The sequence below is a fragment of the Anastrepha obliqua genome, chromosome 1 (assembly GCF_027943255.1).
Source record: "Anastrepha obliqua isolate idAnaObli1 chromosome 1, idAnaObli1_1.0, whole genome shotgun sequence".
NCBI lineage: Eukaryota > Metazoa > Arthropoda > Insecta > Diptera > Tephritidae > Anastrepha > Anastrepha obliqua.
The window spans coordinates 148,329,505-148,473,683 of record NC_072892.1 but is presented as its reverse complement, the minus strand read 5'-3'; the positions used below and the strand labels follow the sequence as shown (position 1 = coordinate 148,473,683).

General features: G+C 37.7%; 9 protein-coding genes and 1 pseudogene across 9 annotated transcripts; 6 read left to right on the top strand and 4 right to left on the bottom strand.

Moving 5' to 3' along the window:
- Positions 1–35,053: 35,053 nt before the first annotated feature.
- On the top strand, positions 35,054–40,699 carry LOC129236451 (nucleosome assembly protein 1-like 1). Its single transcript, XM_054870844.1, has 6 exons — positions 35,054–35,270; positions 39,584–39,750; positions 39,816–39,939; positions 40,060–40,291; positions 40,361–40,440; positions 40,505–40,699. Exons 1-6 carry the CDS (start codon positions 35,190–35,192, stop codon positions 40,697–40,699), a joined length of 879 nt encoding a protein of 292 aa, XP_054726819.1. The 5' UTR covers positions 35,054–35,189.
- A 54-nt stretch (positions 40,700–40,753) lies between these two features.
- On the bottom strand, positions 40,754–43,427 carry LOC129236450 (uncharacterized). Its single transcript, XM_054870843.1, has 5 exons — positions 43,099–43,427; positions 42,768–43,038; positions 42,353–42,475; positions 42,107–42,268; positions 40,754–42,047 (listed from the first exon to the last, which is right to left on the bottom strand). Exons 1-5 carry the CDS (start codon positions 43,359–43,361, stop codon positions 41,064–41,066), a joined length of 1,803 nt encoding a protein of 600 aa, XP_054726818.1. The 5' UTR covers positions 43,362–43,427; the 3' UTR covers positions 40,754–41,063.
- A 5,156-nt stretch (positions 43,428–48,583) lies between these two features.
- On the top strand, positions 48,584–49,974 carry LOC129236449 (28S ribosomal protein S22, mitochondrial). The gene has a single exon (XM_054870842.1). The coding sequence runs from the start codon at positions 48,701–48,703 to the stop codon at positions 49,880–49,882; it is 1,182 nt and encodes a 393-aa protein (XP_054726817.1). The 5' UTR covers positions 48,584–48,700; the 3' UTR covers positions 49,883–49,974.
- Positions 49,975–54,250: 4,276 nt separating this feature from the next.
- LOC129236447 (uncharacterized) lies at positions 54,251–56,001 on the top strand. Its single transcript, XM_054870841.1, has 5 exons — positions 54,251–54,666; positions 54,794–55,001; positions 55,055–55,181; positions 55,248–55,606; positions 55,679–56,001. The coding sequence occupies exons 1-5, from the start codon at positions 54,330–54,332 to the stop codon at positions 55,893–55,895; spliced, it is 1,248 nt and encodes a 415-aa protein (XP_054726816.1). The 5' UTR covers positions 54,251–54,329; the 3' UTR covers positions 55,896–56,001.
- Positions 55,898–57,432, bottom strand: LOC129236446 (pre-mRNA-splicing factor RBM22). The gene has a single exon (XM_054870840.1). The coding sequence runs from the start codon at positions 57,312–57,314 to the stop codon at positions 56,052–56,054; it is 1,263 nt and encodes a 420-aa protein (XP_054726815.1). The 5' UTR covers positions 57,315–57,432; the 3' UTR covers positions 55,898–56,051.
- A 2,148-nt stretch (positions 57,433–59,580) lies between these two features.
- LOC129236445 (ATP-dependent RNA helicase abstrakt) lies at positions 59,581–61,811 on the top strand. Its single transcript, XM_054870839.1, has 3 exons — positions 59,581–60,480; positions 60,551–61,082; positions 61,154–61,811. The coding sequence occupies exons 1-3, from the start codon at positions 59,647–59,649 to the stop codon at positions 61,654–61,656; spliced, it is 1,869 nt and encodes a 622-aa protein (XP_054726814.1). The 5' UTR covers positions 59,581–59,646; the 3' UTR covers positions 61,657–61,811.
- Positions 61,812–62,635: 824 nt separating this feature from the next.
- On the top strand, positions 62,636–105,462 carry LOC129236444 (gelsolin-like). The gene is made up of 11 exons (XM_054870838.1): positions 62,636–62,762; positions 93,288–93,474; positions 93,682–93,850; positions 98,431–98,505; positions 101,001–101,193; positions 102,453–102,746; positions 102,816–103,867; positions 103,932–104,177; positions 104,248–104,358; positions 104,430–104,555; positions 105,287–105,462. The coding sequence occupies exons 2-11, from the start codon at positions 93,446–93,448 to the stop codon at positions 105,359–105,361; spliced, it is 2,370 nt and encodes a 789-aa protein (XP_054726813.1). The 5' UTR covers positions 62,636–62,762; positions 93,288–93,445; the 3' UTR covers positions 105,362–105,462.
- Positions 105,463–120,090: 14,628 nt separating this feature from the next.
- LOC129236443 (xanthine dehydrogenase) lies at positions 120,091–134,999 on the top strand. The gene is made up of 6 exons (XM_054870837.1): positions 120,091–120,425; positions 130,163–132,775; positions 132,853–133,121; positions 133,175–134,051; positions 134,507–134,674; positions 134,754–134,999. Exons 1-6 carry the CDS (start codon positions 120,348–120,350, stop codon positions 134,802–134,804), a joined length of 4,056 nt encoding a protein of 1,351 aa, XP_054726812.1. The 5' UTR covers positions 120,091–120,347; the 3' UTR covers positions 134,805–134,999.
- A 1,827-nt stretch (positions 135,000–136,826) lies between these two features.
- Positions 136,827–138,302, bottom strand: LOC129236442 (tigger transposable element-derived protein 6-like; annotated as a pseudogene).
- Positions 138,303–139,761: 1,459 nt separating this feature from the next.
- Positions 139,762–142,066, bottom strand: LOC129236441 (heat shock protein 68-like). Its single transcript, XM_054870836.1, has one exon. The coding sequence runs from the start codon at positions 141,897–141,899 to the stop codon at positions 139,977–139,979; it is 1,923 nt and encodes a 640-aa protein (XP_054726811.1). The 5' UTR covers positions 141,900–142,066; the 3' UTR covers positions 139,762–139,976.
- Positions 142,067–144,179: the final 2,113 nt, after the last annotated feature.

Below are 144,179 nucleotides of genomic sequence, written 5' to 3'. Positions count from 1 at the left end.
AATAGCAGGGATTCTGCCACACATATTTACGCATATCTATTCGCTATTTTGTTTTTCTTCACCTAAAACTATTATATTAAGATTCATAAGCAACTAAGCACGCGCGAATTCTTTCCTTCAATTTTTTTACTTCACGCGCTGATCCTGGGATTTTTCCACTACACATGTCCTGTTTTTATTGTGTCTTATTTTTGATACCGCGCCGTTAGCGTGCTCCTCTACTTTGTGGTGCTCTGCTGTACATATGCAGTATGTATGTGAGTATCTACTTGTGTGTACGAGGATGTGAAAGCAACAAATTAACGGCATTATCATCCGCGCATTTACGAAAACTTTGCCAACTTTCGCAATAAAAAACCGCCACTTCTTATGTCTTACTCACTCTTCGGCGCGGATTTTGAAAATCATTTCAATATTAAATCAACGCAAATTTACAATTATTGCCCACAATTTGTAAGATTTGTAGCAATTTGCCATTCGAGTCTACAATCAGTGTAAAGATAAAGAAGCGTTTGGAATTTGTTACGTGCACAAACACGCGCACAAACACGCGCACTCACAAGCCTGTGTGGCTTCACTTATTCCTTCATATAGCCGCAAATTCACGCACTATGGATCCAATACTTGCCAGAAATGTATGAAAAACTTTGCCGCTACTTTAGCATCGCTGCCATATGCCACGCGTATGGTTACTGTTGTTCTTTTTATTGTAATTAAAGGGTATATCAGGTTATTGCAATTATGCTTTGCATTGATTAAAAGTTCTTTGAAAATAAATTGATTTATTTGCTATGTGGCATCTGGCACCGTGTTTTTGGAACCACATACCGACTCATTTACTGTGAACGCCAAATTTTCCTCTTTTGCAATGCTCTCTCTTACAGTGGTTATATTTTCGATTAAATGGACAGCTCGAATATGCCTTAATGTTTTTATGTCTTATACCGAGTCTTCTTTTTCTTCTTGATTGGCGCGATAACCCCTTAAGTGATTTTCATCGAGTTTAATAAAGCCAGTCGTTTCTGTCTCGTCCTAACCGGCATTGGTTGAAAACACTGAGTGAAGCCAAGTCCTTCTCTCCTGATCTTTACAATGCAGAGGAGGCCTTCTTCTTCCTCTACCACCATCAGCTGGTATCGCATCGAATACTTTCAGAGCCGGAACGTTTGTATCGATCCAAAGAAGGCGCTGGATCTTTTTCGCTGCACTATGTCTATGCCGTCGTAAAGCTCATACACCTCCTTGTTCCATCGCCAAACATCTTCCATAGAATTTTGCTCTCAAACACTCCAAGCGTCGCTTCATCGGATGTTGTCATCGTCCACGCTTCTGCGCCATACATTACAACAGGCATGTTGAGAGCCTTGTAGAGTCTAAGTTTTGTTCGTCGAGAGCGGACTTTACTACTTAACTGCCTACTTAGTCCAAAGTAGCACTTGTTGGCAAGAGAGATTCTCTGTAGGATTTCAACGCTGACATTATCATTGGGGTCAATGCTGGTTCCTAGATAAACGAAGTCTCTTACAACTTCGAAATCATAACTGTCAGCCGTGAGGTGGGTGCCGATTCGCGAGAGCGCCGACTGTTGGTTCGATGTTCCTCGCTCATCACCATACCCATTCGCTTTGGTTCTTTATTCAGTTTGGTCAAGGCTTGTACCGCGTCAGATGACACAAATATTTCAATTCAGTTTTTTAATCCAAGCTCTGTTGCAAATATCTGCCATTTTGCAAATTTGCGAATTTTTGCAGATCGACCATTTTTGTTGTGGATTTTTAATATTTTTAAACGGTTTTCGAGCTCATTCGAATATATTTTAATACATTTTTTACGTAACATCAACCAAATGATACTCCTTCAAACCACGAAGCTAATAAATCAAAGCACTGCTAAAAACAAAGAAACTTAAAGGGCCCTGTATACCTATGTGCATACATACATATACTTGTACGCCTCGCCTTCATCTGCAGTTGAACACTAAATTTCGTTATCCCTATTCAAAATGCCGCTAATGAAGTAAGTAAAATCAGGTGTTAGTGTACTCATACATATATTTACGTATGTATGTGCCTGAGTCAATTGCTGAGCATCTAATTGTAGCTGTACGCGCTTTCCAAGTGCACACATAGACTCCTACACTCACTCACTCATATAAATAAATGAATGTACAAATTAGCAACAGACACTTAATGTTAATGCTGACGCTTGCATGTATGCAGTGTATAATTGTGTAAGCTACAAGTACGTACATATGTAGATATGAATGTATAGAAAAGTTTGGCCGTACAAAAATGTATGCGGAAAAACTTGACGTTGAAATTTCGCAGAAATGCTGAGTGGCGTCTATGTTCTCACGCTGCCATGCATGCGAGCACACGTGAATTTGGGTACTAATACAATATGTGTTTGTGTTTTAGAGCGACGTGCATTCGGTTTAATGAAAAATAAAATATGATGAAATATTTAATTCCGGGTAAGAATATTCCGTGTAAGAATATTCAAGTCAATAAAATATTATTAACAATTTTTTTCGCAAATTATTTATATTATAATAAATATCGGACAAGTAGGATGTTCGAGAACATTTCCGCTTTACATCGACGATCACATCAACATAAGGCCAATTCTTTTCGCCAAGCGTTAGCAAGTGGCGAATAGATGAATGCAACATATCTTCACAAACTCGCTAGCGGCAAATCTTGCTTTAATTTTTTTGTTGTTTTGACATGCAATTTTTTCGTCAAGTGAGCCGAGCTGAGAAATAGCGAGCAGAGAAGTGGCAAAAAGAAGAGTCCTTTAATTGAATAAGTCTCCGTTCGCATTGGCAAAAACCTTGACTAGCTTATTTTCGCAACCCAGTTTCTTCATGTCAGCTTTGTAACACCCAGACAATTTTGGCAATGCTTGAAAAAATGATAATCGCTTGGTGCCAAGGCTGGATGCGATAGAAAGTTCCAATGGATTCAATAAATGCGTTAAAAATGGATTCAATAGTGCAACAATGTTGGGAAACTGTTCGGTAATTATATTCTAAAGAAAACAGTCGTTCACGAGCGCCATTAAGGCTTCGGAAGAGATTATGAGTCTATAGGATAGGAAGAACGTAGCGGCAGGCCATTGGCATCGAAAACTGATGAAAACATCAATAAAGTGAATGAAAAGTTTTTGAAGAACATTGCTTATGGATTCGTTTAGGACATTGTAGTTAATGTTTTGGGTTAGCGCCGTTTGCAGCAAAGTTGGTCCCATAGGTAGTGAATTTCATGCAAATAAGGGGCCGCGTTTATATCGCCAAAGACTTGATTTCCAAGGCTGAAACCGACCTAGCGATCATCAAGCGCATCATTACTGGAAACGAGACGTGGGTTTTTGAGTACGACACGCAATCCAGACATTAGGTAAGTGACTGGGTCAAAAATAAAATCGATGCTCACGGTTTTTAGGGATAACAACGGTAATGTACACAACTTTTTGACAGGATGTCAGACAGTTTATGATATTGGGTGCGCAACTAAGTTCTCTTTTTTTTTTGATGAAAATACAACTTTATTCTAAAAAAAGAGGTTGTCTGTAAAGTCGGTTTACTGACGATAGTTTAACGTGACAACGTCATAAGAAAATATTGATGGAATGGTTGCAATTTTCAAAACAAAATTTTAATTTTATTTGTTTGATAGATATTTTGTATGGATATAGAGGAGGAGGTAAATGGAATTGCAATGGAATAGGTCAAGTTACATTTACACAAACGTGAAAAATGACGAAACATTTATCAAATTCATGAAAGATATCTAAAATTTCGATTGCGCATCAGACGTTAATAAGTCAACAACACTAAGAGGCACCATCATCGATTTGCCTTTTTCAAGACACTTTACACTCGAAACAGTCCCTTTCATTTCCTACTTTTTCTATCATCGTCCTATTCTCAACAGAGAAATGGTTCATTACCATGCACACAGGAAGAAGGCATATGCAATTACAAATATGTGAATTTATATACACATGCGCATATACATACATATATATGCTCACTCAAGTAGGACAGAGCCAGATGTCGAACGTTGCCGAACGCGGGGGCCGATTGTGCTCTTTGTCGTTCGTTCCGCGCTCTCGCTTGCAGTTCAAGCACATTAGCTTACATTTGCTTGCGTACAGAATAGATTCGTATATTTGATATGTCCATATGACTTGTATGCATCTTTACATATAGATTTGTTCTTTTTGAAAATTGCGCGAAATTGTATATGTATATGCATGTTTATATACATATATTAGTATACAACATATCTTATAAGGTATATGGTAAATATTACCATACATTTTTTCCTTCATATATAATAAAAAAATTAATAATAATAACATTAAAGCAACAGGTATTATTAACAAACTTGGTTTTATTTTAAATTCTTCAAGTAAATCAAATTAATAATAATCAATAAGAAGGCATATGCAAGTACAAATACGTGAAGTTATATATATACATATGCGCATATACATACATATATACGCTCACTTAAGTATATACGCTCACTTAAGAGAGAGCAAGATGTCGAACGTTGCCGTTCGTTTGCTTTGTTCGTTCCGCGCTTTCGCTTGCAGTTCATTCAAGGTAACGACAAATGAGCAAGGTAACTACAAATAAGCAAGGTAACGGCAAATGAGCAAGGTAACACTAATGAGCAAGGTAACTACAAATGAGCAAGGTAACGACAAATGAGCAAGGTAACACTAATGAGCAAGGTAACGACACATTTTTTCGTGCGTGCAGCCGGCTAAATCGAATTATAAGACGTTATCACGTCAAAAAATGATTACAAGTGAATCATTGAAACTTTTTCCCATGTTCCATCGATCGGAACAGGTTGAGCTGGATAATCGCACGGCGCAATATCTGGAGATCTGGAGAATATGGCGGGTGATGTAGGATTTCCCATTTCAGTGTTCCAAAAAGGCTATAACAGGTTTGACAACGTAAGGCAGAGCGTTGTCATGCTGTAGAATCACTTGTTCATGCCTCTCCGCGTATTACGGCCGCTTCTCGCACAGTGCTCGGCTCAATCGCATCAATTGAAGTCGATACCGATCCCCAGTGATGGTTTCGCTTGGTTTTAACAGTTCATAATAAATAACACCAACTTGGCCCCACCAAATACATAGTATAACTTTCGCAGCGTCAATATTCGGCCGAAGCGACGTCGTAGAAGCATGACTTTCCGGTCCATTTGAATCCATTTTTCATCACCCGTCACGATGCGATGAAAAAAACCCTTCCTTTTTTGCCGCTGGAGCAGTTGTTCGCAGGCAAAAAAAACGACGTCAACATCCCTTGGTTTTAACTGATAAGGAACCCAATTCCCCTGTTTCTGAATCATTCCCAAAGCTTGCAATCGCTTGGAAATAGATTGGCGGGGAACTCCTTATACTGAAGCAAGCTCTTCTTGCATTTGACACGGATCCTCATTGTGCAATACCTCCAAATCAGCGTCTTCGAAGATTCTTGGCCTTCCTTCACGCGAACGGTCGTCAACATTAAAATCACCGTCTTTGAAGCGACGGAACCAATCTTGACACGTTGTTTCACTTAAAGCAGCATCTCCATAAACTTTTTGCAGCTCTCGATGCGCTTCAGCCGCCGTTTTTTTTTAATGAAAGAGGAAAATCAACACTTCCCCTAAATGACGATGACAATTCACAAAACCAAAAGTATATGATACCAAAACAAAATCACTAATCTGTCAAAGCAGTTTGTTTACCATATGTCTAAGCTTGGTTTATGACGTTTAAGTTATGTAAGAATCGATTAGCATACACTGCTGGCAGACTCTATTGACAAACAAAGGGGACTTAGTTGCACACCAATATTATTTGAGCGTTATGAGACGTTAGCGTGGAGCAATTCGCCAAAAAAGAAAAAATTTATGGGAAAACAATTCGAGGATTTTGATAACGCACCGTCGCACAGTGCGATCATTATCCGTGAATGTTTGACCAAGAACGAAACGAATAACATCCAACAGCCATCGAATTCATCTAATATGGCTCCCTTCCACTTTTTCTGTTTGATCGAGTCACACCCTCGAGCTAGACTTGTTTACAGTAGCACAGAAAACAAACTATGTGACATATCACGCTGAAATTTGCCATGTAAGCTTATAACAGTCCTGCCAAAAAACAAAAAATTTATTTTTGCCATATGTCATCCGCGGACCGTTTTATTGATAACGTCTCGTTCATATTTGAGCAGAAGTATCACTTTTGAGGAATAAACTTGTGTTTTGACTTTTCGAAATATATTCCGGGAACTTTTTGTTCAAGGGGATATAACTCCATTCATGATTATACTATATTTTCTGAACAATGCAATAAAATTCAGAAATTTATTATTGTTATAGTTTCACTAATTTTAGTATCTCAAAATATTGATTAGACGAGGTGTGTTCAAAAAGTATCTCAAATTTTGAATTTTCACAGGAATTTCAATTTGTTTGTGGCGATATATTGGTACTCATGTCTCTCACTCATGTCGATGAATTCAGACATTTTGAATGTTCAGTTAATTGTTGACAGCTGCTTTGCTTGTTTCGGCTCGTCTTCAACTTTTACCTATTCATGAAAGAACCTGTATCAAATTTTGTGTGAAAAACGAAATTAAGTGCGCGGATGCATTCCGAATGTTGACTATGTCATACGTATAAGCTACTTTGGACCAAAGCAACGTTTATCGGTGGTACAAAATGTTCTCAGAAGGCCGAGAAGATGTGAACGACGAAAAGCGTCGCCGAAAGCCGGACGCCCGAGCACATCAACAGCAGACGAAAAAATTGATAAAGTGAAGAAAATGAATGGACGATTGGTCAACGTCGAATCACCATTAGAGAAGTTGCTGAGGAGCTATGATTTAAATGGTTTGAGCATGAGACCGGTCGCCGCAAAATTCGTACCAAAACTGCTCAATTTCGACCCAAAGCAGCATCGCATGAACATTGCTAATGAGATGTTGGTATCTGAACTCTGTCCGCGACGACCCAAATTTGCTCCAGAGGGTCATAACCGGTGACTAATCGTGGGTTTATGGTTATGACGTAGAAACCAAAGCTCAAGCTGGGAGCTGCCGCACGAACCAAGACCGATAAAAACAAGCGCCAAGTTCGGTCGAAAGTAAAAGTTTTGTTTACCGTTTACTTTGATTGCAGGGGCGTTGTGCATCATGAGTTCGTGACACAGGGTAAAACGGTCAATAAAGAATATTACCAGCAAGTTTTGCGCAATTTGCGTGAAGCAATCCGCCAGAAACGTCCGGATTTGTGGAAGAACAAAAATTGGCTCTGGCATCACGATAACGCCCTTGCTCACACATCGTTGCTAGTGCGCAATTTTTTGGCCAAAAACAACACACTAATGTTGCCACAGCCACCGTTTCCCCAGATCTGGCCCGCTGTGACTTTTTCTTGTTCCCGAAACTGAAGAGGCCCATGAAAGAACGACGCTACGCTACGATTGACGAGATAAAGACTGCATCGAAGAAGGAGCTGAACAAAATAAAAAAAATTAAATTTTTTGAAGCGCTTCGAAGATTGGAAAAAACGTTGGCACAAGTGCATAATATCTCATGGGTATTACTTCGACGCAGACAAAATAGATATTAATGAATAAATAAATAATTTTTGAAAAAAAAAAAAAATTCGCGATACTTTTTGAACACACCTCGTATGTACATTTTTTGCTTAAATTCATAATAAATACTATCCCTGAAAATTACAAAATCATGTCGAAAGAATAACTTTACAATAGCGAAACTTTTTTAATGAATGCTAAAAAAATGGAAAAATTACCGCAAAAAAATGATTATTAATTTCTGGTAAAAAAATTAAGGTATGGGAGAAATTGTTGGCATTATAAACAAGCAAGGCACTATGTTGCCTGACCATTGTAGCCACACAAGGCTTTATTGATAATAAAAAAAAGAGGTTGTCTGTAAAGTCGGTTTACTGACGATAGTTTAACGTGATAACGTCATAAGAAAATACTGATTGAATGGTTGCATTTTTCAAAAGAAAATTTTAATTTTATTTGTTTGATAGATATTTTGTATGGATATAGAGAATGAGGTAACATTAACATTAACATAACATAACATAACATAACATAACATAACATAACATAACACAACATAACATAACATAACATAACATAACATAACATAACATAACATAACATAACATAACATAACATAACATAACATAACATAACATAACATAACATAACATAACATAACATAACATAACATAACATAACATAACATAAGCCCAAGCGCCTCTAAGCGACTTATAAACCTTTTTAGATGCACTCACCGATGTTACATCGCAAACGGCTGAAGAATATACAGGTATGAATATCAAGTATGGTACGTATCAACTAAAATCAAAGTTTCACATTTATATATAAAATTATATCTACTATAAACGGATCACCCTTAAGATAGTGCATAGGATATTATCTTTGTGCAGTCAAGTAATTTGGAAAAAGTTCAAATAAAGTTCATGCAAGAAGTAATTTATGCAAAATGCATTCAAAACACGCCTCCATGGAACAACAATTCAAAATTTACTCACAAATTCACATGCATATATTGCCACCTTAACGTGAAACTAGTCGAGTAAACCAAAATAGCGGTAATAACACGGTTTATTGGATATCTTTATTTCCGCTTGAATGAAATCGTATGCGGAAACGGAAGTGGCATTAAGTTGTAATATTGTCTGTAACTAACAACGCACACGTCGCGCTCCCGCATTCATATGAGCACAATGATTTTAAAGCTTACACATGTAACATTCATTGTTTGGTTCAACACACACACACACATTCATAAAAGTTTAGAAGAAATCGCATTACGATGCGACATTTAAAACTACGTGGCAATGGGCGATGAACTGCTGGCAGTCAAGTTACTCTTTTACTCCACCTCATTCCCTAATTCAGTCATACGATACATACATACATTCATACATATATTTCACGAAGTCAAAAAATTAAATGGGGAAAGGGATTAGCTGCGCTGAAATTTCTAAAAATATGCATTTACTTACTTGCATTTGTATGTGCGGATATGTGCATGTGAATAAAAAAATCAGCATAAAAAAGGAAATAATTCGCAAAGTAGAAAGAGAGCATCACATTAGGTTCTTCATTGAACTGCTTCTAAAATTCGTTTTTCTGGATTTGATTTTTTCTGCAAGTAGATAATCTAGCAGTTTCATGGAATGCCAAGATATTTCTGCTATCGTCTACCAAGTCGTCATTCTTCAATTTTCTTGCACGGCATTTTTTATATGGAGAAAATGCGCAATACTGTCAAGGAAAAAACGTTATGAAAAATCAACGAGACTGGTATCGATTTCATTTTTGGCCCTCTCACTTTCCTGATGACTCGATTGCGTGTCGTACTCAAAAACCCATGTCTCGTTTCAAGTAATGATACGATTGCTGATCGTTATGTCGGATTCAACCTTGGAAATCATGTCTTTAGAGATATCAATATACATATATATATATACAGTTAATCGCGTTTTTTTCGCGCTGTCGAATATAACACAAAAAGTAATCAAGATATGAACTTAAAATTTAACAGGGATCTTCTTTAACATATTGGCCTTTGCATGTATCAAAAATTTTATATTAATTACCACTAAAAAACTAAAAATATTGTTTTGCTCTATTTGTTTACAAAAACCATAGTGTAACTTTTTTTCAACTTCAAATTTTCATTGTTTTTTTTTGTTAAAAATATGTAGGTGCAAAACGAAATAACTTAGTTTAATGAAAAAATGTTGTCTGGTTGATTTCAGTTAATTACAAGAGGCTGTACATTCCACGGCGCAAATTAAAGGAGCCACGTTTGAGCGTCTATAGCTCCGAATTTTGCAAAAAAGTTTTTGTATATTCATTTAACCCTGCAGTAGTCGCGCGGTCTACATATGTAATCCACCATTGTTAAATTTTAAATTTCTTGAAAATCGTGCATCGATTTCATCGGAGATTTTTTCTACTTGTAACTAACAAATAGAGAGTCACTCTCAGTGTTCCGCTGTTAATTGTCGCATGTGGTTGTGTCGCTAGAGGTTCGTGAAATTCATGGTCTACGTATGTATGCCGCGCGACCGATTACGTAAGTATTTTAAATTAGGTTTTATGCTAATAGCTAGTTATACTTTGTAAAGAAAAGTGGACTTTTGGCATACTTTTTCATTTTAAAATGTTGTGAAACTTTTCTGATAATATTTACATATGTATGCTACTCTGCTGAAATGACTTTGGACGAACAACTCTTGTCCTTCAGAGGGCGTTGTTCTTTTCGGCAGTATATTCCAAGTAAACCTGCTAAGTATAGACTGAAAGTTTTTGCACTTGTATATGTTCATTACTCGCTCGGCCAAACACCTAACAGAAGTGTACGCGCCAATTATTTATTTTTTTTATATGTTCATTACCCATACACCTATAACTTAGAAATTTACGCCGGCCAACAACCCGAAGGTCCATTTCGGTCAAGCAATGAGAGATTTGATATCGTGATGAGAATGGTGCAACCAATTTTGAATAGACAATATTACTATGGACAATTGGTTTTCCTCTCTGAAAATTGCAAAGCAATTATTTGATAATGGAATTACAATGGTTGCTACCGGTCGAAAAGATAAAAGAGAAGTTCCCCGGGAATTTAGAATAGCTAGCGGCAATGCAATATGCTCCTCAAAATTTGGATTCCACTCTCCATATACTTTGGTTTCTTATGTACCAAAAGCCAACAAAGTGGTAATAGCCATGTCTACAATGCACAACGATACAGCGATTCACCCGTATACTGACACCGGAGATCAACGAAAGCCGGAAATAATAACATACTATAATCGCACTAAAAATGGCGTTGATCTGGTTGACAAGATGTGTTCTCTTTATGACGTATCTAGGAATTCGAGAAGGTGGCCGCTGACTAAGTTCTATAATCTTGTAAACCTCACTACTCTCAACGCATGAATCTGTCAAAAGGCATGATTTTCTCATAGACTTAGCCTTGTCTTGGATGAAACCACTGGCTTACCAAAGATTAACACTTACCACGCTACCTAGAACAATGACATTTAAAATAAAGGACTTCCTGGATCGTCCACAAGTTGTAACTCATCAAGGTCCAACGCAAAATAACTACGTCGGTCGTTGCTACGATTGTGGAAGGACCCGCAATAAAAGCACCCGTAAAGTGTGTAACGTTTGCAATAAACGCATTTATCCTGATCATTCCAAGACTGTATGCTTGTCATGTTTCGAAAACAATTACAACATCTCAATTATCTTCTGGTTATTTTATATATATTTTATACTTTTGTGAAGTATCTTAATTTTTTGTTAAAAAATGAAGTTTTGGTTTTTATTTATTTTATGAAAGGAAAGAAAGTTTATTTATGTTATTTTTGATTAATCGTAATATATTAAACAATAACAAGAATATTTAAAACAAAAGCAATGGAAGAATTAAATATTTATCTTTTGTTTTTTTAATTTTAAAATGGATTACATATGTAGACCGCGCGACCAATTACGTCAGTTTCAGGGGCGCGACTACCTAAGCCTTTTAGTATTTTAAGATAATACATACCCTGAGTTTTTCGCAAAAAATTATTGGAAGACTCGTTGTCTGGAGGAACTTCCTCCCTTAAAATTGCAGTGTGACAGACGGTTGTTACGCCGATTAGTGAATAGCTGATTTGTTTATTGGATAGTTTTGTCAGGGAAAGGTGGAATGCAGGCAACAAATACAGGTATTAGCTGTCGTGATACTAAGAAATAATTTTTTATTTAAAAAAATCTTAAATTACAATAAAAGCAGAAATTGCTTTATATGCCTCTAAGGGTATGCTAGGAAGAAGATAGGGTCTTCAACCTAAATATTCATTATGGTTCTCATATAAGGCGGTTATACAACCAATTTTATTGTTGTTGTTGCAGCAGCATAAACATTCCCCATACATATATGAGGATTGCTGCTGAAGTGACAGTCCTTGGCCGGACATAAATCCGGGTCGTTCCGGTAACGTAGAACCGACTGTCGTGAGAACGACCAATTTTATCGTATGGATCGGTAGTGTGGTCGAAAGCTCTAGGGAGAGAATACAAAGATTAGCCTGTGCAATAACAGCGAGAGGAATGCGGATCATGTACTAGCGAGGCTCCAAGAAGCGAATTGCTGGAGGGAAAAACTTATGGCCATGCGAGTCTATTATTAAGATAAGCTCTGTGCGCCACGGAGAGGACTGATTATATCGTCCCGGCGGTGCACATAGGGATATTTAGTTAATCTAGCTGGCCAAAAACATTTGTTTGGGGTTTTGAGTTGCTAAGGATGGGAATAATACAAGCGTAATGTGAACGGTATAAATAATGTATTTTCTTTCAACTTCCATAAAAAAAAGGAAAAAAAAAACATGTTTACAGTTTTACTAATTATTCAATCAATCAATACATAAATTAATCTCATCGTGACTTTCGGATTGAAGTGTGTCTGCTGGGTTTGGTGATGCAGATACAAGCATATCCAATGTTTCAGGAAGAAAAGAAGACTTCTTATTTTTCTGTATTACCCTTGAGGCACTAAAATAGGGATCTGTGCTTAAAAGAAGCCTATTGAAAATGTCTCTGTTACAGGACTCTCTAGAAAATTTTCTTGAGTAATCCTGTCTGTATGACCTAAAATGCTTATTGCGCGCTTCTGCTGCTTCTTCAGATAGTTGCCCTATGGGTAACAATGCATTTTTTATTATGTCTGATCCGTGCACAAGTACTTTGTGAAGTGTGGGTGTCATTGGGTGCCACGGGTAAAGTTGCACGTATAAGCAAGCAGTTTCTTCTGCATATTTTTCATATTTTTCTAAATTTATATCGTATCCGCTCGAAATCGTTTCCAAAATCACTTTTAATCTATATATTAACTCGTAATCTATTCCTGTAATATCTGAGGATAGTTTTGGATCTTCAAAAAATCTCCTGCTGGTGTTGCCGTCATTTGTGTTTCCGAAGTTTGCTTTCGGCATGTCAACCAATAAGCCAGTTTCATTGCGAAACCTAGTCTGTATTTCGACTTTCTTATTCAACTCCATTTCTTTTTCTTCCGCTGATTTTCTCTGCCGGTACTTCTTCACGGGCAATTTATACAATAGATGTAGAATGCTTTCAAAAAATCGTATTCTCGCATGTAAAATGGAAAGACCGAATTCAGTAGCATCCTTTGAAATTCTCCTTTTGTCTTGTAAATTGTTGAATTCTTTGGAAACTTTCCCACAAATGTAGCAACGACTTGTGGATGTTGTGCCAGTAGCTGCGTTGCATACCTTTCCATCGACCATTGTCATTACAAATTGGGAATACACTAAAAACTTTTCTCCGTCAATATCCACCTCAGTCGCAACCAAATTACCAATGGAATTTTTAACATAATTGATCTCTTCGTTTGTAATATCAGTTGTCTCTTTTACGAAGCGAAATCTTATTGGACGACAAAATCGGGCAGATGAAGGTGTTGGATTTTCCCATAACACCTTTTATTTGTCCGTGCCGCAAATTAATCGCACAGGTACAAAGCAGCTTTGAAAAATATTTGCATCAGAGTCAATCTCATCGTCTAGTTTTTGTTTGTATTGGGCTTGTTGGGATCCGTCGCAGCCCCATTTACATAACAATTTCAAAGTGTTCCGCTCTTGTTTGTTTATTCTCAATAAGACTTCTTCTATGAATTCTGATAAACGCTTGACAGTAATATCAATTAATGGTTGCAGTTGGGTTTCCGCGCAGGTACTCGTTACCGTGGTCGTTTCTGGAGGAGGATAACATTTCTTTTTGGCTTCTTGAATTAAGCTATAACAGGGAAAAAACTTCTTGTTTGTCTTTCTTATGATTTCATATTGTCCTCGTGTTAAATCTGCATCTATAAACATTTTTAAAGCTTCCATAGGGGTTAGACGCGATGATACTCCACACTTAGAGGTATCGAAAGCTTTTTTGTACTTCGTTGCACGAGTCGGGGAGCTTGTTATATCTTGGAGTACGCGGGAAGCATCACGTTTTCCAGATTTTCTTAATTCAACTTGTGCTGCGTGAATTAAAACACCATCTTCTACAATGGAGCGAATATCTTCGGTTTTCCTCCTTTTGCTCCTTTCGCTAGATTCACCAAATGATTTGCGAGGGCGACCTTGACGATTTGTAGTTGTGACTGGAATTTCGAAAGTACCTTCCAGCCAAAGATGGTTGTTTTTTAAGAAAACCTCTTCTTTTTTGTGCGCTTTAATCCACCTTTGCTTCAGTTCTGATTTAAGATGCGCAAAATTGTGTTTCAGTTTATTTAACTGACTTTCAGAAAGGTCGTCTTGAGTGAAAAGGTGGTCTCTTAAAAAACCCAACTTTTCTTCAAAATTACGTAAATTTTCATTCTTCATCTTATCGAAGAGTGATTTACGAGTCACTATTCTCACTCCAGAGGTACCCGCTGAACCTAAAATAAATTTTAAACATAAATTAATATTTCAATAATTTTGACTTTACAAGATAAATGTTCTCGGCATTAGTGTATCCGCGCTATTCCGCGGCTAATTCAATTATCATTTGATACTTAAGAATGTATATTTTTAACATGAATGTCGAAAAAAGCCGGATCTACCCCGATACTTAAACAAATACATCTTTGAAGATAAAATTCTTTAAAAAAATCAACTAATTTTAGACATTATTTCTCGACAACTAAAAATATATTAAACAGAATCAAATTCTATTATTTAAATTACATTTGGATTGCTACATACCTGAAGTATTCGAATCCATTGCTTTTTTAACCAGGTTAACACAGGAAACTGCAGTTTAGCTCACAATGGTAACGTTTTCTAAAAATCGCCGATAACTGACACAAGCTGCCTGTTCGATGATCAAGTACCGACTAAGGTTGCCAGGTAACGCGTAACGGGATAGGGGTGGGGACGGCGGCCTATTGTTCGTTGGAATGTCCCCTGCCTCAGATAGTCGAATGTCGTATCATTTCTTTAAGTTTGTTATATTGACTTTTGGCCGCGTAGATAATGAAAATACTCCTATGTGCGGTGGTAACATTCAACAGGAATTTTGCCACTCTCTTTCCATCTCAGGAGGAATGGAGTAAGGGACTCTCACTAAACAACTTCGACACTACAGCCTATACAGATGGATCTAAATGGACTGTGGTGTTGGAGCAGTCTCATAGACTTAAAGTTGAGAGGTCTGTACGTCTTCCTAATGCCTGCAGTGTCTTCCAGGCGGACGTACTGGCAATTGGGCAATTTTTAAAGGCAATATAGCAATTCATTCGAATAGTCGAGCTGGATTCGGCTATAGCAACCTCTAAACTGGTGGACCAAAGTAGGAATAGCCTGACTACCTTGATTGAAAACCATAAAGTTACCTTTATTTTGGGTCACGGGACAGCGGAACATTGAAGGTAACGAAAAAGCAGATGAACGGGCAAGAGGGGGGTGAATTACAAACTTGTAGAATCGATATTCACACCACTAGGTGTAGTCAAGAACATAATTTTCTCAAAATACCTCCGAACCGTGGATTGTAGTGGAGAGACCGGACGGCATGCAAAATTAGCAGAACGGTATGGCCCACCTACAACCACAACCAAACGTCAATACTGGCAAATATGAAACGAAGGAATGCCTGCAGACTCACGGCGGTGATAGCTGGCTTCGGGTTTATCGGGAACAAGCTGCTAAGTGGGCATCTCTCACAACACACACTGTCGCAGTTGTAAAGAACCAGAGCGAAAGGAAAAGATTCTCCATTTCCTCTGTGAATGCCCTGCCTTATGGAACGAGAGAATGTCAACCCGGGCAAACCGCTATTCGAGAGTCTCGAATAACTGTCTGACTGAGATGTCAACAACCAAATCAGGTTCTTAAATAGTCACGCTGTAAATAACCATTAAAAAAGTTGTTAACGCGCATGTGGCAACAAAATGGTGCGGAAGCGCTAATTGCATTCTGGATGATTCACAACCTCAACCAACCAACAAATGTGTTGCCCAAAGTAACTTCTGCAATCTTACAGCTGGCCATCAAAAACCGAGTGTCAATCAAGTAACAGAATTGGAATATTGCGGTAATTATTGTGCAGCTTGAAAACCCTCGAACTTTATATATAAGATATGCGGGATAATTTTTCTGAGAACACTCACACATTGCTCATTTACGAGATAATCGGCCGTTTAGGAGGTAAAATGAAATTTTAATTTTTTCATTTCGAGTACTCGCCCTAAGGGAACATGCAACATTCGTACATAGAAGTTTAGTAAGCAACGTGGGTAATCGTTTACTCGCAAGGGAGTAATCCGAGAATACTCAAAAGGTGGTCTCAAGTTCTACTTGGTGCAAACATTTACCAAAACGGATGTACATACATATATACACACTATATCTGCATACATGCACGTGTACCTATATGTGTGTGCATGCGTAAACTTTGAAAACAAATGTTTTTACTTAGAGACATTTTGCTGGTCTGCAACGAAATGTGATTGCGAAATAAATTAAAAGGCGACGAGGAATGCTACCATTTTTTTCATATTGATTTCCCAAAGGTATTTAGCGACTGGCGCAAAAAATTAATAACAGCAAATGTGACTCGAGCGTTGAACACTCCGACGCATGTACTTATGTGTTTATATGTATTTACTATGAAATATATTTGCCGCTCGCCAACACACAGCCAACCGTACATACCGCTCAACGGTCCGGCGACTTTTACTTCCGCTTCGCTAAATTTGTTTACATTTGCGCATATTTTTTTTAATATACATGCATACATATATAAAGTATATATATATATGTACATAGGCTTGTACAAATAGTTGTACACATATAGGTACATAAAGGGTGCTTAGATTAGAAGTACTTTTTCGAATAGTGTTTTTTTGGACAGATCACGCGGGACCGCTGTCAAACTAAATGCATAATTTTTTCAGTATCAATTGACATTTCATTCCGGAAAGAATTACGCCTCAACAACGTTTATGGTGAACGAACGCTATCGTGCCATGATAAACGACCTCACATCATTTAGTTCCAACAAGACTGTCATACAGTCGCTACTTGCCGTGAAACAATGAACTTACTGCGTTGTCGTTTCGGTGAGCAATTTATCTGTCATCTCGGACCAGTGAATTGGCCATCAAGGTCGCGTGATATCACACCATTCGACTTTTATTTGTAAGGGTATGTACAGTCTGGCGGCCGCCGTAATCGGATGGATTGGTGCGTGACTCTCTTCTTAAAGATCTGTAGGAAATTGGACATATCCAAGCCTACGCAGACGATGTGTGCGTATTAATCTCAGGACGATCACTTGAAGTTATATGCAATAAAATGCAGGTAGCTCTAAATAAGGCTGAGTATTGGTGCGAATTGCATGGTCTTTCGGTGAATCCTACAAAAAGTACCTTAGTGCTTTTCACTAGGAAACGCAATTTGGAAGGCCTGTTACTACCGACATTGAAAGGGGTAATACTGCAACTGTCTTCTGAGGTTAAATATTTAGGAGTAGTCCTAGATAGTAAGCTTACCTGGAGGAAGCACGTCGAGCAGAAGGTCTCTCGAACACTAAAAGTCTTCTGGCAGTGTAAGGGAACCTTTGGCAAGACATGAGGTATAAGGCCGGCGATAGTACACTGGCTGTACATCCCCCTTATTAGACCCATTATTACATACGCCTCTGTAGTATGGTGGAAAGCCACAATGGTTAATTCCAGAGTAAAACCCCTAAACAGGCTACAGAGAAGTGTGCGCTTGAGTACGACATCTGGTGATGTCCTTAATGCCATCCTGAACTTGCAACCTCTAGATCTTTAAATTCGAAAGGAAGCAATGAAGGCGGCGTACAGGCTCAAGTTAAACGGAGTCTGGGGAAATGAAGCAAGCACTGACCACTGTAAGATATACCACCAGTTGTCGGGGCGGTGCACACTGTTCTCGATGCCGTTGGACACTCGGGTGCATGTCGTTGGCTGATCCCAGATAGAGATCAATGGTTAAGTCCAGAGAACCTATGTAATATATTAACAGGATATCAGCCCACTTTCTATACCGACGTATCCAAAACCACTGATGGAAGCGGATCTGGATGTTACTTAGACGAAGACACCAAGTACTCCTATGCCACAGGACAGATAACCACGGAATTCCTTACGGAAGTCTATGCCATCTTCAATGTGGCGTACTGGCTAATTAAGAAAAAGTGGCGCGGCAATAGTATTGGAATTTGTAGTAACAGTCAAGCTGCACTGAAAGCCCTTGCTAACCCACGCTGCTCTTCGAAGTTAGTCGGTGAATGTAAGACAAATCTGAACAGTGTTACAAAACACAACAAAGTTAATCTTATTTGGGTGCCTGGACATTGTGGTATTACAGGGAACGAGTTAGCTGATAAATTGGCAAATGAAGGCTCTGCAAGTATACCACTAGGCCCTGAACCCTTTCTAGGTGTCAATTCGCATCGATTCAACTATGGATTGACGACTTCATGAGGTCTACCCACAGAGGTCGTTGGTCTGAATTGAACTCGTGCAGAGTAGCTAAGTGATTTGTGAAAGAAACAGGAAAACAGCGACCTTTCTCCTAAAACTCAGCAGAGGTGTAATCACAGGACACAACGTCTGTGGTCAGCATACCATGGGGGTCGTATACAGCCAGATAGGCCTATCTCGTCTTGAGAATGACGACACTGCAGAGCATTTTCTCTGTATCTGTCCTGCATTTTCCAGACTCAGACTTAGGATATTGGGTTACAATATACTGAGTATGGATAAAGTTCATACTCTTAATCTTCCGGATCTCTTAAAATTCATCAATGAATCCAAGAGATTTGTGGAAGAGTGACCTCAACTAATTTATCCGTCTTACCATCCACTTTTTATCTTTCCTATCTCTATTCTTTCTACTGAAATCTATCCGGGTGTAGTACAATGGTCTACTGACTGAGTGCTTGGACTTGTCAAACCCCCCACAAATCTAATCTAATCTAATTTATCATTCGAAAAAACGCAGAACGTAGGTTCGAATCGCCGTGAAACACCAAAATGAAGAAAAAATGTTTGCTAATAGTGGTCGCCCTTTGGCTGGCAATGGCAAATCTCCGAGTGTATTTCGGCCTGAAAAAGCTCCTCATAAAAATTATCTGACGTTCGGAGTCGGCTTGAAACTGTAGGTCCCCCCCATTTGTGAAACACCATCAAGACGCACACCACAAATAGGAGGAGGAGCTCGGCCAAACACCCAAAAAGGGTGTAAGTGCCAATTATATATATATAAAGGAATATATATACAGTAGGGAGCAAAAGTGTTTCCATAGTTGACATTCTCAACTTTGTGGGCCAATAAAATGCAAACGGATGAAGCAAATCAAAAAAAACCTTTTGTTCTAATAATATGTCTTTAATTCTTAACAAATTGCCGTATATGATAAAAACAAAACAGAATCAGCAAAATTTTCGAACAAAAAAAACCAAATCAATGTGTACAATTTTGCACCTTTAGTGAACAAAATGAAATATGATTTGAAATTAATATTTTGTCCAAAGACCCTTATTAGCTATTACACCTTTTATTCGGTTTGGCATACTCTCGGCCAACTTCTCTATGGTTTCTTTTGGAATTCGGTTCCACTCCAGCTCTACACGCTTCCAAAGATCGTCTAGGTTGGATGGCGCTGATTGATATTGCCCGAGCCGTCGCTTCACGATTGACCACAGGTTCTCAATCGGATTGAGGTCGGGACTTTGAGCTGGCCACTCCATCAACTTAAAATTTTGGCTTTTTAACCATTCGCGGACAATTTTGGCAGTGTGCTTCTGGTCCCCATCATGTTGAAAAGTAATTTCCTCTTCGGGATATGCTACTTGTCCAGAAAATAGTTGGGTTTGCAAAATATTGAGGTAGTCTTCTTTTAACATTATACCATCAATTTTTTTGTAATGGTCCAATGTGCCACCAAGTAAAGCATCCCCAAACTTTGACATTGCCTCCTCCATGCTTGACGGTTTGTTTCACATGGTGTTTTTGAAGCTTGTCGCCGGGCCTATGCCAATAGTATTGCTTGCCATCCGACTGAAAACGGTTGAATTTAGATTCATCTGACCAGATAACACGTTTCCAGTCATCTAGAGTCCAGTTTCTGTGTTCCCGGGCAAATTTCAATCGAGCATTGACATTCTTCTCGGATAGAGCTGGTTTATTTTTTTCACACTTGCCACATATCCAATCTTAGCCAGTGCTCTTCTAGCTGTCCACCGACTCACGTCTTTTCCTATGTCCATAGATGCCTTCTTTGGTGTTAAGAACTTATCAGATCTCATTTTCGACATCATTAGTCTGGCGTCAGAGTCTTTTAAGAGGCGTTTACGGCCTTTAATAATGTTTTTTTGGGTGCAACATTTCGTCTTTTTTGGACCTTCGACACCGCTGAATGAGAAATCTTAAGCTGATCTGCAATAGCACGATTCGAACAGCCACTTTCAGTTAGGCTAAAAATACTATTTTCGACACCAGACGAAAGCTTCTTCATTTTTTCGCGGTACTTTATAGACTAATTGGTAAAATCAACAAATCTGCTTCGAATAATAAGAAACACGTGATTTTCTGGATCATATAAGTGAAGAATGAACTAACAAAACATATAACGGTAAAACTGCATGTCTTTCGCTAAAAAGAGAATTAAGAAATCAAACAAAAGTAAGAATAACGGAAAGTGCAAAATTGTACACATGGGAGTTGTTTTGTTTTTTTTTTTTTGTTTGAATATTTTACTGATTCTGTTTTGTTTTTATCATATACGGCAATTTGTTGAGGTTTAAAGACATATTATTAGAACAAAAAGTTTTTTTGATTTCTTCATTCGTTTGCATTTTATTGGCCCACAAAGTTGATAATGTTAACTATGGAAACACTTTTGCTCCCTACTGTATATACATATACCCTATGATCAGAAAGTACCGGGAATGTGTAAATAAAACAAAAGAGAGTTAAATTTCATTTAAATTTATTTTATCTGCTTCAAGATATGACCCGTCTAAAGCAACACACATGTGCCAACGCTTAACCCAGTCCTCCATGCACCTCTGGTAGGCCACCGAAGGGATAGCTTTCAGCTCCTTCGTCGCATTCTCTTTGATCTACTCTATCGACTGAAATCTCCTTCCACGAAACGGTAACTTCAACTTGGGAAACAAAAAGAAGTCGCACTGGGCCATATCAGGTGAATACTGTGCTTGCACGATGACATTTACTTGGTGTTTGGACAAATAATCTAGCACAATTTTGGATCGGTGCGATGGCCCGTTATCATCTTGTAAAGTCCAAGAATTGTTTGCCCACATTTCTGGCCGCTTGCGACGTACAGTATCTCTCAAATGCTTCAAAACAGATAAATAATATACTTTATTGACTGTCTGGCCCGATGGAAAGTACTCATGGTGCACTACGCCTTGGCAATTGAAGAAAATAATCAACATCAGCTTCCCGGTACTTTTTCATCATAGGGTATGTCAAGGCGAAAATCGAAGGTATTGGAAGCCACATTACTATAATTTTTCACGAGATACGATATAGCGACCGAAGTCCTCCAACAAGATGAATTGCATAAATGCCATGAATGGTTCTACACAAAAATAATAAAGACTGCCCAATCAATTTGAATTCTCATTGTTTTATTTCAATTTAAAATCCGATACCTCTAAATTGACAACCCTTTGCATACATATGTATTTCCACTCGTAGTTTCATTTCATTTCATAACTTTTCTTCATTGCTTTGGAGTTTGGTTTGTCTTTTCCACCAGCCCATTTTATATTTTCATTCTTACACTTACGCCAAGAGTATTTGATTTCGTTGAATGCGGCTCGTTGGACGCCTGGTGAGACTCTGTTCGGTTTTCGTAACTCATCGTTGACTTTTTCCATCACCGATGGATGGCATGCAATGCTATGTTGCTGAGTGCAGCCGACCGTATCCTCTGTGCTGGCACCGACCCAAGTGAGTGGACATCGCGTGAACGCTAACGGCTCTACAGGTCGATATGAGCAACGCAGAAAATGCCAAATGGCTAACTGGTACGGGTGGTATGTTGGGAGTCATACTATGCCATTACAGGCGTTTCATTTGTTCTGCTTCTACAGATTTGCAGTATCTGATGGGTAGTAAGCAGTGAATACTACAACGCGTCGAATATCTAGAATTAGTAAGCAATAAGCGTTTGTCAATTGCGCACAACACAACGCCCTCGTGCCATAATTGCCAATGCACCGCTTCATTGACACCGTCGACCAGGCTCAAGTTGTTACGTTCTGCTTGAAAGACTACATTCGGGAGTACCGAAATGTCCGCTGGGGATTAATTACACTTCAAGCTATAATTTGTTGTTTTTTTCTTGTTTTTTGCCAGAGCTACGCAACAAAGCACGTAGGCAACATAACCATTAATTCTAGTATTTTTGTGCTTCTTTTATTTCTTTTAAATCTACGCAATTTACTAATTGGTCAGAGTAGCTGCCGGATAACAAAAAGTTCAGATACTCAACTTTCCAAAAGCCACATACTGAACTTTTCCGAAGGCGAAACTGACGCACAGCGTAATTTCCTCTTCTTTTTGTAAGACTATATTCTGAAAAATAGAAATTTGGAAAATGCGTTTTCGCTGTAAAAAAAATAAAACTTGCTTGTACGTAGAGGGCCCTATGCTCCGGCTGGTAGCGACAATACACCACACGAAAGTATTATTAATTGGGTTGGGGAATAAGTTCATAGCGTTCTTATATTTTCTTTTATTTTACAACGATTTGTTTGCTGTTTGGCAAAGGCTAAGTATTCATTCGATAGAATTCTTTCTATTCTACAAAACGGATGGGTTGGTGCGTAACTACCAATCGGAAATACAGAGAACGTAGGTTCGAGTCTCCGTGAAACACCAAAATCAAGAAAAAGATTTTGCTAATAGCAGTCGCTCCATCGGCAGGCAATGGCAAATCTCCGAGTGTATTTCTGCCATGGAAAAGCTGCCCATTAAAAATATCTGCCGTTCGGAGTCGACTTGAAGCTGTGGGTCCCTCCATTTGTGAAACAACACCAAGACGCACGCCACAAATAGGAGGAGAAGCCAGCCCAAACTCCCAAAAAGGGTGTATGCGCCAATTATATATATATACAGGTGTATAAGCTTAAATCCGCTGTTTTTTAGTAAAAAAAAAACCATTTTTTTATAGAAAGCAAAAAAATAATTTATTCAAAGTATTTGCCCTCGCTAGCTATACATTTTTCCCATCTCTCGGGCAATTTGTGTATACCACGCCAAAAGAATTCTTCATCTTTCGAGGCGAACCACTCGTCAAGCCATTTCCGGACGTCTTCGTACGAATCGAAGTGCTGTTCGGCGAGCGCGTGACCCATCGATGAAAACAGATGATAGTCCGAAGGGGCCAGGTCTGGTGAATAAGCGGGATGAGGTAGCACCTCCCAATTGATTGTCTCCAAGTAGTTTTGGACCATTCTTGACGTGTGCGATGGGGCGTTGTCGTGGAGGAAAATCAGCTTCTCATGTCTTTGTTCATAACGAGCCCTTTTTTCATGCAAAGCACGGCGCAATTTGATGAGTTGTTGGTGGTAGCGATGAGAATTAACAGTTTCACCAGGTTTCAACAGCTCATAGTAAACGACACCCTGCTGATCCCACCAAACGCACAGCATCGTCTTGCGTCCAAAGCGATTAGGTCTTGATGAAGAAGTTGATGGTTGGCCGGGATCGACCCATGATTTTTTTCGTTTAGGATTCTCAAAGTATATCCACTTTTCATCGCTAGTCGCCACAAGATGCAGGAACGACTTTCTTTTATGCCTAGCCAGCAAGATTTCGCATGTGTTTTGGCGTCGCTCCATCTGTCTATCGTTCAATTCATGGGGTACCCATTTTCCGACTTTTTGGACCTTTCCCATGGCACGTAAACGCATGGAAATGGCTGGTTGAGTGACACCTAACTGCTCGGCAAGCATTTTTTGCGATTGGGTATCGTCCTCATCCAAAAGAGCCTGCAATTCATGGTCCTCAACTTTTCTGGGCCGATTTTCACGCTTCTTGTCAAAAGTCAAAATGGCCGTCTTTGAACCGACGAAACCAGTCTCTGCAAGTTGTTTCCGATAATGCACTGTCACCATAGGCCTACACAAGCATTCGATGCGATTCGGCAGCCGATTTCTTCAAATTAAAGCAAAAAAGTAGAGCTTCCTGCATATGCTCTTTTTTTGGCACAAAATTAAACATGATTACGCAAGGAAAAAAGTGTGTTGCTGTATGAAATCACTGATGATGTGCAGTGATTGATGTAAACAGGTGTCGAACCCATGCAAAAAAAAATATGGCATTTCTATTGTAACTTGATATGCTCACTAACGCCATCTACGAGCAATCAGCGGATTTAAGCTTATATATGTATATTAGTTTTGAGGCTTAGAAATGCAATACCTAGAAGACAAAAATCAACATTTTCGACACCCGCTCTTCTTTGCTTTTGATCGAGGTCTAAAAGCAGCGGAAACAGCTCGAGATATTTGCGACGTGCATGGAGAAGGTATCATAGCCGAGTCTAAAACACAGAAGGAGACTCACTTTTGAAGGAGAACGGTCGCCAAACCAGACCATTGGCGGAAAAATAACCTGCGATCATAAAACGATTCTCAATCAGCTTCATTCAATGGGATTAACCGAAAAAATTGGGTGCCTGGGTGCCTCACGAGCTCAAGGAATAAAATGCAAAGAAGGTCGCCTTCAAATTGCTTCTCAGCGTCTCGCCCGCCATCGAACAACACGCGGTCATAAACAGCACTTTTTGTACCGAATCGTCACAAGTGATGAGAAATGGTACCTATACATCAATATGAAGCAAAGAAAGGAGTGGGTGGCTCCAGGAGATACTCCAAAGCCGAGAGCCAAGCCGGATCTGCATCCAAGATATAAAGAAGATTATGATATGTGTTTGGTGGGGCTGGGAGGGCATGGTACACTAGGTAATACTCGAAAAGAATACCACGGTCAACAAGAAGCTCTGCATTACCCAGCTACAGCATGTGACTGAGGCTATTCGACTGAAAAGACCTGATCGGCATGGTCAAGACATACTCTGTCACGAGAACGCCAGACCGCACGTTGCACAAGTCATCAAAGCCGCACTTCAAGAGCTCGAATGGAAAGTAATTCTGCATCCGCCGTTTTCTCCGCATCTTGCACCGACCCATTACCATCATTTCCGCTTCCTGTCAAACCATATGAAGGGCCTTACCTTCGATAACGAAGAGGTCTTTAAAAACTGGCTCAGCAACTTCTTTGACATCAGACCAGACGATTTTTGGCGGAACGGCATCAACAAATTGGTCCGGAGGTGGGAAGAGGTTGCAAACAGCAACGGCGAATACATAATTGATTAACTCATTGTTATAATTATTGTTTTTTGTTTAAATAAAAGTCTTCGGAAAAACGCTTCGAACTTTTTCCCAAACCTAATATTTGGCGTTGAAATTAAAATTTTAAAAATCGAACCAAGAAGCACCGAAAGATTTGGTAGTTCCTTCAATAGTCAGGCTACAAATCCCATTGTATTTAAAGCTCTGGAAAGTGAAAGGGTAGATAGTCAAGAAGAAAAGGAGGGCGTTACTTTTCAATCTCTCTATCTCTGAAGTGCCAATCAAATGGCAAAGTACTGAAAATATCTGACCGTAGCATCCGCCGCATACTGAAAAATGATCCAAAAGGCGCTAGATCTCGCATCAAAACAGCAACAAGTCAGACTTGAGAGAGTGAATGATTGTGTTCCAAACATTGTATTTTCTGACGAGAAACTTTTTCAAATTGAGCAATTCGTAAACTTCCAAAACGATAGGGTTCATTTGACCGACCGTTCATACGAGAATTTGAGTCATCCCTTGGCCACCAGTAGGCAACACCCGCCACAGGTGATGGTTTGGGCTGTGGTAACCGCAGATGGGCGCTCTCCAATCGTTTTCATCGAGCCTGGCGTCAAGATAAATGCGAAATAGTATCGGTAAAATATTCTGGAGGTTGTTTTGAAGCCGTGGGCAGACAAACATTTCGGTGACAGACTATGGACGTTTCAACAGGCCTCGGCATCGTCTTACAAAGCTCAAAAGCTCTACAAAGAATGACTAAAAAACAACGTTCCGAACTTCATAACGTCCACGTAATGGCTCTTAAATTCACCAGACGGGAATCCGATGGATTATTCTCTTGGGGCCATTTTGGAGAGCAAGGTCCGAACTAAAAGATTCACCAGTCTCGAGGCGGTAAAAAATGCCATTGTCCTCGAGTGGGCCAAAATAACCTGCAAGTCACAGTCGGGCAGCTTGCGATTCGTTTCTGGACGATCTCAAGGTCATAGTCAAAACAAAAGGTGGTCATATCGAAGAAAAGTAATTTTTTTCTTAATTTTGTATTATTTTCATACATTTTTTACTTTGAATTGAATAAAAGTAATTTTCCAAACTAAATTTATGGCCTTTTTAATTGGTTACACTTCGAGTGCGGGGCCCTGTATGGCAATAAATTTTTTGTCATTCAATTCTAATATTCAAATTTTTATCGTAAATATCAAAAGAAATTTAAAGTATTTCACAGCTGCTTGCGATTACGGGGAAAATTCAATAGATACATACGGCTACGGTTATGGCGTTATGGTGTGCCACCTATAATCGTTTACAGTGATGGCCATATGTTTGATCAGAATAGCTGATTGCTCTGGTTACAGTTATGGCTAATGTAGTGGTGCCGCTTTCAACCTATTATAAGTCAGGCAAAGCAAAATCGGTTGAAATGTATGCCAATCACATTTAGGTGTTTAATACGAAAAATTTCACATTTTATGTGTACCTGTTGTAAATAGCGATGTAGACTTCTGAAATTGAGGTCAGTATATTCCTTCAACATATCTACATACAGACACTCGATGTTTACCGGTTATTGCTGAGAAAAAGGTTTTGACTTGTAGCGACTGAAGGTAGAAGTATAGGAATTAGAGGCGAGTCTTCTCAGGTAATCCGTTTGTTTTATTTTCAAGCATAACCAATGCGACGTTATTATTCTGAAAGAAACAGGGTATCTATCAAGATCACATCGTTGTTGTTACATTTGCGTGTAAAATTTGAATCCGGATCTCGATCATAGAGCGGAGTTTCTCGCTATCGACTCTCGAAATATACTATTAGCATAAGCAAATAGTAACGGAAATTATTTCTATAAAAATTCTTTTGAATAAAAACGAGTTTCAAAACAAACTTCTAAAAGAACTAATCTTTGGCGAATGGCAAGATTTAACGAACACTTCCTTTGTATATCCAACAGCATAAGTCATTTGTATGAGAGCCATATGTTTTTCTTTCCATTATTTGGTAGAGAGGTTGATGGAATATCACTTAAGCCTAACTATAGATAGAAATATTATCTCTACGTCACAACATGCCTACACGAAAGGAAAATCGGTAGAGACAGCTCTACATAATCTTATTTACACGGCAGATAATTCACTGCACAAACAGGAATTTACTTAAGGGGGGGGGGGTCACAAAATCGAAATTTTTTTTCTTCACTCATCTTATAGTAAATCATTTCAAGAATGTTGTGTCAAAATTTTAAGTGGATCGGAGCAGAACTCTCAAAGTTATAGCCTTTGTAGGCACTCTACCTCGAATGCGGAGCATCGATAATTTTTCAGAGTCATTTTTTCAAACGCGTTTTTCCCGAAACGACTTCTTAAAAGTCGGTGCCAATCACAACTCCGAAACTATTCAACCGATTCTTCTCAAATTTGGCACACGTTTTCTAAATCAAAAATACCTCCCCCCCCCCCACTGTTTTTTTTTTTAAGGTTGTTTTTCACTTACAAATATGGCGAAATTTTTCGCCAAAAATGCTCGTTTTACGTTTTTTTGCCACCAAAACTACAAAAATGAAAAAAAAAATTTAATTAATGGGAGGGGGAGCAGTACGTCATACTTTAACTGAAAAATTCGACTTTTTTAGTTTCAGATGATTCTACGACGAATGCCGATTGGCACCGCAGAGCACCTCTCGAAAAACATATCTCCAAAAAAACTCTGTCATGGGCTTATTTGTCAATATTTTATTATTAATATTTTTTAAAAACTTATTGAAAAGATGTACAATAACATGCAACTGATTTTATTAAAGTATCTTAAGCCATATTTCTGTAAAAAATTAAAAAAAAAGTGTTTTTTTTTTAGCGCTAAACCCTACCACCCCCTTAAGCCGCTTTCCTTGATATTGAAGGGGCCTTTAACAATTTCGAAGGGGGGGCAATTACTGCAGCACTCACGGATCTTGGGGCAGAACCGGGCTTGGTAGGCTTCATTGGCAAAATGCTAAAAAGCAGAATCATTGAAGCGAAACTAGGAGAATCGGTGCTCAGGAGATTGAGAAGTAGAGGTACACCGCAAGGCGGAGTCCTCTCACCGTTTTTATGGAGCGCAGTTGTAAATAATCTTCTGTTAATACTGGAATCGGTGGGCTGTAAGTTGATAGCTTATACCGATGATGTTGTTATCCCTGTCTCCGGTAAATTTGTATCTACATTAAGAGACCTATTACAAAATGTTCTAGATATACTTTCTAGGTGGGCAGAAAAGTGTTGTCTAGTAGTCAACCCAGACAAAACACAACTCATAATCCCTCAGCTAAGTCCAATTATGCTCAAGGGGGAAGCTCTTATGATTTCGGAAGAAACGAAGTACTTGGGACTAAACATAGATAGGAAACTGACTTGGAAGTCAAACGTCTTAGAAAGAGTTAGGAAAGCGAACCTAGCTTTTTATGCCTGTAAGAGAGCTTTAGGTAAGACCTGGGGAATTAGACCTAAGGTTGCTCATTGGCTTTACACGGCTGTCGTCAGACCCATTCTTCTATATGGATATGTTGTCTGGTGGTGTGCTTTGCGGAAAAAAGCCTATTCTAATCTATTGAATAAGGTGCAGAGATCAGCGGAATTAGCAATATGTGGCGTCATGAAAACCACGCAACCCATGGCTTTGGACATCATGCTACATCTGCCTCCCCTAGATCTCTTCTGCAAATACAGCGGCCTGCTCCGCTTTAAGGCTCAAAGTGAGCTCACAATGAAGGACTGTCACACATAGATATTCCACGATCTTAGACTCCTACACGGATATACCCAGTGACTGTGGTTATCACCCTCCCATTCTTTGCTTCGAAAGGAATTTCCTAATGAAAATCCCTCCTAGACTGGAATGTCTTGAAGAAGATCCAACACCCAAGACACCCGTTAAGATCTACACGGACGGATCTAAAATGGGCACCGGTGTAGGATCAGGGTTATTTTGGAAAGTGCTTTCTATTAGTGAATCCTTCAAACTACCGGATCACTGTAGTGTTTTTCAAGCAGAAATAAACGGTATTCATGAAGCCTTAAAATGGTTAAAGATAAACAGAATACCATCAACGGATATCTGCATTCTACCGGATAGCCAAGCTGCCCTACGAGCCCTGGATGCATTCCAAACAATATCAAGGAGTGTCTTGCGTTGTCGCCAATCTCTAAAAGAGATGGCCAAACAATATCGTATAATCTTATGCTGGGTTCCAGGCCACAGAGATATACCGGGGAACTGTAGGGCAGACCAACTTGCAAGAGAAAGTACCTGTATGCCAGATATAGGTTATTTTATGGAGATACCTCTCGCAACTTGTAAGCTTGTCATTAAGGACGCACTAATCAGTTCTACAAATCAAAGATGTATTAGCGTTAACACCTGTGAAATTGCTAGGCAAACATGGCCAAGACTAAATTTACGTCTGTCCAAGAGTATTATAAAACTGAGTAGACTTCTCATCAGGACCTTAGTAGGGGCCCTCACAGGGCATTGTCTCATAGGAAATCATGCAAAGAGATTAGGCGTTTACACGCATGATTTCTGTCGAAGCTGCAGAAATGCGGAGGAGTTGGAAACAATTCAACACCTTTTCAGCTCATGTCCGGCTCTAGCCAGAAGCAGGAACCGATATTTAAGATCCTACTTCTTAATGAATATGGCTAATCTATACACTTTAGGTATCAACAATATGGAGAGGGAAATGTAGCCCAGCCCCCGCGGCTCACAACGGACCCATTTCGTGGTCTAAGTGGCATCGTTGACTATATGTGCAATGCGGCTGCCAATTGCATTAATCCATTGTTTTTTTTTTTTTGTGAAGCCTAAATTTTTAAGAGATTCCGGTGTTTCTTTGCTATCGCTGCTTTGAATGTAAATATCTCATGGCGAAGCAAGTGACTTCCAAAGCAGAGTGAAACTACCGCCTTCAATAATAAAGATGGAAATGTACTGCATCATCAAGTGCTACGAAAAAATATAGCAAAACAACTTTGTGCGCTAGAGAGTTGGGTTAGTTTAGTTTGAAGCGGTTGTCTACTACTCAGGCTCATAGCCCACCATGATGCCGCGTAGGGAACTTATCCTTATATCTCCTAAAGGCAGTGGTTACTTTTCAAAAAATTTAGAAGATCCCTGATTCTCACAGTACTAAGATCTTCAAATTCATAAGAAAATTGTCTACCTAAAGTGGTATTATTATTATTATTAGAAGGCCATTACGCACTGCGACCTGAGCTGATCTATTGTGAAAGGCCTATTTTGTAACCCTAGAGTTTTAGGCTTTTTAGAAATTTTAGCACTATTGTGGGTTTGTTGTTCCAAAGATTGCATGGAGATACTACGATACCACCAAGGTGGTGAAGTCTTTGTCTGCCCAACGCAGGACATTCACAAAGCACATGTTCTGAGCTTTCTATGTCCATTTCGCAAAAGCGGCAGACATTGGTCTCGGATAGACCAATATTGTTTAGATGGTACCTCAGGCTGCAGTGACCTGTAAGGTATCCAGTTAAAAGACGCAGATCTACTCTGTTTAGTGAGAGAAGTTTGTCAGATATTCCTTTGTTGGGACTTAGGAATAGTTTGGCTTGACGCTGACCGGCACAGTTTAGCCAGTGTGCGGCAAGTTTTCTTTCCTCCCATTTCCTAAGGAATTCATTAATGTGGCCTTTTGTCAGTCCACAGAAAGGCTCAGGACCAGTAAGTTGCATATTTGCTCCTTGTTTTGCAAGGTCGTCAGCCATTTCATTTCCCTCATGTCCTTCATGTCCCGGAATCCAACATAGTGTTACTGTGTTGAGGTTTCCTAACGTGTTTAGGAGGTTTAGGCAATCGTTTACCAATTTAGAGGTGATGGTTGTTGATAGAAGGGCTTTAAAAGCCGCTTGGCTATCTGAAAGTATGTAGATGTGAGTACCTCTCATTTTCCTTCTAAGGCATTCTCTCACACATATTTCAATGGCATGTATTTCTGCCTGGAATATTGTTGGGTAGAGTCCCATCCGAAACGATTTTTTGAATTTGGGCCAATTGATTCCTGCCCCTGTTCTACCATTTTCCAATTTAGACCCATCAGTAAACCATAGCTGGGAGCCAGGTTTGAAGGTGATAGAGTTAGTTCTCCAGTCTGTTCGTTCATTGATTAGAACTTGGAAGTTCCTGAAGAGTATTGGTTTGGGTGATAGTATATCATCCCTATGAAGAATGGGACTATGTAGGAAGTCTTCTAAGATCTGTAAATGTCCTTTCATATCCCCACTTTTAAGTTCAGATATACCTTTTAGTCTTAAGGCACTCGAGCGAGCTTCCCTTTCAATTAGAATTGGAAGCGGTGGTATGTTCAGGAGCACACGCAATGCATCCGTGGGACACGTTTTCATAGCCCCTGTAATACCGACACATACCAGGCGATGCAGTTTGCTTAATTCGTTTGCCGCCTTTCTTTCCTTGACCTTGGGCCACCATGCTAAGGATGCAAAAGTGACTATGGGTTTTACAACTGTGGTGAATGTTCAGAAGGTCATTCTAGGGCTTAGTCCCCATGTCTTACCAAAAAGCCTTGTACAGGCAAAGAATGCCCTTGTGGCTTTTGAAGTAACTCTCACACCTAAAGTGGTAAATCTGCGTCTGAATAGAGCAGGACTATGGCACAGGATAAGCGAGATCGTCTAGAGAGCTTCTGCAGAAGTCAAGTGTCTGCATGCCCATCCTCTGTTCGTGTTTGCCTATTAAACAGTGCCCCGTTATAAATCAGTGTGCTTAGATTGTGTTTATTTTGATTTAGGAGCAATGCTGTGTATTTAGCACTGAGAGTCAGCGACAATTGTCGGGCGATTCTGCATATAATTTCATTACGACGTTTTCATTCGCTGCTCTTATAACTTCCTCAAAGATAAGTAGCTTATTGGCTGTATACTCAACTTGGTGCCAAGCCTCGCTAGTTCATCGGTCCTGCAGTTACCCTCAATGTCGCAATGGCCGGGAACCTATTACTTACTTACTTACTTTTGAGTGAAATTACTCAAACATCTCCTTAAGAGAGATGGCATTTCATGGCTACCTTGGAAGTTGTCGACTACTTTGTGAGGGATTTTATCGCCGCTTGGCTATCAGTGAAAATATAGATATCATCTCCAAGTATCGCATCACACTGTACGAGTATCACGGCTTTTATTTATGCCATCAGTTCAGCCTTGAATACACTGCAGTAGCCGGGAAACCGAAAACTAAAGTTGAATTCCAATTATTCGGAATATACATATATCTCTGCTGAACCTACCCTCGAGCTTTGAACCATCAGTGTTTACATGGATGGACTCGCCCCACTCTTCCATTATGGGTAAGAGATTCGTGAACGTTTTAATGGGGTTTGTAGGCGGAAATGCGTACTCCACCACTCTAGAATGCTCCGAAATGCCAGTTAGGAGTTTACCGTGGTCGTAGTCAACCTTATTGGGCACTGCGCGCGGTTTATCTTGCCTACAGATCTACCGAGAGGAGGTTTCATGTCGCATATAATGCTTTCGATGGTGTGGTTGACATTTCACCGGTTATGAGAACAATTGCGGATTTTTGAACCTTGTCAACAATTTTAATGTTCACACCCTTGTGAAGGGCATTCCACCGTATTATAATACCACAATGCAAATCCAATGTCTTATTCTGGGTTTCAACCCCCATTTTTTCGTAGAACGGTAAACCATTAAATTTTCAAAAATTTTAAATTAAATTTGAATTGAAAAGAAGTAGATTAGGTTATGTTAACCAGGCTGCATGTCTAAGACAAGACACTCGGTGGCCATAAGGCCAATTCTGGTAACTACATTTAAAATGCATTCCCAAACTAAGTTGCTTGAAGCACGAATAACTTTTTTAAGAATGTAACCAATCCCTCCAGTGTGACATTTCGCAAATTTTCCAGGTCTTCAAAGAAATAAACGCCAAGATATTTGGCACGGCTTATTTAAAGTGCAGGACATTCACAGAGGAGTTGTTGCACCGACTCAATTGCTTCTTCATCTCCACAGCTCCTGGGGTTGTGAGGTTCACCCATTCCACTGGTTAGGGTGGCAATAGTGCAGTGATCCATTATAACTCCTGTGAGGACGCTGGTGGTTTATCTGTTGAATACAAGCAGACATTTTGTCCTTTTAAGATTCAGTGTCGGCCAGAGCGGCTTGGAGACCGTTAATAGTCAGATACCTCCTTCTATCGGTTTCCGCAAGTACGCTCAAGTTAATCGCAGATTATAGTTCGCTTAGATGAATGCTTATGTCTTCTAGCACTTCACTTGTTGAAAGTCAAGCTCAAAGCCTCTTTTTGCTCACTCATCCGCTCTTTCATTTCCTTCCACTCCAGAGTGGACGGGAACCCAACAAAATGTGGTTTTCTATTGTTGAATAAGCCAGAGCGACCTCCTGCATTCTTTAACATATCGCACCTTAAATACAAAAGGGTCACAACTCAAAATGTACTTCTGCTCAAATATGAACGAGACGTTATCAATAAAACGGTCCGCGGATGACATATGGCAAAAATAAATTTTTTGTTTTTTGGTAGGACTGTTATAAGCTTACATGGCAAATTTCAGCGTGATATGTCACATAGTTTGTTTTCTGTGCTACTGTAAACAAGTCAAGCTCGAGTGTGGAAAATTTTGAGTTGTGACCCTTTTGTATTTAGGGTGCGATATATTAAATTGAGAGCCCCTGATCGCTGCTTGACTATCTACAAAAATGGTAAGGCTCGCTGGAGGTAAGTCTATCAGTTTAATCGTTTTTGCTGATTTGCCTACAGCATAGATTTCAGCTTGGAAGACGCTACACCAGTCTGGGTATCTAAAGGATAAGGACAATTGTTCCGAGGGCACTCCAGATCTAGCGCCATTGTCCATTTTTCAGCCGTCAATATATATATGGTAACCACTATCATCTGATATGACTCTGGTCTGCCTTTCGGGTATTCTAATTTTATACTCTCTTTTCAGACCTATCTTGGAAACCAGATAGTCTGTCGATGTGTCTTGCAAGTGTCCCATCGATAGTAGCACTGATGCATGGCCGTGCGTTTTTTTTTTTTAGCGTGTCTGCTACTTTAATCCTGGAAGCAGATTTGTCCGCTATCCCTTTAACATATATATCAATGGGTGGAATGTTTAGAATCACTTCCAACGCCGCCTGAAGCGTCGATCGGAGCGTACCTGTTTCTTCTACACAATCTAAGCGTTGGACTTTTATGAGATTCCTTAGCTAGAATTGTGTTTGCACCGCCGCCCACCACTGATGACCGAATTATACGCCTAATTCATTAGTTAGTGACGAACATTTTGTGTCAGAACATCGTGCCATCTCATGAAAAATAATGTTGCCAGAATTATTATAACTCATCAGCTCAGCTTGCATTCCAAACAACGTTACTTGGCACGGCTTTGTGAGCACGATTGTGACCTTCGAACCTGGAGAATCCCAGTACTGCTGCCGCCTGACAGCTTACTTGTTCTCATAAAGGCACAAGCGGACGACACCAATGGTTGAGAATACCTTTGTCATGCCGTTTAAAGTCAAAGTTTTCAAAAAAATTATTTTGGCTTTTTTCAAAAACATTTCAATAATTGCCAAAACTTCAGTTCGGAGAGCAACCATAATAATAACAAAGGAATATGGAGTCGATAAAGATGCGCAATGGGCCAAAGAATCCAATAGCAAAACAGAATTCAATTACAAGCGCCAAGAAATCGGTGGTGAGTAGCGGCCAGCAACTAATTATGTAAATACGTACGTATTAAACGCGCAGATCTGGAGAAATTTATCGGTCAAACAGTTAAGCACAAAGAATTCAAATAGTAAATATATCCTTCGTTAAGGGAATTGCCTCTTTAGACCATTTTCCATTTGTATTTTCGGTAGATAAAAAGAGACGTATATTAATTGAATTACTGATTGCTGTTATTCTTGTTGTAACATCATAAAACAGCAGATAAACCATTTTTGGGGATGTAACAGATGTGAAGGTTATTCGTTCCCACGACAGGTGGTTTTACGTTACCGGCACGACTGGGATTTATATCCAAGGACTGTCAATCCAGTAGCATTTATGGCGAATGTTTATGTTTTTATTGTTGTTGTAGCAGCTTACTAAACCCTGTCAGTGTGGTGTAGTCACCGGTCACCTTCGCCTAACTCAACTAACGGTAGACCCAGAAAACTTGCTATTTCGACAGGTTGGGTGCAGAGGGAGAGGGTGTTAGATCAGTACTTTTAATAGGAAATGTGAATAGGTTGCTAGTGTCGTGCGGTGTGTCTTCACATGCTGGACATATATTGCGTGTGTCGGCGTCGGTTCTGTATAAATACGAGTTTAATCTACTACAATATCCAGAATGTAATTGGGCCAAAGTTACGCGGGTCTCGCGAGGCAGCTGAAACTCTTCGGATGCAATAGGTATTGATTGAACTTCGATTACGGCATTCAGGGATCGTGAGCTTATGAAATGGTAAGGGTCTCGCGATGAATGTCGTTTAATATTTGTTTGTATATATAATCATATGGTCTTTTGAAAACTTTGGCTGGACGGACAGCAATCACCTCTTACCAGGTCCACTTAAGCCCACTCATCTAATAATTCCACACTTTGGTCACGCTCTGTCGAAGAATTTTGTATCCTATGCGTACCGTTAGATGCGTTTGACGACGACTGACAGCTTCTTCGCCCTAACCAGGAGTCAGGTAAGTAGGTAGATTTGGCAGCCGGTTTAAGGTAGGTCTGCATGGGTGAGGCCTTCGGTAATACCCTAGCAGGAACTCCTTGCCGACCAGTTTATTATACTCCTTCACAAGAGCAAATGGGCCTCGTCATGTGGATGGAGTATTGGGGACATCAGTAGACATGCTGCCGCAGTCTTTATGGCAGTGTTTTGGCAGGTCTGTAGCTTCGTTCACTGCGAATCACTGGTTCCAGACGACCAGTTAGGTGCAGCATAGTTTACAACCGGCCGGCCTATTGCCTTAAATGTCAATAGCAACATTTCCTTGTCTTTGCCTCAAGTGCTGCCGGCAAGCGATTTGAGGACCTTGTTGTGATTCTGGACTTTAGTGGCAATAGCGGTTGTATGCGCAGAGAAGGAGAGCAAACTGTCGAAGATAACTCCCAAGATTCTGGGGTTGTTAACAGTCGGAATTGATAGTTCAGCGACTTTACTTGAAGTTGCAGTTTAACCTCCTTTGTCCAGGTGGTGAAGAGGATCGCCGTGGACTTAATGGGGGTAAGTTATAGGTTCCTCGGAGTGAAGAAGCGAGAAAGGCTCCTCGCCTGCCTTGTACTCGTTTACCTCGTTTACCTTGGTGCACAGGCCATCAATGTCATTGCCCAACGTCATTATCATGCAGTCGTCGGCGTATGAGGCCAGGGAGACTCCCTCTGGTGGCTGGGGGGTTTCGAGATGTAAAAGTTAAAAAGCAAGGATGAAAGGACACCACCCTGCGAAACTCCTTGCTTTATTTTCCTCTGTTTTGAGAGTTGGTCTCGATTGCTTATCTATTTGTATACTGTGATTGACGTACGACGCCATTTGAAAAAATTATAAATCTTCCGATTTATTGGCCATCTTGTATATGCTTGTGCGGATTTTTTTTTCAAAGAAACATTAGTGCAAAGTTCTTGAAAAATTACTTTTATACCAAAGCGCAATAGAGCAGCTCATTTTTTTTTTTGTTTGTTTTTTTTGGCTGCGGGTTGATTTGAATGTTAAGTGAGAATGCAATTTTTTTCACATCACTAAATTTTCAGTTAAGGAATGGGGAACCCAGCCATAGGTAAATCAAACGCAGAAAGTGGCGATGGATAGCTCACGCATTGAGAAAACCACCAGGTAGCATCACGAAAATGGCACTGGACTTTAACCCGCAAGGGAGCCGAAGTCGCGGTAGACCAAAAAACACTTGGAGAAGGTCGATGTTGAGCGAACTAGCAGATGCCGACATCACATGAAACTGTGTAAAAACAACAGCATAGAACCGTGTACAATGGAAGAGCCTTGTCGAGGCCCTTTGGTGCCGAGAGGAGTGAACAAGGAAAAAAATGCTCAGTGATAATGGATTTTGCATTTGAACCAACACTGAATAGGCACCCACGACAGTCGGTTCTACGTTACCGGAACGACCCGGATTTATAACCGGCCAAAGACTGTCATTTCAGCAGCAGTCCCCATATCTTATATATAAAATAAAGTCAACTTTTTGTGCATGTTCGATAACCGGCCATGTCTTTGCACCGAATTAACCCAAACTTACACCATTGTTAAGTAGGTATTGAAGATGGTTTACATATAGTTTGGATGCCTATTGGTGGATAGGGCTCGAGATATAGGTCAAAACGTGGACCCGGGTAACCTTCGGATGTGTATGTACAATATGGGTATCAAATGGAAGCTGTTGATGAGTGCTTTAGTTCAGAGTATTTTTCATGCCGCTCCGTGACTAGGGTCTCGAGATATAGGTCAAAACGTGGACCCGGGTAACCTTCGGATGTGTATGTACAATATGGGTATCAAATGGAAGCTGTTGATGAGTGCTTTAGTTCAGAGTATTTTTCATGCCGCTCCGTGACTAGCGTCTCGAGATAGAGAGCAAAACGTGGAGCCTAGAATGTGTTTTTACAATATAAATATCAAATTGAAGCTGTTGGTGAATGCTTTAGTTCAGAGTATTTTTCATGCCGCTCCGTGTCTAGGGCCTCGAGATAGAGACCAACACGTGGACCCTAGAATGTGTTTGTACAATATGGATATCAATTGGAAGCTGTTGGTGAATGCTTTAGTACAGAGTATTTTTCATGCCGCTCCGTGTCTAGGGCCTCGAGATAGAGACCAACACGTGGACCCTAGAATGTGTTTGTACAATATGGATATCAATTGGAAGCTGTTGGTGAATTCTTTAGTACAGAGTATTTTTCATGCCGCTCCGTGACTAGGGTCTCGAGATATAGGTCAAAACGTGGACCCGGGTAACCTTCGGATGTGTATGTACAATATGGGTATCAAATTGAAGCTGTTGGTGAATGCTTTAGTACAGAGTATTTTTCATGCCGCTCCGTGACTAGGGTCTCGAGATATAGGTCAAAACGTGGACCCGGGTAACCTTCGGATGTGTATGTACAATATGGGTATCAAATTGAAGCTGTTGGTGAATGCTTTAGTTCAGAGTATTTTTCATGCCGCTCCGGGACTGAGGTCTCGAGATATAGGTCAAAACGTGGAACCAGGTAACCTTCGGATGTGTATGTACAATATGGGTATCAAATGGAAGCTGTTGGTGAATGCTTTAGTACAGAGTATTTTTCATGCCGCTCCGTGACTAGGGTCTCGAGATATAGGTCAAAACGTGGACCCGGGTAACCTTCGGATGTGTATGTACAATATGGGTATCAAATTGAAGCTGTTGGTGAATGCTTTAGTACAGAGTATTTTTCATGCCGCTCCGTGACTAGGGTCTCGAGATATAGGTCAAAACGTGGACCCGGGTAACCTTCGGATGTGTATGTACAATATGGGTATCAAATTGAAGCTGTTGGTGAATGCTTTAGTTCAGAGTATTTTTCATGCCGCTCCGTGACTAGGGTCTCGAGATAGAGACCAAAACGTGGTATTGAATAAAGAAATAAATAATATGAGAATAAAGAAATAAATAATATGAAAACCATATCTTTTCTGTTCTAAACCATATCTATTCTATTTTAGTGTGCCCAGCGAAGCGGGCCGGGTTTGCTAGTATATACCATAATATATATGTATGGGAAATGTTTATGCTGCTACAACAACAACAACAGTCACTGGTAGTGCAATTTAGTGTCAGTGCAAAAATGTCCAACCCTGATGTCAACCGATGTTTGTTTTTATTGTTGTTTCGTTTGTTTAGTTTTTGATTGAAATTTTGGCATTCAAACCACCAAATTGCAAAACTACTACTGCTTTCACCTTGTGTATATTCCCCTTCTTACTTCCCCTACATACTGATATCTCCTTCCGCTTTATTTGAACTAACTGTTTTCGCTATTAGGTTAAAAAATTAACCGAGGAGGAGAATAAGGCAATAAGTGAATTGAAAAAACTCTACTTGGAAACAATCAAGCTCGACGTGGAGTTGCAAAAAGAAATTTATAACATGGAAAAGTCATTTGAAGCCAAGCATACTGAAATTTTTGAAAAACGTTACAAGATACTCGAGTAAATTCCACTTGAAAAATGCACGAAACCAGAAATTCGAAAATCTCATTCCATATTTATTTCAGCGATTTTCGAAGAAAGACACATGGCGTATCGTCCAGTGAAAATAATATGTCAAATTTTTGGCTGCGGGTACTTAAGGCCTCATACACAGAGTTCATAAGCAAAAAAGATGAAGAAATACTAATGGTATGGCGAATATTTTCATAATCAATATTTCATTATTATTATTTTTTTTTTTTTTGCTTGTTGGTTTCTACTATCTTGTAATCTACATGAGCTTTGATTTTTCTCGTTCACAAATCGCAGTATCTCACCGACATACGCGCAAAACTATACAACGAGCCAATAGTAAAGTTTGTTATCGAATTTCATTTCGAACCGAATGCGTTTTTTTCTAACCGAATTCTGACTAAAACGTACTTTTTGAATTGTTTGCCCGACGTCGACGATCCGCTTTCATATGATGGTGCCGAAATTTACAAATGCGAGGGCTGTAAAATTGATTGGAAGCAAAGCAATAGCGAAAAGGATAAAAAGGGTATATGTACTTAGAACTACATAAAAGCCACAAATCGATTTTTAAACCATTGCCGATATTTATTTTCAGCTTATACCTCGTTTTTTGACTTCTTTAATCCGCCAACACTGCCAGATGATACTGAAGATCCAAATTATTGTGACATAAATGTAAGTTTTATTTTAATGTTTGTTGTTAGTGTATTTATTCATATCAACTTCGTCGCATCACCAGGCAATTTTACAAAATGATTTTGAACTCGGTTTCTACCTGAAGGAGCGCGTAATACCAAAGGCTGTGATGTTTTTCACCGGTGAGATAGCCGATTGTCAAAGTACCGACTCAGAGCCCGAGGACACAGATGATGAAAATAGCGATGATGATGACGAGGATGAAGATTCCTCCACCAATGAGTTGAACGATGTTTGAGATTATTTTCTATATTTATTCAAATATAATTTTAAACACTGTAAAAACTATCTCATTTTTTTTTTATACTTTATATATGTATGTGCATACATATGCATGTAAACTTGCAATTTGTCTGAATAAAATTGGTTAACAAAAATCGCATGAGCTTAGTAACCAAAATTACTTATTTGCGTCAATGGAGATCAGTTACACATACATAGATAATTAATACTACGTTGATTATATTGTGCAACGCATATTCGTGAGCTGTAGCAACTGTTTACGATCTATGCAAATGGTTTGATTTACAAGTAAAAATATCTACATAAGTAGGTTAGGTGGCAAAATAATACAGCACCAACTATAAAAACGTACTTAATTATTAGTCCGACGTCAAGTCTTGACCGGGACAATCAGCGTCCTCAACAAGGTGATCGGTTATGATTTGGCAATCCGGTTTCCTGGCCTTAAATCGTTGCACACCTTCACGTGTCACACTGGTGCCACTCAAGTCCAGATAGATCAGCTCAGGTGAACATTGAACAAGATGCTCCAGCGAAATATCGGTAACTTTTTTATAATTTCGGACACTAAGTCTTACAAAGCTATTCTCGGCCGGGCGATTGCCAATGCGTATCCAAATTATACCGTGTTCAACCGGATCTTGTGGCCTGCCAAAACAACAAATGGCACGATCCGAAATAGGGCATGGTCGAAAGCACGAGTGATGATTGAAATGTGGTACTGATCCTGCCAAGGAACTGGAACAATTCGATTCACTACCACGTCCCAAAGGATTTATTATGTTCCAGAATAGTGGGTGTTGCATCATTTGATCGAAATGATTATCTATAACTGGCGGCCGAACATGCCGTATATGTGGCCGACGGCTTAAAAACTCAAGCAAAATAACTTGGTCTGGTCTTGGTAAAAATCGGCTACGTGAAGGTAAATTACCACCAATCGAAGGTAGATTGCAAATTGGGAGTGGAGGTGATGCTGGCGGCGAGCACGCAGAGCACGAAGAAGAAGACGAGCCCGACGAAAGTTGTGGGCTCGAACAAGATGGCTGTTCATCATCTGTTGATTGTTGTGCTTCTTGTGTAGAAGTATTGGGTGAGTCTTCCTCACTATTAGAATTAAGAAAGGTATTTAATTCTGCCAGGGAGGATGACGCTTTCGACGTAGAGGGCTGACAATCATAGGCATCGGTGTCCTTACGCTCGGCATTGGTTTCTGAGTTTGGTTTTGTCTCGTTCCCACGCAAATTTAAGGGGCAGTCAAGAAGAAGCTCCTTCAAAGTTGGCACGACATTGAAACATTGCACATCAGAATCTGATACGGGTGTAAACCGCAAGTCCAAGTACTAGAAATGTATAAATAGATTTACAAAAGTTGTTACAAGTTTTAATATTTCTTTTATACTTCTAATTTTTTAAATCCAAAGCGCGCCGCCATACTGCCATACGGAATAAAGTCCCCCAAACGCGGAGAACCTTTTAAGCTAAGCCAACGAAGTGAAGGTATCTTTGATATCATCATTATATAATAAGGCTCAAACCAATTGCTAAACTCAATTCCAAGTTCCTTTATAATTTAAGTAATAAGTATATAATATAGACATTTGAAATAATAAGCAAATAATTAAAAGGAAATATGTAATTCAATTACCTCTAAATGTACTAAGTGTGTGTGTATTCCACAAAATATAGTCTGCTCTTGTGGTAGTTTACAGATATTGCATTCTGTTAGAACAAGCCGTTTTAAGGTTTGAGGAAAATGCACAATGCGTACCTGAAAAACAAATATTATTCGTAATGCAGCGTACACAAAACCAAATACAGAATTTGAATGAATGAAAGAAAGAAAAAAGGAGAACCGTAACATTTTTTTTTTATCTTTACTCGTTGTTGTTGTTGTTGTTATTGTTGTTGTTGTTAAATTTGTTGTTGTAACAGTAGTATAACTACAATTACTACAACAGTAGTACTACTGCTACAACAGCAGCAGCACCACCAACAACAACAACAACAACAACAATATTTAGTTGCCACAGTACCTTGTTAATCGGAATTTATGTACTTACATTTCCTAGATCTACAGTAACGCCACGTAGTTCTAAAATACTCAATTGTGTACACCGCAAGGCAAAGCTATCAGCCAAAGTTTTGTTAAACTTCTTTATTTCAGTACTTAAATATTCCCGCGGCGGACCACGCAACTTCAGGCAAGTTGTGCCTTTATGTGTGCGCTCCATAACATCTTCAAGTATGCCAAGCGGCAGTATCTGCTCACTGAGATCGATATGCTGCCAAAAACGGCGATCCATTAATAGTGAACAAAAACGACTGCAACAGCTGTGACAGCAAGAGAATGCGAAATAATAGTTGGCGATCTTCTTAAACGAAATAACTTACTTCATAAGGAGGAAATATGACCAAGAGTCGAGATTCTTGAAAATTTCATAAAGCAGTTCATCGGGAAACTCTGTGAGGGAGAATTTGTTGCTAGAGTCGATGCCTCGGATCTTCGTAGAAGGAATGTAGTCCGCCACAACTCCATTTTTCGGAGCGGGCACGCAGCTGGTATTCAGCTGTTCATCAAACTCAGAGTGGCGTCGCTTTCGTTGAGTTCTTGATTCGCTGGAATTAGCCATCGATTGAAGTGACTTTTCGTCCATATCTAAAACCTTTTTTCACACTTTTCATGTAGCACTCAAAAAAAAAATAAATAGTTCACCGCTTAAAAACACTTAGAGATGTGTTATTATGTATATGTCGATCAAATAATTTGTTAACTATCGATATAGCATTCGCTTATACACTAAATTATGACAGCAGTAAAAGGCTGTTTACACAATTCAACTTTCACAAGCGATTATTTCAATGAGAAATTGGTTGCTAGGTGCTTGAAAGTTAAAAAGGTGCTGTTTTTGTCTACACGATTGTTTAATTGAACAGACGTTTAGTATTTAGTAAATGAAAAGGAGTCAAAACGCGAAATGAAAATGTTTGGTGTAGTGCTCACAAAATTACAATACTTCTGAAATGGCCTTGAAGGCATGATGAAGCTTTATTCGGCATAGATAATAAGATGGGAAACTCTTTCATTTTGAGAGAGAGCGCGTACATGAGAACGTTTCAAAACTTGGCAGCATTCAAGATGGATTTATTAAGGTGACAGCATTCACCCAGCTGAATTTTTCGCCGTAGGTATGGCTTACGTCAAAATGATATGCTTTGTTTGTATGTATTGGTATGTTTACATTCGTATGTTTACATTTGATTACTGATTTTGACGTGATGCTTGGACCAAACGCAACAACAAATACATGTAGGGTTTTACTTATATGTGTTTGCTGTCACCTGTAATAAATTTGCCTTGGCAGCATTCACACATTATGGGATTTTGAACAGCTGATCGGCAAAATGGCGGGCTGCCAGCGAAAACGCGTCAAAAATAACTAACGAAAACAGTTCGTTTTTGCTTAATGGAGAAATTACGCGATGGAAATGTTAATAATTATTTAAAATGTTAATAATAATTTAATTGAAACATAATAATTTAATTTTAAGGGAGTTTGTACAATTTTCCAAAGCTTTTTATAGCCTTTTTGGCTTCTACTTTTAATCCGTCTTGTGTACATATCTGAATACATTTTACATACATATAATTTTATTGAAAATGTGTGTTGGTTTATGAATGTAAATATGTATATACATATGTAAGTATTTTATGGTTAAAAAGCGTAGGTAAGGGAATTGAATTTGAGTTTGATATATTTTGCAAACATACATAACTACTTTTAGGTCATAAAAACTTGAAGGTTGTCTGTTTCAGCTTTACACTTATATACATTTTCGAGTGCATTACTTTATTATTATTATATAGCATTTGTATATCAATTTAGAATAATTCCATTTAAATGTTTTTGATTTTTTAGCTTATTTATGTATTTTATGCTGATTGTGTTTATTTTTATCATATGTAGGTGTATACGGGTGATATAAGGCTACTGCGCAACCGCGCACTACATAGTAACCTCAATGGCGGTGTGGAAACTAAAAATTCCCAATTTTTGATTAAAAAATACCCATTCAAAGTTTCTTCCGGTGTGGCACTACTGACGAATGTTATAAAAAATGCACATTTTTCAGCGCTCTCTCGAGAAATTGAGTTTCCCATCTAGTCATCTATGTTTTTCGGTAGCCACTGGATAAAGAGGAACTGTTTCTCTTGAGAGAATTGTACAACAACTGACAGATCGGTTTTTCGCGGTGCTGCCAGATGCTTTAATAGATAGGAAAATATAAATTTTGCTGATTGAACCGCCACATTATTAACAATCGTAAGCAAAGTTACTCACTGCAATTTCACTTTGAAAGTGGGCATACATATATGTACATTGTCGTGAATGTAAACAAATCCAGAGGTTCACAAAAAAGAGTGATGGCTCAAAGTTGGCTGAAGCCCGTGTATATTAATCCGTTCAATCAAATTCGTGTAATCCAATGTAATCCAAATTGAAAGCAATTCCCTTCTATCGAGCAAAATTAAAAAGTTTATTTAAGTTTATTCGCTGCCTTTTTGCTCTAAAAATGTTAAATAGGCAAGTGGTATTAGATTAAACACTGCGTGTCGAGGAAGGTTTTTAACAATGTCCTGCAGGAGGGGGTGTAGTGATTTCCTACACGGATGACGGGCGAGTCCAAGCGATAGTGCCGAAAGTTATACCCTCATTTGAATAAGTGCTTTAGCGCGTGATGCAATGCTGAATGTAGGCAGGCATAACTGCGACTGCACGTATTACGAGTATAATCAAATTGATGTTTGGGCAACAAGTTGAACATAAACTACGGACACACCAGTATCCTTAGAAACTTCGAGATAATCCGCACAGCGACTGATTAAAACACACTCTTGTTGGGTCCGAAATATATTATATTCATATTCCCTCAAGGCAGGAGTGTGCGGAGTAGAGCGTTTGGATATAGGGCATAATAAATATGCTGATAGAAATAAATGGAGGAAATTTGTGTAGTCCTTTGCTCCCCGTGGGACAATAGGACTTTATTATATATGTATACAGTTGATTCTGTTTTTATGCGGTATATGCGTTCCGCAAGAAACAGCATAAAAAAAGCTACCAGTTCTATAGTAAAACTATAGATACGTTTCAAAAGTGCTAAGAACCGCATAAATCTGAAATAATGTAATAAAATCGCATAAACCAAAAATTGTATTTTTGAAAATTATATCTTTATTTAAGAAACGTCAGAAACTAGATATATTTTTACTTTGTCAGAAATAGAATCAGACAATACCCGCATGTTGCGCATTCGTTTAGGATTTGGCGTAAAATCACTTCCGTCACTTGAGGAAATGTACACGTCTGATCTGGATGGTGATGCAGGCGGTTCCATACTTGTAGGATTAGCATTTTTGATATAATCTGTGATGAGTTTTTGCTTAGCTGGTTAAGGGGGTAGTATGGTTAATTCGGTGTAAAACAAGCATATTTTTCGAAATTTTTTTTGTCGACACAGTTGATTTATTCAAAATTTTAAAATTACTTCATTATAAAGTCATATTTAAAGAATATTGTGTGAAATTTTCATTGATTTTTATGAAGAAATGAGTTGGTGGCAGCGAATCTTCGCGGACGTCTCATAAAAAAGTTTTATTGCGGTGTCCCTCAGAACTCATTACTGGATCAACTAAAATCAAAAAACCAAATTGATTTCATCAGCTAATAAAGTTTCGCAGGTAACAACGTCGAATTTTATTTTTTTTTTTAATTTTTAAAGCACTTTGAAGTCAAAACACCGATTTTTCATAAAAAAAAATTCGAAACTTTGTTGTTTTAAACTATGACAAAATTTAAAAAAAAAAAAAACTCGACGTCATTACCTCGTGAATAAAGTAAAGAAACAAAAAAACCAAATTTGAAAAGAATCGGTGCAGTAGATATGAATCTACAGTGGACACCGACCGTAAAAAAGGCAAGTGTGAGAAAAACGCGTTTAAAGATTTGTGAAGATTTTTACAGCGTGAAATCCTGTTGGAGAGGTAGATACTTAATCCTTTGTGTCTTTGTCAATTTTACTCTAATGCACTTCAAACTTTCACACAATAATCTTAAGATGTTATAGAATAATTTAAAAAAAAAAAAAAAAAAAAAAAAAATGAAAAAAAAAAAAATACCATACTACCCCCTTAAGCGAAAGCGCGGAACGAACGACAAAGCAAACAAAGCAAGCGAACGGCAACGTTCGACATCTTGCTCTCTCCTACTTAAGTGAGCGTATATATGTATGTATATGCGCATATGTACATATATAAATTCACTTATTTGTATTTGCATATGCCTTCTTATTGATTATTATTAATTTGATTTACTTGAAGAATTTAAAATAAAACCAAGTTTGTTAATAATACCTGTTGTTTTAATGTTATTATTATTTTTTGACGTGATAACGTGTTATAATTCTATGTAGCCAGCTGCACGCACCAAAAAATGCGTCGTTATCTTGCTCATGCGTCGTTACCTTGCTTGAACAGCATGTTATGTTATGTTATGTTATGGTATGTTATGTTATGTTATGTTATGTTATGTTATGTTATGTTATGTTATGTTATGTTATGTTATGTTATGTTATGTTATGTTATGTTATGTTATGTTATGTTATGTTATGTTATGTTATGTTATGTTATGTTATGTTATGTTATGTTATGTTATGTTATGTTATGTTAATGTTATGTTATGTTATGTTATGTTATGTTATGTTATGTTATGTTATGTTATGTTATGTTATGTTATGTTATGTTATGTTATCTCTATATCCATACAAAATATCTATCAAACAAACAAAATTAAAATTTTCTTTTGAAAAATGCAACCATTCAATTAGTATTTTCTTATGGCGTTATCACGTTAAACTATCGTCGGTAAACCGACTTTACAGACAACTTCTTTTTAATTTAAAAAAGGAACCGCACTATTTCAAAACCGCATAAAAACAGAATCTACTGTATATATGGTATCTATTGTATTGTTTTCCTCCAATAAAACGCCTCTGCGCAATTTCTCTGAGTTCTATCACTGGACTGTTAAATAAAAGTCACAAACCAATGGCAGCACAACTTGCTTTATTTAATTCAACACATAATAGATTGACTTTCAGTTTATAGTTCACACGCTTATCTTACGACTGAATACTCAATGCGTTTTCACCTTTGCTTATATGCATGTGATTAATAACTATAAAAAAAAAAAAAATAATTGGAGGGACCTACAGTTTCAAGCCGACTCCGAACGGCAGATATTTTTATGAGGAGCTTTTTCATGGCAGAAATACACTCGGAGGTTTGCCATTGCCTGTCGAGGGGCGACTGTCGAACCTATGACTTCTCAGTGAATTCCGAATGGTGATCACGCACCAACCCATTCGGCTACGGCGGCCGCCGATTAATAACTATAGCAACTCGTATCTTCTGGCGACTTCTGTCCCGCTTTCTTCTGTCTTGTCATTTGGTGTCAAGCCGAATTAATGTTTTTGTTGCCAGGGGCTTCTAGAGTTGTCATGTTTTTCTACAATATTTTAATGTTAACATGTTTTTTTTTGAAAGTTTGAAATACTACTAGTTATAAAAATGGTCAGTTTACGAGATATTGTATTTTATAAAATGCATAAAATTTACTTTTGATCTTCGATATTTCCTCCAATTTAATTTCCGCATTTAAATTGTAGCACCGGTATAAAACTTATATCGGAGCTCATTTTAGGGTTAAATAAAGCTATAGGTGTGTGGTCGTAGCTGGACGCATTGAATATGTGCACAGTATAAGTTCTTGATCGTATAACCTCCAGGTTATGTTATATTTAAATTTTAGTAATTTGGCATCCTTATGCAGTCAAATACCGTGTGTGTAACAGCTGTGCTGATATGGAGCCGTAAATCTGGTGGATTGGTTACGTTTTGATTAAAATTTGGGTTTCATTAAATTTCTGAAATAAAATGTCTACAATAATGTTCTTACGTCAATTATCGAATACCGGCAATCTGCGTCGAAGTTTTCGTTTATTTCAACGTGCAACCTCATCAACTAGCAGTACGGACACTTCGTCTACGACCCTTCTCTACGAACGTGATCCACAAGCACAATTTACTGACCATGAAACACAGAAGCTACTCCAATCGATGACACAACTTCAGCTGGATAAAATTTTCGAAAAGACTACGGTACCGGACAATTCCGTAGATTACAAACTTATGACTGTCGAAATGCTGGAAGAGGAGTTCCGTAAAACCATTGAACGGGCAAAAAAACGCTTAGAGATGCCGCCAGTAGTGCAAATAAAAAAAGATGAACGGCAAATAATATCAAATGATGTAGCCATAAGTGGTTTCTCAGATTCTAAATATGTTATAACAGATATAACTTATGGGTTACGTCAGTCAGAACGCAAGGTAGTCGTGCGGCAAACTGATGGAACCCTCGAGTACGCTCCTATGGAGATAACAAAGCGTATGCGCCAATTATACTTCCCACTTAATGGACGCAGTATACGGGTTCCTCGAATGTTTGAAGGTGAGCATTTACAACGTTGTTTGGAAGAACAAAAATATTTGTTTATATTGAACCGAATGGTGGTGCAATTCGAGCCCTATGAACCGGAATTCCATCACATTAGCAGTCTGGTTTATCAGCATATCAATGAAACCAAACAATTTGATGTGTTACGCTCTACGAGACATTTTGGACCAATGGCATTCTTTTATGCGTGGCATCGTTGTATTGATGACTTGCTTTACGATATGGTGAGAAGAGACTATCTCCAAAATGCGGCAGAGCTCATTTCACTTTTGTATAAATTACACGACATCAAATCCAACTATAAGGATCTTTTAAAACAATTAGACCAAATAAGACCTGGAGAAGACTTGGCTTTGAAGGAACTCCAAAATGAGTTGAAGCGTGCGTCTAAAAATGTTAAAGAGGATATCGAGTCGACTATCGGGAAAACACGAGCGGATTTCGAAGCAGATAGTTTATGCCTGCAGTTTATAGAAGATTATATCAGCAAGCACGCACTAAAGAAAGTTCAACTGGAGTTGGCAACACAAACGATAAAAGAAATAAATGCAGAAAAAAGGCAACTGTTTGAGGGCCTAAACAAAGCGCACGGCGTTTCTTAAGTGCTATATATTTACTTTTATGAAATTATTTAGTAAAATTCGGAGCTTAAAAATAAACCTGTTGTATTGTATTTAAGAAAATACTTTATATATGTCTGTGTTATAGTCTGTCTGCGAAACTTTGTATACATTTTCTTCGATGTCGGGCAAGATAAAGGTGGATTTAAACATCTCGTCAGACGAATTTGGCAACTAACCGATTGTATGAAATAACATCGGAGAGGTCTTTTAAGGGGGTCTTCTGGTCTCGAGGCCCTGAAATGAAGGGTTTTTTTGGGGATTGATTGTGACAAATCCTGTGAATATTTAAAAAAAAAATTTTTTTTTATTTTAAAGGTACATGTCTTGGCTTTTAAAAAATTAACACCCGCGACCTTGAAATGGCGCTGAAGACGTCCACCTCCAAACGAAACAGGTCTCCATTTTGGTCACGGTTTTTCCACCTGGGTAATCAGAAAGCAAAAATTAGATATGCGTTGTCTTCAGAGTTGCCCTGGTTAAGTTTTCCCGTGACAGATTTTTTTTTTTTTAATTTTTTTCAAAAGTTATGCAACAATTTGCAAAAAAAAATTTTTTTTGCTCATTTTTTGAACTTTAAAAGGTTATAAAAATGGAATGAAAAAAAATTTCAAAAATCGTACACGGGGAAACTTAGCGGTAAGTTTTCCGAACCTTTTAAGACCAAAACCATTGAAATCGGAGTATAACTACTATGAAAAGTGTGACCAAAATGCTTAAAAAACACGATTTTCGGGGAAACGCGTTTAAAGATAAAGTTTATGATAAAACGGCCGGAGGAGGGTACACTTCGGTGCCCAGAAAAATGTGAAAAAATGCGATTTTCAAAAAATCCTTTCTGTGGCGTATTCTCGCATACAACAAAATTATGCAAAAAAAAAAAATCGATTTTTTTTCGCTGGAGACCAGAAGACCCCCTTAAATGCACCTAACTTTTGCTTTAATGGTTGTTTTATGATATATCTTTTGTAAATTCTATCTTCATTAAATGGATTTGATTTATAGAGCAAATACAATGGCGAGAATTTGGGTGAGCAACTTTGTCGGGAGTCACCTCTTGTACGAAAACTCCTTATGAAATCGGACAAACATCGGTAGAAAACTAAAGCTATGGTTATATACTACCAATTTTGATTTTACCATTAGCTCACATGAGTAACGCAAACAATGTTGATATAGAGTTCGATTTCTATATTTCTTTTGAAGTTTAATATTAGATTTATGCAGTGATAAAATATTTGCATGCTCAAATTGTTAGCCACATATATCACAGGTGGTAGGGGCTTCCCAATGTATCGTCACATGAGAAAGTGCGTGCTGTGAATTGGCGTAGATTTCACCTCACACCAGGCATTTGTTTTTACAATTGCGATATGATGTAGTGATTTTATGCAAGAACTCTAAAAATGGTTAATACTCGTTGCCACTACATTCTTCTAATGGATTACAATCTGTTTGCACACCATCATAGTCTGTGCCAATTTCGAATTACATTGGATACCTACATATGGTTGATTAAACATCTTCGCTGTCTGCTCCCTATGATCCCTAAGAGGGTATAAGTTTGAATTGAAACAAGGCCAGCATCAGGTTGTATCATAATATCTACATCTTTCGTGTGCGTGTGTGTATAATTTCTTGTGATTACATGTTGTTTTCATAGCATAAACATTCCCCATAAATGTTTGGGAGATGCTACTTGAATGATAATCCTTGGCGAATATAAATCCGGATCCTTCCGGTAGTGTAGAACCGAACCAACCGACAAAAGGCGAATTGACTACTATAGGTGACGTCTTCTCAAAACAGTTACTTTATTTATTGCGATTTTATGAAAATTCAGTTAATGGCTTGGAAATATTGTGATTTGTGAGATTTATAATACGTTCACATATGCATCAATCACCTATAAATCCACCAAATTAATCTACCCGTTCACATATGGCAGATTACTTGCAAAATTGACAATCAGCTGGTAATACTGCTTTGAGAGGTTTTTCTTCATAGAAATTATTTTGGTGGAATATTACCGAGATTGCAAAAAAATATGGCAGCAATACGCAAGGGAAATTTTATATAACATTTTATAATAAGTAACTAGCAAACCCGGCCCCCTTCGCTGGGCACACTAAAATAGAATAGATGTGGTTTAGAACAGAAAATATATGGTTTTCATATTATTTATTTCTTTATTCTTTATTCAAGCGCTTTGGCATAAACAATTTTTTTTGTTTTTCTATTTGTTTTTGAGTAAATATAAAATATAAATTTAAAATCAGGAAAAAAGAAGATTGTTTTTAAATTTCAAATCAACGCATATGAATAAACAATCGTCTTTTTTCCTGGTCATCCATGAATTTTTCGTTTCGATTTATATGTTTTATTAAGCATTGGAGCTTTTTTAACCATTATCCATTTATATTTTTCAAAAAAAAAAAAAAACGAAAAAAATTGTTTTTTCCACGAACACATAATTTGATTCGGATTTCACATTAAATTCTCAAATTTCGTAAGAAATTATTCACTGTTCCAAAATCCACTCCAAAAAAATTCACAAACAATTTTTACATGTTGCACTTACGTTTTTTCCTTATGGGATCCAAATCAGAAAGAAATATTGACACATTGTAACTCACACTGTCCATTTGACAGTTCAGTTCCGCCCCAAGCGTTAAAAAAGTAAGCGACATTATGGCTGGCTCAAAAGAACGCTGTACCCGTTGCCACTGCTCCGAATTACAACCAAACTTTACGAAACCCATTTTCAATACTTACTTAACAATGTGCATAAGTTTGGTTTAATTCGGTGCAAAGACACGGCGGGTCCACGTTTTGGCATATATTTCGAGACCCTAGTCATCAATAGGTATGAAAATTACCCCGTATTAAAGCACTCATCAACAGCTTTCATTTGATACCCATATTGTACATACACAACCAAAGGTTACCCGGGTCCACGTTTGACCTATATCTCGAGACCCCAGTCACGTAGAGGCATGAAAAATACTCTGTACTAAGGCATTCACCAACAGCTTCAATTTGATATCCATATTGTACAAACACATTCTAGGGTCTACGTTTTGGTCTCTATCTCGAGACCCTAGTCACGGAGCGGATGGAAATACTCTGAACTAAAGCATTCACCAACAGCTTCCATTTGATACCCATATTGTACATACACATCCGAAGGTTACCCGGGTCCACGTTTTGACCTATATCTCGAGACCCTATCTACCAATAGGTATCCAAACTATACGGAAACCATCTTCAATACCTCCTTAACAATGTGTGTAAGTTTGGTTTAATTCGGTGCAGACACGGCCGGTTAGCGAACACACACAAAAAGTTGACTTTATTTTATATATAAGATTTTTTTCAGTTTGTGTCCGAAAAATCCAAATATCTTACGGAACCCTATTTTTTTCCAAAATAAAATGTAATCCATGTTACTCCTGGATAATGTAGTTTTCGAATGGTGAAAGAATTTTTAAAATCGGTCCAGTAGTTTTTGAGCCTATTCGTTACAAACAAACAAACAAACAAACAAACAAAGTTTTCCTCTTTATAATATTAGTATAGATAAGGGGACAAAACGTACGTTTTTTTCTCTAAAATGAATCCATAATTAATAATATTTAACAAACATTTTATTAGAATTATGTTTACATATCTGTCTTCCTTGCCGGCATCCATTTCATTTAATTTTTATTATGATTTTTCTTCTTACATTCGTAATAATAATTATCGATAACACAGGGTTGTGTGTCAAAAAGTATCATTATTATGTAGGAGATTTTTATAATCTCAGATATTGGGAGAGAAATTTTGTATGGGAAATCGCGCTTTTTAATTACGGATTTTGAGTTAAGCGCGAAAAAGTAGATCATCTATTTATATGTGAACGTATGATTAAACTAAACTAACTACTGAAAACAAAGTACCGCGTGTTAATTTGTAAAACCATAAATTAATATAATGCCTCCAAATGCAGTTTTTTGCGTTTTTATGTGCAAGACGTCATGGCAAGAGAGTATGTGTGTGTGAAATTTCTTGTATGATTGGTTGTTTCCATTGCTCCCTCCTACTCTTCCTCTTCACAAACAAATAATTCTCCTTCTTTTTGTTTGTTTTTTCATGGACTCTGACGACAAAGCGAATTCAGAAGGTGCAATTTTTACATATATGTAAATTATTTTCCTTTTGTTTTGTATTATTATAATGCATCGTGTCAACGGTAGTCAAAATCACGAAAAATAAAGTAGTGCTTTCCAGTAGACGCCACCTTCTGTTGTCTATTCGCCTTGGTAAATCCGCCTTGCCATGAATTCGCTTACATCTGCTCTCCATTCGACACATTTTCGTCATAGATAACTTTTTGTTTCTTCGTCGAATAATTTTTGTTTAGTGAAGATTTTATAAGTGATTTTTTATGGCTAGTACGTCGAAAAAAGTGAAAAATAATGAAGAATTCCCCACTGACTGGGACGTTGATTACTACCGTGCTGATCATGAAAGTGAAGAACATTGGCAAATGAGGCGACGCTTCATGGAGCTACATAAGGATAAATTTCCCGAGGACCGGCTTGTTTGCCTCGCTGCGGTATTTACGAATATGGAATTCATGGGTTGCAGGTATCCATCTGAAACTATGCGACTGGTTGCTGAATTGTCGAAAGAAGTTGTGAAAGATTACAGAAAAAGTCGGGAATCACGTCTTAAGCGTACATTTGTGGGGGCTTCAGAAGCGGCCGAGGCACGCGTCAAAGGTAGACGATAGCAAGAAGATGTAAAATAATCGATTTAGGTTTAAGAGTAGATGTGAGTACATTGCATATGGAGCATATTCCAATTAAATATTTTCCTTTTCATTTAATCGGCACGCAAAAATATCAGCTAGGAGTGGGCGCTCAGGGCAACAACAGCAAAATAACAGTTCAACTAATTATAATCATAACAGAACTAGTAACGATCTCTTTGGAGGCCTAACATTCGGCAAATTTGTTGTATTCCTAAATGGCGGACGCAATTGTTTACGCATGTCTGCGCAAAGGTGTAATATGGAATATGAAGAAAGGGAAAATAGCGGACCAAATGCGTCGAAGTATGTATAATTACACTAAACTAAGGCTAATACATTTAACTCTTTATTCATAGAGAAATTTCTGTATTCGTGAATGACACACTCGTAACCAAGGCTTGCGATGAAAATTTGAAAGCGACAAAGTTAAAGGCCTTCAGTAATGCTCTAGAAATTCTGCAGAAGAAATGTTATTCCATAAAGGTAAAAAATGCTGTATTATCACAAATTTACAATATATTGATTTCAAAACTCAACTACATTTATCAGCCAAATGCATTGCGCGATACCATTAAAATTAATAAAAGTAATAATCAAGTTGTTTGCGGAGTGGCTAAGCAGCAAGCTGATAATGCCGAAGATAAAAAGTTGGATGCTTCGAATAAAGGTTATAAAATGATGAAATTAATGGGATGGACAGGCGGTGGGCTAGGGTCAAAAACGCAAGGCCGAGAAGAGCCCGTAGGATACCTGCTAAAAAACAATCGCGCCGGTCTTGGAAATGAATCATGTAAATTGGATCGGAATTACTTTAGGCAGATATTGAAAAATTATGTAGAATCGGATGATATACGCGAGCTACAATTCGAACCAACATTCACTAAAGAGGAACGCGCAATGTTGCACGAGTAAGAAATTGCTCTAAATACGATTTTATATGAAATATAATTATGTATATATCTAAATACTTGTAATTTTAGGATCGCAGGAAAATTCAATTTAAAGTCAACGAGTCATGGAAAGGATGAAGAACGCCGTTTGGTTATATCAAAGAAGACAATTACTAACGATCAAATTCTCAATGAAATTTTATTAAAAAAAAATCCCAGCTATATTGACAAATATTTCGTGCAAGTTCCGGAGTCCAAAGCTCGTTTCTACCCTGAAAACGCTGAAAAACTGGAATTAGACATGTAATGTAAAATATTTGCAGACATTTATAGTATTTATTAAATATGTTGTCCTGAAAAAACACTGCTACAAATATTTGTATGTAAATGAAATAAAAATTTTATTCAAAGTACTTTTCTAAGCGAAGATGCATACATAAAAGATGTTTTAAAGTCTTTGCTGTCACTTTTTCACCGCACCCAATCGGCTTGGATCCTGACTAGGGTAGTGCACTTGGCCAGGCACCATTTGACCAGTTGGTGGTGGTGGAATACCTTCCAAAGCCGTGGCAGAGGTAGTTGGCATTGGAATATTTGAGTATGGTGCAGCATACGCCTGCGAGTACATTTGATACGACGACGCAGGTATTAGGCTGGGTGGTATTTGATGCAGTTTCATACCAGGAGGCAGCACGGTCACTTGCTCTTGTTGAAGATTGAAAAAGTCATTCGGATTAGCAACAGGCGTCGGCGGTACGGCGGGAACTTCGAAACGCCTATCTGTCTTTGCCAAGCCACTCTGTTTGGCTTGAGAATGTGCCCACTTGATTGTTGCTTTACGCCCGTGCAACACCAATTTATTAAAAGTACGTTCAGCTGCTAATTCTGAAGCTCCACGTTTAGTATACTGCACAAATGCACATTGCTGGCGTGGAACCAATGCAATGGACCTGATCTCGCCGTATTGATAAAAATGATCACGCAATTCTGGTTCTGTTATTTCTTCGGGCAAATTACCAACATATAGAGTTGTAATATTGCGATCTTCAGGTGGCTCCAGCGTCGGCAACGTAGCAGCTCGTTTCATAATTTTTTCAGCCACTGGGTCGTTTCGCCCATAGTAGCGATCTTTTATGTTCTGTTCACAAAGTGGGTCATCCGGTTCATTTGGCTTGTCGTGACGATATGGACATTCTTCGCCACGTTTGCACTCGCCCTTCACCCAGAATGAACAAATATGTGGACGATTACGTTTATAATATGGAGCAGTTCGTGCTAATTTTGCTAACATCTCGTTGGCGGCTAATGAACGTCCAACTGTACCTGCTGCCTCAGTACCATCACCATCTCTCAACTCGCGGTCAATGTTCTGGATATAGTACTCCTTGTTCACATCACTCTGAGGGATTGTATCGGCCACTTTGAGCGCAGCGTCGCGCACCTGTATTGGCAGACCGTATTCCAAGTCTAGTAGACATGTCTGACACACGTTTTTCAAACGAGCGCAGGTTTGACAAATTTCAGTTTTTTTAAAACGCATTCTCGCTCCAGGGCACCATCGGAATATGGTAAACGGGCGCGTACATATCTTACATTCTTTACCAAATCGTTCTTTAATCATTCGCACGTACGGATTATCTCCAAGACAAGTTTGGCACAAGATTGGAAACTCGGCATCTTCCCAATTTTGCCTATTATAAGTGTTTGTTGTCTTTGACATAGACATCGTAGATAGATATTTTTTGTTTTGTACAATCCACAAACAAGTAATGTGAAGCTACTCGAGCACTGAAAATTCTTCACCAAAAAAATTTTATCAACACGATGCAAAACGCAAATATTAAAATTTCTTAAATATGACAACAGAATTGTCAAATAATATTTAGAGGATGCCATACCAAAAAATATTTCTCATATTACGGCAAGACGAATTCAGTCCTGGAGGTGGCGTCTTCCCAAAATAGTACTTTATTTTTCGTGATTTTGACAAATCTATTGTCAAATCAAAATAAACAAAGAAGAGAATTTGTATGCTTGTAAAAATTAAGTGAACGGCTTGATAATATTATATTGTAGCTTGCTACATTTAAGCTAAATAAACTAATGAAAACGAAGTGCTGTGTGTTAAATTGTGAAAGCGCAAAGGAGTATAAAATTCAAAATGCAATTTTTCTGCAGACACCATCGTAGCAAGTAAGTGTGTTTATAATTACTTGTGTTCGGTGTCTCGATTGCTTTCGCCTACTCTTCCTTTCCACAAATAAGTAATTATCCTTCCTTTTTTTGTTTATTCATGGAGCCTGACAACATCGTGAATTCGCCAGGTGCAATCTTGTATTCTATCATTCTTGATATTATGGCAAGAATCATAAAATTCAAGAGTGAGCGTTATCTTGTACCGTGAAAAATAAAGTTGTAGTTTTCGAAGAATTATTTTCAATTATTTATCAAGTAAAATTATATATCAAAAAAGACCCAAGCTACCGAAAATGGGCGCGCCAAGGAAAACAATTTGGTGGAGATACTTTCAATTTTCCTTCAACTCTAATAGCCTTTTTCTGATTTATTTATTTTATTTTTTTGGTAAATGTTTGCTACTGGCGGTGGATTCCATTATAAAAATTGCTGAATTATTTGCCTTTCTACAATGTTAATAACTATTATATTATATTAATTATCTAAATTCAATGTGCGCTAACTATCATGCGCATTATGCAAATTCATCAGTCCAGACCCGCCGAGAGGGGGGCGATCGGGTACTTTTTCCCTCGGGCCCGGAGTCTTCAGAGGGGCCCGGACTCGAGGATAATTCCAAGAAATTTCCTGCTTGAAAAAATATAGTAAATAATACTTCTACCAGAGTTCCTCGACTTCGATGATATTATAAGAGCTTTTGCCTCAGCTAAACCAAGAAAAACAAAATTCTAAACATCGTGGCAGTCATTTTCAAATATTTGTAAGGCTCACAAAATGAATAAAAAATTGTAACTTTTTTCTGCTGCGTTTTTTTATTTCAGATCTGCTAAAGAGTTTTCTAAAATTCATTTTAATCAATATTTCATAATTAATTCTATCAAAAATTTTATCAATGAGTTTTTCAATGTTTAAATGTTATATCACTATAACATAATACACATTTTGATAAATAAAAAAAATCTGAAGGGGCCCGCATCTCAAGTTTCCTCAGGGCCCGAATATTCTCTCCACGGCCCTGCATCAGTCAAAACATTTTCGGCTGGTTCTCAAAAAATGTCTAAAGCTGGGCTCGACTGATTTCAAAACGGCCCTCTCCGTAACATGCTTGCACAAAAAGCGTTTGAAAATCATTAATAAAAATCTAATCAAAATGTTTTAGAAATTTTCACAAATTTAGGTATTTATCAGTAAAAAAACATTATAATAACTAAAAATGTGATTTATTGTAAATTTTTCAAGTTAAAGATATTAGTTTATAGTTTTTATAATATTTTTAATGTTACCATGAATGCTATACTCTAGCATAATGATTAATTTTAATTGTACCAAAATAATAACATTGCATATAAGAAAGCCATCGGTTTCTGTGCATTCGAGCATGCAGTATTAATACGAGTATTTGCAATGTGTATTGTTATTTTTATTTACATCAATTTGTTGGTATGCAGAAAGATTCAAATTTCATAGAACTCCATGGCGTTTGTATAATTCTATAAATCGCAATACTTTCCTGTTTTCATTAGTTTTATGCAACGTTTAATAACGGCTGAATCTTTGTAAGACGAAACAAGAATACTCAAGTCCACGAGTCGTGATCAGCTGTTTGTGACTGCGACAAGTTGAGATGCGACTTGATTTTCAATTTTTGAAAGTGTGAGTATATCGGCATTCAATGAAAACCTGAACGTGTAAGCACCAAGTAATTGATTGTACTAAATTGAGATGCCATATAACCTTTTTGTAAAAATAATTGTTTGGTAGCACTGTTTACATAAGTCAAAATGAAGATAGGAAAATTAGAAAGAAGAAATGTTTCAAAAACATCTGGACAGCGTAAACCAATTGTAAACAAATTTTTGGGAATGGCAGAAGCTACACAGGCTAAACGTTATCGCCGCGATGATAAAGGAAAATCGTCAGATGAAAATGAAGACGAGGATTATGTGCCGTATGTTCCCGTTAAAGAGCGCAAAAAACAGCAGCTAATGAAACTTGGCAGAATTGTGCAGCTTACCTCTGAAGCAGCGGCACAGCCAAAATCTTCAAGTGAAAATGAAGGTGACGAGGAGTCGCAAGGTGCCACTGAAGCGGAGCTTTGGGGACGTAAATACAACATCAGCTTGTTGGATCAACACACCGAATTGAAGAAAATAGCTGAAGCTAAAAAAATAAGTGCTGTTGAAAAGCAATTAAAGGAAGAAGAAAAGATACTGGAAAGTGTAACACAACAGAAAGCTTTAATGGGCGTAGCTGAATTGGCCAAAGGTATTCAATACGAGGAACCTATCAAAACAAGTTGGCGTCCACCACGCTACCTGGCAGCCATGCCAGAAGAACGGCGCAATGCAGTACGTAAACGTTTGCGCATTCTTGTAGAGGGTGAGAACATTGCGCCACCAATACATAGTTTTCGTGAAATGAAATTCCCTAAAGGCATATTAAACGGACTCGCTGCAAAGGGTATCAAAAAACCTACTCCAATTCAATTGCAAGGCATTCCAGCCGTACTTTCTGGGCGTGACTTAATTGGGATTGCTTTTACGGGCTCGGGAAAGACACTTGTTTTTGTGCTCCCCATCATAATGTTTGCTTTGGAACAAGAATATCGCCTCCCCTTCGAGCGTAATGAAGGCCCATATGGACTTATCATTTGTCCATCTCGTGAATTAGCGAAACAAACATACGATATTATAATGGTAAGTTAAATATCATACAAGCATGTGCTCACTGTCATTGATAATAAACTAACTAGGCGTCATTTTGCAGCATTATAGCCGACATTTACAGCAATGCGGTATGCCTGAAATACGTGCCTGTCTCGCAATCGGCGGTCTACCCGTTTCCAGCTCATTGGAGATTATACAACGAGGAGTGCACATTATGGTTGCAACACCTGGTCGTTTAATGGATATGTTGGAAAAGAAAATGGCCACTTTAGATATATGCCGTTACTTGTGTATGGACGAAGCAGATCGTATGATAGATATGGGTTTTGAAGAAGATGTGCGTACAATCTTTTCATTTTTCCGCGGCCAACGACAAACTTTACTCTTCTCAGCCACTATGCCGAAGAAAATACAGAACTTTGCGCGCTCAGCTCTAGTGAAACCCGTTACTATTAATGTAGGACGTGCAGGTGCGGCCTCAATGAATGTTACACAGGAGGTGGAGTACGTTAAACAAGAGGCTAAAGTTGTTCACCTATTGGATTGTTTGCAGAAAACTCCACCACCAGTGCTGATATTCGCTGAAAAGAAACAGGACGTCGACTGCATACACGAGTATTTATTGCTCAAAGGTAATATACCGAATTTATTACAACTTTTAAAATCTCATGAAAAATAACTAATGCATATCAAAATTTGTTAGGCGTTGAAGCTGTAGCAATTCACGGCGGTAAAGACCAAGAAGAACGTTCACGTGCCGTTGAAGCTTATCGTGATGGCAAGAAGGATGTGCTAGTAGCTACCGATGTCGCCTCAAAAGGCTTAGATTTTCCGAATGTACAGCACGTCATAAATTATGATATGCCCGATGATGTGGAAAACTATGTGCATCGTATTGGTCGTACGGGACGTTCGAACACCAAGGGCCTTGCCACCACATTTATCAATAAAACTGCCGAACAGTCAGTATTGTTGGATTTGAAGCATCTGCTAATTGAAGCTAAGCAAAAAGTGCCAGAGTTTCTCAACGAACTATGTCCAGAGCCAGAAAATTACTTGGACCTTGGTGATTCGCACGGTTGTAGCTATTGTGGAGGTTTAGGTCATCGTATCACTGAATGTCCCAAACTGGAAGCAGTACAAAGCAAACAAGCCTCAAATATTGGGCGTCGGGATTATTTATCAAATACAGCTGCTGATTATTAGACACGACTCAATATTTTAACGTTATGCAGTTGCGTAGGCTTACTTGTAGTTTATAAGCTTTTGACTCAGTAGACGGGTTTGAATTGCATTAAATTAAAAAATAAAAAATATTTTTAATATATGGTAAATAACATTAACAGCAAAACAGTGTGAAAAAGTGAAATGCCATCTATTCACAGAGTTCATTTGTCTGTCGGGTATTCCTATTTCCAGTGAAATTAATTGATAAGAAAAAACGAAAAAAACAATTCTCGGAAATCGTTTTTGTTTTTTGTAAACAAATTAATCTGCAGACTTGAATAAACTTTGGGCAATTGCGATACGATGAGATGGAACAAATATTTTGTTCTTGCGTGGAGCAAAATAGCCTCATTGAAGCCAAATAGTCTCAACAAGGTTCAAGATTTGAACGATACGGCGTTCTGTAATCTATAAAAAATGTCAAAATATTAAAAAAGGCGTTCCTGAACCATATGTTCAGACAGGGCGATCTTCCACTCAGCCGGCGATTGATATCCTTTTGTTATTCTTTTTTTCCTTACGATATCCTAGTGAGGTTTTCCTTTTTTTCCAACCAAATTGATTCGCTGCTTATTTATGTAAATTCTGGAAAAACAATTCACTATTTCCCAAGTCACTGATTCGCGCAAATAATAAATTAAGCCGCTGTTTGTGATAAGCGAAATCGCACAGGTTTAGGAAATACCAAATTGTTATCAGCAACATCTCTCGCACATGTACATACGCATGTATGTATTTTCTCCTATGCTCTAGAAATTCTCACCTTTACTCTCTATTTTCAAAAAGAGATCCCATATTTGCGTCACCAGCCAATTAGCGATCTACCGAAGTCAAGCTAATTTTTATACATACCAATGAATGAATCCGATCAGCGGCTGATGCGTTGAATGTTTGAGCGAGAGAACAGCTTTAAGCTAGACAAATTTAAAAATTGAATATATAGAGCTTCGGAGTTTATAAACAGTTCAGTCGCTCAAAATCTGTCTTAGCTAAAAGTAAATTGTCTTGAACATTCAAAGTGCCTCAGTAAGCTAGTTGTATAGCGAAAATCGCGAGTGTTTTGCTGGAATCATACGTGGGAAAAGGTATCTTTCATGTGCTGTGATTTGAATAAGTTTTAGCATATTTTTTGAAGATTATTTATATACGCTAATTATGACCGGAAGAAATTCGTTTTATTGTTGCACTGCTGATACGTACTTTTCTGCGTATGAATGTGTTTTATAAATATGCATACATATGTATGGGTATGTATGTATGTATGTATGTACTTATGTTATGAAGCTGTTTGCATTCATATCTATGTATGGTGTGATATGGATATGTACATATGTATGTAGTGATGTACTTGTGCGTAGTGTAGTTTAGTTAAAGTCGCCTTTGGAAAAACGCTGTTTTACGCACTTAAATATTTATGCAAATAATCTTTAGTGCAGTCCATCACCTGTTTGTTCAAAATACACTAATTTGACATGTATGTATATACATATGTATGCGTGTTTTTACTTGCATATGGATATTTGTGACGAAGTGCTGACCAGTGCAGGAATTCCTAAGTATTGTTCAAGTCCGATAATTATAAGTACTTGCAGGGTAGCAAGTCTCTCTCCATACTTAAGGATGTTCTTTTGAATTTAATTCAACAACAAATTTTAAGATTATATTTATATGCATAAGTATATACATACATATATACAACTACGGTGAAAATATGATAATAGCACCATAGGGAGCTGTAAAATTCAAACTTTAAAAAGTTTTAATTTTTTGAACATAAAATTATTTTAATTTTTTTTAATTAATTAAAAAAAAATTAACTTATAAATGTAAAACAAAAGTACTTTTAATCCATAATTATGCTATTTAACTAGTGTGTTAATACTTTGTTGAGTATACTTTATTGGCAATCGCGGCCGCACAGCGCCTTGGCAAAGAATCCACTAAATCCGGGCATCTTGTTTTTTTTTTCGGGACAACTAGCAAGTGCAGCACTCAGACATTAATTAAGTCCATTGTACTACACTTGGACTCCCTATTAATTTTCTTTAAATCTACCCGATCTCCGAAGAAATCTGAGTAGATCTTATGGTGCCAAGGAGCCAAGGTGGTCGCTGATTCGAGCGAAGGCAGGGCAGACGCACAGGAAGTGGTCCGCCGTCTCATCCTCCTCTTCACAAGCTGGGCAGAGTACACTGTCTAAGATGCTCACCTTTTCCATGTGCTTCGCCCACAGAAAGTGGCCCGTCACCAGTCCAACCAGCTGTATGCACTACCTTCTGCTTAGTGACAGGAGGGTTTGCGACAGTTGATCGGACATGACAGGTAACATCAGTTTCGTCCATCTGCAGCCTCTCTCAGCTTGCCAAGCTCGCTTGTGGGTTGTAGTAATCCATTTGCTAACCGTGGCTTTGATGGCTGCAGAAGGGAGTGGCAAAACGGGCTCTGGGCCAAAGAAGTTGGCCTCAGAGCTCATCTTAGCCAAGGAATCAGAGGTCTCGTTTCCTACGATACCCACGTGTCCCGGGACCCATGTTAGCATCAGGCTGTTATGTCTACCGACATAGGTCAGCCTAGATTTACAGGACTCGACTACCCCTGATTTGGTTGGAGGGCTGTCTAAGCCCATTAGCGCAGCTTGGCTGTCGCTGCAGACACATATAGATCTGCCTCTCCATCGGTGTTCCACAACAAAGTTCATCGCTTCTTGAACCGCATATACCTCCGCTAGAAACACAGATGCTTGCATTCCAAGAGCAAGACAAAACTGCACGTCCTGCTGGATTCCACGTAGACCCCAGAGCCGGAGCTATGCTCGGCCCTGGAGCCATCCGTGAAAATGGCATCTAGTAATCGGAATTCTCTCCCAACTTTCGTGTACATCGGGCAATATTCTACATTTGGTGGTCTCCTAACGTAACTACGAGAACTAGTCCCTCCATACAACACGATTTTGTTCTCATCTGTTCACAAAATGTTTCTCCACTTTTCCACTGGCCCATTGGAGTGTTGCTTAGCAAATTTCATGCGTTTAGCTGCGTGCTTAATAGTCAAAAGAGGGAATTTTCAACAGATACGGCAATATTTAGGTCCTTGTTAAGCTCCGTTGCTGGCTTGAATGGCTCGTTTTTGCTTTGTCTAACTAATCGCTTGACGAGGAATGGCGATATAATAGATTTTCGTCCACGAGACTCTACTTTTTGGAAAAAATGTTTGGCATTACTAATCAGCATGTTTGAGCAGCCCAGTAACCGACTTATTTCAGCGCAGGTTTTGCCCTCCTCAAGCATTTTTTTTAATAATTGTCCTTTTTTTCTTCACTACAGTGCTTTCCGCGGCCCATATTTGAAAAATTGATATTAATTAGATGTTTTATCTGTTTTGTCTTTTAAAAAATCACCTTTTCTAACAAAAACGTGTGTTTCCCAATGATCATTTTTGCGCAAATGCTTTTTTTCGACAAAAATATGTGCTTGGTGGTATTATTTTCACCGCGCTCTTTTGTATTCCCCTTTCAATTTTGCTGCTTTTAAGAAGAACCGTTATTATTTTAGTACTGTTTTTTGCTCTCCCAAATCAGAGAGACTGTCAGTAAGCCAAGAGAAAAGTAACTGCAAACCAAATTCCTTTTAGTCAAGTTTTACTGTGAAATAAAGGGAGCTGCTTGTTTTGGTGCTATTATTTTCACCGACACTGTATATATGTACTATATATGTATTTTCTTCTTATTTTATTTTTTTAGAATATTGGAGAATTTATATAAGTATGTCAGACTTATGACTTTTATGGCTTATATTGCGTTAAGGCGAACTTTAATTTCCCAAATTAGTACAAATTTTGAAAGAAAGAAGTTAATCATGTCATGAGGAACAATCCCAAGGTTCCCATGTCAGTTGGTTCTGCACTATCGGAACGATACGGAATTATATACGGCCAAGGGCTGTCACTCCAGCAGTTCTTTCAATCTAGAATAAGGTTAAAGGGGAGATAAGAGGGATTGTTTTTAAATTTTTTTTATTAACTCAGTGAGTGTTCGTTTATTCAGTCAAATTCCGTATAGTAATTCAACACTTTAATTTTTCCTAAATTCTCATTGCAAATATTGCAAGTTGAGTGAATGACAGTAAATCTTAGAAGGTGGTGCTTTCCATTTCAATTCAACCGGGCTATTCGGGTCATGTTCTTCGATTTCGATGTAACTTAAATATGTTGCTCTCTGGTCAAAATAATGAGATACGTATTTTTTTGTTCGCCCGAAAAAAATTTTTTTCAAGAGTTATCGGCAATTTTGTTTTTCGGCTCAAACTCGATTTTTTTTAATTATATAAGAAAACATTTTTTTAAATGCCCATAACTTAGTCGAAAATGAACCGATTTTAATAATTTTGGGCTCAAAATGATCGTAATTACTTACACGAGCGACTTCATATAGAAACAATTGCAAAAACGTAGTTGAAAATTTTTTATTTTGAGCCGGAAAACAAAATTGCCGATAAAGCTTGAAAAAAAATTTTTTCTGGCGAACAAAAAAATACGTGTCTCATTATTTTGACCAGAGAGCAACATATTTAAGTTACATCGAAATCGAAGAACATGACCCGAATAGCCCGGTTGAATTGAAATGGAAAGCATCAGGTGTCTTGAGAAAGTAGATTTGCGGTGCGCATCATAAGCCGCAACAGAAACTTATGAAATAAAAAAATTAAAATGCATTTGGTAAAGGAGATGTTTCTCGATTTACCCCAAGAATAATTTTTTTGTTTCGTTTTTTTTTTTTAATTTCTTGTAACTCTTAGAGCCAATAAATCGGCTAATTTGTTGCTGGAAGATTTATATTTACTTGAAAGAAAAACAAACAAAAACTCACAGGGATATCCGGCGAATTATGTAAAGAATACAATACTTCTTCAAAAATTTCAAAACGATTGGTCTAGTGATCGGCATTCTTTTAAGTCGGAAGAGTCAAAAATTCAAATTTACAAAATTTTACAGTTTTTAAAGAGCCGCAACAAATTCAGTGAGAGCGATCGCCTTGCATGATTTTAGAAAATTTGTATAAATTTGGCTCTAAACTTGTTGTTTTAAGTTTCCAACACGTCGTCTAAAGTTTCATTCGTTAGTTGGCTTCTTGAAATTGAAACTGGTCGAGCCAAGGAGCACCAGGAGATTTGGTGGCTCCTAAAAAACTCAGGCTAAAAAGTCCATTGTATATAGAGCTCTGGAAAGAGGGTAGATAGTCAAGGAGGGAAGGAGAAAAGTATCAGAGAGTGATATAGGAAAGAATAGAGACAGAGATAGAGACAGAGATAGAGATAGTTAGTCCTTTGAGAATTTTCCAGATTCTTTGGCAAATCTGTAAATATCCTCCAGTTTTAGAGAACGAATATTACTTATTCTTACGACATCAGAACCCAAAATTCGTAGCCTTGTTGCACTGGCAAAGGCATGACACTCACAGAGAAAGTGATCAGTGCTATCCGCCTCTTCCAAGCAAGACAGGCTCACTGGGTCCTCAATGATTCCAATGGTGGTCATATGCTGACCCCATGAGTTGTGTCCGGTAATAATACCGACCATCAACCGAACGTCTTTCCTTCCAAGGTTTTAGTAGAAAGTTTAACAGTTTTCTGTTCGGTCTTGTCACAAAACTCTTTGCAGTTCTGCAGCGTTCTAGAGCGCACCATCGCTCCTTATGTAAATTGCCTACATAATCGCTGATCCAATTCATGATTTCTGCGGAACTAATTATGATTATTTGCTCGGGCCCTTGTGGGGGAACCGCTGATCTACGGTTGGTCAATTCATCGGCAATTTCGTTTCCTTGAACACCGGAGTGTCCCGGAACCCATATAAGTACAAGCCTGTTCTGTCTTGCGACAGATTTAAGCTTCTTCTTGCATTCTTAAACAATCTTTGAGGTTTGCTTCGCGTTCTCCAGGGCCTTTAGTGCAGCCTGACTGTCACTGAAGACTCCAATCTATTTCCCGCTCCATCTCCTCTCGATTATCCATTCGGCTACTTTCAGGATGGCAAAAATTTCGGTTTGGAAAACAGTTGGCTTCTTACTGTACTTTTAATTATATTAATGCAAAAGAACGCTTGCTCGCATGAATATGTCGATCCGAAGATAGTCAGCACTCCAAATGCCTACTTCTTCACCCCACTGTAGCAATCTGACAGACTAATCCATGCGTCGAATATAATAATGGATGAACTCGCGGCGTTTGGTTTAAAGCTGTCCACTTTTGTTGCGTTACGTACATACATTTCTGGACCTCCCACTCTTCCAACTTGGTTGCCTGCTACTACATATGAACGCTAGCGCGGTTTTGTTGGTTCTAAATTGCTCAATTCTGTCAGCAAATTCATCTTTAATTTTATTTTATAACTGTGCTGAAGTAATTCGTGTCAACAGTTGCATTGGTTTTATCGAGATATTGCTTTGGAATGTGAAAATGAGGTAATTTACAGCTCTGAATATATTCTACAAAAAGAATTTATTTTTCTTCAAAACAAACCAATTCTTCTACCAAGCATAGGTACCCAGTCTTGCAGTTTGAGATTCAGCTAATTTTTGCCACCTTCACCGTTCTCTCATTCAGGGTGATTAATAATTTTTTTTTTTTTCATTTAGGGATGTATTTATTTCATTCAATACTTTACCTTTCGAATGCCATCACATTTATTGCGAAGAAGGACGTCGGAATACTGAGTCTCCATTTCGTTTAAGAATTCTTTACATTTGGCGAGTACAAAGCGATAGATCGGTGCATAATCCTCGTTAACCGACGCAGAACGATTAAACATTTTTCGATAAAATAAATAATATTTGCCGCTTTAAAGAGTCGCAGGTTGCCGACCCCTGGTCTCTAGTAGATTTTGGCGTGCTTCAAAGCTTCAGAACAAAGTTAATGGGCTGCATTCGTCCAGCAGTGCTAAAAATGCGCTAAAAGAATACATTGTTTATTAGTACTTAAACTTTATAAAAAAGTGTATTTTAATTTTTCTTTGCAAAAATTAGTATATAAAAAATCACGTGACTCAAAGTGCAATGGAAAAAGTTGCTCCACGGTCTGCATCATTTCTCCTTAAAATGTTGATGGATCTGTAAAAAGTAAAAAAATTCTTGTAAAATAAAGTTTTAGTTATAGTCTGTCGAGCCGGTTTTTGAATTTTGAAAAAGTTTGCAATTTACGGCATCTTAAAAAAAAGTATGCATTTTACGCACACTTTAATTTTGTTTATAAATTTATTTAATAAAATATCTAAAATCCGGCTCGACAGACTATAGAGAAAACACTTTCGAATACAGTGAAACCTCGATATAACGAAAAACTCAACAAAACGAATTTTTCTTTAAGTCCCTTGAAAAAATCTCGCTTTTACGAAGTTTTTTATACAAAAATGCTCTACCTATAGTTATAACGAAGAATTTCTGAGTCTGAAAGCCTCTATATAGCGAAGCAATTACCTCTATACAACGAAAAAAAAGGCAAAATCAAATTTGTGGCAAGCTGTTAAAGTTCCGTTATCCCAAACCTCAGCATAACAAAGTGAAAACAAAGCAAAATAAGCCAAAGTCCCGTAATTATGTTACGTGTACACAAAAATGTGTGAAATTGTAGTCACTCGTGCCTTGACTTTTGTCAAAATGAGTTCATTAAAACGTAATTCAATTTCTATTCGCGTGAAAAAAATTAATAATTGATGCCGTTGATCAAGCTGATAAACTGAAACAAGAAATTGCTAAACAATTTAATATTCCGCCGAGTACTCTTTCAACAATTTAAAAAAATAGGGCGATTATTTGCAACACCAAGGCATTAAAGATGAAAAGAATGCGGGCTGCTGAATATGGAGACATTGAGCACTGTTTGTTTAAATGGTTTTCACAATGTCGGACTCAAAACATTCCTTTCGGAGGTTCGTTAATTAAAGCCAAAGCTGAAGGATTCACTGTACGTATGGGGCATAGGGAATTTAAGGCTACCAGCGGATGGCTTGAAAATCTTAAAAAGCGCTATGATATCGGATTTCGAAAAGTGAGTGGGGTAAGTGCCAGAGTAAGTAACCAAGTTTGTTCTGACTGGAAAACGTTTATACCATGTCTGTTGGCAGAATATCAGCCCACAATATTTTTAATGCAGACGAAACTGAGCTATTTTTTGAATGCGCACCAGATCGAACAATGGCACTTAAATCTGAGAAATACCACGGTGGAAAACATAGCAAGGAAAGACTCAATTTTATTTACGATAGATAGTTAAAAGCTTACCAGTGGACTACTTTGCGAACAAAAAAGCTTGGATGACTACTTAGTGGAGTGTCTGGAGCGTTAAAAACGTTAAAACCTAGGATGTCTTAGGGACTAGATGAAATTAAATTATCTTTGCGAAAATGTGTTGTGAATAACATAAATAATAATCTCTACCTATTTAAAAGTTGTGCATTTGATTTTTAAATAGCAAAAATTTATGATTGCAATAACTTATGTGCTATAATGCAAATAACGTTGTAGAATTTATTGTTTTTGTAACAGAAGTGGAAGCAAATGAAAAAATAAATAGATTATGGATAATTAAATGTTAAAAAAAAAATATTATGTAAACTATTCGTTTATTTAAATAATTAGCATACAAAAAAAAACAAAAAAATTGTTTTCTGTTATAGCATAAAAGTAAAATCGAATTAATTATTAAAAACAAAAAAATTATGACTATTTAAAAGAAAAAAATGAATTAACAAAAAAATTTGTCTATTGAAAAATTTACATTTTTTCAAATATCATCTTCAATTTCACTGATGTTAATCATAGGCGCTACATTTAGACAGCTGTCGTCGTTGCACTGTAGGCATGCTACACTGCAGTATAATCCACTTTTTCGGCATCCGCATCCAGCTCCACATCCTTTTTTGCAATTGCAAAATAACATTTTTAATAAATTTTCCGGAGCAGGTAATTGATTCGTAAATATTGGATGATAAGTATTATTGGAATAGTTCCATCCCCAATTTTCGATGATTAAATCATTCCCTAACCACATCTGGATTTGTAGGTAAACCCGTTTAAAGTGTTCAAATGCTGCATCAGATGTGGGAGGTAACGAAGATAAAAGAACACTTGTGTCTTTGCCAGTTGCTTTGATGAAGGAATTGAACCTGAATGTATTCAAATCTGTCATTTTTGCCGAAGCACCATAAAGTCCCAAAATACATGTAATACCAGCTTGAAATATATTATTTGCATCTTCATGTACATTTTTAAATACTGCTGCTGAATCATGTAGATCATTCCGCTTCTCACAATTTTTGATAAACTTAATTTTTCCTTTATTGTAAAACGCAGAAGTATCACAGCCCGTGAAAGCATGTAAAAATAGAACATGTTCTTTACATGCTGGTAGAGATTTTTCTAAACTTTTCGATGAAAATATTTGTTGGTTAACTTTGCCTCGGGATGGTTTTAAAAAATATATTTCACGATCAGTAGGCGTCAATGCCGTTAACACAACCAAGACGTCAATGTCTTCAGAAATTACAACAATATTTTGAGATTCTAAACTAATTGCTGTATCAACAATTAATTTATCTGCATCGCTTTCCGCTTGGCATGTAAAAATATTGTTATCAGCTAATTTTATTCTTAACACTTCGATTAGGCGAGATTTATTTTTTTTATTCGTTAGAAATTTATCTTGAGCGATTTTTAACGGCATATTTTCATCAAATTCAATATCTGTACTTATATTTTTTAGTGCGCGACGATTCCTTTCAGCAGATTTAATACCGTCCTTCTTATATCCATCAAATACCACGTATGCGTTATTATAATTATTCCTCAAATATCTTACGTAATGTTCGCATATCATTTTGAATGTTTCATTTAATTGCCATTTGCAACGATATAACAACATGCCTCCATCAATAACATAATGAACGTTTTCTAAGCTTTTCAAATTAATCTGAATTTCTGGGAATAATTCGTAGAAAGTTGATTTTTTTGTCTTTCGCATTTGGCCATCTTCAAACAGAGCAAGTGGATATGGTGCCAGTTCATAATTCATATAAGTTTTTAGTTCATCATCTGTTTTTTTCAACACACAAATACGTTGAAACAGCAACAATGGATCAACGGGAATAACATTGTTATGAATTTTTATTTTATTATTTTTAGCCAATAGAGAATTTATTTTATCTTTCCTTAAAAACTTCAATTCGCGTACATTTTTCCCTTCGATTTTCTTCATAACTTTTAAACCTTCTTCAAAAGCATTGTAACAATTTATACTTTTATCACCGGTAATTCCAGTGGCAATTGACATAATTGCATCTGTATCAGGAAAAGGACTGTGTTCTTTGAAAAAGTCTACCAATCTTTTTACATCGATACCATCCCTTTCTATTCTAGCATCTGTAGAATCACTGTGTTGATGACTTTTATTGAAAGATATGTCACACAAATTTTCTATGCTTTGAATAATATCTTTACTATCAATAACTCCTCTGATCCATTTATAAACTACACTTTCAGTGGCACCTCGTTTAAAAGGACCCCCTTCGACGCTCATTCCTTTCATTAAAGTCTGCTCAATAGTCTGATCACTTGCAATACCAGAAAAAAAATATCTGATCGCCTAGATGTGAAATATCCTGTTGTATATTTTTCGAACTCTGCTGGATCCATTATATACTGTAATTCCTTCATATCTTGCAGATAAATTTGTGCAGCCTTCGCATAGGGAAAATGTCCTGATGCGTGGAATAGTGGAATCATCAGCTCAATACTATGTAGATGTAAATTCCAATCCCCCATACGGTCGGCAGCAATGAAGTCTTTCAATATTGTTACCATTCGAAAATACGTAATCCATAGTTTTGATGTTCTATTTTTATTTTTATTTTCAAGCTCAACTAACTTATCTTCAAAAATTCTACTCAGCATTTGAAATCCTTGGTTTTCTGTAATTTCATTGTAATTGAACATTTCAAAAAACATCGATATTTGTTCGTCATTCAATACATTTAAAAAATCCGCATTATTCTCCTTAAGATCTTCAAAAATTAATTGTGCTAAAGCTTGCTGCAATAAGGTATGAGCACGTACTGCTCTAGCATAGGCACGTCCTGACGTTATGTGATCAATCGTATTTTCTGGATAAATGGTAGAAAGAACTTCTTTTATCCCACTTCCAGCCATAATATAACCAATAATATATAACGTTGGGAAGATGTTTGTCTTTATCTATTTAAGTAAAATTTAACGTAGAACTAAAAACAAAATTTTTCCAACTCAATATTATGCTCCAATATATTAATTTTTCATATTTTTTTGTTTAAACAATGAAAAAATTAATTGCACAATATAATATTGGCAGAAGTTACCATTTAGAGCATACAAAAGAAAATCCTGTTGGTTACATGGCAATTCATTCAGTCCCTACGAGATCCGAGGTCAAAACCCCTGGGCACTCCACTAACTGAAATATGGTTGGTTTACTTAGAAAAATTTGACAACGAAATGACTACGGCTAATCGCAAAGTATTATTGCTCGTTGATAAGTGCATGGCGCACAAAAACCCTACATCACTGAAATCTATTAAATTACAATTTCTGCCGCCAAACGCAACATCGAAACTACAACGTCTTGATCTGGGAATAATTAAAAATTTCAAGCAATTCTATCGCAAAGAGGTCATTAAAATTTTAATCAATGGGGCGGGGGAAGAGGGGCGCAAGAGTAATATCAACGTTCTACAAGGCATTAGAATGGCCCATAAAGCATGGGAAAACGTAAAACAACCAACGATTGTCAACTGTTTTGCAACATGTAGCTTTGTCGACAGTCCAAATATTTCGACCACAAATAATTGTGTTCAAGACAGCGAAGAATGGCTTGTCGTTAAAAAGCATTTCAATTTGAATGAACGATTTGATGATTTTGTTACTTTCGATGATAACGTCAATACTACGGGTCTTACCATATTACCTACTGATGATGACAATGTTGATAGTGTCTTGAACAGAAATACAGTCGACATTGTTGAGGAAAATGAAGAGGTCGAGAACGTTATCACTGCCAAAGAAGCTAAACAAATGGTTGAAGAGGTCCAAACTTTTCTTGAGGCACAGGAAGCTATATCAAAAAGTGCATTCGATAGCATAGCATCTGTTGAGCGAAGTATTGATGGCTGCATTCGAAACTTGCGCAAACAGACAAAAATAACCAATTATTTTAATACAATAAAATCTAATTGAAAAAATTTATAACTTTTTTTTTTATATCCACCACACTTCAGTGCAGTTTTATCATTATTTTGATGTAAACAGGTAAAAACAGTATTTATAACGAATTTGCTTTCAGATTTCTTTCAATTTCGTTTTACCAAGGTTTTACCAATAAGTACCTATAGCGAATAAATAGATATAACGAAAAATTTTCCGGTTCCCTTCAGATTCGTTATATCGAGGTTTCACTGTATTAAAAAAAAATAGCATCAAAAAATATTAAAAACTGTATGAGTTATCATGCAGACCGTGCCGGAAAAAGTAGTTTCGAGAAAAACACGAGTTTAAAGTTTGCGGTACAGGAGCGCGCGGACAGCTCTCTACTTCGTTAATGGGCTGTAGAAGCTATAATATTGGGAATTTTCGCATGAAAATTTCACAGTATATTTCTAAAATACTCTACTTTCGAAGTATCGAAATTTCGATTTTTTGAAAATTCTGGACCCCTTAAAGTCGAGCAGGTATAGAAACCTTGCCTGGTGCAATGGACGCTCAAATAATATCGTAAATTTTGCTCCAACTGACTTGACGCAATATTCTCGAGGAATTATGCGTTAATTAAAAAAAAAAGTAATAATAAGAAAATATTTAAATACCTTATCCCCCCTTTAACTCAGTAAGTTGTAATATTTTTTAGTATATGTGGTTACTGTTGTTGTAGCAGTTCAGTGTAGTATAATTTATCAGTTAGCTTGTCTATTTGTTCATAAAATCACGAACTCCTTAGTTCTGCTTGTTGCAAATAAAAAGTTTTTAGAATTAACAAATATTTACATATTCATAAAAGCAAATCATAATTTCCGGCACAATATTAATTGGAAATCTCGACTGATTCGTATTGTATTACTCATTTCTATTTATTTATTTATTTATTTACTGTTTTATTCATTCACTTATTCATGTAGTTAAACGTAAGACTATAGGCTTTTAGAAGAATTTCAACTCATAAATTTTGTTCGAACTTTTAAAGTGAATTGGTTTCTTTTCTACTTTTGTATAGAATAAAAGTAGCAAGATAAAGCGCAAACAAAATGTATAACAATTGACAACATGTGAAATTCAAAAAGATGCGAAAATGCAAAAAGATAATAAAACAAACAAAAAAAAAACCAAAACAGAGTAAATTCACTATTTTTGCAGACGCATGCGTGTGTAAGTATGTGTGTACAAATGTTTTTACCAAAAAAAAAAACGTAAAATGTTATGCCTTTCTTTTTCGAAGCGGTGAAAGTATTTGCATATTAACACATTTGTATGCATGTATGTGTGTATGTATGTATGAATTGTACTTTAGTCAGCCACTTAGGCATTCGAAATATCATACTTTGTGATCAAATTGCGCTTTGCTACTCGGAAAAGCCTTTGCTGCTCTTTAAAGTCTTGCTTACAGCTAATCGCATGACGTGCGTCTTATACGAAGTTTATTCATAAATAATTAAAAAAAAGCTCTTTGAATTATTTTTAGAATATTTCTTCCACAGATGTGAACTATTTTTATAATTGTGTAAGTGCATTAGTACACTAAGGCATTATAAAAAGGGTCTTTCAAAAGTGACGCCTAGATGTCTGTAGCGAATAATTTCTAAACGGTACCTTTTTATGTCATCTTTGACACTCATCAAGTAGGCAGATGTACAATTTTACAATATTAGGTCAGTCCATAAGTTCGTGCGTATTTTACCCATAATTTCACTTTTGTACGATTTTTGCATACAAAAAATTATTCGCGGAATATAACGGAACTATTTATATTTTCTTTGATATATTGTGCATTCAACATCGATCGCGTATAAGAGGCATATTTTGTATTTTTTTTATAAAAGTGGTAAAAATGCAACAACTGCTGCTGCAGAAATAAACAGAGGGATACCGTGAGTGTAAGGACTGGGCAAAAGTGGTTTTCAAAATTCCGAATTGGTAACTGCGACGTGGAGATGCTCGGGACGCTGGTCGTCTTTAACTCCGACGCCTTTCTCGAACTCGTGGAAGCTGAGCCAAATTTGACAGTGGATATGATAGCTCAGAGGTTAAATTTATCGCATGGAACAGTCCACAGGCACCTGTCTGTCAGTTGGGAAAGGTTTCAAAGCTGGGCAAATGGGTTCCGCATAGACTTTCCGTCGCCAACCTTCAGCAGAGAGTGAATGTGTGTTCTCAGCTGCTGCAACGGCTTGAAAATGAAAGTTTTTTCAACCGTAAATGCCGATGGTTAGATAAAGATGAAACACCAGAACCGACCCCTAGAGAAGATTCCTTCACCCCAAGAAGATTCTCCTGTCTATGTGATATGGCCGGTGTTGTTTATTATGAACTTCTGGAACCAAGCCAGACGATAACTGCTGATTATTGTTCACATCAGCTATGAGACACTTAACAAAAATCGATCGTCTTTAGTGAATAGACGCAAAATTTTGTTTCACCACGACAACGCAAGACCTCATACCGCAAGGCAAACATTAGAAAAGCTGAACGAGCTCGGATGGGAGCTAATGCCGCATCCACCATACACTCCGGATATTATACCTTGTGATTATCACCTTTTCCGTGGACTTCAATCCCATGTGAGAAACAAGAACTACTCCTCAAAAGAAGCTATAAAAAGGGATATCGAAGCGAATTTTGGCTCCAAATACAAACAATTTTTTGAGCAGGGAATTAAAAATTTCCCCTAAACGTTGGGAAGGCATTGTAAATAATGAATGAAAATATATTATTGATTAATAAATACTTTAAACATATTTTTTATTAATTTTAAAACCAACTTTAAAAACGCACGAACTTATGGACTGACTTGATAGAACAACGTGTTAAAATTATTCAAACTTATTATAAAAATGGTGCTATTCGTGTCCTGGTACATGTGCCACAATCTTTCGTCAACAAATGCCTACGCATCATGTGCAGAATATTCTGGCCAAAGACCATCAGTAACGACGCACTGTGGAGATTAACGAATGAGAAACTCATCCTTAGGCAAATCAAACGCAGAAAGTGGCGATGGATAGGTCACACATTGAGAAAACCACCAGACAGCATTACGAGAATGACACTGGACTTTAACCCGCTAGGGAGCAGGGGTCGCAGTTGACCAAAAACACTTGGAGAAGGTCGATGTTGCGCGAACTAGCAGATGCCGATATCATATGGGAAGGTGCAAAAACAACAGCACAGAACCGTATACGATGGAAGAGGCTCTATGCTCCCGAAAGAAGTGAACAAGAAAAAAAAGATTATGAAAATGGTATTATTACTATGCGACAACATATCGCAAAATTCGTGATTTTCTTGATGGAAGTAATCGTTCGAATGAGTCGACAGTTCGAGGGCTGGTGAAAAAACTTGAAAGAACTGGTTCTGTTGACGATAAAAAAGGACTGGCAGACCAAAAACTGGACGTTCTGTTGAGAATATTGCTGTTGTAGCGCAACTTTCGACGTCGTTATCCGATTCTCGACGTTCTCAACAAGTAGGCATTCAGGAATCGACTGTAGACGTGCTCATGGTGGACATTTAAATTATCACATTTTTAACATATAATTATTAAGAGCCGTTGGTTAGTTAAAGTGGTGATTCTTCCAGAATCCAACTAGCGCTTCCGCACCATTTTGTTGCCACATCCTCGTTACCTGCTTGTTTAACGGTTATTTACAGCATGACTATATCCAGTCTGTGCAGTTTAAGAGCCTTATTAGGTTGTTGACGTCTAAGCCAGACATTTGTTTGAGACTCTCGTACAGCGGTTGGCCCAGGATTAACATTCTGTCCTTCCATAGGGTAGGGCATTCACAGAGGAAATGGAAGATTGTTTCCTTTTCCTCCGGTTGTTTACAACTGGGACAGTATGTATTGTGAGGGATACCCATTTTGGCTGCTTGTTCTCCGATAGACCAAAAGCCAGTTATGACTGCCGTTAGTCTCCAGGCCTCCCACCGTTTCATGTTTACCAATGTCGAGGATTGCTTGATGTTGTAGGTGGACAATAAGGTTCTGCTAGTTTTGCATTTCGTCTGGTCTCTCCATCTACAATCCGCCATTCGTAGGTATTTTAGGGAAATTGTATTCTTAGCTGCATCTAATGATGTGAAAACCGATTCTGCAAGAGCGTTATTCATGACAGATCCCCCTCCTGCCAGTTTATCTGCTTTTTCGTTGCCTTCAATGTCCCGGGACCCAGATTAAGGTAACTTTATGGTTTTCACTCAAGGTGGTGAGGCTATTCCTACTTTGTTCTACAACTTTAGAGGTTGTTGTAGCCGAATCCAGTGCCTGGATTGCAGCTTGGCTATCCGAAAGAATAGCGATATTGCCCTTAAAAGAGAAATCTGCGATTAGTAGCCTACAGGCTTCCCCAATTGCCAGTACTTCCGCCCAGAAGACACTGCTGGTATTAGGGAGACGCACAGATTTCTCAATTTTACTGCCATCTGTATAGACTGTAGTGTCGAAGTTGTTTAGAGAGAATCCCTTATTCCATTCTTTCTTAGATGGAAAGAGAGTGGCAAAATTCCTATTAAATGTTACCGTCGGGACGATGTAGTCAGTCCTCACCCAGGTTGTCGCAATAATAGACTGGCATGATCATAAGTTTTTTTTCTTTCCAGCGACCCGCTTCAATTAACCTAAATGCCCTCATGGTTGCCGTCTTCTTAATATGTAGGTCTATTGGAATAACGTGTGTTAAGAGCCGTACTTTGAATAAAAATAGTGAAACCTCAAAGAATCTAAATTTTTACATGTTTTATTTTAAAACAATATCTAGGCGCGCCTTTTGAAATACCCTTTACATTACTTTATGCACTCAATGGTTCTTTGTAATAGCACAACGAAATCGAGATGTATAATATTATATGAACATATTTATACCAAAATTTTCTGTAATACGATATCTTGTATGAAAAGTGAGATATCTTAACGGCACTTAGTGCACATTCTACTCTAAGGACCAAAGTAGGCCGGCATGGAAAATACTCGAATTCGATGTGGGGATATGTCAATAATTGATAAGGACAACTTGTTAAAATTTAGTTCAGAAATGAATTAAAAAATAACAATAAGATTAAAAAATCCAAATGGGCATAACACCGCCACTCTTATGGATGCAAATGAGTGCATCTCTAGCGCTATTTAAATAATTTTGTAATATACATACCATACATTGCTAAACACTTGACGAAAAGTAGAGGCTTATAGTTTGTACATTTTTTGGGGAATGCTGCTAAATTGGTAGGATTTATACGCTGACAAAATCGTGTTCGTACCGCTTACGTAGGGCTGCCTTTTTTGAGCTCTAAATCGGTGGCGGACATCAAAGTTATACGAAATTTTTTTACTTATAATCGCATGTAATGGCTCATATCCGAGAACATTCCCGTCTAGAATAAGCTCAACATAAAAACCACATGCTGTGGCATAAAACTGTAGGATCTCCAACTATAGAATCTCTACCAAACATTACGCGACATGCAACGAATTTGAGTGGAAGTTTGTATTGTACCACACCTGCCAAGCTGAGGTTTACATTTTCAATTAGGAATGCCTTGGCACTGAATTTTTATCGATAGTGCCAGTGCCATCTCTAAATATTGCCGCCAAAAAAACCCAATTTTTATCATGGAAGCCTTGACAAAAAATAAAGCAAATATTTATTTATTTATTAGAATTAGTATATAATATTATAAATACGGCAAGCCAAACTTGAATCCTATAGAAATTTCTGCAGTAACGTCGAAGAAATGAGGGAAACAGCGAGACTTTGTAAGGTCCTTCATTTAGACCGCTCAGTAAGGCTGGATTCCATTCGAATGGTTTATACACCATTTCCAAATCGGAAACGTTTAATGCTCTACTCGAAACCCATTTTCCGGGTAATAGAATTCTCTCTGAAGTTGAGAGTGGCATGAACAATAACGGTAGCAACGGTGGGACCTCTAGGTACAGCTGGTATATTGCTAGTCGGATAGTGACAAGGGAATCGATAAGGTTTTCCTTATCTTCCTTTGAGAACTTTAAGTCCCCTGGACCTGACGGAATATATCCAGCAATGCTTAAAAAGGAGGAGATAGGCTGATTGAGGCCCTGAAAAGGAGCTTCACAGCCTGTCTTGCATTTGGTTATATACCATCCCAATGGCGACGCGTAAGAGTAGTATTTATTCCGAAACCAGGAAAAGATGACTATTCCCTAGCAAAAAGTTTTAGACCAATCAGTTTGACATCGTTGATGTTGAAAAGTCTGGAACGAGTGGTGGAGAAACATATTCGAGTGGGGGTATTGCCGAGAAGTCCACTTAGTAGAAATCAACACGCTTACCAGAGTGGAAAATCATGTGAATCAGCCTTACACGATCTTGTTAGCAAGATTGAAGCTGGGCTGGAAGCTGACGAATACACAATGGGCGTGTTCGTGGACATTGAGGGGGCTTTTGATAATGCCACTTTCGGCTCGGTATGTTCTTCTGCCGAATGACACGGAGTTAATCAAGCCATTATAAAATGGACATACTCCATGCTCTCTGAGAGGCTGTTAACCGCTGGTGGGAGCGATGACGAGCAAATCACAGTCAGGGCCAAGCAAGGATGTCCCCAAGGGGGTGTTCTTTCACCGTTGCTGTGGTGCTTCGTCGTAGACTCTCTATTAGTGGAGATGCAGGAACTCGGTTTTCACGTCCAAGCGTATGCGGACGACGTCTGTGCGCTAACATCAGATAAATCCTTAAGGAGGCTTTGCACGAAAGTGCAGAGGATTCTTGACAAAATCGATGACTGGTGCATGAGACAAGGTCTTTCCGTTAACCCGAACAAAACAACCATAGTCTTGTTTACGAGAAAACGGAAATTGGATGGACTCAGTCTTCCAACACTGAAAGGTGTGACACTTGGTCTTTCCAACGAAGTTAAATATCTAGGAGTAATCTTGGATAAGAAGTTGACCTGGGAGACACACGTTTCACTGAAGGTGAATCGTGCATTGAAGATTTTTCAGCAATGCCGTAGAGCCTTTGGCAAAACTTGGGGTCTGAAACCTGCTGTGGTCCTATGGATATACACGGCACTTATCAGACCAATCATCACTTACGCTTCTGTGGTCTGGTGGCGACGGAGCATGGTTAAATACCCAACCCGAGAACTATACAGGCTACAAAGAAGTGCATGCTTATGCATCACGGGTGCAATGAGTACAACCTCTGGTGATGCCCTGAATGCTATGCTTGATTTGCTCCTCCTGGATCTTAACATACAACAGGAAGCAATAAAAGCAATGTGTAGACTCCATAAATATGGTTTATGGCACGAAGATGGAACTTCGGGACACAGAGAAATCTTTAAGTTGCTGTCGGAGCAGTATCCACTGTTTTTGGCACCTAAAGATGACCTGATACCCACCGTTTCATTTGGAAGGAAATTTGATGTCAGATGATCACGCAATGGAGCAATCCAGAATGCATGCGGGGAGGTTTGACGGATATTTTCTTTACCGATGGGTCCAAGACTGAAATAGGGTCTGGAGCCGGATGGTACTTAAACGATAGTAATAAGTATCACTATGCTATAGGGGGAATGCCAACTGTTTTCCAAACAGAAGTTGTTGCCATCCTAAAAGTAGCCGAATGGATAATCGAGAGGAGATGGAGCGGGAAACAGATTGGAGTCTTCAGTGGCAGTCAGGCTGCATTGAAGGCCCTGGAGAACGCGAAGCAAACCTCAAAGATTGTTCAAGAATGTAAGAAGAAGCTTAATTCTGTCGCAAGACAAAACAGGCTTGTACTTATATGGGTTCCGGGACACTCCGGTGTTCAAGGAAACGAAATTGCCGACGAATTGGCCAACCGTGAATCAGCGGTGCCCCCACAGGGGCCAGAGCCAATAATCGGAATCAGTCCCGCAGGAATCAAGAATTGGATCAGAGATTATGTAGGTAATCTACATAAAGAGTGATGGTCCGGTCTGTGACAAGTCCGAACAGAAAACTGTCAAACTTTCTTCTAAAACTTAGAAGGAAAGACATTCGGTTGATGGTCGGCATCATTACAGGACACAACCCATGGGGTCAGCATATGACCACCATTGGAATCATCGAGGACCCGGTATGCCTGTCATGCTTGGAGGAGGCGGATAGCACTGAGCACTTTCTCTCTGAGTGTTCTGCCTTTGCTAGAGCACGACTACGAGTATTGGGTTCCAATGTCATGAGAATGAGTAATATTCGTTCTCTAAAACTGGAGGATATTTACAGATTTGTCAAAGAATCTGGAAAATTCTCACAGGACTAACTATCTCTATCTCTGTCTCTATTCTTCTCTATCTCTTTCTCTGATACTTTTTTCCCTCCCTTCTTGACTATCTACCCGCTTTCCAGAGCTTTAAATACAATGGGCTCTTTAGCCTGAGTGGTTTAGGAGCCACCAAATCTCCTGGTGCTCCTTGGCTCGACCTTTTCAAATTCAATTCGTTTCAATATAATATTAAAACTAAACGATAACGAGTACCAGGTGCCAGGGCCTACAACTCGATAGTTTGGTAAGAGTCTGTATTATTATTAGCAAGTCATATTAAACCCTAGTAGGTAGGTAGGTATAGTGGTTGTCGGTTGACACACCTAGGCCTGCAGTAGACTCCTTGTGATACCACCAGGGCTGTCCCCTCTCCTCACTCTACATTGTCCGCATTGAACCAACCTGTGGCTTTAATATATCTAACAAGACTTGTTATTTTTATATTGGCTACTTCAAATTATTCAGGAACCTTCTTCTATCCAGAGCCATGCACCCGCATACAAAGTGTTCTACAGTCTCTTCCTTTTCAATGTCGTTACAGCTTCTGCAATAGTCGTTATAGTCGTTATAGGGTGCTTCCAGTCTACTAGCATGCTTCCCAATCAGACAATGCCCTGCTAGGACCCCGGGAAGATTTCTCATATTTTTCCTGTTTAGTTTCAACAGTCGGTTTGTGCGGCCCGTGTTCCATTCCGGCTACGTCCTTCTACTAGTTGCACAGGTCAGGGACTGAGACCGCAGCCTGTTGGCAGCACTGATAGTGTGTTTATCTATAAGCATCTTACAAGTTGCTAAAGGTAAAGGTATGATCGCTTTGTCTGGTTGGATCGGCAATGTGGTACCCAATCTCGCTAGTACATCTGCTTTGCAGTTGCCTTCTATGTCTCTATGACCCGGCACCCAGAGCAGGTTTATTACAAAGTACTGTGATAGTTCTGTCAAAACGCCGATACATTCTTTTACTGTCGTCGAGGTAATATTGGGCGATTTTAAAGCTTTCATTACCGATTGGCTATCTGAATATATATTTATATCTCTTGTGGTGAGCACACTTTTATTTAGGGCTAGCAGGCCTTCCCTGATAGCCAGAATTTCAGCATGAAATGTACTGAAGTGATCCTGTAACCGGAATGAGATGTTGGCATTCATTCCCTCAGGATGAAGGCCTCCGCCTACTTGATCATTTAGCTTGAAACCATCAGTATAGATGCTGATTCCCCAATCTTCTCTCGTTGGGATAAACCATGGTAGTTAAGTTACAATCTTAAATAAATATATTTAAAGCAGTTAATATATATTGGTGACAGCAGCAGTAGCTAGTAGGTCAGAAGGTTTGTTGGATCGGGATACTTTCTAAGGTGCGACAATCGTTTAAAAGATGGCCAGCTGAGGGGTTATTACCGCAAAACGGGCATTGTTGGTGGGTACCTCCTGTAAGGAGGTATTGATGTGTGAGTTTGGTATGCCCTATAATGTGAGGGCCATACTGGCTTGTTAAGTATCGAGGTGTATTGCTTGGACGGAGTGCTGGTTTGCGCACGCCGTTGAATCTAGTATATAGGTGTAAATAATTTTCTGCATAAACTGGAAACAATGGGCTTGTTAATGGCATAAGTCGAGCTGTTTCTTCGGCTCTCTCGTTGCCTCGGTTGCCTTTTAAGGCAAATATAATAAATAAAGATCGACTGTTTGATTGGCTACTTTGTGTTGGACTTAAGGGTTATGGACTTAGACAGAATTTTATACTGCTACAATATACAGTGTCACCAACTTCACACTGTTTGTATTTCTAAAACAGCTCACGACATCAACGTCAAAATTGTTCTGGTGACAGTTAAATATATCTATACTAATATTATAAAGAGGAAAACTTTGTTTGTTTGTTTGTTTGGTTGTAATGAATAGGCTCAAAAACTACTGGACCGATTTTAAAAATTCTTTCACCATTCGAAAGCTACATCATTCGCGAGTAACATGGATTATATTTTATTTTGGAAATAGGGCTCGAGATATAGGTCAAAACGTGGACCCGGGTAACCTTCGGATTTGTATGTACAATATGGGTATCAAATGAAAGCTGTTGGTGAATTCTTTAGTCCAGAGTATTTTTCATGCCGCTCCGTGACTAGGGTCTCGAGATAGAGACCAAAACGTGGACCCTAGAATGTGTTTGTACAATATGGATATCAAATTGAAGCTGTTGGTGAATGCTTTAGTACGGAATATTTTTCATGCCGCTCCGTGACTGGGGTCTCGAGATATAGGTCAAAACGTGGACCCGGGTAACCTTTGGTTCTGTATGTACAATATGGGTATCAAATGGAAGCTGTTGATAAGTGCTTTAATACGGGGTAATTTTCATACCTATTGATGACTAGGGTCTCGAAATATATGCCAAAACGTGGACCCGCCGTGTCTTTGAACCGAATTAAACCAAACTTACGCACATTGTTAAGTAAGTATTGAAAATGGGTTTCGTAAAGTTTGGTTGTAATTCGGAGCACTGGCAACGGGTACAGCGTTCTTTTGAACCAGCCATAATGTCGCTTACTTTTTTAACGCTTGGGGCGGAACTGAACTGTCAAATTGACATTGTAAATGTGTCAATATTTCTTTCTGATTTGGATGCCATAAGGAAAAAATGTAAGTGCAACATGTAAAAATTGTTTGTGAATTTTTTTGGAGTGAATTTTGGAACAGTGAATAATTTCTTACGAAATTTGAGAATTTAATGTGAAATCCGAATGAAATTATGTGTTCGTGGAAAAAAAATTTTTTTCGTTTTTTTTTTTTTGAAAAATATAAATGGATAATGGTTAAAAAAGCTCCAATGCTTAATAAAACATATAAATTGAAACGAAAAATTCATGGATGATCAGGAAAAAAGACGATTGTTTATTCATATGCGTTGATTTGAAATTTAAAAACAATCTTCTTTTTTCCTGATTTTCAATTTATATTTTATATTTACTCAAAAACAAATAGAAAAACAAAAAATATTGTTTATGCCAAAGCGCTTGAATAAAGAATAAAGAAATAAATAATATGAAATTCATATATTTTCTGTTCTAAACCATATCTATTCCATTTTAGTGTGCCCAGCGAAGGGGGCCGGGTTTGCTAGTTGTTTATAAGCCATCAAAAGCATTTGCGTCTCAGTTTTGTTGAATTTTTTTTTTTCTGTGATGGAATTCGAACGTAATAGTGTGATTGCATTATATTTGGCTGGAATATCATAACCAGCCTTGTTCGTGATCTCAGTCACCTCAAAGTGAATAAAATGTTTGCTTATCGCACTATAAAACGGTACAATGATACTGGTAGTATTGCAAAACGCTATGGAAGTGGACCAAAAAAAGCCGCAACAACACCAGAAATGGTTCCAAAAGTGAAGGCTCGACTTGAACGAAACCCACGTCGAAGTGGAATAAAAATGGCCAAGGAACTGAAAATATCGCAAGACAGCATTCAATGCATATTGAAAAATGAGCTCAAGATCAAAGCTTACAAGTTCCCAAAAGCACACGATATTTCACCCCAGCAAAAAAAAGTTCGGTGCGAAAGAGCAAAAGAGTTGTTGCGCTTGCACGAAAATGGGGAATTTCCTAACATTGTGTTTTCTGATGAAAAAAAATGTCCCAATTGAGCAGTTCATAAACACTTGAAACGATCGTGTTTACTTGACCGAACGCTCATACGAGAATTTGAGCCTACGTATGGCCACTCGAAGCAATTTCCCATCGCATGTAATGGTTTGGGCCGCAGTGACCGCTGATGGACGCTCTCCAATCGTTTTTATCGAGCCTGGTGTCAAAGTGAATGCGACTTATTATCGGGAAAATCTTTTAGAAGCTACTTTAGAGCTGTGGATACGCAAACATTTCGGTCGTAGACCATGGACGTTCCAACAGGACTCGGCACCGTCTAAATCAAGCCACACAATGGCTTTCGAATTCGCCAGACGCAAATCCGATGGGCTATTCCATCTGCTCCATTTTGGAGAGCAAGGTGAGGACTAAAAAATATGCCAGTATGGATGCGCTGAAAGAAGCGATTATACGAGGAAGGGCCAACATACCTCCAGAAAACATTCGTGCAGCATGCAAACTCATTTTTTGACCGTTTGAAGGCTATAATCAAGGCAAAAGGTGGTCATATCGAACTAAAGTGAATATATGTTAAAATTGTAATCATTTTTGAACAATTTTGTCTTTGAAATCAATAAAAACTAATTTCACACAAAAAAGTTATGGTGTTTTGAATAGGTAACTCTCATATCGTTCACCCTGTATACTACTCGATGTGATATGATACATAGTTGGCTTTAGCTTAGGCGTATAAAACTATTGGCTTTGGAAAATACTTTTCACATTCGCAAAAAAATATGATTTTACATAAGTTATTTATTTCTTAATGATTAACAATATTTTAATATATTAGATTGAAAATATTCTTCTTCTTAGATTAAAAACATTTGATTTCAATATTTTCGCACAGCGATGCCCATCTTATAACTTCTGTAAAGTAAAGGGTGTTTTTTTTAGAGGTTAGGTTTTCAAGATGAAATAAAACGTATATAATTTAATGTTATGGCCAAGAATTTAGCTTTATTATAAAGATAAGGGTTTGCCATTGTGTTTTAAAAATGATTTCGGGCAAGTGGCCGCCGCGGCTGGCTCGAATAAATTCCAGCCGAGAGGCCCAATTTTCGACCACTTTTTGCAGCAATTGGGGCCGTATGTCAGCAATAACGCGCCGAATATTCTCTTCCAAGACGTCAATCGTCTCGGGCTTATCTGCGTAGACAAGCGACTTCACAGAGCCCCACAAGAAATAGTCCAGCGGTGTTATATCGCACAATCTTGGAGGCCACGCCACAGGTCCACGGCGCGAGATAATGCGCTCACCAAAAGTTTCCTTCAATAAATCGATTGTTGCGTTGGCTGTATGGCATGTAGCGCCGTCTTGTTGGAACCAAAGGTCGTCCACATCAACATCGTCCAATTCAGGCGCTCTCCATTGACTGTAACATTATGGCCGGCTTCATTTTTAAAGAAATATGGACCAATGATTCCCTCTGCCCATAGAGCACACCAAACAGTGACTTTTTGAGGATGTAACTGCGTCTCAGCAATGGCTTGTGGATTATGTTCACTCCAAATGCGACAATTTTGCTTATTGACACACCCATTCAACCAAAAGTGAGCTTCATCGCTGAACAAAATTTTCTTGTGATGCGTCGCGCGAACCGAACCATTATTTTCGTAATAAATTTGCACGATTTGCAAACGTTGTTCAGGTATAAGTCTATTCATTATGAAATGGCAAACCAAACTGAGCATAAATCAAGTGACAGCTGTCAAAAAGACCATCTACGAAAAAAGTAGTGCCAACTTGAAAACCTAACCTCTAAAAAAACACCCGTTATTATATTTTTCATATTTATTAGGTAAATTGAAACAAAACAAATTCTTTCAACTCAAGCTTATAAGGCTTAATATTTACCGTTCGCTGAGTAAAAAAAAGCTTTTGACTTATCGTCTACTAACCACAGAATAATCTATGGGTCGTGATCTTAAGATTTTTTTCCCCCATTTATATGCATGCCTTGTTGCAGATATTGTAAATATTAGACGTATTATTCGTTCAGGTTTAAAATAAAGTTAAGGACGCATTTACATGTTTATTGACGTACTCATATACATACTTATGTGCTTGTGTATGCTGGCATATTATATAAAATTACTCACCAATTTACTTGCTTACATACATACATACGTACATTCAATGACATTTGCCTACAGTGGTGGTCATAACTTTGAGTTCTTAATGATTTTTTGTTTGTAATACTAGTTGTCCAATATTTTCTCGGTAGACGGCTGTAATGATCGATATGTTGTAAAGTATCTATTAAACAGTTTAAAGTCTATGCTCGTGGACAAGACTTTTTCACACTAAAAAACTCGTTTGCTGTGTTTTGTTTGCCCCATTGAGTTGTAAGGTACAGGGTCCTAACAATGGAAGTCAACAAAGAGAAAATTCGGTATATTTTACAGTTTTTTTTTTTTTGATAAAGGAGAAAATGCAAGTCAGGTCGCTGAAGTTGTGAATGGGGGTTATGGTGCCGGTACTGTAACAGCCAATTACATGCAATTTTGGTTTCGTCGATTCTGTTCACGTATTTTTGATGTGAATGAAAATGTCGATAATGTCGATAAAATCACAGAAATAATCGAAGTCGACCGGTTAGTAGGCGTAGCATCGCCCAGGAGCTAAAGTTCAATCCATTAAACCATTTGCGCAAAAATTCTACGAAAAAATAATGCATTTCTTTTTCGCCAAACTAATATTTCAATGTTTTTTCTAGTTCCAACATTTTTGTTTTTCATTTTTAATTTTTTTTTTTGTTTTTGTTTTAATTGTTCATTTTTAACCAGAACCATATAAATAAAGCTACCAGAGAAATTAAACAAGTTTTCATCTAAATTTTCAACGCTTTAATTAGAATTTCTAGAAAATCTTTGGGTATTCATTTCAATGGTTCATAAAATTTTAATAAAACGATCGGAAGTTTTTAATAGTTGTTTTTTATTTTTTTGTGTTTCTGATTGATGACTTTTTGCACTTTATTTCACATAAAAATAAATTTATTTCGCAAGACACTTTGCAAAAAAATAAAAAAAATTATAAATTGTAAATAAATTGTAACATTTTTAATAAATTATACGAAAAAAGCGCAAAAGCCATCAGCAAAACTCAAAAAAAAAAAAAAAAAATATTAAAAACCAACGCGATTTTCAGTAGTTTAAAACTTGCACCTGTTTTACTAAAAATCTATGCATGTAACATGACACTCAAGAATTTTCTGAAAATTCAAATTAAAGAGTTCAAAACTTAGATAGAAACTGTTGGATTTTTCTAAATTTTTTATAAAGTTTGAAAATTTGATTTGTATGGTTTTGTTAAAGAATGAGCAATATTTAGAGAACAAATAAGAAGAAGCTTGAAAAACTTCATATGTATTGTGATCGCCACTGTACGAGGTGTGTTCAAAAAGTATAGCGAATTTTGAATTTTCGCAAGTTACGATATTCGAATTTCGATTTTTTGTGGCGATATATTGGTACTCAGGTACTCATGGCAAGTGTCTCGGCTCGTCTTCGATTTTTACCTATTGAAAAAGATGGTTCGAAGAACCTGTATCAAATTTTGTGTGAAAAACGAAATTAAGTGCGCGAATGCATTCCGATTGTTGACTGTGTCATACGGAGAAGCTACTTTGGACCAAAGCAACGTTTATCGGTGGTACAAAATGTTCTCAGAAGGCCGAGAAGATGTGAATGACGAAAAGCGTGCCGGACGCCCGAGCACTTCAACAACAGACGGAAAAATTGATGAAGTGAAGAAAATGTTATTGGCCAATCGTCGAATCACCGTTAGAGAAGCTGCTGAGAACCTAGATATATCAATTGGCTCGTGCCATTCGATTTTTTTCAATGATTTGGGTATGGACGGGTCGACGCAAAATTCGTACCAAAACTGCTCAATTTCGACCAAAAGCAGCATCGCATGAACATTGCTAATGAGATGTTGGACTATGTCCGCGACGACCCAAATTTGCTCTAGAGGGCGACGAATCGTAGGTTTATGGTTATGACCTGGAAACCAAAACTCAATCATCTCAATGGAAGCTGCCGCACGAACCAAGACCGAAAAAAGCGCGCCAAGTTCGGTCGAATGTAAAAGTTTTGCTTATCGTTTTTGTTCGATTGCAGGGGCGTTGTGCATAATGAGTTCTTGCCACAGAGTAAAACGGTCAATAAGGAATATTACCTGCAAGTTATGCGCAATTTGCGTGAAGCAATCCGCCAGAAACGCACGGATTTGTGGAAGAACAAAAATTGGCTCTGGCATCACGATAACGCCCCTGCTCATACATCGTTGCTAGTGCGCAACTTTTTGGACAAAAACAACACACTAATGTTGCCACAGCCACCGTATTCCCCAGATCTGGCCCGCTGTGACTTTTTCTTGTTCCCGAAACTGAAGAGGCCCATGAAAGGACGACGCTACGCTACGATTGACGAGATAAAGGCGGCATCGAAGGAGGACTTGAACAAGCAAAAAAAAAAATGATTTTTTGAAGTGATTCGAAGATTTGAAAAAACGTTGGCACAAGTGCATAATATCTCATGGGTATTACTTTGAAGGGGACAAAATAGATATTAATGAATAAATAAATAATTTTTGAAGAAACACAAAATTCGCGATACTTTTTGAACACACCTCGTATATAGAAACTGCTGCGTATTTTTTATCACCCGGCAAAAGTTGTGAAATAACAGTATATAAAATATATGTAAGAGGTAGTAGCTGGTATAGTCTATTATGATCACATGCGCGTACATTGGAGGACAGTGTCAGTGCCAAGTTCGTAGTAAGCATTTGCGGTTTGCGTTGACAAACGTTTAATTATGAGTTTTCTTGGTAATGTGCATGACTCTTTGCCGACAAGTATTCAACTTATATGTATGTACACGTATAAAAAACGAGCACATACTTAAAGTCAATTTGTATTGTTTATGTTTAACGCCTTACACCGCTCCATTCTTTGACAAGCTCATTTCTTTCAAATGATTGTTCAATTACTTTAAAATGATTGACGAGTTTGCTTCGTGCGTTCTATTCCATTGTTTTAATTATTGTTTTCTGTTGGGTTTCAAATGACAAATGTGAGATAAAGAAAGATTTTTTTCAATATTGGCATGCCAAATGGTACATTCACTAAATACTTTTCTATATTATATTTATACTTTATATTTATATAGAAAATTAGAAAGCTAAAAATTAGAGTATTTGTTGCGCTGTGCGCATATTTTTATATTTTATATTTTGTTTTTGCTTAGTACAAATTCTGAAAGTACTATGCCTATATTAAATGCAACCTCCCAATTGTAGTACACGAGGAAAATGTAGCTGCTGTTTAAAAAGCAGCCGGAATTTGTTAATAAAACGAGAATCGTTCAATTATTTATTGATAATTTTATGTAACCAATATTCTGGTACTTTCGGAACCAATAACACAGCGCTACGGATATAGGAAATGCTATACAGCGAAGGGAAAATTTAGTAAAATTCGATCAAAACATGTTTTTATTTTCTGGTAGGGTTCTGGACTGCACTTTAATATTTTCTTCGCCATTTTTTTTTGCACTTTCACATCATAATTTTTTTTAATAAAAATGAAGGAACGTATTTTGCGATAAAAACTAAAATTTTGTTAAATAAGTCATTTGCTTTATAAAGAAAAGTATTTTGTTTATCTCATAAAACATTTAAGATACAATTTTTTTCTCATGATATTGCAATTTTTCTATTAAAATTAATGAAACTATTTTTATAAGATAAGTTTTAGAATGGATAAAAATCAAAAATATTGGATTTTTTAGTAAAAATAAATTTTTGAAGTGAAACTTCTTAGGCGTCGATGGACGAGCGAGAATGGAGTATAAAATTTCAAGGCCATGCAACGTTTTGGGCATTTTCGTTCCGCGAGAGAGAAAAAAGATGCAACGTAGAGGAAAAGAGAGAGAGAGCTATACCTTATATATATCTTAGATACACTTTAGGCTATTTTTCCTGAGTTTTACCTTGTGGTTGCTAATTTCTAGTGAGAAATAACTCTGCCTACTTTTTGGCGCTTGTTTGTTGGTGCAAACTGCTAGGAAATATATTTTTGGTGCCTACTTTTTAACATAATATTTCGTTGGTGTCTACTTTTTGGGGCGTTTTTTGGTCCTAATTTTTTTGGCGTTTTTTTTGGTGCATACTTTTTGGTGCTTTTTAACATAATATTGCGTTGGTGTCTACTTTTTGGGGTGTTTTTTGGTCCTAATTTTTTTGGCGTTTTTTTTGGTGCATACTTTTTGGTGCTTATTTCCGTTTATTGGCTAGTGCTTGTGTGTACTATAAAGTGCTATCCATTCCGGCGTCGGATTATTGGTATTGCCTTGCGGTAATTTTTGCCGTTGCTGCGGTCCTGGAATCGCTGCGTTTGTGCAGGTGATAAACGCTCGTGCGCTAGTGCGCGTTGTTGCCGCGGGTTGTGTCCGGCGTTTACCTACACCGGTCGAAGCTTCTCCGTTTTTTGTAAATTTTGTCTATTTGTATTCTCTGCAAATGTTGTGAATTTATTTAGATATATATTCTTTCTCTCTCTCTCTCTCTCTCTCGTTCTCTCTCGGGTCTCTCCCTCTTTTTTTTTCGTCTGTTACTTTTACAGTGGGAAAGTAATTAGTTAATCGTTAAGTACAGGCTCACACTAAACTCAGTGTACCCTTCGCTTACTTGGGTTTCTGGCATTGCTGAGCCCCCGTAAGCTGCCCGTAACATTTTTAATTCCTTTGTACATGATTTTCGTTAGAAAAACAAATTGGGATATACCTACTCTTTGGTGAAATAAATTCGTTAAAGTAAAATTCGCTGAATACACCAAGCAATGACTGGTTTAGGAAGATAGTGAGAATACCCACCTGACTGTTTGCCTTTCAAAGTGATATTCAAACAATGGAGTGATATTTAAATGAGAAACGCCGGCTACTTTTTTTACAGAATGTAATCTAACGGCGTCAATTAATCGACGTAATTAATTTGAAGGATTTGTAAACATCGCTGACCTGTGTAATGACCCACGATTATTTGTTGCAAACTTCTGTGTAAACAAATTCTAAAAAACAGTCTAATCGGAAAATAAAAATGGCCGATATGATAGTTTATAAATAAGACATACATACATATTCGTACACACAAAGTTAAACAACTATATTAATATTTCATTGACTAAGTATAAAATGTCCTCCAATTTGTCGTTTTAAAACCCAATCCACGATTGAAAATAATAATTTTTCATAAATGGTATAAAACGCAGTGTCTTCAATTGCACGTTCCTACTTCTTTTTACGTCAAAAGATACAACAGCTTAGCTTAGATACAACTGCATAATAATGTTATGTATGTTTGTATGTATTTTAATTATTAACTTATGTTTCTTTTTAGCTAAAACAAAAACAACTCATTGAGCATCGCGTGATTGCGGAGTGGAGCGTGCCAAATAGAGAGCATTTATCCTAAAGTAAAGCAACAAACTCAATTTCAAAGAATACAAAATAGGTTTTCGAGCTCAGCGTTAACAGTTGCTGAGACTACGGCTGAAAATGACGACGAAGATGGCAGTAATCTTCAGGTAATCCAATTGAATAGTTCACTTTTTCGAATTTGCAACACAACTAAATTATCAGAGATACTAAGAGTGAATTTCACTTGCATTTCGATTTAATTGACAGTGTAATACTTTTATTAAATGCAATAACTGTTATGTGTGCTGCAATATATTTGTTGTATTTTTAGCTAAAATTTTCCAATTTGTGATACATATTAAATATTTTTCTAGCCTTTTGGCTGTACTTGTGCTGCTACCGGGCCGTCCAGCTTTTCGTGTGCAGTCGACCCAAATACAACCCCAACCCCAAAGTGGCGGCAAATCAACACCGAATCGCGTCATGCATCGTGCATTTGCAAATGCAGGTCGGACGCCGGGTTTGGAAATTTGGAGGGTTGAGGTAAGCTATGGATAAATTGTTTAAGAGTTTTTAGCCTGACTATATGGGCTTTATGTTTATATTACATATACATATACACATACATATATATTATATATATATTATACATATATCCATGCCTATGCTCATAACCCGAAATTCGCGCGTTTTCTTTATTGCTACTTTGGATGTCTTGCGTGTTTAGCAGATTGTAAGAAAATTTAAAAAGTGATTTGTTTATGCAAATCACCAACGCACGCAACACGCTCTTGTATCATCGGCAATGTCTGGTGATTTTTGCTGATAAGCCAATTGCAATTTACAAGATGAATAAAAATGCAACAACATTTTTTCAAAGAAAGCACTGACAGAATAAGTTCATGGCCGGAAAGCGACTTTTACCGTAAAAGACTGCAACAGTTTCGGTTGAATAACCAAAAACAGTTATTCGCTAATATCATCGGTAATGCCGATATACAAATAGAAAAGTGACTTGTTCATAAATTTTACAATATGCGCTTATTTTTACAAATTTATTTCATACGCCTCAAAAAAATTAATTTATATACTACTAGCGAAAACCCGCCCGTTCCGCTGGGCGTCTTTAAAAATAATCTAGATTCATTAATTAAACGTGGTTTTCTCTGGAGAAAAAATACTCACTTGTTGTTTGCTTGAAAATCAGATCAGAAAGTTTGAGCGCGTCGTTGTTCCGTTCTGCATTTGCATAGATGCGCTCCCCTTTACACATAAACAACAACATCAATCGTATGATACATGCACTTCGTCGTGTACGAAAAAGCGGAGAAGGAGAAGAGAACTGTTCTATTCCCCTCCGCTTTTTTGCGTGAAGTCTGATATAAAATATGTAAGTTCTATTTACTCTTCTTAAATTTATTTAAACTTTTCCAGGCGAAGTAAAAAAACTGACATATATTTGCTTCAACCGTTTATTTGTGAGTACACAGGTAATACGTAAATATATGAATGATATAGGTAATATCTCATATTAGCATAACCTTTCTGCAAAAAATTAAGGAAACGATCACCAATCACGCCGGCAATGATACAATGGATTTTTCACTATAACTAACTTCAGATTAATGTTTATATAATAAGCGTATATGTAACATTTTAAAATTTTTTTAGAATTTTTTTTTTAATTTTTAATAATAAGTGGTCTTCCTCTTTCCCCTCCTCTTCCTCTTCCTCTTCCTGTAGCTATTCCTTTTCCTCTTCCATCTCCAGCTCCATCTCCTTTCTTTATCCCGGAAACAGGCAGTAAAAATTACTTCACTTAAAAGCTTTCATCAACAGCTTCCATCTGATACCCATATTGTATTGTACAAACACATCCAAGGGTACCTTGGTCCACCTTTTCGGCCATACCTCGAGACCCTGGTCACTCAGAGATCTAAAAAATACTCTGTATTAAAGCACTCATCAGTAGCTTTGATTTGATACCCACAATGTAAAAACACATCCTAGGGTTACCCGGGTCCTCGTTTTGGCCTTCGGCAGCGCCACCTGGTGGTGAGTGGAATCAATAAACATATTATACTAACCTTCACCGTGGAAAAATATATATATATACCAAATTTCATAATAATCGGTCCAGACACACACGACCAAAATGTATTCAATTCTAATGAATGCTATGTGCGGTACAAAAAATACGTGCGGCAAATAGCAAAAACACACTTACTTAACTGGCGCACCGCACACACACGCGTTATCGGATTTCAACTAAACTTCACAGAAACCTTTGCCAAAGCAGCACCAACAATGTGTGAAACTTTCATTGTTTTCCTTACACGCGTTGCTGAGATTACCGTAGATAAATGCACACTTTTTTTCAGCTTAATTTTTATATATATACAGGGTTGGCCATATTAAACTGACCCACGACCAAAAAGTTACAGTCTGGTTTGGCATTTGCGCTGATATGGTCATTGGGCCGTTCTTCTTTGAAAATGGTCAACACCAACCATTGACCGTTAATCAAGAGCGTTATCGGGCCATGATAACCGATTTTGTGATGCCGATTGTTCGTTAAAATGGTATGGAGCACTTCTGGTTTCAGCAAGATGGCGCACCACCACACACAGCACGAGCCACCGTCAACTTATTGAAGACTTTGTTCCCTGGCCGTTTGATATCAAAAAGCGGCGATTTTGACTGGCCGCCACGATCACCGGATTTGACGCCACCGGACTTTTTTCTTTGGGGCTATTTGAAATCTAAGGTTTACGTCAACAAGCCAAAGACACTAGGCGCACTTAAGGCCAATATCCGACGGGAAATAGCCGCCATATCGGCCGAGACGCTGGCCAAAACTATCGAAAACGCCGAAAAACGGGCACATTACGCTATACGAGCTAAGGGCGACCACTTGCGCAATATCATATTCAAAAAGTGATGTAAACGAATCTCCTTGAACTAAATTAAATGTTTTTCACAATGAAACACAAAAAAATGTTTCTTTTTCCATATTTTTTTAATAATCACATGGGTCAGTTTAATATGGCCAACCCTGTAGATATGCCAGTTTGTTTTCTAAATTCTCTAAATATTGGAAAATGTCCAACGTTGCTTAAACTTTGCTACGGACTGGAAACTGTGCCCTCGAAGTTGTCTAAATGAATAGTCAGAAGCCAAGCGTAGTTAAATAAGTTGTTGCTGTTGTTGTGCGGTGCGGTCACCGATAGTCATCGTCTAACTGATCTGGTAGACTCAGGAAGCGTGCCGTTTCGGCAGGTTGAGTTCAGAGGAAGAGGGGTGTTGGGTGAATGGGTTTAAGAGGGTATGCGAATAGGTGGTTAGTATCGTGCGAGGCTTAGTATCGGCGGACATATATTGGTTATGTCGGAATCTATTCTGGATAAGTATTAGTTTAACCTACTACAATATTCAGAAAGTAATTCAACAAGGTCTCGCGAGACAGCTGAAGCTCTTCGTCTGCAATAGGTGGTGGTTGCACTCCGACCAAGGGTATTCGGGGGTCGGGAGTTTAGTAAGGAGATAAGAGTCTCCCAATGAGCGACGTTTAACATTTGTCTATATACTGTCCGGTCCAGTAGTTGTACTGTGATTTGTCCTGGATCTCGACAGTGTAGTTGAAGGGATGTCTCTTGACATGTCTGGGAAGGGGATCAGGCTCTAGCAAATGTCCTACGGTATCACCCAAGTAGAAATTCCTTGCTGAGCATTTGTGCGGAAGCATGGAAATCTCGTTGTGTAAGTGTTGCAGGTATCAGAAGGTATCCGTGGTTGATTGCAGTATTTTAACAGACCTCGCGCTTTGTCCACGGGGTATTACTGGTGACAAGCCACCAGATGGGCGCAGCAAAACTGAGGACAGCCCATCCAATTGTTTTAAATGTCGCCAGCAACATTTCCTTGCCTTTGCTCAAAGTGCTACGGGCTAGTGATTTGAAGACCTTGTTGCGGTTTTGGACCTAAGTGGCAGTTGCAGTTGTATGCGCTGAAGAGGAAAGCAAGCTATCGAAGGTAACGCCCAAGATTTTGGGGTTGTTAACTGTTGGTATTGATGTGTTGTCGACTTTCACCTTGAGTTGTAGCTTGACTTCCTTTGTCCAGGTGGTGAAAAGGGTTGCCGTGAATTTAGTTGGAGATTCCTCGCAGTGAAAGAACGAGAAAAGCTGGCGAGATGAACGTTTACTTTGGAGCACAAGTCATCGATGTCATTGTACGACATCATTATCGTACCACCGACAGCATAGAAGACCAGTGAAACTTCCTCTGGTAGTTGGCGGAGCTTCGAGATGTAGAAGTTGAAAAGCAAGCGTTAAAGGACACCACTCTGCGGTATCCTCCTCTGTTTTGAGCTTTGATCTCGAAAGATTACTGACGAATGCCAACCACTCAGGTAGTTCGCGGTGCACCTCTTCAGTCCCAGCGGGAGGGTCAACTGTTGAATATCTTCTAGTAGCCGCTAACTAAGTCGAATATGATGGTTGTGGAACTACATATGTATATGAGTGGAGTTTTAGACCAAATGGTTGCGAATACTGCATGTAGGGTATGACGGCGCATTATCGAAGAGTTGGGACAAAAGTCAAGAGTCGTACACAAAAATTCTGGCACAAATAATATAACTTCCCTGATAATATGACATTGTGATATGACAGTACTTCCCATATGATATGACTGTTTACCAAAAAAAAATTTAGATTTTCTTGTACTCATCCAAAAATACATATGTGTACGTGCAAACATATAAATCACGGTGGGTCTGAATAATGAATATTATGAATAATAAATTATTCCATTCTTTCGCTTTGCATTTCGATGTCTTACAAATGCACGGCCTACAGTTTCATGTCGCCTCTGAACGACAGATAATTTTAATGAGAAGCTTTTTCATGGTATAAATTTTCGCAGAGGTTTCTTGTATAGGGGTATTTCATGTTCAATACAAACTCGGGTTAACCGAAAGGTAGTCACGCCTAAGCTCACTCGGCTTGATCGATCGCCATAACTATAGGTCTTATATAAGTATAAATAAATAAATATATAATTCGAGTGCTGACCTGCATATGATTTTATTATAATTTTTCTTGCCATTTTTTTATTTGCAGAACTTCGAACCTGTTGCTTACCCCAAAAACGACTATGGAAAATTTTATTCTGGGGACTCGTATATCGTTTTAAATGTAAGTTGTTATTTTAATATTTCTTATATATTTCGAATTTAAGTAGATTTTAAAACTGGATTCCTAAAGATCAGAGACCGTCAAGTGTATAGAAATTGCCCCAAAAAAGTATAACTAAAACAAGTTAGTAGTTTCCGGCTCCTACCACAAACTTGCTTCACCACGTAAAACCCCATTTAGTCTAATATGAATCAAATGGAAACCAATTAATTTCCGCGAATTCGTTAAGCTATGAAAGTTTAGGTAGCGTAAGGGAAAGAAGATTCAATCTGGGATCCTTTCTGAAACAAAACTCGGGTGATTCCACCACACGAACTTTGTTAAATGAACGGACCTGTTGCCTGTCTTATACGCCTTTAGTTCTTTTAAACATTTTTGAGATTTTTTTCTGAAATTTTGCATTTACTTATACCTAAAAAATTAGAAACAGTATAAATATTTTATTCAAAGCATTACCCATAGAATGAGGAAATATTTTGCACTATTTTTATATAAAGGGTGGTTAAGTTTCAAGGGCCGGTGTTGATTTTGAATAAAATACAATTTTTTTTTTAATTGTTTTCATTTCTCTTTATTGTGATAATATTGGTATGGCTCCATTACGCATAGAACAAAATATTGGCCAAATGGCCGCCGCGGCCTCGGCGGCACACCTCCATCCGATGGTCCAAATTTTCGATGACGCTGAGGCATAATTGAGGTTTTATGCCGTTAATGTGTCGAATTATCTCATCCTTTAGCTCTTGAATTGTTGCAGGCTTATCGATGTACATCTTTTCTTTCAAATAACCACAAAGAAAGAAGCTCAAATCACATGATCTTGGCGGCCAATTGACATCGGCGCGACGTGAGATTATTCGGCCATCCAATTTTTCGCGCAAAAGAGCCATTGTTTTGTTAGCTGTGTGACAAGTGGCACCATCCTGTTGAAACCACATATCGTCCACTTCCGTATCTTCCAATTCGGGCTATAAAAAGTTCGTTATCATCTCACGATAGCGAACACTATTCACTGTAACTGCCTGACCGGCCTCATTTTGGAAAAAATATGGCCCAATGATACCAACGGCCCATAAACCGCACAGTCACTCTTTGTGGGTGCATTGGTTTTTCGGCAATCACTCTTGGATTATCATTTGCCTAAATGCGGCAATTCTGCTTATTATCGAATCCACTGAGGTGAAAATATGCCTCATCACTGAAGATGATTTTCTTCGAAAATTGGTCCGCTGCCCGTTTTTCATAATAAGCCTGAATAACTTTAACGCGTTGCTCGATTATGTGTCTTTCCTTGGTTCAAATTTAATTAGTCTGAAATTGAAAAATGTTAAGTGAAATGCAGAATAAAACTTGACGTTTAGGTGTGGTTCACATTCAACATCGGCCCTTAAAATTTAACCACCCTTTATATAATTGACGCTTGTACCCTTTTTTGTATTTGGCCGAGCTCCTCCTCCTATTTGTGGTGGGCGTCTTGATGTTGTTCCATAGCTTGTTCGTTCTTTTCGGAAGTGGAATAACCCGGATGAGACTTATTTATCGGAGCCGTGTTGGAGTGCACCTTTTCTGATTTAGAAGCTTTCTAGCATAACTTATACAGTTTTTAGAGACCCCTTCTCTTCCTATCAAACACACAGCATTACCAACGAATCCTTTTCACTATAGATATTTCTGCCTAGCCATGCTTAGCATAAGATTTCATGACTTTTTCCAAGAAACCTTATATTGGTAAGTTTCAAAAACTATTTCCCTTGGCCTGCAGATGCAGTAAAACGTCTGACAATATTTCTTGGTTTCAGTTTATGCGGAGCCCAATTACCAATTTCAGAATTATATCCTAAACCTGCAGATGCCATGAAATGGCTTGTTGTGTTATCCTCTTATGCATTTGCTTTGACATATCGTCCCCTTAGTATTAAAATAGCCTATAAATTTTTTGATGTTTTGAGAAAATGAATTTCAAACTTTTTGTCGAAAGTAGCTCTCACTCAAATCTCGTTATGTCTGTAAATATTTATTATTTTTTGACTGACGTTTTGACCCACTTTGTGGAACTAGAATTTGACAAAATTTTGACCACATATAAAATCGACGATGGAGAATCCAAAAATTCAATAAAAAAATAATAGCCTATGAGCACATAGGGGACGATATGAAGATATTGACCCCTCCTCTACTTGCTCTTTTTATAAAAAACCTCAATTTTGAATCGACTAAAACATATTGAATTTATATAGCATATGACCCATAACCTTTATACAGCATCGTAAGACCTTTAGCTGCACTTTTCTTCTTCGTGAAATGTGTCACGATTTTTTTCTTATTGGGAAGCTAGACAAAAATTACAGCTTCATATCCTGCCTATATACGAGTATGTACGTATGTACATATATTAAAAATAGCTCCCTTTGTCTTTACCTTGTATTCAAATCGCTACTCTTTCCCCTTATTCGTTTCTACTTATTTCCTTTTACAAATCTTTCTTCATTTGGCAGACAATCGAACGTAAAGATAAACAACTCTCCTGGGATATTCACTTTTGGCTTGGTTCGGATACATCCACCGACGAGGCTGGCGCTGCTGCTATTTATGCTGTGCAGCTGGATGACCTGCTTAATGGCGCGCCGGTGCAACACCGTGAAGTTCAGGATCACGAATCACAGCTATTTCTTAGTTACTTTAGGAATGGTAAGTTCAGTAGTTCAGTTCAGCGTACATTTGTCAAGCGAGCACTCAAGGATTGCACTGAGATGCATGTGAATATTTACATAGATGTATGAAAACGCGTAATCTTTTGCAAGCGTGCTGTAGTCCCTGTGGTTATCAGTTGATTTAGTATGTACATATGTACATACGAGTAAGTCAATGCATAAAAAAGTTCATATATATGCACAAGCAAAGGAACCAGCTAAATATTGCCGTAGACTCCGATGCAAATAAAAAAAACCTCGGAATCGTGGAAAACGAGTCAAATTTGCAAATACTGAACGGTGCCTGTAATGCTCCACAAATACACCAAAAGTTCCGTGCTTGTATGTTGACGGTTCTAGAAATCGTTCTATGTACATATAACAAAATAATAAAGGAAATTCGGAATATTAATAACAAACAAAGCCTATCGCTACGCTCGCTGGGTTTCGGAGCTAAATGCCTTTAAGGGAGGGGAAGGGTCACAAAATCGAAATTTTTTTTCTTCACTCATCTTATAGTAAATCATTTCAAGAATGTTGTGTCAAAATTTTAAGTGGATCGGAGCAGAACTCTCAAAGTTATAGCCTTTGTAGGCACTCTACCTCGAATGCGGAGCATCGATAATTTTTCAGAGTCATTTTTTCAAACGCGTTTTTCCCGAAACGACTTCTTAAAAGTCGGTGCCAATCACAACTCCGAAACTATTCAACCGATTCTTTTCAAATTTGGCACACGTTTTCTAAATCAAAAATACCTCCCCCCCCCACTGTTTTTTTTTTTATTTTTTTTTTTTAAGGTTGTTTTTCACTTACAAATATGGCGAAATTTTTCGCCAAAAATGCTCGTTTTACGTTTTTTTGCCACCAAAACTACAAAAATTAAAAAAAAAAAAAATTTATTAATGTAGGGGGGAGCATTACGTCATACTTTAACTGAAAAATTCGACTTTTTTAGTTTCAGATGATTCTACGACGAATGCGGATTGGCACCGCAGAGCACCTCTCGAAAAACATATCTCCAAAAAAACTCTGTCATGGGCTTATTTGTCAATATTTTATTATTAATATTTTTTAAAAACTTATTGAGAAGATGTACAATAACATGCAACTGATTTTATTAAAGTATCTTAAACCATATTTCTTTAAAAAATTCAAAAAAAAAAGTGTTTTTTTTAGCGCTAAACCCTACCACCCCCTTAATATCTTCAACTAAAAATCTACCTGACATTTAGGCGCTTTTTCATTGGTTTCTTTCAGGCGTACGCTACGAGCAAGGCGGCGTAGGAACCGGCTTCAAGCATGTGCAAACCAATGCCGCTGGCGAGAAGCGCTTGTTTCAGGTGAAGGGCAAACGCAACGTGCGTGTACGTCAGGTTAATCTGTCCGTGTCGTCGATGAACAAAGGCGATTGCTTCATCTTAGATGCTGGCAATGAGATACTCGTCTATGTAGGACCACAAGCAAAACGAGTGGAGAAGCTGAAAGCTATCAGCGCTGCTAATCAAATTCGCGATCAAGATCACAACGGACGTGCCAGGGTCGATATTGTTGGTGAGTATGAATACGCTTTAAGTTTTCATACGTTTTTAATTTAATTAATTTTTTTTTATTTTACTTTAGATGAGTTTAGTTCGGATGTGGATAAACAACACTTTTTCGAAGTTTTAGGCTCTGGCTCCCCCACACAAGTGCCGGATGAAGCTGCCGAGCAAGAAGATGGTGCATTTGAGACAGCTGATGCTAATTCTGTCACTCTATACAAGGTCTCAGATGCCAAAAGTGGTCTGAAAATCGACCCTATTTCCACGAAGCCATTGCGTCAAGAAATGCTGGACACAAATGATTGCTTTATTTTGGACACCGGCTCTGGCATTTACGTTTGGGTAGGCCGTCGCTCGACACAAAGAGAGAAATCGGACGCTATGAATAAGGCACAAGAATTTCTACGCACTAAAAAATATCCAGCTTGGACGCAGGTACATCGCGTAGTTGAGGGCGCCGAATCGGCGCCATTCAAGCAATATTTCGCCACTTGGCGCGACGCTGGCATGGCACACACACGTTTGGTACGCTCTGCAATGGGTTATGATTCCGATGACTCAGATTTTGTCGACCTCATTGATGTGGAAGACTTGAAAAAGAGTGGGGGTAGCGCTATCGGCTTCATGCCCGACAATGGCGAAAACGACATCAAAGAGGTGGTGCAGTACGTGAATAAACATGGGCGTGTGGATACAGTGCACAATGTAGTCCAACTACAGCCCAACATGCCACTACTGGGATTCGCCTCTTACTTGATTACTTACAAGTATAACAACAAAAATGGTGAAGCGGGTATTATTATTTATGTATGGGATGGCATGAAAGCTAGCCACGCCACAAAGGAACGCGCATTCGAAGATGCCATGGCATTGGCTGTCGAACGTAATGCCATTTTAGTGCGCACCACGCAGAACCATGAGCCGCGTCACTTCCTGAAGATGTTCAAAGGAAAACTTGTTACATCATACACCGCTATACCCATTCATCCACAATTATACCGCATTCGTGGCACAGAAGCCAGCGACGTGCATGCCAACGAAGTGACTGCCGATTCATCGTCGTTAGCTTCAAGAGATGTTTTCGCTCTATTAACAATGGATGCACACAAAGTCTACATATGGATTGGCTTAGTGAGTATTAATCATAATATAATATTAGCAAATTGAATGTTTATGAATAACTGATGCAATGCAGGGTGCTAGCAAATTCGAGAAGGATATGGCTATAGAGAGATTTTCGAACTATTGGCCTGATGCCGTTGTTGAAGTGATTGAAGAAGGTGCCGAGCCCGATGACTTTTGGGAACTTTTGCATGGGGAGGGTATCTACGAGCGCAGCATGACTGATGTTACTAAGCCTTTGCTAGAACCCAGATTATTCCATTGTCGCTTGGTTGGCAAACGTTTAGAAGCAGAGGAAATTACGCGCTTCGAACAAGCAGTAGGTTTGCATGGATATTCATAATTGAAATATTTGTTTAAAAGCTTATTCATTTGTGTGACGCTCAAAGGATCTCGATCCGAACGATGTAATGCTTCTAGATGCGGGTGATGAAATCTACATGTGGGTGGGCTCAGGCGCCACAGCTGAAGATAATGGAATGATGCTTGAAGTGGTTGAGGTTTGTGTTACGCATGATTTGCCAATTTGTAGATGTTAAAAGTTAAATGCATTGATTTTCGTTACATGCAGAAATACATCAAAGCTGAACCAACTGAACGCACAATTGACACAGTCACTGTCATACGCATTGTACAGGGCAATGAGCCACGTGCCTTCACACGCATGTTCCCCTCATGGGAAATCGATTACTGGCAGGTCAGTGAGAGTAAAAATGAGCATGGAACTCCGTAGCGAAAAGTGTCTCAGAATTCACTTCATCGGCATGACATACCCTCGACTCCCTATTTACCGCTGATCGCTTTCGCTACGGATAATTTATGGTGGTTAGTGGTAGACGAGACTGTCTAAAATGAAGAAGATGCAATTTCGGCCAACTTCTGTACTAAAACTCTGAACGGACTTTCACCATCCTGCTAACTGAAATAGAAAAATAATTGGATTGAACTGACTTTTAGGGTGGTGAATGACGTTTGTGAATTTTGGTAAAAGTACGGTTGGGAAGGGCAGCTTCTCTGCTTTGGGAGTTCTTTGGTAGTCTCTTTCATTAAAATGTTATTTGTTTTTTAGTTATTAAATACATTTTATAAGTTTCGCCTTATAATAGTAGGCATACTAACTATTTTATTTAAATACCCACATACATTTTTTACTCGTACACACACATACTTACCAGCTTCCGATTTTCTGTTCTAATTTTACACCAAACCATATCTATTGACAAATAAATTGATTTACCATTTTATTACACTCTATTTATTCACTCTTAAACAACAACACGCACGCGTATTTTTAGTATTTTTTGTAAAGCATTTGTGCTAATTTTTCATATTTTTCACTTTCACTAACACTGCATGTTTTTAAATAAAATAGATTTTTCAAAGTGACTTATTATTTTGATTTTGCATTCCTTTTTACAATCGAAATAGCCAACACCAAGGAACGAAGAGATTGGGAGGGAAGTTGAGGAAAGCAACGACATCTTCGATTTGAATGAAGTTTAAAAGCGATTCATCAAAAAGTCGTCACGCATAATTTAATAATGGAAAATACTCAATTTTGGTGCAATAAATAAAACATTTCTTTTTAAGTTTGGTATAAGAAATTTGTTTGAATTACTACAGGAAAAGTGGGTCTTGTCTTAAAAATGTCCAAGACTTACCTAATTTGATATATAAATGATGTAAGGATTTTGGGCTTAAGACTAGATCAAATAATTTTCAGAAAGATGGCACGTAGGTTTGGTTATTAGTCTTCCCCTGTTAATTCCCACCAATCTAATGAAAATAATCTATATATTATAGTTTTAGCTCTTTTCTTTTTGTTTACCGTTTCTAGAGAAAAATAGGTAAGTACACTTCGACCATATTTGTAAGTGGGAGCAAATTTAAATGGGTTATTCTAAATCACCTGAGCCAAATTAGTGACTAGTTACAAATTCCAATGACAGTCGGTTCTGCGTTACCGGGACGACCCGCATTTACAAGGTGAAGTCCAAAATAAACAAGACGGGCGTCATAAAAATGTTTTTGATGATGCCATATTTTTAATTTGTTAGTGCGTTGGTGACATTCGGTTCAGTGGTAGCGAAGTTATTGCGTCTAAAGTGTCAGTATGTTTGTGTCATCGTTACAAAAATGAGTTTCGAACGAAGAACTAATATCAAATTTTGTTTTAAAATCGCTAAAAAGTTTACCGAAACATTTGAATTGATGAAAAAAGTTAATGGCAAAGATTGTCTATCTCGTGCCAGAGTTTATGAGTGGTTTACACGTTTCGGAGATGGTTGTAAGGATATAAATGACAATGAAACCAAAGTCAGTAATCACCGAAAAGTCCACCGAAATTTTTCGTAAATTTATATATTGTAATAACCGCTGAAATTCATGGAACCGGATTTTAATATCTCCAAAACATCGATTTATCGCATTGTGATTGATCATTTTTGCTTACGAAAGGTCTGTGCACGTTTCATTCCGCACTAGTTACCTGAGGACCAAAAATTGCTCAGAATTCAAAATTCGACAGACCTCATTAAAGAGGGGAGAAAAGTTGAGAACTTCCTTTACAACATTGTAACTGGTGATGAAACGTGGTATTTCCAACACGAACCTGAAACTAAGCGTCAAAGTGCCGAACGGAAGACCCCAGACGAGCCACCATCCAAAAAATCGCATTTGGAGAAGTTAAAAATCAAGTCGATCCTCATTTGTTTTTACGATTCCAAGGGAATTGTTCACAAGGAGTTCCTGCCAATGGGCCGTCAATGCAATTTTTTTTCATGGTGTTTTGAAGCGTTTGTTGCATCGCATTCGTCGAATTCGCTCTGAATACCGTGCACCATCTCATCGATCCACTCTTGTGACTGAGTTTTTGACTAGAAATCGACTTTTAACCATCAATCACTCACCGTATTCGCCTGATACGGCTCCCTGTGATTTCTACCTATTCAGAAAATTGCATTTGGCCATGAAAGAAAACGTTTTGCGGCCGTAGAGGCCATTCAAAAGGCTTATACCGACATCCTGAAGGACATTCCGGACTCCGGTTAATGACTTGAAACACTCTTTCGAAAAGCTTTTAGATCGCGCAAAACAGTGTATCGAGACCAGAGGGGACTATTTTGAATAAATAAACTCGAAGTTATCAGAACAAAGCTCTTGTCGCTTCTATTTTAGCTCAGTCTTGTTTATTTTGGACTTCACCTTGTATATCCGGCCCGTGAATGTATGGGGAATCTTTATGTCGTTACAACAACAACAACAACTAGTTACAAAAACAATATGACTCCAAAGAAGAAAAGCTGAGAAAAGTATTCAATACAAGCTTTTTTCTGTTTTTCTTTACACTAAGAAAATATGGCATTTTTCAAGCTAACAAGAATTGTGTAAAACATATTTTTATTTCCATTCTTTCCATTTCCATTTTTATGTTTTCGCTATACGAATCGCAATATTTTTGAAATAAAACTGAAACTAAAGTTTTTCATCGCTTAATATTTGTAAATAGGTGGTTAGTATCCTGAGGGGTTGTTGTTGTTGAGGTGGTTGGACATTTCTGAGCTGAAATGCTCCTAATTAGTGACCAGCACCGTTTTACTACCACTATCTCGTGTGATGATGATGTTGTTATTTTTTTTTTTTTCAAGTCAGATCCATTTAGTGAGGTCCAAGTATAGCAGCAAATCCTTTATCTCGATGTCTGAGATTTCCTTGATTTGCTGTAGGAAAGTCTTACCGAAGGATCGGAGTCGTGCCCTGGCTAGTCCCGGACATTCACATAAATAGTGGAACAGACTTTCCTTCGCCCCTTCCGCTTGACAGCTTCTACTACTGAGGGGTTAGTATCGTCGGACATATATTGAGTATGTCGGGATCTATTCCGAATAAGCAGGAGTTTAACCTACTACAATATTCAGAACGTAATTGAACCAAAGTTACGCGGGTCTCACGACGCAGCTGAAGCTCTTCGTCTGTAATACGTGGGGGTTGGCCTCCGATAACGCCATACGGGGGTCGGGAGTTTGAGAAGTTGGTGAGAGTCTCCCGGTGAATGTCGTTTAATGCCTGTGTATATATTGTCTGGTCCAGTAGTTACAGTGGCGTTATGTCCTGGACATCGTCAGTGTAGTTGAAGAAATGCATCTTCGTCTGGAAAGTGGTGTGGCAGCGGGGCCATCAGGAGGCATCGTGTGACAGTTCTGATTGTATCATTTCAACAGGTCTGAAGCTTTGCCCACTGCGAATCACTAGTGCCCAGTGACTAGAAGGGAGCAGCATAATTCAGAACCGGCCAATTGCTTTAAATGTCGCTAGCAACATTTCGTTGTTTTCCCCCTAAGTGTCACGATTTTGCTACGGGCGATCGATTTTTAGGACCTTGTTGCAATTTTGGATTTTGATGGCAATTACGCTGAAAAGGAGAGCAAACTATCGAAGGTGACACCTAAGATTTTGGGATTGTTAAGGGTCGATATTGATGTGTCATCGGCTTTCAGCTTTAGTTGTAAGTTGACCGTCCTGGTGGTAAAGAGGGTTGCCGTGAATTTAGTGGGTGAATGTTGGAGATTCCTCGTAGTGAAAAAGTGAGAAAGGTTGACGAGATAAAAGTTCACTTTGAAATACAATTTCCTCGGCACCCGGTTCTACGTACCGGAATGACTACGTAACAAGCCTGGGTTGCCGCCCCAGTAAACTAGCCCTGCCTAGTACGCTGAACCTCATCCGTAACTTGTAATTTATCGCATGTATCGGGTGGTTTTTAAGAGCTTGAGAAATTAAAATGATAATACAAAACGGAAATATTGTTGTAATGCATTTTTTATCATATTTTGGTAGATAATTTCATTGCATTTATTTTTTGAATATGGTATCCAGCATAAGTCTGCCGCGGCTACAAGTTATGAGTGTCAAATTGCTCTGCCTTGTTGAAACCAAATGTATCGATGTTTAGCTGATTAATTTTTGGAAACCAAAATTTAGTCAGCATGGCTCGTTAGCGCTCGCTATTCACTATAACGGCAGCTCTTTCCTCATTTCGAAAGAAATAAGGACCGAAGATGCCGCCAGTGTTCTATGAACTTGGCGAACAAATTTATTTTTTTTTCAACGTAAATTTCCACAAAGATTCATGAGGACTTAAACAGAAATGCCAAACCCCATAGTTATCAATGTCGATAGTTCTCACGCAGTTAAGAAATAACCTGATATTTTTATGGTTAACTACAATTTCAATGCGTGAGAAGAGAAGTTGAAAGAACTTCAGGAAATTCATTTGAATTAATTTTTAACAAAAGCAGCTAAACAATGTTTGATAGAGATACAAACACACATACAGTCCTGTGCAAAAAAAACCGGACAGTCTGAAAATTCCATTTTTTGAAGTAGTATTGGATTTTATCAAACATGTTTGAATGTGGTTATATTCCATTGTGTTTTTAATACAAAAGTATGAAATAAAATCAATAAATTTCATACGTGTTTTTAATATTTTCATACTTTATTTGATTTAGCATAGTCAATAACGAATGTTTTATTATTAGTTTATCCTTATTATATAATCTTACAGCTAATTAATTCAAAACAAAATTAATTATTTCATTATAAATGTTATAATTTGAAGTTTTAATACTTGGTCGCACCGCCTTTCGCCTTAATTACCGCTTTAATACGTCTCGGCATTGATGTAACCAGGGTTTACAACAATTCCTCCGAAATATCGTTGTGCCAAGTGTCCATTATAATGTTATCCAGGTCAGTTTTGTTCTTCGGCTTTTTTTCAGTTGCCTGCTTCTTTACAATGGCCTAGAGGTTCTCAATTGGGTTCAGGTCGGGACTGTTACCCGGCCATTCCAATTGGACAAATCCGTTTTTTTCCATAAATTCTTTTACCTACAACAAATAAGAAATAAATCATTGGTTTTTTGATTCGACATTTAAAAAAAACACTCGGGAGATATAACAAAAATCATAACTTACTTTGTGAGATCGGTGGCATGGCGCAGAATCATCCTGAAATATAACGTCCGTTCTTAGAGAATACTGCTCCTCAATGACAGGTATTAAATGCGTATTTAAAATTGAAATGTAAGCATTTCTGTTCACCCGACCATCAATAAGAGTCAGTGCTTCCGTTCCGTCATAGCTGAAGCAGCCCCATACCATTCTACCCACTGACTGTCTTACAGTAGACAGTATGCATCCAGTTTTATATCTTTTGCCAGATCTGCGCCTCACATGGTGGATACCATCCGATCCAAAGAGGTTAAACTTGGATTCATCCGAAAAAATCACATTCTTCCATCGGTATCGTTTTTGACGCATTTTTTCGTTCAAAAACAGCTTTTTTGCGGGATGTCTTCCTACAAAACCGGCATTTATCAATCTCCTACGCACAGTATATGAATCTATTTCGACGCCAGTTGCATCCAAGAACTCCTTCCTGATGTCTGCCGAAGTTTTGAAACGGTCCTGGATACACATCCGCTTAATCATCCGGTCTTCAGCAGGCGACGTCTTTTTTCGTCGTCCAGATCCTTTCTTTCGCTCCGTTGAAGCCGTTTCTGCAAATTTCTTTAAAAAATCGGCAACAGATGATTTGCTGACGCCTACTTTAGCAGCAATTTGACGTACGGACAATTTTTGCTGTGATAGTGCAATAATTTGCCCCTTAACGACAGCTCCCATTTGCTTCGATCTTGGCATATTTTTGATATTATATTAACACTTGCCACGTATCAACTATTTCACTTATTGGTTAAATTATGATACAAATTAATTCAAAACTGTTCTATTTATACACAAAAAAAGCTACTTACCGCCAAGAAGCTTTATACTGAAGCTATAGAAATTTAAATACGGTAAATTAGCTGTCCGGTTTTTTTTGCACAGGACTGTACATACATATGTGATGCTGTTAAAATCAGCTAAAATCAATGTGGTAAAAATTGGTCAAATATTTTTAAATTTCTGCGGACATGTCTAAGAATGTAAATTTTCAAATTTTCTAATTCAAGTCCGCTTTAATTAACACAGAAACGAGGCAACGTCTGACGTCTGTTAATAATTTTTTCTGTAAAATTGTGTAATTAATTCGTATTTGCGCTATAACAGAGAACTTTTGCTTGCAAGCTTCCTGGATTACGATTTGATTTCACATTTCAAGCACAGTTTACGTTAACGTTAATAAATATCGAAGCTGTTCTCTTAACATTTCGACCACTTCGGTTTTATATTAAGAACATATATCGTAATTAAAGGATATCGTTTCTGTGTCCTTTTACTGTATATATCGTAAATCGCACAAAGCACGTCTTCCATAATTTTTACGCTCTTACCGCGCCATATATGTATGTATTTCGCTCTCCCTCCTTTTCAACTGAAGTTTACGGAAAGCTGCATTGCAAACGTTCTCCGGCTGCATTGGCTAATTATAAACTTTCGTTTGCCGAAGCTCAAGTCACTGTACATCCGCATCTGTAAAAACAGAAAAGGCGCTTTTCAACCGAGAACTTTATAATAATTAAATAGCAAAGGAAAGCTTTTAACATAATAATCAATTTAAAGTTTTATTTAAAATTTCTCTAATAACACTATTCAACCAAATTTTTGCAACATTTTAATATACTTCCAAATATTTCGTTCCGATTTTTTTATTATATTCCGGGAATATCTGAACTTTAATGGCGCTCAAAGGCTGAGGTACTCATCATAAGGGGGGAGATACATGTAAATGCTTAAATTTTCCTTGATGTTTGTGATTTATTTTTTTTATTAAAGAGTCATTATATGTTTTTAAAAATTGGCATGTATTTTGTTTAAATATTAAAATAATACAAAAAAAATGTTTTGATTATAATAATTTAAAATGGCAGGTATACGTGAAATTCTTCCTGTGAAGGTCGGAGCGAGGCTTTTTAATCGGCGGGCATTCTAGCATCGTTTCTAGTGATCTGAAAACCAAAAAACAAACATTTTTGTGTTTATTAATGTCATAATTTGTCGGTGAACCTAAAAAAATTAAAAAAAATTAAAAATTCACGAAATATATTACAATGCTTAAAAAAAATTAAATGAATTTTGGCCCTAATTTTTCATGTTGTTTTGCTCTAAAAAAATTATTTTCTCAAAAAATTTTTGGAAACTTGTAGGTTCACATAGAAAGTAATATCATTAGAAAGATGTGTGCAAAATTTCAGGAAGATCGGTCAATAACTTTTTGAGTTATCGTGTACGCCGATTTAAAAAATGTAGTTTTGAGAAAAAGGCATTAAAGTTTAAGTGCATGAAAATTCAATGATTATAGTGGCTTACCGACTAATCAGCAATTCCAGCGCCATATAACAATCCTTCTGAAGCTTCGTACAACTCATTTTGTTCAATTAGTTGCTGTTGATGTGCTTGACGAGATTCTTTAGAGGCTACTGAGCTGCGGCGATTTTCTCGGGTCACTCTCTGTTCGTCCATTTTTTTGGCGTATGATTTACATTGCCGGCCTACTATTATATCTGAGCAGTTCATTATTTGTAGTATTGATGTGTATCCTTCATTGAATAATCCAGCAGCAATGTATGAGACCATTTCAATGATTTTTGACCCCGAATGTAGGTGTTTTGGAGCGAGACGCCAAACGGTAGAGTTGAAACTCTCATTTGCATTTTGCGTATGACCACCCAAACATCTTTTAAGCAAGTCATCTCGCGATAAATCTAAAAATATTGGCTCTACATGCTTCTGGATATCTGGATCTCATGTTTTGGTTCGTAATCCGTAGAGCACATATGATAGTAGGTGGCCATTACAGCCTTTTTCATATCCTCGAGGTTGTTTACATTCCTACGAATAGCAAGCCCGTAGTATACTGATAATTTATTGATGAGAGCTTGCGTCAACTTGCCTTTTCCTCCGAGTTTATAATCTTTCGTAACTTTTCGGAGGCGAGTACCCATCCTCTTTTGCACGTGACCAATACACTCACTTTTTACTACCGGAAAATCGTCGCCATATGGATTTACATCGAGAATTCCTTGAAATGTCTTTGAATCTCCATCTCCTATGTAATTGCCGTACTTCACGCCAAAAAGTTTTTCCGATCGATTCGACTTCCATTGCCCCCGCAGAACCTTGGTGATTCTCTTGACAGTCTGGCTGGTGTTCTTCATACCATTCATTATGTTCTGCAGTACCTTCTCTATTTTTCCATAATGTACACCATAAACAATAGCTAGATTTCACTATTAGATCAATAACCTTACCACTGTAGTACCCAATGAGCGTTGTTACACCGTATAAAGATTTGAAGCCACGTTTTTTCCATGAGCCATCCCCTGATACTTTTAAATCTGTAGCTGGCCTGTCATGTTTTCCATTTTCTACTTTTTCTTCCTCTACAGCTTTTTTACAGCACGATTGAAATACGGATTGTGAGGCGTTATGTAAATGCACAACAATGTTATTATATGCAGTTTCACTCAAGCCGTAACACATGTCCATAAAATTACAAAAGATATTAATCCCCTCTCTGGCGACGCCCAAAAGGCGCATGACAAATACAATCCTACGGTTAATTTCAAATCCATTATTAATAAATGGCCCTGAGTTGATATCTCTACGACCGCAACGACATAATAAAACAATTTTAAAACCCAATCCGCGATTGCCAGCTTCCTCAAATTTCACTGTCTGATTACACTCGCGACACACAACAAGTTCTGATAACGCAGTAAACACCGTAAAAAACTCAATAAACTTATAACAATGCGTATTGTTGTAATGAATATCCTCACTAGTAGAACTAGATAATTTTCTGGCACTAGCACTCGATTGATCGGCTTCAGCACGTTTAGAATACTGATTTCCCTGAAATTTACGTTTTGACGGGCGTCCTGACCGCCTTGATGAATCTTTATCTCCTTTAGGATACGAACTCATTTTTATATTTATTTGATTTCAAAATCGTTACGTACAGGATGAGGTCCAAAACTTGACTGAACAAAACTAACAGAAACACAGAATCTCTAAGAGCAACACCGGTTTTGGCCGGAACTAATATACGCTTCAGCAGCTTCGAAAATGTCTAATGCTTGGAATTTGTTAATGAAAGTATTTTGAAACATTTGCCTAGTCACATTTTTACCAATAGAAAGGTTAAAAGGAAACGGAATTTAAGAGACAGGTAAAAGAGTCGGCCGCTGAAGTATAACCCTCCCAGCGCTCGAAGGCAAAGAATAGAGTTGTCACGGTTTACGCTCTATAATATGAGAAATACTGAAAATTATGTTCTAAAAATTTGGTAACATATTCTGAAAGGTCTATACTAACATATTATGGAAAAAACAAATTTTTTTTTTTCAACATTTTACATGTATCTCCCCCCATAAGTTTTGACTACAGTAGAAACTCGATTTTGGCACATCTCAATACTTATATATATAAAGGGTTTTCCAATAACAAGTGTTATTGGTGAATGGATTGCACTATCGAGAGATGATTAAAGAATCGGATTGTATTGATCCGGACAACGTTAATTTTCAACAAGACGGACGCTACGTGCCATACAATTAACGAAACCATTGATCTTTTACGGGAAAAGTTTCCGGGCCGTGTTATCTCTCCAAGAGGTGATCCCAATTAGCCATCGAGATCTTGTGATTTAACACTTTGTGACTTTTTTATTTTGAGGCCGTGAAAGAGAAGGTGTACGCCAATAGCCCAGGGTCGATTCAAGACCTCAAAGATGGAATTCGTGAGGCTATCGAGGATATGAGGCAGCCACTTTGCAATTTGGTTATGGAAAATTTCATGAAAAGGATATTGTCTTGTAAGCGTGGTCGTGGTGGTCATCTGCCTGATGTTATTTGCCACTATTAACGGCATACCTTCCTTTTTATAATGAAATAAACATCCAATCATTTATATTATATTAAAAAGCAGAAATACACTCGGAGGTTTGCCATTGCCTGCCGAGGGGCGACCGCTATTGAAAAAAACGTTTTCTTCATTTTGGTGTTTCACCGAGATTCGAACCTATGTTCTCTCTGTGAATTCCGAGTGATAGTCACGCACCAACCTATTCGGATACGGCGGTCGCATCTCAATACCGACGGCACAGTTTTTTTTCATTGCATAGTCAGTACTTGCCTTACCGTGTAAATTTTAAGATTTCGAGCTCTGATAGCTGAGATAACTCTTCTACCTCTACATCTTTTAGTTTAAAATAAAACTACCGAATTTGAACAACAGTACTTCTATGTGAATAAAAATTTCACTCGGTATGTAATCTGTTGATTTTTCCTAACTTTAGATTAAATTATTCAGCGAAGTTTTTTGAAATTTCGTACAAAAATATAATGCAGATCGGATCCTTGCAGTCCTGCTCTTCCAACCATCTGCGGCCCACAATCATACACCACAACTAGCTTTGGGTTTCCGAGTAAGACACGCAATCCAGTGCCATTTCAAAAATGGGTTGTAACCTTAGGAAACTCAAATGTCACTACGAATCATTTCGATAACTATGTGAATACTATTTAGACGTCTTCTTTCGGTTGAATCGATGCTGAATAAAAATGTAATGTATTTTATTGAAAAGTGACTGATTCTTCTAACAAACGTGGAACCCATTTAATTATCAGAAAATTTTTCAAAATTATATAATACGTTTTAAAAAACTAAACGTTTTAAAAAACTAATATCTGTATATTTACAAAAAAAAAAAAAAACCTACCAAGAAAGCGGAAATTGAGAAGGTAATCTTTTATTCAGCAAAATAATAGAATAAGTTTTTTTTAAAGCGGTCGCCCCTCGGCAGACAATGGGTGGGATTTCTGCCCCTCTGAGTGTATTTCTGTCCTGGAAATGCGCCTCATAAAAAACCATTTGCCCTTCGGAGTCGGCTTAAAACTGTAGGTGTAGGTGTATTTGTGGAACAACATCAAGACGCACGCCACAAATAGGAGGAGGAGCTCGGCCAAACATCTAATAGAGGTGTATGCGCCAATTATTTATTTGTTTATATTTTTTTAAATTTTCACTTTTTGGCTGATTTCGTGACTGCCGCATAAGTATCCTCATATTGCAGCCATTACTCGTTAAAACGCTGTATTTGTGTAAAATACTCTATGGCGAAAATGTTATAAAACGATAAATAAGATAGTAATTTGATACCACAAATTTGGGAAGACAATCAAAAAAATAGAGAGTGATCAATGTAGAGGTATCGGATTTTAAATTGGAATAAACCAACGTAAATTCAAACTGATTAGCCTATCTTTATTATTTTTGTAAAGAACCATTCATGACATTTATTTTTTGAGGATAATCGCATTCAAATGTTGGCCGCAACTGCGTCGTAATTCGGTCATCCTTAAACACCAATTTTGAATAACGCGCTGGAGGACTTCGATCGAAGAACTTTAGTAATGTTGGCTTCCAATGTCTCAATCGAAGTTGGTTTACCCAAAAAGCATTTAGACTTTACATACCACCACAAATAACAGTGCAAAAGTGTGATATCACACGATCTTGGTGGCCAATCCACTGGTCCGAGAAGAGATCGCTCGCTTGCTCACCGAAACGGCGACACAGTAAATCCATTGGTTCACGGGCTGTAAGGTACGTAGCGCATTTGTTGGAACCAAATGTTGTAGAAATGACGGGATTCAATTTCCGGCATCACAAAGCTGGTAATCGTGGCGCGATAGCGTTCGACATTTACTGTTACATTGGCGCCTGCCTCGCCTTTGAAAAAATATGGGCCGATGATTCCTCTAGCCCATAGACCGCACCAAATCGTTTTTTCAATGGATATAATGGCTGTTCTTGAATGGTTTCGGCTTGTTCCTCAACCCAAATACGGGAATTTTGCTTATTACGCCGAAAATGGACCTCATCGCTCAACATTAAAAGGCAGCCTAAGCGAGCGATGAACACTTTTCACAGACCGTCGATTCTTATAATACGATTTGTACGATTTGTAAACGTTGCTTAGGCGTAGGTCTTTGCAATACTGAAAACAAAAACAAATAAAAATTCATGTTACGTACTGTTACTGCAAGTGTCACAATCCAAAAAAAAAATTTTTTTGGGGATAAGCCTATAGAAATGACTACAAGCTCTCCTTTTATGTTGTATGAAAAATGCATGGCGATATCAATTATATTACATTTAGGATATTTTGTTTATTGGGTTACGATACTTTTGCAGCAAATGAACGGCATTTAATTTCTTTTTAAATGCCCGAGTAATGGCATCGGGTCCCGAACATCCGTTGATAGGAAACAAATTCAATGCATCAATAAAACTAATCAATTTGTGCTCTAGCTTTCTGTTATCATCAATGATAAGAAGCACACTTGAGCAATTGAGATATTTTTATCAAAAAGAAGGAATATATGACCGACTTCGCTACGAGGTTCAACAAAGTCGGAGGTTAAACAAAAGAACGTAAAGTTTTTGTATAAGAAATGTTTTTAGTTAAACAAAATTTGTGTTTGAATAAAAAATATTGGGTGTGCAACTAAGTTTTAAAGGATTTAAAACATATAGTAATACTAATGTCAAATTGTACTGAGTATTTGTGTAACGAGTTTCATGTGAAAGCGTCATCATTAAGTGTCGTTTCTTAGTTTGTGTCATTTCGTCGAAGTGTAAACAAAAAATTTTTTTATACAAATACTATGTCAGCTTTTGTGCCTACAAAACTTCATTCGCGGGAAGCATTGCTATTTTGCTTCCATCTGAAGAAAAGTGCAGCGGAAAGTTATCGGATGCTGTGTGAGGCGATAAACGGAGCACTCTACAGACAAAAACCTATGCGATTGAAGCGAGCAATTGCGGAAAAACGTCCGGAATGGGAAACCAGACATGAGACATTGATCTTTCATCATGACAATGCTCGGCCGCATGTCGCACAAGTGGTCAAAACCTATCTCGATGGTAGCGGATGGGAAGTTCTACCCCACCCGCCTTATAGCCCAGATCTTGCACCATCAGATTACCATTTGTTCCGGTCGATGCAGAATGCCTCTACGAGAGTGCGTTTCACTTCGGTTGAAGGTATCCATTTGAATTTTTGAAATCGAAAAAAAACCTTTAAAACTTAGTTGCACACCCAATACTTCTACATTTATTTAATCATCAATAGTTTGATAAGAGAGGTTTTCAATTTCTATCCGTCCATTGACTGAGAATGTATTTAGGAGAGTAAATACCACACCTAGATAACTGAAATTCAACACCTTTAGTAGCAGGTTTATCTGAGTCTAGTCAAGTGTAGTCTCTTATATTTAGCTGAGATAATCAATTTAAATATGATAGTTCTATCGCTGAACCGAAACATTTCTTTAACACCGATTTTATCAAAATTAGTTAAACATAGCACTTTAAAAGAAAATGCATCGAATTGATAATCTCCCTTTTTGTGGAGAGCTTGCGCTTATCGTTATCTATGACACATTTTGGCAGTAAACAATTATAGCTCGAACCGTGTTTACTCTTTATCTCATGGATTTTACACTTTGTAAATACATTTAAGTGAGTACAGTTCTTCGATTCGGCAAGAAGAGAGGTTAGTATTTTACTTATTTTGGCGAGAGTTGAGTTGGCTTAAGTGCGCTCACCTCTCCATAATGAATAAATGATCACGACTAGTCGCCCGATGTTTCAAGAGAGTGGTGTCAAAGTGGTGCATAATGCATACAGTAGGGAACAGTTGTCAGAGCATAGGTATAATGCAGGCATGCAATTGCATTCTGTAATAAGTCAACGTAACATTTTGTATATATAACAGACATACATATATTACATATGTAGATATAGTACTTAATGTATAGGATTTCAGGTTGATTATATTATTAAATTAATCTTATTTTCATTTAAAGCTCAATTAAACTCAAAAATGTATCAATTTCAACTGGCATAAAAATGTCTCTGTTGCGAAAGGGGTGCGAATTTCGCTTGCGCTGTGAACGCGATATATGGACGTTCCACATAGTAAATCATTTACCATTCGTAGGCGGTGCAAAACCATACGTCGCTCCATTTATGGAAAATATCAAGAATAGCATAGAAGCTGTTTTAGAAGAAGAAGGTTTGCATCTAACATCAGCGACCGCCTGGTGAAGCTTTCTTTATTAAATGAACGAATTATTGTGAAATTTGGAAAATTGCTGCCCAAACTTATAATTTATCGAAGCAATGAACGTTCATCGCGTCTACGTGTTTTTCAGTAGCTTAAGATAATGGTTTTTAACACACTTTTATTAGTTCGGGTTGTATGTATGTATGTATGTAACGGAATCTTTGAGCTTAATTTTCACTGGCTTCTAAAAATCTGATCGACTTGGAATTTTGCACACCTATCAAGGACCGATGACAATGCAATCATTTGATTAAAGTTTTCCATTATCCTTATTAGGATTGCCAGGATTAATATTTTCTTTTTTTACTACTGTGGGCAAAAAGTAAGGTGAATTTGGTTGTAAAATGAAAAATATTTACTTATTCTTGTAAATCAGTTTCTCAGGCTCCCTCCACGAAATAAGTTCTTCATCCCGATTACTTCTTTATCACGGCCGATAACTGCATAGCTTTAGACTCACAGTCGATAAGAAAGGAATTAAATATAACACGAATATATCGAATCTTTTATTCACTGACTGCAATAATTCTGTTCTGAGGTAGTTAACTATGACTGATCGTTCGATTTGCTATTACTTCTTTATAGGTCTCTTTGTCATTAAAATTTATTTTCTACTTTTTAGTTCGATTAGCAATAAAAGCGTGTTTTTTTAGTTTTTTTAAACTATTTTTTTTTTCTAAATTCATTTGATTGTGTACTTCCACCAGGTTCCTAAAAGTCATACTGCTACTCAAGCCTACTATCTTCACGTTCTTGCAGAAGTCCGCGAAAGATAAGGACAAAATCGAAATTTATTTAATATGAAAATTAGTTGCTATCCCAATTCAAAAGTTTTCCACAAAGTTCACCAAAGTTTTGCTAGTTAAAAAAAATATATATAATTGTGTTCCTTTGTCTGATTAAAGTTTTATGCAAAAATAGGAAGTTAAAACCACCTGCTGTGTACTAGTACCGTCTCTATATTCTCTAGTTCCGAACTAGTTTGTGAGCAGCCAAATTTTCTGCAGGGCTGAAAATGGTTGCAAACTCACATTTTTTTGTCAGTCTGCGAAGATACGTTGAGTTCAGATTCAGATCGTATTCGACATTCTCGCAAGTTGGTTGTGTTAAAATTTACGCTTCGTAACTGAATTTTCTAATCAAATTTGATTGCATTCGACTAAAAGTTGTGCGCGATAAAGAGTTCATAAAACGCTTTATTTTCAAAGTCTCAATAGTTATACATATTTATTTATGCATAAAAAAACGGTGTACATCTCGATTACTGTTAATAATTCTATGCCACGTAAATAATAATAATAAGAGAGACAGTGCACAATCGAAAAGATCACAAAAAATTTGTTTTCTTGCATTATGGCGTTAAACGGAAATGGGCTAAGTGTCCCGGTTGAGAAGGAATCACCACTAATATTCTACGTAAATGGAAAAAAGGTTTGTAAATTCATTTCATACACATCTTAATACTGTACACCTAGACAAACAGGAGAGTAACAATGTAGTGGGCAGGCAATGTGTGTTAGTAGAATTTACAGACAAATTAATTTGTGTAATATGGGTCACATTTTTTAACCCAAGCAGAGAGAATTAAAAAAACCTGTTCCAATGCTGTTGCTGTAAATACATACTTATATGTGTATGTAGGTATATCATTATGATGTTCAATTTTCCAGCCAAAGAATATTGAACAAGTAGTAGTTAGCAATAGAGTAAAAGAGCAATTGCATGTTTTTTGTTGCTGCTTTTGATCATTGCGACGATGTGTTGTGAAAAAATGTAAACAAAGCGTGATATACCACTCTTACAAAGTGAGCACTGATAATTCAACCAAAAACAAATTGATAAAAAACTCTCCCTCTCCGTCTCTCTCTCTCTCTCTCTGCCTCCATCACTTTTATTTTTATACCGAGCGCATAATCTGGCCTCATTTTTGCGCCGGCAACATAGCATTAGCTATTGTATTTGCAAAGTGCACTGCCTTTCAATAGAATTATTGTACATATAAGAATTGCAAAGGTAATCTTTTGCGCGTTTCGCTTTATCAGAAAATCAACAAACCTCCCTTGACGCTCTCATGAAACTCAGAGTGAGTTGCCTAATAAATCAGAGTGTTTATATAGCTTTATAAAGATATTCATTTATAAAGATTAGTAAGTTCATAACGACACGCCCTAAACTGAATTGTCGCTAATTGGTTCAATATTAGTAATTTGTTTAGCTTTTAAAAAATACCGATATACTCGTATGGTCACTAAAATAGGTGCGATGCTTATGTTTTTTTCTTCTTATTCTTATTTTTGTACATTTTAAAACACTCTTAGGATTGAAAATGCAACATCAAATTACATTCTCATCGGGATTGTTATAATATTTTTATCGAAATTCCAGAATCTGAAGGGGTGGGAACTTTGGTATGACGGTGGTTAAGCAAGGATGCTTCTGACTAGGCAAAATAGAGCATAAAATTACCAAAATACAGTAGACTCGCGTTGAGGGAACCCCGGATTGAGGGAACTACTCGGTTGAGGGGACCACAAAAATTCTTTCATTGAGTACTCTGTAGAGGGAACCTTCAATCTAATAAGTACCGAGTAGAAGGAACCTCAAAATTTTTATGCAATTTCAGTTATTTTACAGTTATGTTAGAATGCGTATATGATTGGTATATAACTACATATACATATATGTATATTGTGTACATTGTCCAGTGTAAAGCTATTTAGTTCGGTTCAGTGCGTTGAAACAATTGTGCGAAATAAGATAGTGATTTACTTTTGCTAGTTAACTATGAAAGCGAAAAGGTTTTTACCCCTCAAAACAAAATATGAAATTATACAAAAGCTCGATAAAGGGTTTACATTAAAATCATTAGCTTATCAATATGGTGTTACCAAATCGACCATATCACGTATAAAAAATGGCAAAAGAAACATTTTAAAAGCATCGACAGCGTGCAGCATTAAACGGAAGTCTCTGAAGAAGGGTGAATTTGCTAATATGGAAACTAAGCTATATAAATGGTTCATCACTCAAAGAAGTCGATATATTCCAATATCTGGAAACCTTATTAAAAAAAAGTTAAAGAACTCCATACAAAAATTTATGGAAATGGAAGTGGCTTTAACGCAAGTTCGGGCTGGCTAAATGGATTCAAGGCTAGATTTGGAATTAGATTGTTGAAAATTTGCGGTGAAAAACTGTCTTCTGATCAAGAAGCAGTGCCAGCATTCAAGGCAAAGTTTTGGCGACTAAAAAATGATTTACAGTTGGATGAAAACCAGGTTTACAATGCTGACAAAACTGGATTATTTTGGAAATGACTGCCAGACAAAACATACGTTAGCTCAAATGAAAAAAATGCGTGCGGAAGAAAAAGTGAAAAGGCGTTTTAGTGTGCACAGTTTTAGTGTGCACTAATGCAACTGGCAAACACAAATTAAAGCCATTAGTAATAGGTCAACCCAAAAAACCACGATCATTCAGAAATTTTCAGCTTCCGTTGAAATACAGGTGCTCAAAAAGAGCATGGATGACTGCGGACATTTTCGAAGAATGGTTCCACAATTCATTTGTACCAGAGGTAAATTAAATTATTAAATCATATCATAGTAAATAATAAATTGAACTAAATAATTTTTTTTTTTTTGTTTTTTAGGTTACCACATTCCTAATACACGAGGGTCTACCAGTCAAAGCTGTTTTGATGTTAGATAAGGTGCCATCCAATAAAAGAGTTATTAAAAACAGAATGTGGTTCAATTTTCGTTTTATATATGCCACCAAATGTAACACCCCTTCTCCAGCCGATGGACCAGAATGTAATAAGGTTAACCAAGTTGCACTATAGAACAAATTTATTAAAATCAGCTATTGGTAAAGACGAAATAGCCGACTTTTAAAAAAAAATTACTTTGAAAGATGCCATTTGCCTTTTGACCCAAGCATGGCAAAAAGTCTATGCCGACGTTATTAAAAAATGTTGGTGTCCATTACTTGACTATAAACATCCGATAGACAATGACGAGTGTATCGAGGATGATGTGCCTCTCAGTGTTTTAAGACAGCAGATTGTTGCACAACAACATTCCGAATTTGAAGAATTACTCAATTTAACTGAAACTGCATTTCCACAGGTAAAAAACACATTCATTACAGTTATACGTGCACTTAACATGCCATAATTTTTTTTATTTCAGTCAAACCTAAGTGTCAACGAACTAAGAATATGGACAGGAATAGATGACAATTGCGCTTAAGGTATTGAAGGCGTTATCGACGATGTTAATCAACCTGTTGAGGCATCTGATGAGGATGAGGATGAGCATGACGAAATAAACGGCGACAAGTGTACAATAGAGGCAGCTGAAGCCATTAAAATTTTTGACAAAGCAATCCATTGGACTGAACACAATACCAACTCGCTCGAACACATCATTTTTCTTAACAATATCAGGGATATTGCAGTGAAAAAATCACTGGAAGCTAAGAAAAAGCAAAGTACTATATTGGACTTCTTTAAATAATATGTTTTTATTACATGAAATAAATACACTCACTGCACAAACTATGTACCTCTACCTTACATACAACAGTATTAATAAAATATTTATAATCCGCCCACTTCTGTACATGTATAATTTTAATCTCAATTGAAGGGAAAGTCTGGGTTGAGGGGAATAGCCCGTGCACGAATTAGTTCCCTCAACCCCGAGTCTACTGTAGTTATTGAGTTAAACAAGCTTTCTGGGCTCATTATAAAAATGGTTGTCCTACATTCTTCAGTTAAAAATTTGTTTTTTCATTCATTCATAAATCATTTCCATTACATATTTCCATTTACCTATGGTTGTTAAAAGTCTCATTTTTGTTGTAGATTATTTTTCTACTGAAATTATTTGTTTATTGATACAGGAATTATTAATATACTCGAAATTTTAATTAATTGATACGCCTTTGAGTGATAATTTGAGAGTCAAACGGCCCCCAAAGGAGTGATAGCTTTTCGACCTACCTACAATTCAGTTGCATACACTTACGTATGTACATACATATACATATGTATATATTTGTATAAGCACTTATAAATGTAAAGAGTATTTATATCATAAACAAATAACAACATTTTAATCATCTACAAGGTGACGCAAAATTAGTCAGCCTATCGAAAGATTTATAACTTTTGCAAATGTCGTCATACGTCCACCATATTTGACACTTGAGCACTAAAAAGCGGCAGTATACAAACACACAAGCAATAGTGCGCGTAAAGGGGAAAATAAAGATTTCTTTCCCTCAAAATATTTAAGTTTTTTTTATTTAGTAAAAAAGTTAATCAAGAACAAAATTGAAAGATCAATCTTGCGGCACCTTGTACTACTATTATCAGTTTATGGGACGGATCAAAAACATTTATTACTGATAAAAAACAGTATATACGTACGCAAATATCTCATAAAGATAGTATAAGCAAATTTAACACTGCTGGAGGCACTCACTATAAACGTTCTAGTTGAACCAACTACAGTCTGGCCAGACCATGCAGGAAAAAGTATAATAATTACTGTTTATAATGGATGTACAATGGAATGTTTCTGCCAATTTTAACGTAGGAAGGGCTATACCTTCGCTAAACTGGGGAGGGTGCAAAGGACTGCATGCATTGGCATCACTGGAGCAATAAGAACTTGCCCCAGTGCTGCCCTGAATGTCGTTATGCACTTACTTCCCATCGACTTCTACGTTATCTCCATCACTGCTCAAAGTGCAATCAAGTTAAAGGAGGTTGGCCTTTGGCGGCAATCTCTTAACACGTTGGCTGCCAAAGCCTTTTTAGAATTTTGATCGTTCAGTAGCAGTGTCATTTAACAATTTTGGTCACCTGAGGCCAACAACTTATTTATGTTCTTTTTTGTTTCTTAGTGCCTAAAAATAAGTTTTGACTACTCGCGACTTTATTTTGGTCGCTAATTTTGCAGTTATAATGTTTTTTTTGTGTCGCACATTTTCGTGCGACATGGCCTGGGAGATCATAAAACATGTTGTGGGGCCACGTCGCACGAAAATGTGCGACAGTGATTTTTTGTAGTTTTCGAGTTGCAGTTGATATTTTTAGTGTATTTTATTTAGTTTTCTACCAGGAAGCGAAGGCAACGAGCTTTTGAAAAACCTCTTGCTGTTATTGATTACAACAAAGCCAAATTAGGTGTTGATATATCCGATCAAATGACCGCCTACGCCACCACTCTCAGAAGAGGTGTTAAGTGATACCGCAAAGTGGCTTTTGAACTGTTACTAGGAATGTCTGTCGTAAATGCTTTTATAATATATAAAAAGGACTTCATGTCTCCAGAACCCATAACAAGAGGAAAACATTTTATAGAAAAAAGAAAGGACGACAACGGAAAAACAATAAGGCGTGCTTGTGTATTGTGTTATGCCATGTCAAAAAAATCTGCTGAGAGAGTAACAGCCAGAAAGAGCTTGAAAAGGACCACCACCTACTGCCCAATAAACCGCAACTATGTGTAGAATGTTTTCCTAAATATTCCCACCAGAAAAATTAATTTTTGCACTTAACTCCATTAAAAAATAGAATTTTTAATTTTAAGTTTATTGTTTTTCTACTGATTTCCATTTGAATTTACATACATATATATTTTTATATTTGTTTTGTTCATAAATGAATTAATTTTTAGAAGAATTAATAAAAAGACAAATTTTAATTTACAACGTTTTTTTTATCCAAAAAAAATACCATTAAAAATACACAACGGCCATGGGAAATACACCAAAATGTTCACCACAGGCCAGAGAATCCAAATTCTATGTAAAATTTCATATTAAAATGTACAAAAATGTGTGACGTGGCCTCAGGGTAACATTTAGGTGTCGCACGAAAACGTGCGACGTGGCAGCCAACGTGTTAAGGGACATAGTAGTGTTTTTGGGGCAGTTAACACCGTATTTCTCATAACTTCGCACAGATCTCTCTTCGCAAACTGGAGTTTGAGGGTCGTGCCAGAGAAATCTTACCCAATAGGCAGGATTGGAAAGAGGGGACATGTGTATGAAGGCTGTTACCTCTGTCTTCACTGACGGCTTCAAGATGGTATCGGGAGTCGGGGCAGAGGTTTTCACTAAATCAATCAAATTATCTATTTCCATAAAATTGCCGAATACTGCTAGTATTTTTCAGGCAAGAAGTCTTTGCGATCTTGCAGACATGCAAAATGCTTGCATTTTTTTCTCATAGCTAAGTCACGATCAAGGCTCTGGCGACGCCATGGTGCAGAACGAAACTATTAAACTCCTGTAAGAAGAAGATCAAATGTCTTGGGAGCGCAGGTAACTTTTCTCTGATTTGAGTTCCAGGACATAAGAACGTAGAGGGAAATGAAATTGCTAATGAGCTTGCAAGGAAGGGGACGGAATTGGTCACAGAGACCTCCTACTCAGTCAACGGCATCCCTTTAACTGTTGTTAAAGGATAATGGTACAACTTACGAGTATTTATCAGGAAAGCGCAGAAAGCTCCATTTCTTCATGCGCTATATATGGATGTGCTGTGGCACCAGTACAATATACGGAGTACTCCGAAAGTTCTGGGGACTCCACGCTATTCAATTTCCAAGCTCGGTCATTGGACGATTGGAAGAAGACTGTTGAGCATTTTCTCTGTAAATGTACGGGTTTGGCAGCTAGACGATTAAGGTCACTGGGTGCTCCTTTCTTCGACAGCCTGGGGCAGGGCACCAACCTAAATCCCATCTATCTTCTCCATTATATCAACAGCTGTGGCTGGTTGTAGATATCTGCCTGTTGGAGGATTCATAATGTTTTCAAAATGGCGTTTTACGCTATTAGGGGAGTACCAGACAACCATTTCACCTACCTATCTATAATTTTAATTTAATATTACGATGGTTATTTTGTGAACACGTTAAAGTTTATGTGTCTGTAAGTATATTGGCTTTACATCGTCGTATATTGGCTTTATACAGCAATTGTAAGATCAATCCGAACATAGGGTATATAAGTATGGTGGCCGGCTTTAGATAAGATAGAGCATTTAGGCAAGCAAACAGCGGTCAAGGCAGCTCTCAGATTAAGAGAAATCGGTCTACTCAGAACAAACCAGTGAGGACACTCTTCAATTTTAGAAAAATTCCCCTGCATTCCTGTTACAACGGATTTCTGTATGACCAAGGATATCAACTTCGATAAATTCTTCGCCACAGTATTTTCTTCCAAAGAGGAATGGGATAATTAGCTTATTGTTAAAGAAAATGATATAAACATCTATACAGACGGCTCAAAAATAGACAACAGAGTGGGTGGAGGGGTTTACTCTGATAAACTCGGAGTCAGCCGATTTTTTCGCCTACCTGATCATTGCAGTGTATTTCATGCGGAAGTCACTGCCATAAAAGAGGGATTTACGGTAATAAAAACGAGAGTATTATCCACAAATGAAGTCTTCATATACTTGGACAGTCAAGCAGCAATAAAAGCGCTAAAATCTGAAACGCACTCGTCAAAAACAGTTCTAGAATGTTTTAAACTTCTAAATGACGTATCAAAATACTACAAAATACACCTTATTTGGGTGCCAGGCCACAGGAATGTAGCAGGGAACTGCAAGGCACATGAATTTGCTCGAACCGGTACAACACTCGACCTCCAAGTGGATAAGACGCTGATACCCATGCCTATATCCACTTGTAAACTACTCATAGATAGGGAAACCATCAACAAGGTTGAGGGCAAAACCTCGCAAAATGCGAACTAAGCAGACAGACATGACCGAAATGAAACAGTAGTCGATCAAAAGGCGTGTTAAGATTTAACAGAGAAGCTATAAGAAAAATGATAGGGGTATTAACTGGTCATTGTCTAACAGGCAGCCACGCTAGAAGGTTAGTACTCCCATACTTCGATTTCAGTAGAAGCTGTCTTAACACAGAAGAAGAGGAAACAGTCAGAAACCTTTTATGTGAGTGTGAAAGCTTGGCTACAAGGAGACTCCGCACTCTTGACATGACATTTTTAATTGATGTAGCGGACATAGCGCATCTAAAACTAACGAAGCTTTGCTCGTTTATTAAAGCTACCGGATGGTTTGAAAAGGAGCCCATAGGGTGAGGATAAGGTCCAGGGGTATCACAATGGACCTATGAGAGGTCTAAGTGTGTCATTGGGACAGCCTACCTACCTAAGTATATAAATATGTGTGTACCATATATGTTTTTTTATGTATGTTAGGTGTTAAACAGAAGCTGATACAGAAACCGGGGAAGAAAACATGCATATTTTTATTATTAATTTAACATTTATTTTCAGAACTTTAAATTAATAGTTTTGTGTCAAAATACAGATCTGTAGAAGAAAGAATCCTTTGAGGAATGTAAAACATGTGCATAATGTCTACTAAAGAATTACTAGTTTCAAAAATTTTACAATACACGTTTAATTGTATAGGGTTTTTCAGTAAGAGCGCTTCAACTTTTGAACTTTTTTGAATAAAACACAAACGGTTTGACTTTTTTAACTAATTTTTTTTTTTTTATTATCGAGTTTGAACATATACATTTAAGTATGAAATTCGATTTCTTTTGCATGACCACCGCGTGCACGTTTTACGAGGTCCAATCGTTGAACCCAATTTTCGACCACTCTTTTGCATAAATCGGCCGAAATTCCAGCAATTTCGCGTTCAATATTGGCTCTGAGCTCACAAATCGTAGTCGGCTTGTTACTGTAGACCAATGACTTCACATAACCCCAAAACGGGACGGCTTGTTAAATGGACCGTAAAATGGCCGTAATGCTCTTAAAGTAGCAGCAACAGAACGATTATTTTCATAAAAAATTTGCACGATTTGCAATCGTTGCTCAAGTGTGTAGCATTCCATGATGAAATGTATACTAATGAAGTTTACAAATGACAAGCGAAAAATAAAAAAAAATAGGTTGTCTGTAAAGTCGGTTTACTGACGATAGTTTAACGTGATAACGTCATAAGAAAATACTGATTGAATGGTTGCATTTTTCAAAAGAAAATTTTAATTTTCTTTGTTTGATAGATATTTGGTATGGATATAGAGAATGAGTTAACATTAACATAACATAACATAACATAACATAACATAACATAACATAACATAACATAACATAACATAACATAACATAACATAACATAACATAACATAACAATACATAAAATAGCATAACATAACATAACATAACATAACATAACATAACATAACATAACATAACATAACATAACATAACATAACATAACATAACAATACATAAAATAGCATAACATAACATAACATAACATAACATAACATAACATAACATAACATAACATAACATAACATAACATAACATAACATAACATAACATAACATAACATAACATAACATAACATAACATAACATAACATAACATAACATATCATAACATAACATAACATGCTGTTTAAGCAAGGTAACGACGCATGAGCAAGATAACGACGCATTTTTTGGTGCGTGCAGCCGGCTACATAGAATTATAAGACGTTATCACGTCAAAAAATAATAATAACATTAAAACAACAGGTATTATTAGCAAACTTGGTTTTATTTTAAATTCTTCAAGTAAATCAAATTAATAATAATCAATAAGAAGGCATATGCAAATACAAATACGTGAATTTATATTATATGTGTACATATGCGCATATACATACACATATACGCTCACTTAAGTAGGAGAGAGCAAGATGTCGAACGTTGCCGTTCGTTTGCTTTGTTTGCTTTGTCGTTCGTTCCGCGCTTTCGCTTGCAGTTCATTCAAGGTAACGGCAATGAGTAAGGTAACGACACATGAGCAAGGTAACGGCAATGAGCAAGGTAACACTAATGAGCAAGGTAACGACACATTTTTTCGTGCGTGCAGCCTGTTAAATCGAATTATAAGACGTTATCACGTCAAAATATTGCGTCGTTCGCCCTTCCTATCGGAAAAAAGTTGAAGCGCACCTATTGAAAAACCCTATAGTATGCCAAAGAAACTATATTGTTCGTAAAAGTAAAGTGCAACCATAAATGGATAAATTTTTTTATCATATCCTTTGTTCCACATTACCTTTATAAAAAAAATTTTTTTTTTCGTTGTCTTTTGTACAGATTATCGATTCCACACCTGATCCAGAATGCACCCTTCTGACATATTTGCGCGAAAAGTTACATCTTTGCGGTACGAAATTGGGATGTGGAGAAGGCGGTTGTGGCGCTTGTACAGTTATGATTTCGCGCGTTGATCGCTCCACCAACAAAATCAAACATTTAGCTGTGAACGCCTGCCTGATGCCAGTATGCGCCATGCATGGTTGTGCAGTCACCACCATTGAGGGTATAGGCAGCACTCGTACTCGTCTTCATCCGGTTCAGGAACGTCTGGCAAAAGCGCACGGAAGCCAATGCGGCTTTTGTACACCTGGCATCGTCATGTCCATGTATGCTTTACTTCGCAGCATGCCAGTGCCATCGATGAAAGACTTAGAAGTCGCTTTTCAAGGTAACCTTTGCCGTTGTACGGGTTACCGTCCTATTTTAGAGGGTTACAAGACCTTCACCAAAGAATTCAGCTGTGCCATGGGTGATAAGTGCTGCAAGATGAATGGTAATAATAACTGTAATGGAACCGATTCAGAAAAAAAGGAGAATGGTGAATTGTTTAAAAGAAGCGAGTTTCTGCCTTTTGATCCTAGCCAAGAACCTATTTTTCCACCCGAACTGCATTTGAATCCACAATTCGACGCTCAGAATCTATTATTTAAGGGTCCACGATCCACGTGGTATCGTCCGGTGGAACTGTTAGACTTGCTTAAACTAAAATCAGAAAACCCGCATGGTAAAATCATTGTTGGCAATACAGAAGTTGGTGTTGAAATGAAATTTAAGCAGTTTCTATATCCAGTACATATTAATCCCATTAAAGTTCCAGAATTAAATGAGATAACCGAATACGAGGACAGTATTATGTTTGGATCTGCCGTCACCTTGATGAACATTGAAGAGCATTTACGGGATAGAATAGCGAAGTTGCCTGAGCACGAAACACGTTTCTTCCGATGTGCCGTGAAAATGTTGCACTACTTTGCAGGCAAGCAAATTCGCAATGTAGCTTCATTGGGTGGTAATATTATGACCGGAAGCCCTATTTCCGATATGAATCCTATATTAACCGCAGCTTGCGCCAAGCTTAAAGTGTGCAATTTAGTGCATGGGAAAATACAAACTCGGGAAGTGCATATGGGGCCGGGCTTCTTTACTGGGTACCGTAAAAATACAATTCTACCCCATGAAGTCTTGGTGGGCATTCACTTTCCCAAGAGCTCGAAATACCAATACTTCGTGGCGTACAAGCAAGCGCGTCGAAGAGACGATGACATTGCAATTGTAAATGCAGCCGTAAACGTGACATTCGAACCGAGGAGCAATATCGTTGAACAAATTTATATGGCATTTGGTGGCATGTCACCTATAACGGTCATGGCTCCAAAAATATCAGCGATCATGGCCAAGCAAAAATGGAATCGAGTATTGATTGAGCGTGTCGCTGAAAGTTTGTGCGCTGAACTGCCACTGGCACCTTCAGCACCAGGAGGAATGATCGCCTATCGACGCTCGTTAGTAGTTAGTCTATTCTTTAAAGCCTATTTGGCCATTAGCCAAGAATTAATAAAAGCTGAACTACTTGAAAGCGATGTGCTACCACAGAGAGAGCTGAGCGGTGCTGATACTTTTCATACACCAATTTTAAAAAGTACACAAGTCTTTGAAGTAGTACGTGACGAGCAATCAATGTGTGATCCCATTGGAAGACCAAAAGTGCATGCCTCTGCTCTCAAGCAAGCAACCGGTGAGGCAATTTACTGCGATGATATTCCACGTCACGAAAACGAGCTATATCTCGCGCTCGTGCTTAGTACCAAAGCACATGCGAATATCATATCCATTGATGCCTCAGCAGCCCTGAAACAAGAAGGTGTGCATGCCTTCTACTCCAGCAAAGATTTAACTCAACACGAAAATGCAGTAGGTGCCGTTTTTCACGATGAAGAAGTGTTTGCTTCAAGTAAAGTGTACTGTCAGGGGCAAGTGGTTGGTGCCATCGTTGCTGATACTCAAATCTTGGCCCAACGTGCAGCTCGCTTAGTACACATTAAATATGAAGAAATATCTCCAGTGATAGTCACAATTGAGCAAGCTATCGAACATAAATCGTACTTTCCGAATTATCCAATATTCATTGAGAAGGGTGATATAGATGAAGCATTTAAGGTGGCTGAACACGTCTATGAAGGTAGCTGTCGTATGGGTGGTCAAGAGCATTTCTATCTAGAAACACACGCTTGCGTGGCTACACCTCGAGACAGTGATGAAATCGAATTATTTTGCTCCACTCAAAATCCATCCGAGGTACAAAAATTGGTTGCACACGTGTTGTCACTGCCGAGTCATAGAATTGTATGCCGTGCGAAACGTTTAGGTGGAGGATTTGGCGGCAAAGAGTCGCGCGCGATTATCTTGGCACTTCCAGTCGCATTAGCTGCTTACCGGCTTAGAAGACCGGTGCGCTGTATGCTAGATCGGGATGAAGATATGATGACAACAGGCACACGACATCCCTTCCTCTTTAAATACAAAGTAGGTTTTACTAACGAGGGATTGATAACGGCATGTTACATTGAATGCTATACTAATGCCGGTTGTTCAATGGATCTCTCATTTTCGGTAAGGATGTCAATTCGTATTGGACATTATGACAACTAAACAGCTTTTTCTTCTATGTATATTATGTATATTTTCAGGTCCTAGAACGTGCTATGAATCATTTCGAAAACTGCTACATCATTCCAAATGTCAAAGTGGTTGGTTGGGTTTGCAAAACGAATTTGCCATCCAATACTGCATTCAGAGGTTTCGGAGGGCCTCAGGGTATGTTTGCAGGAGAGCATATAATAAGAGATGTGGCACGCATAGCGGGAAAAGATTATTTAGATGTAATGAAAATGAATTTTTATAAGACTGGTGATTTCACACACTACAATCAGCAATTGGAAGTTTTTCATATTGAAAGGTAAAATAGTTAAAGTAATATCTCTCCTTACTCAATTGTATTCTATTTTAAAGGTGTTTTAAAGATTGCCTGGAACAGTCGAAATTCCATCTGAAACGACGCGAAATTCAAGAATTCAACAAAAATAACCGTTGGCGAAAGCGAGGTATTTCGCTTGTTCCCACAAAGTACGGCATTGCATTTGGTGCATACCATTTAAACCAAGCCGGAGCTCTGGTTAATATTTATAGTGATGGTTCGGTATTACTATCCCATGGTGGTGTTGAGATCGGTCAAGGGCTTCACACCAAAATGATTCAATGTTGTGCTCGTGCATTAGGTATTCCAACGGAGCTCATACATATATGCGAAACAGCCACCGATAAGGTGCCAAATACATCACCCACAGCAGCTAGTGTCGGTTCGGATTTGAATGGCATGGCTGTGTTGAACGCTTGTGAGCAATTAAACCGCCGCTTAAAGCCCATAAAAGAGGCCAATCCAAATGATAAGTGGAAGGATTGGATCAACAAAGCATATTTTGCACGAATCAGTCTCTCTGCGAGTGGCTTTTATAAAATGCCCGATGTTGGTGATGACCCAGCTTTAAATCCGAATTCGCGTACTTACAACTACTACACAAGTGGTGTGGGTGCATCAGTGGTTGAAATCGATTGTTTAACCGGTGATCATCAGGTTTTGAGCACCGACATTGTGATGGATTTAGGATCTAGCTTAAATCCAGCAATTGATATTGGCCAAATTGAAGGAGCATTTATGCAAGGTTACGGTTTATTTGTGTTGGAAGAACTAATTTATTCCCCGCAAGGTGCACTCTTTTCGCGAGGACCGGGAATGTATAAACTACCAGGGTTTGCTGATATACCGGGAGAGTTCAATGTAAGCCTTTTGACCGGTGCACCTAATCCAAGAGCTGTTTATTCCTCAAAGGTGTGTTCGATTCTCAGGGGCCGTAGAAAATGGCTTAAGTTTTTGGGACAATGCATACATAAGTAACTTCTACTCAAATATGAACGAGACGTTATCAATAAAACGGTCCGCGGATGACATATGGCGAAAATAATTTTTTTGTTTTTTGGTAGGACTGTTATAAGCTTATATGGCAAATTTCAGCGTGATATGTCACATAGTTTGTTTTCTGTGCTACTGTAAACAAGTCAAGCTCGAGTGTATTCTTCGAATTCTCTTTTATGACTTCAATTGTCTCAAAATGTTTTCCACGGAACGCTGAAATTTGCCATGTAAGCTTATAACAGTCCTATCAAAAAACAAAAAATTTATTTCTGCCATATGTCATCCGCGGACCGTTTTATTGATAACGTCTCGTTCATATTTGAGCAGAAGGTATAGTGCAAAATTTCTCATTCTCATGTCTCCCCATCTAGGCTGTTGGAGAGCCACCATTATTTATTGGTAGCACCGCCTTCTTTGCTATTAAAGAAGCAATAGCTGCTGCTCGTGCAGAACGCGGGCTGAGCGTTAACTTCAAACTGGAGGCCCCAGCAACAGCTGCACGAATACGTATGGCATGTGAAGACGAATTTACAGAATTGGTAAGATGTAAAATTTTTACTAATATGAATATTTCACTTACTTTTCTCTATGTCTCTCAAAATATTTGGTAAATTTTAGATTGATCAACCACCGGCAGGTACTTTTACTCCATGGAATGTTGTGCCATAAATATAAAGGCACTTGAATTTATTCCTAAATTTAAGTCTAAATTATAAATTTTTTAAATAATCATGTGTATATGTATGTATGTATGTATGTAAATACTGTATAATGCGCACATAAATATGTAAATAGGTGCACTTCAAATCTAGTGACCATTTAGATCGTAGATATTGTAGACCAAGTCAATTAGAATACACCACTTTAAACTGACTAAATAAAACGATTGTTTCTAGTTAAGAATGGCCTATGCAATTTTGGGATCCATTTCCAGTATCCTGGTATCTTCAGCATCAATCAGATGTCGATAGCAAAATAGGAATGAATCCGTTAGCTAGCGCTAGAGTTAAGATTTTTGGAAAATTTGGAAAGATTTGGACCAAATAATGTGAGGAAAATAATATTTCGCATAAGCGATTAGGAATAGTTATGGTACCACTAAGCGCTGTGGAAGACTGGACAAGGACTGTCACTTCAACAGCATTCCTCGTATACGAGTATGCACGGGGAATGTTATGCTGCTACAACAACAAAAACAACAACTTAGCAGTATCGCTCCCAAGACAGTCGGTTCTACGTTACCGGAACGACCCGAATTTATATCCGGCCAAGGACTGTCACTTCAGCAGCATTCCCAGTATATGTATGTATGGGGATTGTTTATGCTGCTACAACAACAACAACCTACCAGCATCGATGAGCGGTATAAGTCTGAAATTCAATACCCAGCCGAGCATGTCTTGCCTTTAGTTAAATTTTATTAGAAAATAATCTGGTTAAGCATGAATCTCTGGTGCTATTGAGTTGCCATGTATATATGTATGTGCACGTCTGCTACAACCTCGCCAAAATCTCCATAGATAAAATCACGGTGGCGGATCACTAAATATTTGGACAGCTTTCGTGTGTGTTGGAAAGTTCCCACCGCGCCTCATACTCACGAGAACCAATGCAGAAATGTACATACATACATACGTTTGTTAAGCTGTCGCATGAAAAACCAACCGAATTTGCTGGGAACCTGTATGCAGATTCTTGAAATTTCCAAAAAGAGAACACCCCAATATATAGAGCATTTTCCAAAACGCATGTATATAATGTAAAAGCATCGCATCAATACCTTACAAGTACCGTAAATATATATACATTATATATATTTATATAAGTTAACAATGACAATGATCATCCATTCATTTCCCCTTCAGTACGCTACTACTGGGTTGCATTCTAAACAAGATGATAATGATATTGGCACCGTGTGCAAAAGCAACGGAATTGTCACCTTATGCCAAAAAAACAACAATGGTATTGATCAATAAGTACAGCCTAATGCAAAGCGACCTGAATTGTTGCTACACAAAAAAATGCAACGGGAAGATGGAAAAACAGCAGTTCGAACACGCAAGGTTTCCTACACCAATTCTGCTTCGCCGATGTGCCATTGATTGCACAAGTTTAGAGAAGAAAACATCGAAAATTATTTTATACAAATTTCACTAAACTCATTCTTCACTAAGAGTTTCATTAAATCAGACGAGTAAGACATAAATAAACCGTTGTCCAAACGAAACGAAAAAAACATCGAAAATTATTTTATATATACAGTGAAATTCCTTATAACCGGACACTCACCGTCGCAGTGTTTTTGTCCGGCTATGGGAGATGTCCGCTTATAAGAGATGAAGTCACTAAATATATACCACACATATAAATTGTATTGTACATAGTTTATTTAAGAAATTTTTGGAAGTAAACAATATTTGCATACTTTAGTATTACATATAAATACATATATGTACATATATCGATTAAGTACATTGTACAAGTCTTTACATTTCAATACTAGTTTGATTGAAAAAATTCGGTAATGCTTGATTGCTTAAACATTGATTGCTTTAATTTAAAATGCTCATTTTCAAAGTGACTCTCGATATTTTTAATGTGCTGGAAAGCTACATAGTCATTTTTTGCAAATTGTTTCAAGCCCGCAACAAGTTTTAAAGCCTCATCATATGATGTTATGGGCTCACATATTTCTTCTGAAAATTCATCTTCTGAATCACTTATGTCCATAGTATCATCTTGTTGGTCAAATTGAATTTCTATATTGTTGTCCTCAGTGAAAACATTTTGATCCATTTGGAGAAAACCTTCCAAATCATTTGCCAAGTCTAGTCCTTCCTGAAGCCTAGTATAGATTGCCAGTGGAATATCATCTTCAGAATCAAAATCTGGAAGATCCTCATAAGTTTCCAAAAATCCTGCTTTACGGAAGCAATTTCGGACGGTTGTGGCTTCCACTTTATCCCAAGCTGCTTTGATGAAATACACAGCTTCTAGTACATTAATCGATTTTGAAAGCTCTGAGGCTGAACTTGTATTGTCAATTTTAGATAGCAAGTGTTTTAAAACTAAGCTTTTATACAAAGTTTTAAAATTTTGGATTATACCTTGATCAAGGGGTTGGCTAACTGCCGTTATATTTGGCGGCAAGAAAATAATTTTTATATTGGTTAAGTTTAATTCCTTTGGGTGAGAAGCCGCGTTATCTAAAAACAAGATAATTTTTCGATTCTGGGCTTTCATTCTTCGATTGAACTGCTGCAGCCATTCACTCATTACTTCTCGAGTCATCCATGCTTTTTTATTAGACTTCCAATCCACTGGCAGTTTTGCGATTGGAACATGCTTAAAAGATCGAGGACGGGCTGCTTTACCTATAACCAAAAGCAGCTCCTTATCTCCAGCCATGTTAGCACAGAACAAAATTGTGAGTCTTTCCTTTGATAGTGTACCGCCCACGCATTTTTCAGATTTAAGAGCGAGGATTTTGTCAGGTAAGGCACGAAAAAAAAGCCCACTTTCGTCTGCGTTGTAAATGTCTTGAGGCTTGTAACCGGTCAACAGAGATGGCAGTTTTGTCCTAAACTGTTCGACACCATCCTGGTTTATATCTGCAGCTTCACCAGATACGCATTTGAAAGGAACATTATTCCTTATTCGCCGTTTGTTTAACCATGCCAGCAATTTCCATTGCCTTTGCTTTCAAAATGGGACCAGAAATCGGAATGTTTTGACTTCTAGCCTTAGCGAACCAATTAAAACACATCTTGCCTATTTCAGAGCCGCCTTCTTTAAGAAAGCTTCGCTTTTGATGAACATTAACTCCAGACTCCCATTTAGAACGAATTTTTTCTTTATTTTTATTAATTTCAGCAGCTTGTGTTTTGCCAATATTGAACCTTTCAAAGCAAAAGAAACGTGTACCTACAATTAAATTTTTGGGCTCACTATACCTTTTTGCAATTCCACGTACTGGTAATTTATCTTTTTCGAATACATTAATAATTTCCATTTTTTCTTTAATAGAAAGTACCTTCTTTTTCGGCGCCATATTATTACGAACTTTGAACGCAACCATTCGCATACAACTGACTTAACAAACTGAATGGAAAACTACTCTTAATTTAAAACACAGGGCTTGAATGTGTGCATACATGTTAAAAGGGGAATCACCTATTTCATTTTTATAATGAACAACAAAGCTTGCTTGTGATATTTTGAATTTTGTCCGTTTATGAGAAATTTTTTTATGAAAATGGTTTGAAATACTTTGTCCGCGTCCGGTTATTAGAGTGTCCGTTTATTAGGATGATATTTGTATGAAAAAATGAATGAAAAACCTGCGTGCCTAAAATTTGTCCGGTTATTGGAGCTGTCCGGTTATAAGGACTGTCCGAAATGGGGAATTTCACTGTATATTTCATTAGGCACAGCGTAAATGTTTATTTTGTATTTTAATCTAAAAAAACACATTGAAGTGGAGGTAAGTTTTTTGTTACTAATCTACTTCTACAGAACATAATTATATTCAAAAGTATACAGCGATTTCAAGTTTAATACAAAATTATTTTCAAGCACGTATAATTATTTTCTTGAGGAACTTTTTAAACTGATTCTCTTTCGTAAAAAAAACTAAATTTCTAAATACACATATGTATGTGTATTGATTATTATAATTATTTGCTAATGCGCCGGCCGGGGGCGCAACCGAAATAAGTTTTATTGGAGTCGATTTGCAGCTTTTAACTTCATCTGTTGCCACTTGAACGAATCGTTGTTGGTGTTGTAGTTGTAGCAGCATAAACATTCCCCGTGCATATACGAGGAATGCTGCTGAAGTGACAGTCCTTGGCCGGATATAAATCCGGGGCGATCCGGTTACGTAGAACCGATTGCCGTGGGAACGTTGCGAATCGTCAACAGTCGTGCTTTCATTCAATTGGCTTCGCCTCCATGCTCTTCTTGGTCGTCCTATACTACCGAGAGCATTGCGCGTTCCAGTCCAGCGACATTCAGCTGATGTTAATAGCAGGTTTACAGATTATGTGATCAATCCATTTCCATTTTCGTTCACGAATCTAATTTCAATTGATGATTGGCCACTTCGAGTAAGGAGCTCGTCTTTCGATATCCAGTTTACAGGCCACCAGATACGCACATTGGCTCTAAAGCAGCGATTTAGAATTGATACTTACTAAGTTTTTTCCACTGCAGTCGGGCTTACATAACCGGAATGACACGCGTCTATATCCGATGGAACACTTTTGTTTCTTCAGTAACTTTCCACAACCAATGCGAAAAATAACAGTAACGCACTTCCAGGCCATTTTCGAGTCAAAGGCATCAATTGCTAATATGGAAGGTAACAAAATCCATTGAATATAAAGATTTCATCAAATAATTTTACTTCAACAGAAATTATTACAAATTAAAATCTACAGAAATTCTCTTTTTAGATATCACAAACCGTAGCTTCTATTTTCATAACTCTCTTCGTAATGAAATCAGTAAATGGATTAAAGTACCATTAAAGACATAACAACAACACCCACACCTTGTTGCTGGCGGATAGAATACAAATCAAATGAAACCAATATTTTATGTTTAAAACTACTTTTAACTGTAGCCGGCTTTATTTAGTAACTTAATTTAAAGTCTTAAAATCCTAAATCACTTGAATAATATTTCACATTTTCAGTCAATTTTTGGACAATAATTTATTGTATTACATAGTATATTATTTAGGAACTTAATATTCTTTTATTTTACATACATTACATCAATGGCACGGTTACGGTTATAATACTGATCATATAATATTGTACTATTATCATATATTTAGTCCACTTCTTCTACAGTTGGTCCTCCATGAGTGCCGCCTCCAAAGCTACCAGCCTGCGCACCGCAATTACCAGCCTGTGGACCGGCACCTGCCTGTTGGTGCATCTTTGTCATTATAGGACTGCAAATTTTCGTCAATTCTTCTAATTTGTACTCGAACTCTTCCTTCTCAGCAGTGGTATTTGCATCCAACCATTTAATTGTCTCACCACACTTCTCCAGCACACGATCTTTATCAGATTGACTTATTTTACTGCCAGCTTCATCGGCTGCTTGTTTCACACCAAACACATAACTCTCAAGTTGATTGCGGGCAGCTATGCGTTGGCGGTGTTTTTCGTCTTCTTCCGCATATTTTTCAGCTTCATTAACCATTCGGTCGATATCAGCCTGTGACAATCGTCCCTTGTCGTTCTTTATGACTATATTCTTGGCGTTTCCAGTGCTCATCTCCTTCGCCGTCACGTTCAAAATGCCATTGGCATCCAAATCAAATGTTACATCCACTTTTGGTACTCCGCGTGGCGCTGGAGGAATTCCAGTCAAGTTGAATGTGCCAAGCAAATTGTTATCTTTGGTCATGGCTCGTTCACCCTCAAATACTTGTATGGTGACAGCTGGTTGATTGTCTGCATAAGTTGTGAAGGTTTTCGACTGTTTGCACGGAATGCGACTGTTTCGTTCGATTAATTTCGTCATTACTCCACCAGCGGTTTCAATTCCAAGAGATAATGGTGCTACGTCAACCAAGAGAACATCCTGAATTTCACTGCTCTTATCACCACTCAGAATAGCGGCTTGAATCGCCGCACCATAAGCAACAGCTTCGTCGGGATTAATTGAAAGATTCAGTGTCTTTCCTCCGAAGAATGATTGGAGTAAACTTTGCACTTTGGGAATACGAGTAGAACCACCAACAAGGACAATATCGTGAATTTGACTCTTGTCCATTTTAGCATCATTGAGAGCCTTCTCCACCGGTTCCAGTGTACTACGGAACAAATCACCACACAGCTCCTCAAAGCGTGCTCGACTAATTTTTGTGTAGAAATCTACACCTTCATACAAAGCGTCAATCTCGATGCTGGCTTCTGTACTGGATGACAATGTGCGTTTCGCTCGCTCAGCCGCTGTCCGTAGTCGACGCAATGCTCTTGGATTCGAGCGCAGATCTTTCTTATATTTACGTTTAAATTCCTCCGCGAAGTGATTGACTAGACGATTGTCGAAGTCTTCTCCACCCAAATGAGTATCACCGGCAGTGGCACGTACCTCAAACAACGAACCTTCATCGATAGTCAGGATGGAAACATCGAAAGTGCCACCGCCCAAATCGAATATGAGAACATTGCGTTCACCTTTAAGATTTTTGTCCAGACCATAAGCCAGCGCTGCTGCAGTTGGTTCATTTATAATACGTAGCACACTAAGACCCGCAATAGCACCCGCGTCTTTGGTGGCCTGACGCTGTGAGTCATTGAAGTACGCCGGTACTGTGATTACTGCATCCCTTACTGATGTACCCAAATACGCCTCAGCCGTCTCCTTCATTTTGGTCAGCACCATTGAACTAATTTCCTCTGGTGCAAATCGTTTCTGTTCACCTTTGAATTCGACACTGATCTTTGGCATTCCACAGTCATTCACCACCGTAAACGGCCAATGCTTCATATCCGCTTGAATTTTTGGGTCATCATATTTGCGTCCAATCAACCGTTTAGCGTCAAACACCGAGTTCTTTGGATTCATGGCAACTTGATTTTTGGCGGCGTCACCAATGAGCCGCTCCGAGTCTGTGAACGCAACATAACTTGGTGTTGTGCGATATCCTTGGTCGTTCGCAATAATTTCCACTTTACCGTGCTGGAAAACTCCAACGCAGGAATATGTAGTTCCTAAATCAATTCCAATTGCTACCATTTTTCTTTATTTTTGCGTATCTTTCAGTTCACAATTATAATACTTTTCTGCTTCACTCTATAATACAATTTTAGTATATTATTGTTATTTCGCAGTTTTGTTTTGCTAAATATGCTTAGCTATTTTGTTATTTTCGCTTTGACTTTTCAATTCAAACTATGTGGAGGAGAAATTTTCTGCTACTATTTATACAAAATCATCGAAGAGAGAATTATCGAGAACAGATTTCTGGACTTTTCGCGAAAACTCTGGCAAACAGGCGAATTCATAGCTACACATTCAAAGGTATTTTGTTGGTATGCATGGTCCGTTACCGAAATAGAGAGCAAGCGAGAAATGTTGTTGAGAGAAAATTCGTATACAGGGTGAACAAATATGCAAAACAAAAAACAAATCAGCTAAATTAACTCGAACAGAGGTTGGAATATGTTAAATGGTATGAAAAAGGAAGTTTCTGGAAAAAATTTAATATAATGTAACATGCTTTGAAAACAAAGGTTGCCAAGGGGGATTGAGGGGTGTATCTCTATCTTAAAACTGAAAGCCGCACCCTCCGGAGGCTTCACGTAATATATTGTTAAAGTTGTGTAATTTAGCAAAAAGTTGGTAATGCCAGACACCTGAAATATGAACGAACTTCGCATGCAGACCCGTTTAGTTTTTTAAATCTTTAGTATTTTTTGCTTTGGTTTCGAATTGGGAAACATTTTCGAATATAAACATATAAAATTGAATTTTACAGGAGCGTTAACTAGAAGGGTTTTTGCAAATTTTTTCAATTTTTGCTTAGAACTTGTTTATGCATAGCCGGCCTTCTACCACGTTTTAAAAATATAACCCTCATCAGTCCATCTCCGGCTACGCCATTCACAATATTTTTGGAAAGTGATGATATGGGTAAATGCATTAGCATTTCCTTTGCATTGAAATTATTCGACTACAAGTAAAAAATTAGTAAAACACGTGTGTGAGTGTATATTTAGTGAATTTAAGAGAAGTGTAGAAAAATAAATCTTATAATGTGCCAAACCATACTGAAGCTTCCGAGGCCACTTTGAAGTCAAATAATTACCAAACTACTACTTCCGGAATAATTGGGAGTTAAAAAGGTTATTCCTGAACCACTCCCTAATATCTCCACCAAGATTCATTAAATAAGTCATTATAGTTGGCCTATGTTACATTATAGCGAATCCGCGCTAGTTTCTATTATTATTCTAGCGAAACGATAAGTATTTGAATACAAATTTTCGATTTTTACTTACATACATAAATAGTGCGGCAACTAGCACCTGGGGCTATTGGCTTCTTTTTCATAGCATCTAACAAATCTAGTAAATTTAGTTTATTGTTTTTTGTATATTTGCCCACCCTGTACGTTAGCTGAGTACACGAATTTTCTCTCAACACGTTTCCCTCCTGCAAATCACTTAAGGCGAATTGCTACCTTCATTCCTGGTCCAAAGCGAATTCATACAAGGTGACTTAGATAGAGGAGTTAATTTTTTCTTGTTATTTGGTCTTTTGAATATACAGGGGCTCACAGCTTATTTGATGCAGGTAATACTTTTTTAAGAAAAATGAACTCGGTATTTATTTAATTTAGTAAAAAATATGTATACGACTTGTAATGAGATATGTATGTATGTACTGTTTACCACTGCAGAAAAAACAATAACAGAAACAAAGCTTGCTGAAAAAATATAGAAATAAATAGTTTTCTCATCGAAATATGCTCATAGCTTAAATTATGCAGTGTATTTCATATTTTCTCTGAGAGTGCAATAACGGTGAATTGTATTTTTTTCTGTTTAGCTTGGCGTCATTCTCAAAAAAATTTTGTAAAGAAAAGTTGGAAAAATTAAAACTTTTTAAAATGGGAAAACGCAGAAGGCCACCCATACGTAAACAAGTTCTAAGCAAAAATTGTTCAATTTTGCAAAAACCGTTTTAGTTGACGCTCCTTTAAAATTCAATTTTATATGTTTATATTTTCGAAAATGTTTCTCAATTCGAAACCAAAGCAAAAAATACTGAAAAATACTTCGTTCTTATCTTAGGTGTCTGGCATTACCAACTTTTTGCTAAATTACACAACTTTAACAATATATTACGTGAAGCCTCCGGAGGGTGCGGCTTTCAGTTTTAAGATAGAGATACACCCCTCAATCCCCCTTGGCAACCTTTGTTTTCAAAGCATGTTACATTATATTAAATTTTTTCCAGAAACTTCCTTTTTCATACCATTTAACATATTCCAACCTCTGTTCGAGTTAATTT

Bases quoted from the DNA above. Each gene is read 5' to 3' on its own strand.
- LOC129236447 (XM_054870841.1), top strand. From the start codon at position 54,330: ATGGCTAGTACGTCGAAAAAAGTGAAAAATAATGAAGAATTCCCCACT. The intron at 55,002-55,054 runs GTATGTATAATT...CTTTATTCATAG, and splicing joins AGCGGACCAAATGCGTCGAA to AGAAATTTCTGTATTCGTGA. The intron at 55,607-55,678 runs GTAAGAAATTGC...TTGTAATTTTAG, and splicing joins GAACGCGCAATGTTGCACGA to GATCGCAGGAAAATTCAATT.
- LOC129236444 (XM_054870838.1), top strand. From the start codon at position 93,446: ATGACGACGAAGATGGCAGTAATCTTCAG. The intron at 93,851-98,430 runs GTAAGCTATGGA...TTTTATTTGCAG, and splicing joins TGGAAATTTGGAGGGTTGAG to AACTTCGAACCTGTTGCTTA. The intron at 104,359-104,429 runs GTTTGTGTTACG...CGTTACATGCAG, and splicing joins TGATGCTTGAAGTGGTTGAG to AAATACATCAAAGCTGAACC.
- LOC129236441 (XM_054870836.1), bottom strand. From the start codon at position 141,899: ATGGTAGCAATTGGAATTGATTTAGGAACTACATATTCCTGCGTTGGA.
- LOC129236446 (XM_054870840.1), bottom strand. From the start codon at position 57,314: ATGTCTATGTCAAAGACAACAAACACTTATAATAGGCAAAATTGGGAA.
- LOC129236451 (XM_054870844.1), top strand. From the start codon at position 35,190: ATGGAGTCGATAAAGATGCGCAATGGGCCAAAGAATCCAATAGCAAAA. The intron at 39,751-39,815 runs GTAAATTCCACT...TATTTATTTCAG, and splicing joins AAACGTTACAAGATACTCGA to CGATTTTCGAAGAAAGACAC. The intron at 40,441-40,504 runs GTAAGTTTTATT...TCGCATCACCAG, and splicing joins CAAATTATTGTGACATAAAT to GCAATTTTACAAAATGATTT.
- LOC129236445 (XM_054870839.1), top strand. From the start codon at position 59,647: ATGGCAGAAGCTACACAGGCTAAACGTTATCGCCGCGATGATAAAGGA. The intron at 60,481-60,550 runs GTAAGTTAAATA...GTCATTTTGCAG, and splicing joins AAACATACGATATTATAATG to CATTATAGCCGACATTTACA. The intron at 61,083-61,153 runs GTAATATACCGA...AAAATTTGTTAG, and splicing joins CGAGTATTTATTGCTCAAAG to GCGTTGAAGCTGTAGCAATT.
- LOC129236449 (XM_054870842.1), top strand. From the start codon at position 48,701: ATGTCTACAATAATGTTCTTACGTCAATTATCGAATACCGGCAATCTG.
- LOC129236443 (XM_054870837.1), top strand. From the start codon at position 120,348: ATGGCGTTAAACGGAAATGGGCTAAGTGTCCCGGTTGAGAAGGAATCA. The intron at 133,122-133,174 runs GTAAAATAGTTA...TCTATTTTAAAG, and splicing joins GAAGTTTTTCATATTGAAAG to GTGTTTTAAAGATTGCCTGG. The intron at 134,052-134,506 runs GTGTGTTCGATT...CTCCCCATCTAG, and splicing joins GAGCTGTTTATTCCTCAAAG to GCTGTTGGAGAGCCACCATT.
- LOC129236450 (XM_054870843.1), bottom strand. From the start codon at position 43,361: ATGGACGAAAAGTCACTTCAATCGATGGCTAATTCCAGCGAATCAAGA. The intron at 42,476-42,767 runs GTAAGTACATAA...TTTGTTTTTCAG, and splicing joins TTACTGTAGATCTAGGAAAT to GTACGCATTGTGCATTTTCC. The intron at 42,269-42,352 runs GTAATTGAATTA...TAAATTATAAAG, and splicing joins CACACTTAGTACATTTAGAG to GAACTTGGAATTGAGTTTAG.